The sequence below is a fragment of the Rissa tridactyla genome, chromosome 1 (genome assembly GCF_028500815.1).
Source record: "Rissa tridactyla isolate bRisTri1 chromosome 1, bRisTri1.patW.cur.20221130, whole genome shotgun sequence".
Classification (NCBI taxonomy): Eukaryota; Metazoa; Chordata; class Aves; order Charadriiformes; family Laridae; genus Rissa; species Rissa tridactyla.
This window is the reverse complement of record NC_071466.1, coordinates 32,076,666-32,184,091: the sequence shown is the minus strand read 5'-3', so window position 1 is coordinate 32,184,091 and position 107,426 is coordinate 32,076,666. Positions and strand designations below refer to the sequence as shown.

The 107,426-nt window shown below is 41.1% G+C and overlaps 2 protein-coding genes across 4 annotated transcripts; one reads left to right on the top strand and one right to left on the bottom strand.

Moving 5' to 3' along the window:
- The first annotated feature begins 24,231 nt into the window (after positions 1-24,231).
- SERPINE3 (serpin family E member 3) lies at positions 24,232-45,307 on the top strand. The gene is made up of 8 exons (XM_054213310.1): positions 24,232-24,493; positions 28,799-29,032; positions 30,337-30,534; positions 36,240-36,438; positions 37,490-37,590; positions 40,541-40,627; positions 42,944-43,027; positions 45,267-45,307. Exons 1-8 carry the CDS (start codon positions 24,232-24,234, stop codon positions 45,305-45,307), a joined length of 1,206 nt encoding a protein of 401 aa, XP_054069285.1.
- Positions 45,308-46,090: 783 nt separating this feature from the next.
- Positions 46,091-92,957, bottom strand: INTS6 (integrator complex subunit 6). 3 transcript variants are annotated; one of them, XM_054213291.1, is made up of 18 exons: positions 92,504-92,957; positions 92,155-92,232; positions 91,187-91,336; positions 72,305-72,394; positions 64,166-64,349; positions 63,040-63,165; positions 62,023-62,177; positions 58,987-59,139; positions 58,718-58,850; positions 58,114-58,208; positions 57,591-57,701; positions 55,740-55,823; positions 55,505-55,631; positions 54,048-54,190; positions 53,151-53,385; positions 52,029-52,400; positions 51,447-51,540; positions 46,091-47,305 (listed from the first exon to the last, which is right to left on the bottom strand). In XM_054213291.1, the coding sequence occupies exons 1-18, from the start codon at positions 92,612-92,614 to the stop codon at positions 47,212-47,214; spliced, it is 2,535 nt and encodes an 844-aa protein (XP_054069266.1). In that variant the 5' UTR covers positions 92,615-92,957; the 3' UTR covers positions 46,091-47,211. The 3 variants fall into 3 exon arrangements, with proteins under 3 accessions (XP_054069266.1, XP_054069275.1, XP_054069256.1); XM_054213281.1 differs by having other exon boundaries at positions 46,092-47,305; positions 55,740-55,955; XM_054213300.1 differs by lacking the exon at positions 55,740-55,823.
- Between the last annotated feature and the right edge of the window lie 14,469 nt (positions 92,958-107,426).

Below are 107,426 nucleotides of genomic sequence, written 5' to 3'. Positions count from 1 at the left end.
ACATCAGGAGTTGGAAGAGGCCTCTGGAGGTCGTCTAGTCCGAAGCATTTGCTGAAAGCAGGCACAAAGCTGCACAAACCTCAAAGCTTTGAAGTTAAATCAGGTTGTTCAGGACATTGTCCGATCAGGTTTGAAAATATCCAAAGGTGGCATTTTCACAGTGACTGTGGGCAACCTGTGCCAGTGCGTAACCACTGCCATGGTGAAGAATTACTTCCTAATCTGCAGTCAGAATTTCCCGTGTTCGAACTTGTGATCTTTCCCTCTTGTTTTGCTGTGTACCTCTGAGGAACTGGTTCTGTCTTCTCTATAATCCCCCTTTAGGCGGTGGAAGACTGCTGTTGCTCCTGCAGCCTCTCTTTGCACATCATGCAAAGGTGCTGGAGCGAGTGCAGAGGAGGGCAACAAAGCTGGTGAAGGGCCTGGAGAATAAATCTTATGAGGAGCGATTGAAAGAGCTGGGACTGTTTAGTTTGAGGAAGAGGAGGCTGAGGGGAGACCTCATCACTCTCTACAACTACTTGAAAGGACACTGTAGAGAGGTTGGTGCTGGTCTCTTCTCACAGCTAATTAGGGATAGAACAAGAGGGAATTGGTTCAAGCTGCAGCAGGGTTAGGTTTAGGCTGAACATTAGGGAAAAATTATTCACAGAAAGAGTGGTCAGACACTGGAATAGGCTGCCCAGGGAGGTGGTGGAGTCACCATCCCTGAATATGTTTAAGACTCGTTTAGATGTGGTGTTAGGGGATATGGTGTAAGGGAGAACTTTGTAGAGTGGGGCTGCTGGTTGGACTCGATGATCCCAAGGGTCTTTTCTAACCTAAATGATTCTATGATTCTATATACTCTAGTTCCCTGACCACCTCAATGGCTTCAGCCCCTCTGAACTCCTTCCAGTTTGTCAATATCTCTCGTGTGCTGGGGAGCCCAAAACTGTCGCAGCGCCCTGGATGTGGTTTGAAGGGTGCTGAGTAGGCGGGAAGAATTATTTCCATCAACCTGATGACAACACCCTTGCTTATACCACCCAGTATGCTGCTGACCTTATCACTGCAAGGGTGCACTGTTTACTCACGTTCAACTTGCTCTTCACTGTGACCCCAAGATCCTTTTCTACAGAGCTTCTCCCTAGCCAGTAGGTGCTCAACCTGTGCTGTGGTACAGGGTTAGTCCACATGAGGTGCAGGGCTGGCATTTGTCTTTGTTGAAGTTTGTGATGTTCTCGTTGGCACCCTCCTCCAGCTAGTGAAGGTCTCTGTGAACAGCAGGCCTGCTCTTCAGTGTATCAGTCACTCCCCTCATTGGGAGTCATCTGCAAACTTGCTGAGGGTGCATTTCATACCTTTGTGGAAGGTGTAGACAAAAGCATTGAATAGCACAGGCCTCAGTGTTGACCTCAGAAGAATGCCACTTGCAGCTGGCTGCCAGTTAGACTTTAAATTGTTGTCCAGTACCCTTCGAGCCTGATAGTCCAGTCAGTTATTCACCCACATGGTAGTCCACCCATCGAGTCCATGTTTCCTTGATTTAGCTGCAAGGATACTGTGGGAGACTATACTGAAAGCCTTGCTGAAGTCAAGCAAAATGACATCCACTGTTCTTTCTCCGCCCACCAAGAGAGTCATCTCATCAAAGATGGCAAATGGGTTAGTTAGGCACGATTTACTGTTGGTAAATACATGCTGGCTGTTCTAAATCAACTTCTTGTCCACCTTGTGCCTGGAAATGGCTTTGAGGAGGCTTTCTTGATAATCTTCCAGGGGTCTGGTTAGACTGATCAGCCTGTAGTTCCCCAGATGGTCCTTTTTGCCCTTCTTGAAGTGGTTTATGATGTTTTCTTTCTTCCAGCCATCTGGGACATCACCAATTACCACAACCTTTCAAAACTGATAGAAAGCAGTCTCACAATGACATTGGTGAGTTCTTTCAGCGCTGTCAGATGTAGCCAAACCAGCCCCATGGACCTGTGTATGTCCAGCTTATTGCAACACTGACTCAGTCTTCCTCTAGTGTGACTAGTAAGTACCTTTATCCTCCAACCTTTGTTGCTAGACAGAGATACCTGGTAGGCCTGACAGCAGACCTTGCAAGTGAAGATGTTGTGACTGAAGATGAAAGTTTTTCCAGTCAGCAGATTTTTCCAGTTACAGAAAATGGGACCTGTTCTAGTCTGTTCTGAACCAGTTTCCAGTTGCTCAGAGAAGGCTTTATCTTTCTCCATTTCTTGATTGAGTTGTAGGAGATGCCCACAACAATATCCCTTTTGTTGGCCGCTCCTGACCTGTGAGCTCTTGATTGTCTCATCCTCTGTTCCCTCGCAAATGTGCATGCATTCAAGCCACTCAGTTGCCCAGAACTCAAACGCCACCACCATCTGCCATCCTTTCCTAAAGAACATGTAGACAGCCAGAGCAGCTCTCGTTACACAACTGTCCCATTACATTTCTAATCATCTAGTTTCACATCCTGAGAGCACTGAGGTCTTTCAGGAGTGATTTTTAGGTTCATCAGCCTGAGCAGCAGAATGGAACTACCCTGGTCTTGGTAAGACAGTCCCATCTCACAAAGTGCTTTGGAAGCAGAGTAAAACCATGGATGCATTAATTATTGAAGAAACCAGAATATTGGAACACATTGGAACACAGTGGCTGGCATCATCAAGGAGAAGAGCACTTGTGGTCCTGTACAGAAGCTATTTGAGGCCTGCAGTTTCATGCCTAGGTAGCAAGCACTGCAGTGGCCTAGCTTGGACACCTGAGCTGCCTTTATAAGAATATATCGAAAGGCTATACAAATGATTGTGTGGCTCAGGAAGGTCTGAGGTGCCATAGATGACACTTTTGTAAATGGTTTTCCTCTCTTGAATTTGTCCAGTTGCTTTCTGAGCCCATTTATCATCTGCAGCATCCTGTGGCAGGGAGTTGCACTGCTACGTGTGGAACTACTGCATGTTGTACAGGAAGGGTTATCTCCCAAACCTGCCACCTGCCAACTCCATTTGATACCCCCTAGGTTTGTTCTAGGGAGAGACAGTCAATAAACATTTCTTGTTCACTATTTTCAGACCACTCGTGATTTTATAGATTTTTATAAAACCTCCTTCTGTTCTGTTTTCTCTTTTTAAACTGAGAAGTCCTAATCTAGTTATTTTTCATAGGAAAACTGTTCCATGCTTTCGTTCATCCTTGCTACCCCTCTACATTTTTTTCTATTCGCTATGTGCTTTTTGAGCTAGGGGGTCCATAACCCACACAGCTGCAGATGCACTGTGGGCTTACAGAATGGCTTGAAGGTGTTTTCCATTTTATTCTCTGTTCCTTTCTTAGTAATGTGACTTGCTGCTTTGACTGTGGCTGAGCACTGAGCTGCCCTTTTCAAAGATCTTTCTATAGCTCCAAGGTCCAATTCCCAAGCAGTAAAAGTCAGTTCAGAGCCTACTATCATGTATGTAAAATCAGGTATTTTTTTTTTGGATGTAATTAATTTTAGAATTAGCTACACTGAATTTCATCTGCCTTTTTATTGCCCAGTTGCTGTGTATTGTGAAACTCTTCTGCAACTTCCTCAGTTGTCCGTCATCTTTACTATCTTGGATGCTTAATAACCACAACAAACTCCCATCTCATGGAACTTCCCTTTTTCCAGGTTTAAGTCATGCTGAACAATACAAGCTTGAGTACAAATCCCTGCATGACTCCACTGCCGACCTCCTTCCACTGTCAGAACTGGCTATTTATTTCTACCTTCTGTTTCCTGCCTTTTAATCAGTCCTTTATTCACATAACCTTACCTCTTAAACCATCACAGCATGACTTCTTTAAGAGGCTTTGATGAAGGACTTTGGAAAACTGTTCTTAGCTGTACACTTATTTGTTGATGCCTTCTGAAGTCTCTAATAGATTTATGAGATGTGATTTCCCTTTATAAAATCATGTTGACTCTTCCCCAAACTCACTCGGAATTATTTCTGTTCAGATAATGAATTCTCTCTCATCTGAGTACAGAGCGATCCTCCCTGTGGCATCCTTTCGCAGCTTCCAGGACTCAGCAGAGTGCAAATTGCTAAATTTACACAGAATCCAGACTTCCTGAGCCAAAAGCTGTGTTCAGATCACTGTGTGACCAACTGCTGCATTGTGCTACCAATGGATTTATCCTCCGTCAATTTGTCAAATTTTCTGTTGAATCTCTTTTCATTCCTCAGGTTTCCACAACAGTTCGTGGTGATGAATGGCATTGAATTGATGCTCTGCGTGAGAAGATAGTCACGTTTATTTGCAGCCTTCACCCAGATAGTTTCACCGAGCGCTTCCTGTTCCAGGAGAAGTCAATGCAGAGTGCTGGGCAGTGTTACTTCAGTACCTGGGAAGGATCCTGTTGCCCTGAGCCCAGGAATGAGCGGGTTGTGAGATAACTGGGAGGAAACATCCTGCACACGTGTATGTGGGGGAGGAATCCAACTCCTTGATGTGGAAAGCCCTGCAAGGCCTTCTAAATCATGTGATGGAAAATGTCTACAATAGTAAATGGAAGAGGGATAAGGAGAAGGTTCAGACACTGGATTGTTTGGTTGCATGTTGACTCTGTTTCAAACCTCCTCAAGCACCTTTCTCCAGGACATTACCTGGTACCCTTCACCCTAAGGATTGTTCCCACTATGGAATAGGCTACATCAAGCCTGGACCCTTCCATCTCCAACACTGTCCCATCAGACTTTGCATCCTTCTTTGCTCCCACATGCCTTTGGTCATCCCACCAGGCATGAAACACAGCCCCTTGGGGTCATGCTGTAAAAACATTTCTCATATGGGCTGCAATGGAGTCCTCACTTTCAGATGACAGCCTCCCCTGCCAAATGGGATAATTGTGCCCTAGAGCCATAAGGATCCGACAGCAGTCCAGGAGGGAAGCCAGCCAGCTGCTCTGTGGTATGCCTGTGACCAGTGGGACAGCTCTGAAGGGTGTGGACACGAGTCAAACAGTGCTGGGCTGGCCTTGGAGCTGGAGATCAGTATTCGGCTCACTTTTATTTAGCAATTTACAGATAGTGTTTCTTCAATGTGGACGCAGATAGGGCATCTGGAGTCTTCGAGAGCTTCACAACTGAACAGGCACACCCTGTCTCTGCTTTGTCTCAGCCTTTTCATTAAGTGTGGTTCACTTTAGAGTCAATTGTCCTTTTTAATCACACTTCTCCTGAATATGAGGCATAAAATGTGAAATAGCTTGGTAGGTGGAGGCCATTATTGCAGTCTGCCCATCGTAAATAAAAACTGCCGACCATTAGTACATTATGAAGTGGAAATGGGAAAGGATTTAGCCAAAGCTGACCAGTCATTAAGAGAAATACCCTGTTCGCATCTCCATGACTGCGGAGTACCTGTATTGTGTGACGGCTTCACAGCAATGCAGTATGTTGGGTTTTTCTGTGTGTACCTTGCTGGGAAGCCACCGGCCTGCAAAAGTTGCTAGTGCCATCTCGTGGTTTTCATGCACACGAGTGTCAGCGCAAGGAGCTGCCAGCCCAGGCGGGTGACACCCGCAGAGCACGCTGCAGGGCACCCTGGCATGGTCCCCTCCGCACCCCGCAGCGGTGCCCGGCACGGCCCGAGACGTGGCCCCGTCCCCAGGGTCTGCCGGTCACTTTGCAGCGTGCGTCCCCAAAAAGCACAGGGTGAACGCGGTGTCATTCACTTCAGAGCACGATGGAAAGAGGAAGAGGGGAGACCTCATCACTCTCTACAACTACTTGAAAGGACATTGTAGAGAGGTTGGTGATGGTCTCTTCTCACAGGTAATCAGGGATAGAACAAGAGGGAATGGGTTCAAGCTGCAGCAGGGTAGGTTTAGGCTGGACATTAGGAAACAATTCTTCACAGAAAGAGTGGTCAGACACTGGAATAGGCTGCCCAGGGAGGTGGTGGAGTCACCATCCCTGAATGTGTTTGGGTCGTTTAGATGTGGTGTTAGGGGATATGGTGTAAGGGAGAACTTCGTAGAGTGGAGTTGATGGTTGGACTCGAGGATCCCAAGGGTCTTTTCCAACCTAAATGATTCTATGATTCTACAATTCTCTGAAAGCAAGCCTTGCTCCAGCCATCTCTGCAAACAAGACCTGCCTGCCCTTGCACCCCCTGCACCCTGCATGTCAGCATTAGCTTCTGACGGTGCCATTGCCTGGCTGCCACCCCGCCTCTGTGCTTTATCGTCCCCCCTACTTTTAATCACAAAACTGGGGAGCAGAATAACCCAACACCTTGATGACCCAAAAGGCCATTTTGTGTTGTTTAGCTGCACTGGAGCCAAGGGCAAGGAAGCGGCCACATCCCATGGGGCAACCGCTCAAGGTTGTACTTGGGATGGAGCCGAGAATCTGCTGCGAACAAGCCCTCGAGCACAATGCAGTAAGCTGCCTGGCTGTCACAAATTCTGCTATTTACTTTGATGAAAATTTTAGCCCTCCTGGTACGGAGATAATCTGCTAAGTATGACCCAACTCCTGCCAAGACAATGCTGCTTGTGAGGTTAGCAGTGCCACCAGACCGCTCCTGCTCCTTAGGTGTAATGAACTTGGTGACAGGGCTTCCCAGAAGATATAGTTTAAGAATGCAACACATAATACCAATTTTATTTATTCCTCCTACTTTGGTGAATTAGCAGCTATCTATTTGCAGTTCACATGTGCTTATGCATGGATTTTATTTATTTTTTTTAATTGGACTTGATTAGGGGCAGGTGATTTTTTCACATGGTTTGCCATGACGTGGCAATGAGTCCCACCTTTTGCTACTCTGTTTGGGGATTTTTTGGTCACAAGAAAGCAAAGTTTTAATTAATTACTCTGTGGCTCTGCTCATGGATTTTGACTAGCTGCCAGCGTTCCCTTGTTGTGTCACATAAAGCCACAGAAATGCAGCCTCTGCCCTTAAGTTTCTCTCCCCAGCACTTTGCTGCTTTGCTTTCTTTCAAGAGCTGATCAATCTGTGGTTTTCCCACAGGAGGGATGAGGATGCTCATTCCCACCCTGCCACATGTGTAGACTGTGCAGAAGTTTTGAAGAAAGGAGTTCTGGAGCTGCCTGTGGCAGCAATAGGAGCAATGACTGCTGTTGTTGCTGCTGCCACCCACCTGGGTAGAAGATGGGGAGGTCAGGGGAGTTCTGGGACAAGCCGAAGGGCCGGAGAGGAGCAGAAAGATAGGACACAGCTGTGACATTCCTCCCTTTTTCTAGCCCCAGATGGTTCACGGGCTCTAGGCATGTGGGGCCGTGCAAGACCCTCTTCAAGGCAACAGGTGAGATATGGGGATGGTGGAGGGGAACCATCAGCCCCGGTGGCTAAGGATGCTGAAGCCGTGAGGTTGCCAACACGGCCTGAGTGCACAGAGTATTTTCCAGGTTTCCAGGACAACCTTTGCTCTGAGCTGACGGGCTGGTTCACTGTTTCAAGCCCTTCCTTTGCAGATGAGTTCCCTTGGATTCATGCTGCCTGTCCCCACAGACACTCCTCATGCCTGGTCTTCACCTTCCTTCCCTTAACCTTCCCTTTTCTTTCTCTTCCCATCCAGCCCATCCCTCTCCTTCACAAAACCACAGGCCCATAAAAATCACACTAGCCCCTCCTTGGCCAACACAAGCCTGGAGGTGCTCCTGCTCCCCCAGCTCCCCGACACATCCCCTGACTCATCTCTTCAGACAGGACCCAAATCTGGAGCTGCACCTGCAGCTCTGTGTCCAGAATGAAGCTGGACAGGACCCAGGCTCCTTTCCTCCTGCCCACTCCTCTCCTTAGCGTCTCCTTACTAAATCAATGGGACTTGGTCCTCTCCTTATCTCTAGCACACTGCAGGGTACAAAACTCTGCTTTCAGCATCACTGGGAATCTGCTGCAGGTGTGCCCTGCTCTTCTCTGCACGTGGAGGCTCACCGTCTGTTAGATTTACCAGGTCACCAGAACCTTTTCTGATGCTGTGATTTTCAGTAGAAGGTCCAAAGAAAACCTAGCTGCTCACTGGAATGACAGCTAGCTTGCAGCCTGACATGAATGAAGAGCATAGCAAGATGGAACAGATTTTTGCCCCAGGCCTTCTCTGCTGATGTGTTAAGTTTGGCAGCATCACTTGGAGCAGAAGTGAATTAATCTTATTGGAGTTGTGTACAAAAGAGACTGGGGGAGGGAAAGGCAAGGGGGGGAAAGGATGTGTGAATCCATGTTGATTATTTTGACGCCATAAACAAGTGGCATCAGAAAAGAATTTGACAACCATATGGACTTTCAGAAGTGTGAAATCTTGTGAAAATGATATGCAATCATGTAAAGACTGGCACAAAAAAAAAGATGACTTGAGATATGGATGGATGAGAAGTACAAACAGGGGACTGCAATCTGTGGTACAGGAGTTAAGATTATGGGTACTATGGCGAATGCTATATAGGAAAAAAAGTATATAAACTAAATTAAATGAAATTAAATTACATAAGAGAATTCTCCCAAAGGTGATGGACAGTAATAACAGTCCTATTTTTTATTGCTGATTCTTAGAACTCGACTCTTTGGGGCACTGCAATCTCAGAGACTGAGCAACAACTTTTCCATTAAAATAATTACTGTTTTCCTGGGAAGCTTCACTGAAGATGCCACATGCACTCTGGATTTTACACAGGGCAAAAACAACAGGTACAAGGGCACAGGTCCTGCTGATGGGCATCAGCTTCTTCAGCTGAGCTCAGTAACTAATGTGACTGTGCTAGGCTTCTCCCCTGATGTTCACCAAGGGGACACTTCTTATCCCAGAGCTTGAGAGCCTGACAGATGATGGCACATGATATGAAGTTGCTCATGCACCGGGAAAGGATTTAAGTGCTGCTCTGCTGTCTTGGGGAAATGAGGGCTATTGACAGGGGCAACTCATGAGAGCTGGATGAGGGCCACCACGCTGTGTGAGGTCTTACCTGCTAGGAGAGAAGCTTGAGAAGTCTGGACTCTGTCTGAGGGACTAAGTTTAAGTGCTGGTGCTCTGAGCCTCTTTACAATCTGAGTGTTTGACACCTTTCACCTTCAAGTTATTGCAGTGCACAATACTGTGAGACACAAATTGCAGCAAAAATCTATTTGGGTGTGATTTATAAAAGGCTCTGATTTGCCTCTGAGTTCAACTTCCCCTTTGGCAGCAGTCCAGGTCCAGATACTGGTTTGTAATGCTCGTCACACCGTGAGAGAAAGGGAAAAGTGGATGAAAGGTGAAAAACTGAAAGTGGAAAACAAACCAGCTGTGCCATCCTAAAGAAGCAGGAACAAAAGTAGGCTGAATACTAAGAGGAGAAATGATCTATCACAAGAAACCACAGATCAGGGCAAAGGCTGGCTGTCATGAATCAATAGAGATGTAGGAGGGAATGAAATGGACAATGTCCCTGAGATGCATCTATTGGCATAGTTTGAATCTGATACAGCTGCAGAACTTCAGCTGTGAAGTTACTGTGGTTTGGAAAGAGGAGAATGATATTACCCATGCATACTGTAAAGGACGTTATTGCAGCTCACCAAAGCACTGGGGTCTCAACCCAAAGAAATGCAAAGATGAGCAATATAAGGGATCCCAGAATCAACTGAAAGATCCTAGCTGATCTCTCAAGAGAGCAGTTGTATGATTTTGGAAACCCTGTAAAATGTGCATTTGTTTAGCTCAGCAAAGGTGTGTGAAACTTAGTAACTATCATTTCTTCCCCCTTCAAGTTGACAATGGCTTCTTACCTGAACGGCAGTGGCTGCTCCTTCTCCATCAGTAACAGATATTCCCTGAGACACAGAGAAAGCAAAATGCCCCTCTGTGATGTGGCGTATAACCAGACACTCATGTGGCAGCTCCAGGATGCAGATGTCTAAGAAACAGTTGAAAAATTCTTACATGGTTGGTTCCTTATGGCAGCCACAGCAGTCTGAAAAAGGCTTGTGTGCCTGGCAGCTTCTCTTGGCTACGTCCATTAAGAGGTATCCTGCTTCCCTACAGACTTCACCGGTCTTACAAAAAATGGAAAGTTTCAGACAGCTTGCCTCAGCTGCCCGGGGAAGGTGGTGGGAGGCAGGGAAGGAGGAGCTCCTGGGAGATCCAGGCTTTACGACTGCACAGCGGATCAGACAGGGGAGGATGTGCATGTGTGTCCCTCGTAGCCCAGCTATGGTGTCCCATCACGGAGGTATCACAAGAAACCTAACTTGGAAGCAGCTGAAGGGAGGTGAGAGGGATCCCAGCCTTGTTCTGCCATTGCACAGGGTCAGTTTTGAGGAGCCCATGTGAGTCATGGTCAGCACTGAGAGAGCAGCTGTGACATGGGCGGGACAGACAGGTTGTTCCATGCTAAGCACCAGTAACAAGGGTTCTGGGGAAATATCTTTTTTTGTCCCTCAAGCCATTTCCTCTCACCTGTAGTGCTCAAAGGCGTTTTCTGCTTTTCTCCAGTGTGGTTTGTATCTCAGCAGGGTGCCTGCTACAGAATTGCCTACTTCTATTTTGCTTTGCACCCAGAATGAAGAAAGCACAGAATCCGGAACATAAGCTCCTATAGTTTGATATTTTGAGTGGCTCTTCCCATTCTGCAATATTCCCATTAGACCCCAATGTCTTTAAGAAGTCAGTACACACACAAAAATGTTCACACGTATCTTAAGTTTTTCCATATGTGTCTTCTAAGTACACCCATTCTCTCTCCCCTTGCCTTTCATTAGGCCATCACAACACCCAACAGTCTTTTGTTGCTTGGTGACATTAGCACAGTCACCAGTAAATTTAATGTCCCATGGTCTCCTTCCACCACTGAAAGACCAGCAAGAGAGATGAGAAGGTGACAAACTGTATGGAGAAAAATAAGGCTCTTTTTCTATTTAAAAAGGAAACTCCCGATAATACTTTAAGATGCCATCATCTGTATTTTCAGACTGTGGAGTGACAGGCCTAAAGAAAAGCATATCAAGACCCTCCTTATTTCTTTATTTAATGAGGTACGGGGTTTAGCTGAGGAATTTAAATGATTGACTGATAAGTATTTGGAATTCTTGAGGGTCGTAAAGATCAAGGCAAATGGATCAATCCGAAATAATTCATTTTGACACTGTGACAACTGCTAGCTGTTTCTTTTTTTCCCCTAAAAAAACTATGAATATGTTTTCTCTTCTTGAAATGATGAAGTAAAAGAAGAGTCTTGTTTTCTGAGGAACTGCAATATTAAACATCCCCATATTTGACAAAAGCACTTACAAACCAATGTAGCTCTTCTATCTCTAAAAGAAACAAAACAGTGAAAAACAACCATTTCTTAATTTCATGATTCATTCATTCATCAGCTGGTCCTTTGACACTTTTTCTTAATTAATAGAGTTGTTATGAGACAAAGCAGCAATAGAGACACATTAAATGGAAAAAAATCCATTGAGAAATGTGTTTTACATTTAATTACAACAGTCATGCAGTGAGCATATGTGCTATGCCACCTCTCAAAGAGAATCAGCGCATCGTTGTGTCCTTGAAGAATTGACCTTCAGAAAGAGCAATTAGCTTTTTAACACTTTTCCTTTTCTTTTACTAGTGATATTTCTGATGAAACAAGATAGTTTAACAGTTTAATTTTGTCTTCTTCCAGAACATAGATTTGCCGTTTTCAAACATACAACCTGAGGGTCTGGGAATATAGCACTGCCGAGGGTCCTAGCTTGAAAGGTATCTCAGGCCAAAAGTTCAGAGAGAACAACTCCAGGTGAAACACCAGCAGCCATCCTGTAGTGAATGGCACATGCCTTCTGCACAGCTTCACACAAGATCCTCAACCACATGGTCTTCCCAAAGAAAAACTGAGAATAACATTGTGTTACCAAACACAGGTCTAATGTAGTGCTGCTTGTTACAGAGGAACCTAAACAAAAGAGTACTATTTTGTTAGATGCCTATTCCAGCAGACTTCAGTTTAAAGGAGGAGAAGGCAGTGCATGTTTTCTGTAAGAGCTGGGCCTGCATTGGAGCCCTGAAAGCTCAGCTTGGAGCCAGCTCTCTTCTCCTGCCAGACTCCAGCTGTGTTGGAAAAAGCTCATGGCTGGATATGAAGCAGGCCGCACACTGATACGGGAGAGGGCAGCTTCCCAAAATTACTGCCACACTGGGGATTATTTTAACTCTCTTGATCTCCTAGAATGGCTATGGCTCAGAGAGGAATTGCTTCAGAGCTAAGGGGAAAAAAAAGAAGAACGAGCAGAGAAAGTAAACAAACCACGCTGGAAGCTAGCACTTGTTCATGCGAGTACGTGCTCAGCCAGTTCTGTGGCCTGAGCTGGCTTTTGGCTCTCCTGTTTGGAGCAGTCTGAACAAAGATAAACCCCAAGCGGTGAATCCCGCTGTGTTCAGAAGATTGGAGGTGCCCTGGTCACTATGAGAGCTGAAGAAAGTCCATGTGTTTCCTTGGTGAATTGGCCTAACATTAGCCACTTCAGGATCAGCAAGTTGCTTTTCAGGATTCCATGTCTGGGAGATTCTTCTCCCCTGACCTTTGTTCTGCTGCTTCCTCCCTTTTTCCATCTGTAGTAATGTTTGCAGCAACATAGAAAAAAATATTTCAATTTTAAAATTGTTTCCCTGGGCCGTAAGAGCCTATCAGCCTGCCTTGATCTCATGCAGAAGTCCTGGGCGACCATCACAAATGAGGCAACATGACAAAGGCAACGGCCCAGCAGGGCTGAGGGTCTGTAAAGAGCCTGCAGGCAGCAAGCCCCGTGGTGTCCTTCTGAGAAAAACTTTAACATCTCGTCTCCCTATTCAAGTGCTGGTCTGGCCATGCCACTGCTACAATGATCAAGAGCCGGGGCTGTTAACATCCAGCATTAACGCTGGGTAGGTCTTCTTTTGGTGACGCAGCAATCTTCTCCTGCCACCTCATGTACCCAGTTTTGTCTGTTGCCTTAGCAGATGGTGGACCAGCCCTGGCAGAGCTGAGCACCATCACCTTCCGACACCAGTGGGTAGGAGGGTGCAACTGCAAATTACTGCTTTTTCCTGTGAGATTGGAATCCATGAAGTAGCTTCAGCTCTCACCCTGCATTGCACCTTTATCCTTGCACCCCCTTACATACCTGGGAGGGGAGAAACACAGCTGCCATGGGTAAGCCCTGGATGACAGAGCCTGAGGGAACTGCCCAAGACCCCAGGTTGTGACGGGGATGGGGAGGAAAGGGGCTGGGGAGGAAAGGGGCTGGGGAATGGCTCGCAGACAGCGCTGGGCCATCACAGGGGAGGGGAAATGGCTGGCACAGGGCCAGCTGCTGGCCAGGGAATCTGGTGGATGATTTCCTGAGCAATTCCCTGAAGACTAAAGAAATCTGCTTTGCCTCCTAGTGAGAAAAGCCCCTGGCTTATTCTTAGCAGCTAGCACTCTCTCAAACACAGCGAAGAGAGACGGGAGACTTCCTTCCAGGAGACCGATGGTAGCCTCAGATACTCCATCAGGTGAGAAAGGACAGTCTGGCCTCAGCTGCTGCATCTCCTTGGTCAGGAACCAAATGCCAGGTCCAGGTCTCAGTTGGTAGAGACCTGCTCAGGCCTGTGAAGGATGTGTGCTAGGGCAGTTTCCTTGCTGGAAAAAGAAAAAAGGTTCTGCTATACATGCATGCATTTTTGTAGAAGACTGTGAACAGGAAACCAAGGGTGTATAACTGGGAGGAACACGTTCACACACAGTGGTCCATTTCTGAGCCAAATTAGCCAGGCCACATCAAACTGGACACCAGCAGCAGGTGCAATCCATCCACCCTGCTGTAAATCATCCCCTTAATGCTCTCTTCTGTGCTGACTTTGACTAACTTCAATTCCCAGATCCCAATGCCACGGTGAATGTATTTATTGATCCTCCTTTAGATCTCTTCCCCCTGCTCTTATCCTCACTGCTGTAGACTAACCTTGCATTTTCTCTAGCAGGATTCTTCCTCCCTGTGCATGGCTGTCCCTTCAGGTCTCCTCAGCTGTTGCTCACAGCAGTCACACGGACAGGATGATAGGAATACTTGACATAGCAGGTCCTCTACAGAGATAGTAAGCAAAAGGCTTTGCCTTTCCTGATGCAGGACACCGTGGGCTGTGACTGATCCCACATCGCGAGGGAGGGCAGAGGAGGAGTCTGGTCTCAGGGAGGCTGTTTTGGGCTTTTGGTTTGCACCAGGACACATGGACAATGGCAGCCTGAGAGCTTTGCTGTGGTCTCTGCGCTTCCCACTCCATTGCACCTCCTCCCCATGCACCATGAGCAGACACATCCCTCTCCTCCGGGACACTCTTGCTGCCCTCAACGTCGCAGCGGTGCAAGATTCTCACAGCTGCTTCTCCCCACCACCAGCATAAGAGTCTTCTCGTACATGCCTTGCTCACTTTGCTGCATGTTGGTTTTGCTTTATGGGCTACCATGAGGATGGGGAAGGCCTTCAGTGCTCTGCTTTCCATGTCGCGTGAGGAGGGCAGAGCTCGGCTGCTCGGTAAGGGGAGTGCCAGAGTGGGCAGCGTGCAAGTAAAGACGTACACGCTCACTCCCACCTTCCTGGGGCTCCATCAGACACGGTGCTTGTACACAGGAAAGAAAAGGAGGGAGAACTTGTACCCACAAAGCCATGTTCCTTTGCTGCTGAAAGAGAAGAAACTGATCTCTCTGTATTTTCATACTTTTCACTTTCCGCCCTGTTGCAGCGTGGCACTGACAAATGCTATCTATGAAAAAGGAACCCTTGATAGAAAGCCATTAGGAAAAGGCCTTCTGATATGTGCTTTCCCCCTCCGTTACAACTCCAGCTTCGTGCGGCAGTCTCCCCACTTGGTGTCTAAAGCTGTATCTGCCTGTAACTCACCCACGACGCACAGCACTAGACCTCCCTCTGCGAAGCACATGCACCGGCAGATAATCCAGCTCAGTTTACCTCTGTGTACCTGGCAGCACGCTACTGTGCAGTGACCAAATATCAGAAGAGTTTGTGGTTAATTAGGATCAGATTAATCCCTGCTGACTGCCCGTCTCTGTGTAAAAAGGGCACTAGAGGTTAGAAAGTATTAAGTACCTTAAACGTCTACTTGCATAATGTAAAAACCTACTGAAGATCCAGACTTTGTGCTTGAAAGTGTTGATGTGAAATTATTTACCCCTGGAGGCATTTAAACATGCATCTTATCCTATCAAAGCAAGAAAATCCATTAAAAACATTTCCAGGAAAAACTGTAACAAATATTTGGCTATGGAAAATAATAAACCAGCAGCGCAATGGAGACAAGACATCTACCAAAAAAAAGGCCTTAGAGATTCTAAACATTATTTCCAACTTCTAAGAATTCAGTTCAACATAGGAAGTATAATTTTTATAGCTGCAATAAAGCTTTTTCTGGGATACAATTGTACCCAGTTTTCTGTTTTATTAGTTTCTATTTATCATAAAAACGCAATAGCTAATAATTAGATAGCTTCATATTTACACCCAGTCTATGGTACTCCCCATGGAGCCCAGGGGTCTTCGCAGAAAAGACACATTTCCTTGCTTTTATGTGTTCAAATTATTTAACACATTCCTGACACTAAATTGTAGATTATATTTTGTTGAGATGCTTAGCTATCCCTAAGCATGTAAGTGGTTATTGGATATGGAGAACTTCTGTGTTTTTCCCTTAATTTTAAACGTAATAGTATTTTTAAATGAGGAAGGATCCTGAGGTTGATTAAAATGCTGAGCAACTATATAAACAGAGATAATAGTAGAAAGATTTTTAGAGGCAAGACAGACTAATAAAGGATCTACAGGTCTGTGAGAAAATGTCAGCTTTACACACATCTTCGCATACGCTGATAGGCCACCGGGCCTTTTTTACTTTCTTAATGTTTGTTACTGGCACATTTATATAAGTATTAGGGACATTTATATAATAACGGGATATTAGCTCCTTTTGAGGTCATCCGTTCTTGTGACTTATTCCCCATTTACAGTAATAAGCTTCTCATTGTGACATCACCTTGGCGGCCGCAGCGGTACCTGTGATGTCACCAAAAGGGATTATAACCTGAAGTGGGGGGTAAGCTGCAAGAGCAGATCAGCTCCTAAAGAATAAAGGTTTTGTTTCGCCCTGCTAGCAGAGGGAGAAGGACGCATACCACCCACCCTTTCTCCTCAACCTGTCACGGTGGAGCAGGACCATTTTTCCATGCAGTGCCAGCTGGTAGCGCGAGGATCCTTGCTGCTGCCACCAAAACCTGCCAAGGTTCTGCCATGAGCTCTGGTGGAACAAGGCTGGTGAGGGACCTGGATCAGACCCTCCAGAGCTGGGACGCCCACCTGCACTTCTGCTCTTTGGTGCTGCTGTGCCAGTGTTGGGATGGCACAAACACAGAAATCTGCTTAGGAAAGAGGCCGCCAAGATTGTCCGGAGAAATTCCTGACATTCAGGGACACCTGTGAACCACATCTGAACTGTCCCACAACTATCAACGTGTGGGGCACCCTGGTGAAGAAGCATTGAATGCCAGGGAGGAAACTCCTCCAGGGAGGAAGCTTGGGGCTGGCTGGGTGGGAGGGTTTGGCTAACTTGAGTGAACTTTGCTGCACCACAGTGGATGCATGAGAAAATATGTGCAACACGTACAAATATGTACAACCTGGCTTCTCTGCCCGGCTCAGGGGTACATCACGAGCTGGGGGGAGCGGGTAGGAAAACAGCTCGCTGAGAAACTGCAGCAAGCGCAGGGAGGCACACACGAAAGCTGCAATGGGACACGTTGCAGATGTGCTGTACCTGCTGCGTGGATCCAGCAGCTCCAGGGGTCGGTCAAATGTTGCTCATTTTGGTTCAGTTGGTTTTCTGACCTGATGCCCAGGCTGAAGGGAGGGTGTCTGTGGGATGACAGGCAGGATATAAAAGCTGTGGCTCAGTACTAAGCCAGTTTGGCAATGTGTCTTTCAAGGGGGATCCGCCTGGTCGGTTCAGGCCGCAGGAGAGGTAAAGCTGCAGCTGATGAACTGGTCTATGCAGAGCTGCCCTGTAAATGATATTCTTCCACATTATTCACTCTGTAAGTTCCCATTTGATTTCACCTCTCTCGCCTACTCAACAAAATCCCTCTTTCTGAAAACCAGACTTCTTATGGGAAGTCAGCTCTGCAACTTCATAAACATCTTCATGCTTTCATCTTCTGTTTGGTTCCCTGTCATTTCAGCCAGATCAGTAGCAGAAATTGCAGTTGGAACGTTCTCGTATGAGGATCTCTTCCGATGTCATTTACTTGGCATCATTTATTTGGCACTGTAGGAGACTGTGATAGTCAGTTAGATAAGCATTTGGGGGGTATCTGAATTAAAATCAGCTTTTAGCATACTTTATATTCCCTGCCAACAGTAAATGTATTTAAATTGTCAGTTCATGTAGTCATCTGGGAGGAAAATGTGCTGCCACAGTGCTGCTCCTCACTCCTGCTTTTGGCTCACTGGTGAGTTTCCACCAGGCCCCATGCAGGGTACTGACTCTCTCCCAGAAGCATTTTAAATCTGCAGATACCAAAAGGGTGACTTTTGGGGGCAGAGGTGGCATTTCACAGACCAGCAAGTCAACTCTGGACGTGCTGATGCAGCACCCCAGAGCTTCCGCAGGCAGCAAAGTAGCTGATCTGTGACAGCAGCCGTCACAGGTCATCTATGCACTCAGGAAGGGTCTTATCATACATTCAGAGCCCACAGGGAAGAGGCTTTACTGCTAAGATCTTCATATAACGCTGCAGGAAATATATACGCAGCTGAGATTATGTCTTTGGAGCTCATGCATCGTTTCTCCCGGAGTTTCTTAAGCCACCTTTTCCTATGAGACATGCATAGGAGAACTACCTGGATTACAATAAGGAAGTACAAAATCTTTACTCTCTCCTCAACCAGTTTTTTTCCTTTTCTTAAAAATTCAAATGTTTCATCAACCTGAAAAAAGAAGTGATCTCGTCCTTGTGGTTTCTCAGCCCTTTTGAAGTCTGTCTATTGAAAACCATGTAATGAGAACGGTCACTGTCAGTTACAAAACTGGCCTGATTTGGGCTCTTACTCAATCTACACGTCTGCCTGTGGAAACACGTGTCTCTTCATCAGTGTTATGATGTTAACCTCCTTCAGTGAAAGAGGAACTCTGTTTGCTTTGCTTTGCGTTCCACCAGAGAAAGGCACCATTCTGCCCACTGCAGAAGACGTCACACAACGCATTAGCGATACCCACCCTGCAGCTTGAAAAAGGAGTTGACTCCAGCACTGATAGTTCACACGGCTTGTTAATTTACTGCCCGGATAAGTGTTGGGTTGTTCCCACTACCTGTCTCCAAAACTGCCCCTGGGTACAGTTCAGGGTTCATTTGTTCCAGGACTCATCCCAACCCCACCCCTGGCAGAAGCCTGAATCCCACACAGTCCTCCAACACCAGCCCATCAGCCCTTGCATCCCCAAAGGTGCTCATGTGCCCTTGGGCACCTCCCAGGGCAGGAAACACTGGTTCCCAATGCGATGCTGTAAACTCACTGCTCCGTTATTCCACTTGCAGTATTAGAGATACAGGAAAATGAACTCACAAAAATGTTATATTCGTGTTTTAGAGCCACGGGGGCTGAAGGGGACTGAGAGCCAAGTGCTGCACAGTTTGATCACAGCCAGCCTGTGCCACTGTCCCTCTGCTACTTAGCCTGCAGCCATGGGCAGGGAGGCTACCTACAGCTGTGAGAGCTGCCAAAAAGCCTTTATCACTGCTAACAGTGCTTCTTTCCAGCTGGAGCTGGGCAGGGAGGTGTGAGGGAAGCAGTCTGGGGGTTTCTGTCAGATGGGGCTCTTTTGCAGGACTCTGCACTGTGTGTCCTCCCCAGCAGGTCCCGGCTGTCCAGGCACTGGCACCAAGCCATCTGTTCAGTGAGGCCAAGCCCTGTGGAGGAGTTTGTTGCCACACCAGCACATGGAGTTTGGTCTGAGACGCTATCACAGGGTCAGCTGGCTGGTTTTTCTTTTAATAAAGCCCTAGAGAAATGATTCACTTCATCACTGGACTTCTTCTTTGAAGGCAATCCTCTGCAGTGGTCATCCTTTGAAGAGCCAGATTTTGTCCTCACGCCCCAGCAGGAGGCAGAGGCAGTGGTGGGTTTTATGTGGCATGTGGGTAGCAGTAAGCAAATTAACTTGAACTTGCCCAGCTGGGTGTTTCGCAGCTCCGCAGCCAACCGCCTCCCCGCAGAATCAGCTCTGTACAAAATGATGATGCAAATTTTTCAGCAGAACCACCTTCCTGACTTAGCAAATGTGTTGGTATCTTGCAGTGTGGGCTCTCTCCTGGAGGAGAGATGTAAGCAGGAAGGAAGCTGGTTTGGATTCAATTTAATTTCCCCAGGGTTATATATGTTAAAGAGAGCAAGCACACAAAAAAACCAGATGCAGATAGAAGGTTAAATTCTGTTCTCATTTATGAAGAGGTAAATGTACAGCAACCCTGCTGATAATAGGGTTGCACTAGAGCGAAAGGAAGATTGCTGGAGACTGACCTTACACAGGAAAGCAAACAAGAGGGTTCTGAAGAGGAAAACCTGCTTCTCGCCCGGTCCTCTCACCTTTTTCTCCTCCAGCCTTTCCCTGGGCCAAATTCTGCCCCAGATTGCTCTTTGAAGTCTGTGCAGCAGGAGGCCAAACTAGCCACAGCCCAGAAGCAGAACTGCTCCCCTCTTCCTCTCAGCAGCCACACCAAACCAGGGCTCCATTTTATCAGAACACAGATTAATAAATCAGAGAATAAATCTCCAGTTCCCTGGTAGAAACATTTTGGGGAAAAAAAGGCTTCCAAAGAAATCTCCCTCTGCCCCACAGTGCCTTTGCAGGCTGCGCTTTTCCCTCCAGTTTCTCATTTCAGTCCTGTGACCTCTAGCTGCTTCCAGGGCTGAACAAGTTCCTCACCTTCCTTCCCAATGCCACCGCCATGGAGGCTCGACCCTGAGTCTGTTTTCCACAGTCCGGGAGCACCCTGTCTCCCTGGAGGAACCTCCCAGCCCATACTCCCCCAGCAGCTCCCCATTTGCTCCAGGACTCAAGTTAATGTCGGTGGTTTACATTCACACTGCTGTACTTGAAAGCAGAATCTGGTCCATGAAGACCTTGAAGATGAAGTTCTGGAGAACAGCCGTCTCTGGACATTTCTCTTTCCTTCATTTCTCCTTTCTATTCCTGCGTATTTTTCACATGAGACATTGCAAAGCCACCTATGACGGTGTCTGTCAGTGCTGAGCGGCGGGACATGTTTCAGCAGTCTGCCCCTTTGCCCACCGTGATAGTCACGCGGGAGGACATTGAGAGCCCATAGAGTAACACCACCAATGCAGGCAGGATCTAATCCATTGGTGAAAGGAACCACAGCCTACCGCGTCTCTCCAGAGCTTTCCACCAGTTTTGCTCCCTGTTTGATGGTTTGCTCGCCCATCAGGAAGATCTTTAATGTTTTCCTTCTCAAAGAGTGCTGGTTTTCTCTGCTCAGTGAGGGGACAGAGGTTGGGCTCCCTCTGAAGTCCTCAGAGCTGTTCCTGTAGGAGCCCAGAGGAGCTCCACAGAGGCACACACCACATGCTCCAGCCTCCTACCCACACACTGCTGTACTGTATTTTCTCCAGATTGTATTTTCTCCTGGTCTGTGCCTTTTCTCACTTCCCTCACAGGCAGCCTAAGTTACCTAGATGTCAAGAAGCATTTCTCAAAATACGGCTTCTGCCTCTGCCCCTTTCTCTCTTTGAAGAGTTATCTTGGGGACCAATCAGTTGCATTCCTTTTAAAATGTGTTTCCAGCGTCTTAAAAATAAAGTGGTTGCCAGCAAATTTATCAGTACTTTTCTCAGGACCTTGTGATGTATATCCAGATTAAGACTCAAAGAAGGATGTGATGCCTAAAATAGGACACAGGCAACTTTAAAGACTCCAAAAAAAAATCCTAAAAAAGAGCCAGAAACTCCCTTTCTCCACAGCAGCCCAATCCTAACACTTCTGCATATCCAGGACCCCTCTCTTTTTGACCTGCAGTTTCTGTAATTGGGCTATTTGATTTGCAGCTGCTGGGTTATGTCCCAAACTACCCTCACTTGGACACGTCAGCTCCTGGCTCCCCGGAACAAGCTCAGTTTTCAGACGCACCCCCATATGACACCAGCTTCTCTCAGACACCCTGTTCTTGGCTTTGGATCCAGGTTTGGGGAAGAGAAACTTACAACTTAGGCTGCTAAACTGAAGGGGTACAAGAATTTTTGGTTTGGCCTTGGTTATGATAAATGTTCATACCATTCTCTTAGTATTTTATCACCTGTTTTTAACGACAGCAGTTTCACTGACTCTTCCTTCTTTCTTACTCTACTGCCTTTTAACTTTCTAATCGTTCACTAATGGATTTTCCTTCTTATTTATTATATGCAAAGCACATTTCTTATTCCCCATGGCCGCCTGGAACAACATTGATTCATTTTTTGTTTTCTTAAGCCCTCTCTCCTTGTCTGCAAACACTGTTTTTGCGGCTAAAAGATTCCTCCACAGCTTTACTTTCCTAAATCAGACGCAGGGAGGGAGGGTTTGAAATTAACACTCCGATTTCTAAGTCCTGTCTGTGATGAGAGATGACACAGAATGTCTTTTTCCCCTTTCCCACAGAAACTATGCTGTCCTATGTCACATTTATACCAGGTCTAATTTTCAATTACATCTTCCATAAACACTTACCCCAAATCTGAATAGCAACATTTTTTCCAGGTGAGAATTGAATGTCAGTTTTTGACAGTAATACCTAAAACCTTCAGGGGCTCCCTATCTTTTTTCCAAATCTTAATAAATCCACAGGAGAGTATCAAGCAGGGCACTGAGGAAATGTCTTATCAGGTCTGGAGCCTCTGGGAACATGACATCAAATCCAGCTGTACAGTCCTCACCAGTGACCAGAGTTAATTTACCTATCGACAGCTCTGAGCCCTTCAATAAATCACTTGGTGGCATCCATTTCATTCTCTCTGAATGCATGCCCAGTCCAGGGGGCACTATGAATGATAACTTCAGCAGAGAGGTCCTCATTCAGCAAAACTCTTAAGCCCACATGTAATTTTCAGCGTGAGGATACTGCCATTGAAATCCCTGCCTGTTGTACTAGACTAGGACTGGCCAAGGTCTTGCCCTTCATTTGTCCTAGCAGGAATACGGTCTAAACCCTGAGGCAGACCCCAGTATCAGTGTCTATCCTGCCATCTTCTCAAAACAGCAGAAAGAGAGGAACAGCACACGGGCAGATGAAGGGAGGCCGATTGCTTCATTCTCGTTTGGGACCTAATTCAATTGCGTGGCCACTCCTTCCCTGCTAAGGAAGAAACGGTAGCACCTAAACACTACTGCTTGATTGTAATGACCTTTTTCCCCATGCTTTCTTTCCCACTTGCAACAGGAATGTATGCTGTGAGGTAACTAATTGTACACATAATGTCAAACTCTATGAAGATCAAAAATCTGCAGCTTTACACTCATTTTTAAGCCAAAACCTTGCTTGCCTTAGGTGCCGTTGTGAATCTGTGAGGCTGAACCTGTGAATATGACGGGCAGGATTTGATCCTGTCACATGAAGAAAGCCATGAACAGCTGAAACTGCTTTTAAAGCGATCACAACCACAGCTCTTCTGCTTCTGATTCATTCAAAGTGACCATTTCCTCATTCAATCTCCTTCAAGTGCACCACATTGTTTTTTCTTTCCTTCTGGAAACTAAAGAGTGAATGAAAATCTTGCTATTTGGGATGGCATTAAAAAAAAAAAATAATGGCAAATAAAGGCATTATAATTGCATGGGATTTCTGAATAATGTTTCAAAGTGGGGGGAAAAAAATTAGCTGTGTGCCTGGTACACAGAGAGCCCTTTCTCTTCCCCTTTGTGGCAGAGGAATCAATGGAATTCATATAAAAGGAGGAGGGGGGTGGGAAGAGAGATAGGAGATGCCTTGCTCGGTACCAGCAGGTCACAAGTCTCATGAGGCTCGAGCAGGGCTCGCAAGGAAGTTGCTGACTGTATCTCCATGTGTACCTTTTTGTTCCTTGCCTTGGATTTGCTGGTCAGTGGCATGCTGCTTTGCCTGGCTCTCCATAGAGCTTGTAGCCTACAGGAATTTGGACAGAGTGGTACAGACATCGCCGACAGAGACTCTGATCACTGACTATCCCTTTAAATGCAGTCTCATGACTTAGTCTTTACTCCACCACCTATTAAAGAAGGAGACAAGACCTCCATAGACAGCTTCCATTCAGACAGCCAGAAGGACACAGAAAGGCAAGACAATTTAACAGAGCTAACTGTGAGTAAATACGAGGCATTAGAGGTGTTCTCTAGAGCAAAGGGCATGGAGAAAGATTTGTACGAAATCCTGAAGTGAAAGAAGGTGCAGTATTTTTTAAAATATACTTGTATACAACGTTCAAAAGGCGAAATTTTATAAAGAAAGATATTCTGTCATTTGAGCATTATTCCTTTAAATATGAATCTAAGTATTTCTTAATATAACATTGACCAATGCTTGATTTCCCATAAAAATCCGATGCAGTGATTTTATGCTGCAAGCACTGGAGATTTTTGCAAATACAACCTTTTTTCACTGGGATAAACTTCATAGAAGGAATATCTTGGAGGGGAAATTTGAAGCCAGCCTTTTGCAAACTTGGATCTAAAGCCCAGCCGGGAGCCTACAGTTAGCTACCCGCACCTCACGAGGGGTGGCCTTCCTTCTGGGAGTGCTGGATGTGACCCCCTTTCCCCTGGGGACAGAAAGGAGCTGTGGGTGCTCAGCAGGATGGAGACTGCACTAAGGTGTCCCATCGCGCGTGCAGGTAGCTAACTTTTTAACCAACTCTGTGTCTCCACGCACTGTAATGGCCAACCATCCTATATGGGTACAGCATTCTGGAAAACTCAGTTCTTGTTAGTCAATAGAGTCACCAGCGAGTCCCTACATTTATTTATTTTTTATTTTTTTTCTTTATGACAATACCTACTGGGTAGACCTGGACAAGTATTTTAACGGTGATCATTACTATTGTAAGTCATATCTTAACACTGATGGAAAGAAAAAATTCCTCTGTCAGCTCAGCCTATTGCTTTTCTAAATATATCTGTATTATTAATTGCAGGTATGATTAGTTGGTGGAGAGTGTTCCCGGTTCACCTTCATGTTGCCCATTTTCTTCTCTACATTTATCCTGTCTGCTTGCTGCTGCTTAACCAAGGGAAACTGCATCTCCTATGATGAGCTGAAAGAGCTGAAGACTGAATTTGCCATCAATCTCTACCGCCATGTATCCGAAGCAGAGAACAGAACCAATCTGGTCATCTCCCCAGCAAGTGTGGCTGCTTCTTTGGAGCTGCTGCAATTTGGAGCCCAAGGAAATACCTTTACAGAGCTGCAGGATGCCCTAGGATACAACATTCATGGTAATGTACTGCTTAAAAAAAATCGCCTTACATTTTGCTTCTTGCCTTACATTTTGCAATAAATTCACAGCTTTACTAAGGAGACAGCAATTGCACGCTTCATACTAGACTTCTGCCTTCTGTCTCACCGCAAGATGTAGCTCAGGAGTGTTTTCTCCGTCTTTGCTATCCAGGTATCATCTGGACAAAGGAAACTCAAGGGAGTATTTGATACGCATGTCATTATTCCTCTTTTTTCTTGATCAGTGCTTACTCTTTTACTGCACTGAAATACAACTACATCTAGAAATGCTACTTCCATGAACAGCAGAATTGCTCCTGGTTTCCCAGGGGCTGATTGTGTCCTTTGTGTCCTGGCCTCCGCTGTGTCCTCTTTGAGGAGGTGCCAGGCAGAAGAGAGTCGTTTTCTCTCCTATCTCATTAACAAATTTTATGAAACCTATAGAAATTGAATTATCTTTAAGACTTTGCACCTTTTTCTAATGTTATTCTAACTGGCCAAAAAGACGAAAAGTTATTAGAGGGAGACTGGCAGAGAGAGATATACATTGACAGATGGATGGTGCAATTGCATCTTTCCCTGAAACCAAGCTAAAATAAAACTCGCTGGGAATCTGGAAAGGGTATGGAAAAGGCAGATGTCTTAAAATCCAGCATTAAGTCAGCTGAATTTAAGGATGCTGTTTTCATTTTAGCTCTGGATTATCCTACCATCTCACATCACACGTCAAAAACTATTTTACATTATGGGCACAATGTTTATGAAAAGCAGACGACTGCCTCATCTGCAAAATTTACAGTTTACATACAAGACTTATGAATAGAGATGACACTGCTATGTCTCAGCATAAAATTTACTTCCAGTGTATGAAGACTAAAGATAAAACCTACAGCAATTCATCGTCCCGTGCTATAACCTGCCTTAGTCACCAGTACCATTCTAAATAGCATTGATATTCAAAACCAACACTGCAGGAAGGGCTAACTCTGGCTGGTACATACAGATACAGCTGCAGGTACTGACACAAGGACAGTGCATCTACATTATGAGCAGCTGATATAATGAAGTCTTGCCTATAAGACTCCTGTTTCAATAAATTCAATAGGGTAATTTTAAACAACATTAATTCATACAAGGATCGTACCTTGCTTGACACGTCTGGTCATTAGGGGCTCGGTTATTAAGAAAGAACCTTAAGAATAATATTGCACAGTGAAATTCAGGCACAGATCTCGACACAAAATGTAACAAAGAGAAGTGCAGAGGCTGTTAATGACCTGCTAGCTCTTTTGCATTGCTTTACCTCTCCTCATGTGGCACATCATATCAAGCAGACATTTTATCTTCGTTTTATCTCTGTCTGTGGCACAAGCCATATGAGCTTTGGCTTTCAGTAATATTAATGCATGAATGTGAAAATAAAGTAGGATGGGATCTATTGTTACCGGTTATAACAGCACATTTCCAGTGATGGAGAAGGAACTCACTTCCTCAAGTGGTTTAAATCAAATAAACAAAATCAAATACTTAGATCAAATTTCCGATCAGATGAGTAAAACCAAATAACCTATGTGTACATATCTGATAAAATTCCTTTCATCCATTGGGTGTTTGCATTGATGTTTCTGTTGATCTGTCTTAAACAATAATGAAGAATTTGGTTAAAATCCTGCAGGCTGAAAACAATGAAAACATTGATGGTTCATTCACTATTCACTGAGAATCCGCTCTTACATGCACTTGTAATCTTCTTTTAATGTTTGGAAGATTTGTTCACCTTTATTCTAGTACTGAGAAAAACAACGTATAAAGGGATGTCTCTCTAGACAGCACAGACAAAATGGTGTGCTTTAAAATGCTTTCTCTTTGCTGTTTTATTTTATCAACTGTAGAGAATTTTAAAGCAATTTTGAACCGTTCTCCAAGTAAGAACTGAAGAGACTTTAGTTAGCTAAGAACCTCGATATGACTGAAGTTACAAGCTCAGGATACCACACCTCACGTTAACATCTGCTTTCAATCTACTATCTTTGATTTCTCACATCCTCCAGAGAGCCAGCCAAATGCTCCTGCACTAATGCAAAACACACAAGAAAAGCACTTTATGCCTCAGACCGTGTGAGTTTTCTTGACATCTGTTCAAGGAGTTCAATATTTTATCCCTTAAAGAGTAATAGATCTAAATTGTAATACCAAACTTCCCCTAGGTGATTAGTCTTCCTGCAGGTGATTAAAGGAGCGCTATTAGGTTAGAAAACACGCACTAGATTCTCAGGTGGTAGAAATCGGTAGTCATGAAACTCTCCCTTTACCCCATCAAGAATCTGAACCAATGTAGTTAAAGTCTCCTGGTGACCTGGCTGGCAGCTGGAGGTTCACAGTGATCCTGCCCTTGACCTCACACTCAGCCTGGGACGGGTCAGTCCAGGTGGGATGGGCTTCCCTGGTTAGCTGCCCCAAACCACCCATGACCAAGGCAGCAGACCAGCCTTGCTTCCCTCCAGCACTGCTACACCCACAGGCGTCTGGAGAAACTGAGGGATTCTTCCCCTTTGCCTAAGGTCTCCCTTGAGTCAAAATGAGGATTTCCAGCCAGCCCATAACAGCAAGCCCAGCTATTCCCACCGTAAGTGAGATACCTGTGAGCTGCCCAAGCTTTCAGGCCAAGGCAGAGGAGCACCTGAGCCAAGTACAGCAACCTGGAGAAGCAAGGGGCACAATACTGACCCACCCTTGGAGATGGTGGCCAGTAATTTGTGTACAACAGTGAGCTGCTAAGATTTCACACACAAATTGGGACACCTGGTGGGGAAATCAAAAAGGTCCTGGTGGTCCCGCAGAGCTGAGAGGCACTGATGCCCCAGGTGTTTCCCAATCCTCATGGAAAACTTATTTATAGAAGGAGGAACCTACTGAAAAATTCTTAAAGGCAAGCCATAATCTCAACAAGACTTGGGCGTAGGCAAGTCTCCTCCAAAGCACAACAAGGGATATGGGAAAGGGGCTGAACTGCGAACACAGGAAGTTTGAGGAGATTTAACACAGAGCCCATAAGCATCGTTCAGACTAGGTGCAAGTCCCAGGCCTTAGGAGGTCACCTCAGCATATACTGTCCCATCACCAACCATTACAGCTTACAAAATAATGGCAGCCAGAAATGGTTGCTAAATCACCCTTCAGGGGACCCTACTAGAAACTTAGTGTTTTTAAAAACACAAGATCCTCTAAGTTTGCAGGACTCATGTTCCTCTTGGGCCCACACCTTAACACTGTATCCATCACAGAAGACACTGCCATTGAACTAGCATGAGCTCCCCAGGAACAGGAGACCAGGGCATTATTTAACTCTTTTCACTAGACAACAAACTAGAGAATACATTACTGAATTTTTGAATGACACTGAGCTCGTCATTGCTACAAGCATTTTGGAAGGCGCGAATAGAATTAAAAAGGATCCTGGAAAATCGGAGAAATGTGTGAAGTGAACAGGACACCATTCAATAAGGACAAGTGCAAAATTCTACATTTAGAAGGAATACTCAGCCATTCAAACTGAGGAAAAAATCAGCCAAAGAATAGTGTTTTTAGGAAAGGATCTGAGGGTTCTTAGGAATTAGTAAAATGAATAAAGAATGGGAAATATAATTGTACTCCAAAAAAAACTCAGACACTCTTGTGGTTTTTATGAAAGGGAGAGTCGCTTGTAACACACATGACACGACCTGTCAGCTCTATTTAGCATTGCCAGGGCTCATCTGCAATACTGGGCCAGCTTGGGGCACCATCCTTCAAGAAAATGAGAGCCAAGGGTAGCAGAGACAGACCTGGGGCAGTCAGGGAGATGCCTTTCCTGAGGTGGGTGGCATCGATGATGGCAGGATAAGGAAATGGTGGTACTGCGGCATCGGCAGCTCAGGCAGTCACAGCCAGAGGTGCTACGGCCCAGTAATGGGAACGCAGAAAGCACCCAAGAAAAAATAACATACTTTATGAACTGTAAGAGCTGTGTTTGCAGAAGGGTTGAGCCTGATGTGAAATCAGCCACCTGATGTATCTGCACTGGAGTGATTTCTACAGCAACACAAAGGGTGCTTTCCTGCGCCCAGTGCGTCACCGTCCTTGACAGTAGTGCTTGACACTAATACCCCATAAAGTCAAGGGTGCTTCAGTTGTTATAGTGCTTTAACTTTCAGAGGCCACGGGTGTCAGCACTGGAGTTGAGAGCTGCGGAGCCCTGGTGCAATCTCTGCTGTCCCTTGGCTCAACGTGATAATTGCAGGTTTTCCCTCTCTCTTGCCCGGCAGATCAAAGTGTGCAGGACTTCTTGCACGTGGTGTATGAAGGAGCCACTGACTCCAGCCAAGGCACGGTGGTCCAGCTGGCGTGTTCCTTCTTCGTGGACGCCGGGGTGCAACTCTCACCCCGCTTCGCTGCACGTGCTGCACGCTGGGCAAACAGCAGCCTGCAGCAAACCAACTTCACCGACCCCAACAGGACCGCAGCCCAAATACAGGAATGGATCGCCAGTAACCTTGGGGGTAACGTAACAACCCATGAGAATGATTGCATACGAATAAAACATGAAATAAGAGTAGTGAGAGAAACTGCATTTAACCAAGTATAAAGTTTTTTGCCACACTCTGTGATGTCCAAACCAAGGCTGAGAGCCAGGAAATCTAATTCTTGTGCTGATGCTCATTTCTAATGGGAGGAAAGAGCTGGAATAGGCATGAATCTGTGAGTATAAGTTTGCAGTATCAAGCTGGTAACTGCTTGGCCTTGTTCCTCTAATTTTTAAAATGGCAGTACTTGCAGCGTTTTCAGTTTTAATGAGAAGCAGCCAAAATCCCCATCGACCAAGTTCACTGTGTTAAAAGCTTTCATGCTGGTGTGGGGAACACGCAGGGCCATAAGTTCAGCGGTCAGACTCCAAGTTTAAAAAGTCAAAATGGGAAATAAAAATAATTCACTTTCCACACAAGCAACAAAATGAATGAAATTAAACTCTGTGTTAATGAAAAAAAAAAATTGAAAAAGCAAGTCCTTCGAAGCAGCAGAGCAAATAAGTCCCTGATTTGCCCCTTCAACTTCAGTTATGTGAGTGTTAATTTGGCCATCAACACGCGAGGTGATGTTAAATACAAACATTAAAGCTACTATTGGAAAAAAAACCCTATCCTTCTTAAATGAACTGTACTAAGTGATCCAGCTTCATGGTAGAAAAGTATTTCTCTAGAAAAAGGTACTAAAATGGGAGTTTGTATTGTGGTGCTCACATGCGTATCGATGAATTAAAAGGGGATCACACGTTCAAAAGTCTTTCAGATACCCAAAGAAGGATCAGCTGAACTGCCAAGTAAATAGGAGAGAAGGAGAATTAGGATATGAGCTTCAGTTGACTTAGTTACTTCATAAAGTGGTCTGCAATCATGAATCCATTTCATGAGGGATACCTAGTGCTAACAATGAACCACTCCAAGATACACATGGGCACATTTAACCTAGAAAACCAGTTAGGACCAGGGCATGGTGCTGAGCACTGGGCTGCTGTCATCCACGCTATTCAGCGTGTAGCATAGTCCTGGCACAACTTTGGCCCTCAATGTTGGCCAACTCGAGCTCAGTTCGGGGGAAAACATGGACCAAGAGGCAACCGTGATGTGGTCCATGTAGAGGTGGGGAGGGGAAAGTAGAGGGTTTAACAGTGCCCTGTGGGTTGTGCCTCTTGCCTTTGGGGACAGAGACCAGTACCCAACTTGCTTTATTTACTCACACAGACCTGGCCCTTAGGCCTGGGTGAGTAGGATGGCAAGTGTCCCCCTCCCTACCTCTTTCCGTGCAGGTGGGGATGTGCGTGGCATTCCGTTGGAGAGTGCTGGGTCACCACTCAGCCAGGTCACCCTGGTGAGCACCATGTACTTCAAAAGCACGTGGCAAAAGAAGTTTTCCTTTATGGATACCCAGATGTTGCCTTTTACCACAGCAGAGGGCTCAACCCTGAAAGTGCCCACAATGCATCACACAGCCGACGTTAACTACGGTAATTGCCCTTGATCCAGATTTGCTCTATTGTACAACATGGAACAGTTTTGTTTAATTTCCACAGCTACCACACTAGGATGTGCTATTTTTCCAGCTTGGAGAAGTCTCAGAAGAAATCCCATCAAACAAAAACACCACATGGGTGACTGAATTGGATCCTTATAATTGCAGGCAATCACGAAGCAGATCCTGGGTTCAAAATGGTTCCTAAAATATCTACTGTCCATGCCCCATCCCTCACAGACCAACATCTCCCAGCACTCCACAACTAACTTGTCAGCTATAGCAAACAGCCAAAAGGCTCCAAGAGAACGTGCCAGGAGAAGTGAACAGGAGAGACCTGTACACCTTGGTATACAAAGTCCTTTGCAATAGCAGGGAGCTTTTTAAATAAAGCTGCCTTGGAAGGGAGGACCATAGGAAGCACATCTGATCCCATGACAGAGGGGCAGTTAAGACTAAAACAAGAACAAGCCCCTACCAATGGTATTTGTGGGGTGGGTAAGAAATTTCCCAGCCCCTCAACATGATCACTGTTTGCCCCTTCAGGGTGTGAGCACCAGAGAGACGATATCACCATGAGCACCATCCCTCCTGTCACAGCCAGTCTCCAAGGCTTTAGGGTAAAACTGCAAATCTTCAGGGCCAAATTTTGCAATAAAAGAGAGAGAGGAATTTTTCAATCTCTTATAATCAGTGGATGCTCTCAGCACGGGCTTAAGAGTATAAATACAGATCAAACTTTTATTTGTATAATATATGAATACAGTATATGCTCCTTTCAAAGGCCTGGAGTGTGTGGGTTGCTGACAGAAGGACTCATGCTGTCGCTTAATTTTCTACCACCAGGAATTCTTCCAGTTAGCTCTACAACCCCTTTCAAAACATAAAAAACCCGTTTCCCTTCTACCCTAAATTTCAAAACTTCACTTGGGTAAAAAACTTTCTAATTCCAAGTCTAAACTTGTTCAGGACAAATTTATATCTCTCACCATTGTGACAGCTTTGTCCTTTAACCTAAATAGTTTCTCTTCAACTTTGATATTTACTCCCAAAAGTATTTACCAGTCACCAAGCTGCCTCTCAGTTTCCTGTTAGCTAAGCTGAAGATGCCAGGCTTTTCTAGAACTCTCTGGAACGTGTCCAGAGAAGGGCCACGAGGATGATCAGAGGGCTGGAGCACCTGTCCTGTGAGGACAGATGGAGAGAGTTGGGGTTGTTCAGTCTGGAGAAAAGAAGGCTCCAAGGAGACCTTAGAGTGGCCTACCAGTATCCCAAGGGGGCCTACAAGAAAGCTGCTGAGGGACTTTTTAGGATGCCGGGTAATGGTAGGACTAGAGGGAATGGATTAAAACTAGAGATAGGTTGATTCAGACTGGACGGTAGGAAGAAGTTCTTCACCATGAGGGTGGTGAGACACTGGAACAGGTTGCCCAGAGGGGTGGTGGAAGTCCCATCCCTGGAAGTTTTTAAGGCCAGGCTGGATGGGGCTCTGAGCAACCTGACCTAGTGGGAGGTGTCCCTGCCCATGGCAGGGGGGTTGGAACTAGATGATCTTTAAGGTCCTTTCCAACCCTAACAATTCTATGATTCTAATCTATTCAAGAAACAGATACTCCAATTCTCCAGTAGTCCTTTCCTGCACTTCTCCAATTTAAATTAACCTTTCTTGAAAATAAGTGGCCAGGAACGTACATAATACTTTTAATGAGGCCATATATATGCTTAATAAAATGCTCTCAGTATTTCTATGACTTGCTAAAAATATCTTGCATAGCGTACCGCAGAATCAGCTCAGGGTGGTTACTCAAGGTTGACCCCACCTGGGCCTTTTTCCTTTCTCTGTTTTTTTTCCAGCTGTTGAGTCCTAGGTAAATCAAGTGGAGGGAAATCTCCACAGGTATATACCTTTTTTTGTGGTTTTGAACCATCATTTGATTTCCACCACTGCACTCATGATGGTAACCTCACTGTCTTTGAGGAAAGTCTGGAGTGTTGGCAATACTTTGGAAAGCCACCAGTAACCTCTTTTCAACCTGGGACCCCCACTTCTAGCTTAGCTCATTGTAGTTTCCCCAACAAGTGGCTGCTTGCTGCCTTTCATTTCTTGCTCTAGTTGCCATCACTTCTACCTGTAAATAGTGCCACAGTGAAGCTATGTATAATGTTTTACTTAAAACTAGATGGCTAGATCTATGCCTTTTTGTCAAATTAGTTATCAAGTCAAAAAAGCATGTAGATTTATTTGCTAGGGTCTACCTGATGTTGTAACTTATCTCACTTTCCATTTCCCTCCGTGACTTGATTATTCTTTTCTCCAGGATACGTTCTAAAACTCCTCCAACAAAGACCTGAAATTTCCCAGATCACTTTCTTTTCTTCATAAATACACTCCTGTTTTCCAGTCATGGGACACAACTGAGTCTACAGGTCTATTAAAAATCTTTGCTGACGCACTTGCAATTTCACATACAAGTTTTTTTTGTATTTGGGGTGATGATTATCCAGGCCCCAGATTATTATTTGTCTCTCTCAAGTAGTTTAAACTTTGTTTCGGTCTCTGGTGCTGTAATACATCCTGTTTTTTCCTCGTTTCCTTTAGGAACCTCACCATTATCCTCTGCTATATCATCAGATTATTTCTTTCACATCAGTTCCAGCAAATAATTGGGATGAATCTAAAAAAATTAAATTCACAGTGTTCAGCAGTACCATTCTTCCTTCTTTTTTCTCGTTTATATGGCTAAAACATTCTCCTTTTCTGTGCAACAGTCACATGAAGTGGGCAGTTGGACACTCATTATTTCTATGCCTATTTATGTCTGAACTGTAATTGGCCTGGCTAAGGAATCATTTTTTCGCTCTTTGCAAGCTTGTCCTTACTGTTACATCTTTCTTTATGGTGTTTCTTCTTCTGGGACATCTGTGGTGCATCCACCATGCTTCTTCCTCCTGCTGGGATTGGCAGCTCCTGAGTGCATTCACACCTCTGACTTGGAGCATTTGTAGAAACATAGAATCATAGAATGTTTAGAGTTGGAAGGGACCTTAAAGATCATCTAGTTCCAACCCCCCTGCCACGGGCAGGGACATCTCTAGAGCAACTAGACCAGGTTGCTCAAAGCCCCATCCAGCCTGGCCTTGAATGCTTTGAGAGATGGGACTTCCACAACCTCTCTGGGACTATTCCAGTGTCCCACCACCCTCAGATTAAAGAATTTCTTCCTAATATCTGACCTAAATCTACCCTCTTTTGGTTTAAAACTCTTTGAATGCAACCATCCATCCAATTCCTTATCCATTGAGAGGTCCTTCCATCAAATCCATGTATCTCCATGCTTGTCTGTCTGCTTGCTTGTCTGACCATTTGCCTAAACACAAGAACTCCATCCTGTCGTCCTTAAGTAGGTAGCTGGAGTGTTAAATACATGCACAGAAAAGTTAACCAACGTAATGGGATTACATTTTCATCCGATCTGAAACGTGTGAGCTCTCTGCAGCTGAGGAGACTTTTGAGGGAAGTCGAAATGAGAGGGATCATTTGAAATTTGCTGGTTGTCAGATTTGATAGCGCCAATTCAGTCTTTGTAACTAGAAATGCTAGAAACATCTATAACAAAACAGTTTGAAATTAATACAAAAGATGGGTTCAGTACAACAAAACAGAGGCGGGAGATAACTTTCCCTTCATTATTAAATGATAGCAGCTGTCTCCCAACAGGATCCAAAACACAGAGCAAGAAAGATTAGCTGTGGCCTGTTATTATCTCAGCATTTACAAAATTATTTATCCTTTTAACATGGCCACGCAGAACAAATCAGCCTGGGGACAATTAAGACTGCTCTAAGAAAATGTAACCATTACTGTTTACACATGTCTTTTAAACACTGCAGCTATTTTACATATTCATTATTCCAACCGATTTGTTAACTATATTTGAATACTGATTTAGCATATATATAATCCTTATGGGATGCTCAAAATCAGTTCAAGTAACGAACACCAAATTCTGACTCAATAATTCCAAGTCTTTGATTTTTCTTTCCAATTAACAAATAAGGACTATATAACCTTTGTGCAGAACATTTTCACTTCAAAATATCAGCATGCCCACAAATTAAACCACTCATGTCCAGTGCGCTACAAATGTAAAACTTCCCTGCTTCCCGTTACAAACCAGAAGGTCTTTTCCCAGCAAACTGTCTCCATGCTGGGAGGTGGTTTTAGCAGCGCAATTCCCTCTCCACGTTACATGGCAGAAGGGCTAATCTAAGAGCCTAAAATTTAATCTAGCAGAATAATCAACACTTAATGAATTCTATCTAGTCCACATCTGCAAAACTAACAAATGTTGTACACTAAACGTTTGAGACATCCTATAGCGAATATTTAGATATTACAGACATAGAATCATAGAATCGCCTAGGTTGGAAGGGACCTTACCAACCATCAACCTAACTCTGACAAAAACCATCACTAAACCATATCTCTAAGACTATGTCTACCTGTCTTTTAAATACCTCCAGGGATGGTGCCTCAACCACTTCCCTGGGCAGCCTGTGCCAATGCTTGATAACCCTTTCAGTGTGAAAATTTTTCCTGATATCCAGTCTAAACCTCCCCTGGCGCAACCTGAGGCCATTTCCTCTTCTCCTATCGCCCGTTACAGGGGAGAAGAGACCGACCCCCACCTCGCTACAACCTCCTTTCAGGCAGTTGTAGAAAGTGATAAGTTCTCCCCTCAACCTCCTTTTCTCCAGCCCAAACAGCCCCAGCTCCCTCAGCCGCTCCTCATAAGACTTGTGCTCCAGACCCCTCACCAGCTTCGTTGCCCTTCTCTGGGCCCGCTCCAGCACCTCAATGTCTTTTCTGTTATTTATAACCCCTGACTCGAAAAGCGTATCTACCCTTGAAGATGCAACTACTACAGCTGGGTGAATTTATTGTATTAACAGATTAAAAAATAAGCACGTAGAATTGTGATAATTGAATCTATTTTACTGTATAACAGAGTCCATTAGAAACGCCTGGATTAATTGTTCTTCGAAATATGGAACTACAATGATACTTTTATATGGCCGTTACAAATTGTTGCATAACTAACTACGAGTTTGGAAGCCCCCCAGCTTTTACTTTTGAGACTAGTTTTTATTACCTTCATCTGATTTTGATAGGTCTTTGTGCCTAGATTTTCAAAAACAATAAAATTGGTGCTTAAATAAGCATAAACTTAATTACATTATTGTTTAATGTAACTATTTGTTTCTTGAAATAAGGTTGAAACTGATTTTTAAAGGTGGTAAAGATGGACACAGGAGGCAAAGTCGGTTTCACTTAGTTAAACCGGACACTTCATTTTGTTTTTCCAATTTCTATCAGTAGTGAACTTTTAGTGAAAGATATTACAAAATTGTAAGTTTATTTATAGCACAAGCATTGCAGGAGAAGTCACCATAAAGTTACTGTCATTGCCTCAGTAATGTTTTTTAACCTCTGAGCAAGGAGGAGAGCTACTATATGAGAAAGTAATAAAATATCCATTCCCTGTTGAGACAGTGCTTCAGCTACTATTATGTGCTCGAGACAACTCCTTATACCCCATCACTGCTATTCTGACCCGTCTGCTGACCCAGGCTTAGGTTGTGGGTTTGGGCTTTTTTTCCCCACTTGAATGATGAAATAAGATGTATATTTTCCCACAGGCCAATTCCAGACTGCAGCTCTGGAGGCCTTCAACGTGCTCGAGTTACCTTACCTGGGGGAGAAACTCAGCATGGTCCTAGTGCTTCCCAGCCACAAAAGAACACCTTTGTCCCAGATTGAGTCTCACCTTTCTGCCAAAACCATAAACCTCTGGGCCAACAGCTTAAAGAGAACGAAGATGGACATTTTTCTCCCTAGGTAAGCAATATTAGTACTGCCAAATAGCTTCACTACTTCGGTTGCCGGAATTCTGTGTGATAGCGCTGACAAGAGCAATGTGTGAGATAAAAACAAATGAGATGCTTTCGGTTTTGTTATTCATCACATGATCAGAAAAGCTCTAACCCTCTCTTAAGCCGTGAAGAGGTGAGCTGGGAATGCCAAAACTCTCTGGTATGCTCTGTACTGTTTAAAAACCCAAGTATTTCAGTTGATTCTACAGCTTTTACTTAAAATTTGTTTGGGTATAATGACCCTTTAAAGATTTAAAAAGACCCAAATGTTCCTGGCCCTTTCCCACACTCCATTTTTCTGTTTGCTTAAGAAAGAGTAAATATATAACCTTTAAAAGAAAGGCAATAGCTTATTTTTATAACTTGCTAGTATACAACAGAAGTACTCAACAAAGAATTTAGGGCCCCCCACCAGTCCTATCCATCTTTCTGTGCTCAAAGCAAGTTTCAGCCATCCATTTTCCACATTAGTCGTTCGCCGTTGCTAGCAAACGCGCACATCCTGGAGCTATTTTCTATCAGCTATTCAAATGAAATTGCACAGCAGGAGGAATCAGGTGCAGGAGAGCCTTTTGTGGCTGTACCTATTGTACGGATCAGCATGGAAGGGCCCCATTACACATCTCTTACAATACATTCCCCACGTTAATGAAGTGCTGAAAAACAATTTGTACACTAATGCTCTCTCTCTCCAAACTAATCTTTTTGCAACTGTTTCAAAGGGCCCTTTGCTACGGCCAAAAACATTGTTAAAAAGAGGACACTTGCAAAAACGCTGAGTTCACGTGTCAAGAAGACTGAAAGGTGGTCTGATTGCAATAGAGGGAGGCAAGGGATTCCTTCTGTTAATGTCTTCAGGTGAAGATGAGTCGCTTTTCTGCAAAGTACCCTTAATCAGACAGAGGAAACAGATGGATGAAATGCAAAGGCTTGAAATAAATTGCACTTGTTCCACCTTCTAGCTCTATGAAACTATAAATCCCACATTTAAATAAAATCTATCGTGTTAATTTCAGGTTCAGTATTCAAAGCCTTTTTGACCTAAAGACAGTTTTTTCTGCCTTGGGAATTAGAGACGCATTTGATCCCATCACTGCTAATTTTAAAGGTATTTCAGGTAAGAGGCTTGACTGAATAAAAAATGATCATTGACCAATAGTTGTAGACTCTTACATTTGAACGCTTCAGTAGACCCGGGCCTTCTGAATTGATTGTACTTCTCTGTGGACCTCTCAAACACAATTCACACTCAACTGTTCTACTTTATTACTGGCAACTGCATTTTGAGCTGTTGTTTTGTAGGAAAGAAGAATCTGAAAGGGACAGGGCTGATTTTGCTCTTGCTCCTCCTTTTTTTTTTTTTTGTCTTCTTCTTTCTTTAAGATTAAAACTGTCAAGACAGTGTAGGCCCAGAAAATGGTTATTTATTCAGAGATTTAGGATGCTTTAACACAACTTGCATTCCTATGCTGGTTTTTAAATAGTCATTTAACAGTTAGGGATGGTGGTCCAAGAGGTCTGCATTTCAACTCTTGACACCACAAACAACGTTGACATATGCCCATGCTATTGTTGTCTTGTTAATCCAGCGACCAGTGGACTAAATTATACTTTCCCTTCGCTAAAATACTAGTGTTATGATTGTAAACTCTCTTGGGTTTGGCAGTCCGAAATCATCCCGCTTCTTGGAAAATTTTTATCCCTATTTAATATTAAATACTAAAAAAATACAAATTATCTATTTCCTTTTTCTTTTTTTTTTTTTTTTTGACTAGTACCAGTAACACAAATTATTTTAACTTAGTCATTTCTGCTCATAGCAAAGACCGAGAGTGGCAACTGCCCAGAGAGATGGCAGAGTTCATGCAATTCTTGTGCATGGGAGTAAATAAATGGAGGTATGACAAGAAGAAATTCCTCCAATTTAAACAAAGCTGCTTTTACAGAAAAGTTGCTTTCCTGGAACAAACCTCAGAAGGCACATGACTTACGTGGGGGTTTTTATACCCCTTTTACGGCATTGTTTTATTGCAGTACATATCTCACACTGCAAAGAGATGCCCGTTAAAATAATTTGTCATTGCCCACTTATTTGTTAAAACCTGCTCCTTTGTTTATTGCAAAATAATGTTAATATACTGGTAAACTGCACAAGGATGCATATCATGAAGTTAACATCTATTTAAATAAGAGAAATACTTTGAGGAAATTAACTCCACCCTAAATTATCTCATTTAGCAGCTTCTTTCTTACGTAAGCAACTCAGTGGCTTTCTGCTTCACGCCACACAGGGCAAGGCTTGTAGAAGTAGCTGATCCTGCCTGTGGCAGGGTTATGGATTAAAGGATATTCTGAGACCCTTCTCAGTTGTACTCCTACGCTACACAGTTATGTATCATAATAGTAGGTTTACAGCTATGACAACTCAAAAGTTACATGAGGCAAAGTTTATAAGGAAGGTTTATCTTTTATTTAAGCGATGCACTTGGAAAAAGTTAAGTTTTCAGTTCCTCTTCCATAAGAAGGAGTAGCCATAATTTTCAGAATATTTACTCTCAGATACTATTTAGCAAAAAAAAAAACCACAATCTTCATTTCAGACCTGGAATAGCTTCTTTATGCCTGAAAGCTTCTATTTTTTTGCCTCCAAAATATGTTAGATTTATCTAATTTAAAAAATTCTGCCTCTCCCCAGCTTTGTCTTGCTTGTTTTCACCTTAGATTTTTGACTGGTCAAAATTCATACAGGAACAGATAAAACGGTCTTCTAGTATTTCCTTGGTTTTACTTATGTGTCAAGCTCGATCCTCTGATTCAGACAAGAAAGAAAAAACCTCTCAACCTTCCCTGCTTTCTGCCCTCTGCAGTCAGTTGGGAAGAAGCAGACTTGTAACACTCTCCTTGGCATCTTTCTGAAATTAATTTTTTCCAAGCTCCATTTTAAGTCACGGTCCCACCATTTATTCCTGAAGAGTGTTTTTTTCCTGCAATTTCCCTTCCAACAGTTCCTCATTTCATTCATTGTCCCCACCATGTTAATTAGTTTCTACTCTCACCACGTCACCTTGCTTTCCACCACAAGCTGGAGACCTCTCAAACTAGTAATTCCCATTCAGCATTCAGTCCGCTATTGTCCAATACGTAAATAGGGGTAGAAATGAGGGAGATGATGTTCCTATTATCAAAGCGATGCTTTTCTGTAGTGTCAGCCCGAATCCCACCACTGGACGGCAGTAGAAATGGGCCAGATGGCAGCTGGCTCCATCAACAGAAATACGAGGACACCTCACAGCTCTTCCAGGTTTACACCAACACACAGTCCAAGTCTTGTCTTTCCCACAGATTAGAAAGCAGATCTGAATTATGAGAAGTCAATAGCAGAAAGGCCTTTAAGCAGAAAAATACTCCAACTTTGCATTCACAGTAGTGAATTTTTCCTAAAAACTTCACTGCCTGTCTGAAAGCAGGATCCACACTTCACGTAGAAGTCCGAGGCACCTGGGCAATCAAGAAAGCTGCACTCTGACAAAGAACGTGTTCAGGCAGACAGACTCAAGACACACATGAACGTTTTAGCTTATTCTCCAAGTTGTCTGCACATAAGGTCACACTGGTCCAAAAGCCATGTAGTCATACTATCTCAACTACATGCTGAGCTAAAAAGTCCTCCACATCAAGCTTGCTGAGATGTTCAGACTGTTTGTGTGCATCCATGTTAGGCACACATGCAAAAAATCAGGAGCTGAGTCAAAATTAGAACTGAGGATCTTCTAACGTGGAAGCCAGGTACAGAAAAAGCCATTGAAAGGAAGGTTTATACTGTGCTGTCTTTCTGAACGTGATGTGGTGAAGGAACCAATGGAAGGAATTTGCAACAGAAGAAAAACTAATAGTGTGACAACTCATTGTATTCGGTATGCTATCACTGAATTAGTTGCCCGGGTGAAATAGCTAACAGTTATGCCAGAAAAAAGGTGAAAGCATTCTGAATTAAGAAAAAAAAAAAATGGTGTCCACAATGGAATTCAGAAAATAACTATTAATATTCATTTCTGGGCTTTTTGCAGAGGAAGGTAGTCTTTATCTTTCAGAAGCTATTCACAAAGCAGAGATCAAAGTAACAGAAGACGGTACGAAGGCATCAGGAACTACAGGTAAATCAAATACAGAAATTTGGCTTTTCACTTCTGAAGATTATCACTACAGAAACAAGTACTAGCCTTTTATTTAAGGGGGAAAAAAAGCATGGTACTATTTCAATCTGTGCCCTACCTAAACTTTTTATATTTAACACACTTCCATTTCACCTTTGTAATTGTTCATAAGAACTCTTAAATCTCTTCCCTTTCCACGTTTGATCTTAGACTAACATAAACATTCAAGTGAAAACCAGCTTTACCAGCCCAGGGAAAATCCAGTTGAAGAAAACCACTTCTTTTTCTGTCGGTCAAATACATTTGCTCAGATCATAAAAGCAAAGAATGAAAAAGGGTTACTAATGTTTTGTCCATAGCTCCTGAACCATTATGGGATTTGTTATTTGAAGATGATCTCTCTGGTAGCATTGAAGGTCATGACTAGAAAGTTTTGTCTTCATGAAGATGAAGGTAGTCTTGTTTCTTATGTACTTTGAGGTGTGACCTTCGTGTGCAGTAGTTTCTGCTAACAGGTCATTGCCAAGCGAGCAGCTTGGGCTGGCTGAATGGGGAGATTCAGAGCAAAGTCTCAGCTATGGACCACAGAGTCAATAAGTGACCTTCATAAGCTGAATGACATCTCAATAGAAATCCTCCGTCACAACTTACATAAAACAGGGGAAGTAAAATTACTGAGCTGTGCAATCCCCTTTTTTCTATTTATTTTTGTCACATAAGCTTTATCAAAGGCGGACCCTGCTTTTTTGTTTCCCTTTTGGAAGCCTCAGACGCTGTGGAGATGCTACAAGTCAGCATGAAAAGCAGCAGCAGCCCCAGACCCCCGCATGGAGTACCGTAGGCGTTACTGCCACTTGCTTCTCTTCAGAAGCTGAACGTGTCCTCATCAAGCTGTTCAAACATCAGCCCAGCAGAAGGGTGATGGTTAACCGCATCTCACCTCGCTGCTTCCTTGGGCTGCACTGGCTGTAGATGTGCTCCACACACATGTGGCAAACGCCAGTGGTCCTTGCCTGCAGATCAGGGCAAGATGCGGGTCTCTCCCATTTCTCCTGCTTGCCCTCCTTTCTTTCAGAAAGGAATCCAAGAGGCACGTGGGGAGAGCACCGCAGCACATCCCACGGTCACGATGCTAAAAGGAACCCGAGCACACCTAATTCGGTGTAGCATTCTTCTAGCAACAACTTTGAATAAGGCACATGCTGTACATACGTGGGTGTACAGTGAAAATTTGACAGAAGTTAACCTTTCTGCAGAGCTGTAGTTTTAATTTATGACAATTTTCATCTCCACTGGGGCATTAATATTTTTAGTAATTTTTCTGGTAGTTCCTAAACAAAATAAAAGCTTTTAGGTGGCTTCAATTATATACCAAACACTAAGGGTAACAGTAATCAGACATCAAACCTTTATCCCATTGAAACCAATGCCAAAACTTCCCTTAACTCCAGTCAGACCAAGCTAAGAAGCCGATTTAAAAAGGTATAATTATGTTTATCATTTACTTTAAAAGCTCTGGATCTAGTCACAGATTGAAAGCTAAAATAGGCACTTTTCTTAGGAGCACTGAAATAGTACCACTCAAACTAGTTTTACAGAATCTTACTTGAATTTTCAATTGAATTCCATTGTTTTAACTGCTCATTAAAAAATAATCCAAATCTGGGTATTTTAGTATTGGGGGTTTTTTGATAATCTGTTCTTAATACTAGATAGCAGCAAGGAAGATTTTGTTTAAACAAGATGTATTTTAATAATAGCCGAACCATCGTAATTCTTAAGGACTCTTTATTTAATCTAATAATTAGCCCACAACCAGAGAGAGGAAGGACAGTCATAAACTGAGATCGAGGACACTTAGGTTTTGTTGAGAGCTCTGACAGAGAAATTCCAAGATGATGTAGATATTTCTCTGCTGTTTGTCTCCCATTTAGAAAAGGGACTACATCTGTGCCTCGCTTATCTTTTTTTACCAGAACAGCACAGCTAAGGATGGGCTAACAGGTTAGGCAATAGCATGGTATGACTTCAACAGAGTTAGGGCTGTGATAAGAACAAAAATTGTACTACCTTTGAAATCCAAAGCCAGACAGACTCACTTCAGCAACAAAATACACACAAATCAGTTGCGTGGAGTCACTTGACTTGTTCGTTCACTCAGACTGATTTCACTGTTGGATAAAACTGTTGTTTCATTCTTAAAGGAGAGGAGCAACTCAAAACTCAAGGTACTAAACATCAGAGCTCGAGGGCACTGTACAGAAGATGGAATGAAAATGGACACATTTTACTAACGTTTTCTTTGTTGCGTTACAGCAATGGTATTACTAAAAAGATCTCGAACGCCTATCTTCAAAGCAGACAGACCTTTCACATTTTTCCTGAGACAAGCTAACACAGGTAGGCATGCTCTCCGTTTCAGTAAAGAATCCTTCACAAGCAGCACTGAAACCAATAAGAAGTTCTTTGTAAATAGCGTGCCATTCTTTAGTCCAGAATTTTCAACAACCATGGGAACAGCGGGTTTAGGGATTTTAAAGCATAAAGAATAGTTTAATTTCTTTAAAAAGAACGCATGGTACTCATAGAAGGCAGGGAAGCCAGATTAGCCTCTCCTGTGTATATGCAGTATGTGCTCAAAGAGATTTCTACCATAATTATAGGCATTAGAAAGATCTTATAGATCTTAAATGCCCCAGGATTAGGGACTGACCTCCACAGGACAATTCAAATTACAAGTGGGCTGGATCCGCTGAATTCATATCCGAAGAAGTTAAAAGATAAATCTTTCCCTATAAATGAAACGTATCCATGCCTACACAGATGGCACACAGCAAACAGACTTCTGCCTGTAGGCACCAGGACTCCAGGGCCTGAAACTCCCTGTACTAATTCCTACCTCAGCAGTTTCTAGGGGGATAGCTCAGAAATTCTGAAGACCAACACTCTTTTGCCCAGCTACAGCTCAGAATATGCAGAAGTAAGTTTCTCTTCCCTTGTATCTTCAATATCAACACCTTCAAGGGGATAAGCTTTATACATCTGGACTCTTCACTACTTAGTATCCTCACGAGACATTCAGGTTACCAAAAGCCATGGGTATTCATTCTATGTAATCAGGTAACAGCTCTGAAAAAAGCCTAACTTGTATCTTCACTTTTGCAAGGAACTGACAATAAAAAAAAAAAAATAATGCATGTTTCTGTTGCAACCGATAACTCTTTTTCTTGCGAATGAACTCCCGCAGCCCCCAAAACAAACACACAAAATTGCAGACCATGTCTGAAAAGAGCAAAGCATCCCAGTGCTCCTTTAGCTTCAGCGTTAGGCTATATCACTCATTTCAGATGTCCAATTACATAAGTTACTCCAGAATCTCTGCTGAAGGAAAATACCATATAGCTCATTGGCAATAATAAAGAAGAACTGTATTATGCAACATTTAGCAGGTGTTTGCTCCTCCAAAGCATCAGGCCATCTCCAATGACTCTAACCATTCTTAGCAACGCAGGAAATTTGCACACTAAGTATTTTCCTAAAAATCCATCAAACCACCAAGTTTCTCTCATAACTGGGGTCACATCTGTTTAGATTTCAAGGCAACATACGGCCATTTTTAAGGCAAGATGACTGAAGAATCATTTTCTTTATCTGCTTCCAAGCGACACGCTCTGTTCTCTTAGTTGGTGCATACCTGGGTATGCAACACTGCTTTATAAAACCGTATCTTACATTTTGACCAAAATACAAACAAATCTTTTTAAGGAAAAAAGCACTACCTTGGTGGGGAGGCTGTTTTAAATATGCTTTGGCAATCATTACCATTCAGTGAATAAAAGTCTTTTTACTTGGCAAACACAGAATTAAAAAAACAAAAAGGTACCAAAAGCTCATCTGTGAAACGTGAGCCACAGCCTCTTCAGGATAAAGAACAAAATTATTTCAGTGAATAAAATTGCTTAGTTTACATAAATTATAAAAATTATATACAAAGGAAGGAAATCAGATTGTAAAACAGGATTTTTATATAAAGCATAACAAAATATATACCTTCCAATCAACCTATGCGGAACCCTCAGGGAGAAGAAAGGGAAAACACACCAACAGACACACTATGGCTAAACCAGAGACTATGTCAGTCACTCCTATAACTATTGAAAAAGTTTGGGGGTTCTTAATCTGAATTCCAAGTTTGAATGCATTCCCTGGGAAGAACAGGGAAGCTAACAGCGATACAAACAACTGAACCACAAATTCAATGACTCTGAGGCAGTGATTTCATTCAAGGGGTTGTAATAATCTCTTCTGTAACTACAATATTAACACAAAAGACTGCATTTAGGCTCTGTTTTGCTCAGTTCAAAAGTGATTCTTTAGTCAATAGTTCATGTAAGTTTTTCAAGTTTTGGTGAATTTCTGGTTTGAGTTACCAACTGTTCGGAAAGGCCTTTGTTTTTAATACAGAAATGTTCAAATTATTCTAAGGCAAGCAGGCAATTGCAGTCTATTTTTCCATACAAGCAATGAATGATCATCACAAATATGATAGTTCCGTGCCTAATTTATGTATTTAAACTGTACTACATGTTGAAAATGTGGTCCCAAACTGAAATAATGTTAATATTGTTTTCATTTACAGGTTCAGTACTTTTTATAGGAAGAGTTACAAATCCTTCATAATAAACACTAGACAAATACACCGTCTTCTGTTCCTCCTATGATGAACTTTCCCTCAATGAAATTAAAGGCTAGATTGTATCTATTTATTAAAACAGTTTTAAAAAGTATCACTTTTGCAAGAACATGAGTGCGTGAGTCTTCAACTACCTTAATCCTTTATACAACACTGTTGGAAACTCAACAGCTGTCTGGGAATCTCTAGCACCACGACTTCAGCAAAGATAGTAAGCATATAACCATTTCAGGAAAAAACTGAACAGATTTTGCCACCTAAATGTTTAAGAATATGGGCCAACAGCTGCTCAACTACTTCATCATGGCTAAAGTCAGCTTGACTGTTGCTAAGCAGGTAGGTCATCTGAAAGAAAGCATCCTACAAGAAAACTTTGTGATATATGTTATTTTTCAAGCACAACTTTATTTCTCTGTCCTAAAGTAAAAAACTTACTAACAAAATTGAAGTTCAGTCCGGTCCTAGACTTGGATATAATCCAGTTGAGACCGTTAACATAACAAGCAAGCAGCAAAATGTTGTGAAAAGGAAGTCGAGTTGAGAGGCTGTTTCAAAACTGACCGAACAGGTAGCAAGCAGAAATACCTACTCAATCAGTGACCAAACAAATGTTATTGCCAAAAAAGGTAGTACTACTACCTTTACTAGCTTTTATTCTACTTTTTTTTTAAATTAACACAGCATAGAATGGGCATTCCTGAGGAACACTGAATGAGGCTAAAAGCATCTAGAAAAATGCTATTTTCAGCATCCTGACAAAAGCTGGGATACAGTGAGTGTTTTAGTACAAGATTCAGCAACTCGTGGCACAAGCATCAGAATACCAGGCCCATATATATTTTGGGTGAAGACTGCAAACCACTGACACCTAGGAAAAGCATCAGAGGGGAGGCTGCTCCCACCAAATCAAACAAAGCTTTCCAGAAGTTAGGAGCACCTAGAACAGATGAAAGACACGGCCAATAAAACATTCAGTGATATTTTGCGTCCAAGCAGCAGCACCTTCTGGCTGTTACAGCATTTGTAAACACATAAAAACTTGACACAGAAAAACACTGTGCACAATTCCTCAAAGGCTACTGACCCCTGCTTTACTACACTGCATCCTCATAAACCGTGGGGTTTGTCATTGCTGTAGATGTGCAAAAAGTACATCAGTTTGTTATGCCAGTCACCAAATAGCGAAACGCAAAGCACACAAGGTCACAGGGTATCTTCCTACCGTAACTGTGATTCAGCATTAGCTTCCTTCGACTCGTTCGCAGATTAAGAACAGAATATCCAGTGATACAAAACCGCTCTTCATCCTTTAACACTGATAATAGAGTATAGAAGCTCTGGAAAGGGAAGGCAAAATGAACCATTCCAATAAAAACTGTACTCAGTCCTACACAAAGATTAAAATAGAGTTTTTATTGATGGAATAACAAAAGTGCTTTTCTTAAATATTTTTCAAAATACATTTATACAACTTACAATAATATATCCAAAATAACTGTATATACAAAACATTACCTTGTTTAATGTATGTGCTTTTTTTTTTTTTAAAATTACAAAGCAACTTTTTGGCAAAGTTCAACCTTAAGAGGTGATAGTTTTGAAGGTTGGATTAAGAAAAATAGAACCTGAGGGAAAGTGACACTTAAGTCCATGACAAGCAAGAAGTTCTCCATTTAGTTAAATAAAAATGTTTTTGTGATATTTTTCACATTACAAAAATAACAGAAGTGAAGAAAAAAAAAAAAAGATGATGGATACTTTTCTCATCACTTTATAGAGCAGCTTCTCATTCTTTCAGGTATAAGAACTTGAGATAAGAGTGCATGTCAAAAATGAATGCAAGTAAGGACAGCAGTGCCCTGCTGTGGCTTTCTCTTGTGTGCAGTGTTTCTTAGCTGCTGTTGATATGATTGACCTGATTGGATCTGCGATGGATTTCTTCCAGAAAACTCTCAAGCTGTTCTATCAGCATTCGTTTTTTAAACCTGTATTTAAAAGAAAGGATAATAATGGATGCACACAGTAACACATGAAACATCGTTCACAAAACTTTTACTAAACCCTGGAAACTTCAGTTGTTATTTTAGGTCCAGTGCATGAGGAGGTTACAGATACCTCATATATTTATTACGCTGTCTTCTAAAGTCATGGTAAACTACTAACTTTCTTTTCCATTTAATGACAGAATACAAAACTGTGCTTACTATAATCTATTCTAGCATGTTGATGAACATCACTCAGCCCTCAAAGTCAGGAACTTTAAGTGTTTGCTGTTTCCAGAAGTAAATTTCTGAAGTACAGAAATAAAACATATGCCAAAAGAACTGTAATCCTAAAGCTGGCAACAGCTTTTAGGGATTATTTGCATGCCTTCATGGTGCATTCACAAAAGCTAAGTGAAGTTTGTTCTGGTGAAGGAACAGCCATTACACACGCAGTGCACAGCAGATTTCCTGATAAGGAATACACATTAAAAGTTTGAGAAAGAAATTAAAGAAAGTACAGGCGTAATCCATACCTGGAGTCTCTGCAGTTCTACTCCATATTGATTACATAAATTTGACCAGCAGACCATTTTGTCACCTTTCTTACAGCCCTGCCTCAGCACACACAGCTCCTTACTGTTTCCAGCTACCCCTCCCCATCCCAGCATTTCTGCATCTGAGAAGCCACTTCTGATCGGTACTCTGGCAGCCATACACATGCTCAAAGATAAGCAGCAATGAAGAGATCACCCACTTTCTCAACTCAGTACTATTCTGAACTATACACCAAGTTCAGTCGTATGACCTTATTAAACCCCGGCAAAAGCCTCTAGTCCCAGCCAGGCCTCCCGGTCCATGTTCTTGGCTCACAGAAACATGGCATCATCTCTAATTCCCAGACCACAGATTTCCCCACAATCCCAGCTTGACTAGGGGGAAACAAGCTCCCATTTCCAACCACTTACTATGTCAGTGAATACCCATGCTCTGGGCCCTTATCCACCCTTCTCATCCCACTTCTCCTCAGTAACCCCACAGAAAACCCACACTTCAAGTACTGCTTCCCCTCCATTCTTCCTCATTGCTTTCACAACCACTCCCTGCTTGTTGAAAAGTATTAACCTGGGAAATAGCTAATTATCCCTTCTCATTCCCTCTAGTAAAAGTCAAATTATTTAAGTAACAGCAAAGTATATCCTAGTGAAAATTTAACATGCTTATGTTCTGGGCAATGTTACTTTCCAGAATACCTTCGAGCCCCTCTGAAGTAGCTGTACAAGTTAATGGCAGACATTTCCTAGAAACTTAAAACCGGGTGGAAGGTGGGAAAAAAACACATTGCTGACTCTTCTCACATTACTGTTGGCACATGAATTCAGTTTTACAGTGCACTATGTCCAGCTCCTCAGTACATCTCACTGAAAGTTCTTTTCCAAATGCTGAACCCTACAGCAAGTAATTTTTTTCAAGGAAACAGAAACAAGTTACCACATTAACTAATACTGTAATTAACAGACTCTAATTCAACTGTTCACTCTGCTAGGAAATTAGTACCCTTAATAAAACTTTCTTAGTAGTTCTAGCTATTGAGCATAAAACTTCATTATTATTTTGAAATTGATTGTATTAATTCTTGCCAGCACTTTTATCCCAAGCGGGTATTTCTCAGCATTTTGTCTAGGTACACACTTCGGGCTTTGCTACATGTATTAGCCGCTTAAAGTTCTTAGTTTAGAGAATAAATAAAAGGGAATTGGATTTCTCATACTAAGAAGCTGGTTGATTTGGAGAATTTTGACCCATGTTTTGTCAGGTTTTGCTCTAGACTATTTAGCAGAGAATAAAAAAAACCCTCCACTTATTGTTAGTGCTAGGACCATAAATGGATGGCTATGCCAACTCCAGAAATATTGAAGACCTTTCCACTACCTAAGCTAATTTCTTTTAGCCCTTTCCTAAATAACTCTTCATTTTGTGCATCTAAAGTTATAGTCATCTGTTGGGAAGTCATGTCTCTTGTGTTCAATAAGGACTCCTTGTAAGCATTAACACTACCCACACAGGCTGAGCCAGATCTGTGTTTCTAAGCATAGGAAAAGTCTTTGTCAAAATAGAAATAACCAAGAATTTGAAATTGAGAGGTGGTATCTCCTCATCCTTAATATTTTTATGATCCGACTGGAAGGAAAAAAAAGTAATCCACTGTGTCTACCCCATCTTCATTTCTGCCTTTCAAATATGACAGCTTTTCTGCTATCAGAAGAGGAACTGTGGGGCAGTCGGTTTCCAAAAAAGCTGAAAACTGTGGATTGTTTTAGAAGTCTTCCTCTCCCCTCACAACTCTCTGGTGGATTAACCTCCAGAACCGAATGGGGACTGTTTTTAAACACACACTTCCTTGCTGAAATGCTGAAGAGCTTTCTTAAGTCTGTGTTCAGAGTCGGAGTTCCTTGGAGCAGGGAAAGAGAGCAGGCATCCCAAATTTGGATTGCATTCCATGGCATTACAAAGGTCAGCTATCAGTTAACAAAAGACTATCTTGACAACTCTGAAGAGCCTAAAGATGTTTCCTACAGGGTTAAGTATGATAGCTTGCCTGGACAAGGAAAGAAGCAGAGAACTACATAGGGATTGTAGGCAGCATTATCCAGGCGGATAAAATGACCGCTCTATAAAAATCTAACCTAGGAGAGAAGAGGAAGGAGAGAGATTACGTTGTTCCTACACTGAAACCAATTAAAATTGAAGTTTAACAACAGTCAAGAAAAACGGAATTGCCAACTTTTTCCACCAGTAGATGCAGAAAACTGTTGGCTATGGTGGGAGACAGGATTTAATTCTGATGCATCTGACAGCAACACCCAACCGCTGCCAAATTTTGTAGAGAAAGAATCAACCCAAGACAACTGGAATAGAGAGGCTGTGCAATAGAAAAGAGAATTACAAATGATCTAAAGACCCTAACTTTAGACGCAAAAATATTCCAGCCCCACTGAGGGCTGCCACAGACTCCAGGAGCAATAATATTGTTTTGGTATGCTCAGACATGAGGAGGCATGTATAAGCTATAGGCTATGGAACAACTCTGACAGGTGATACAACAATAAAGACAGATCAAACAGAAGTATGATAAAGTAACTGTTGCTATAAAAAGACCATGATCTATATAAATCTATATGCCCCACTGTGCTGGCAGTAGAAGGCTAGAGGAGCTGTGTGGAATGTCCAACACTCAGTGTACCTTAAACTCTCAGCATGGTTTTATCCAAAAATTAAATTACTTTGATTTTTATTTAACAGTAAAATTTATTTAATAATGCCACAGGGGAAAAAAAAAAGTTGACTACTACAAAACCAGATTAGGGCAAAAAAAAAAAATAAAAATCGACAATTCTTTGAGGCTTCTGAAATAAGCCTCAAAGTTGCGGTTATATTTATGATCCAAGCAAGATGCTGGAATTATTAGTTCAATTCAAACACTATTGGTTCCAATCAAAATCACATGTTTCTGCTTTCTTTCTTCTTAGTAAACATGTGGAAGGCAGAGCAAGTACGGTCAGCCTAAGGATGCTGTAAGGAACAGTTTCTACCTGGATTAACAACGCGGGGTTTAAAACCTCAGCAAGTCTCTCTACACCAGTGACAAACTGCCTCCCATTTCCACCGCCTCAGACAGGACTACAATACCTCTGCAGGAATTAAATCTGAGGAGCAGAGGCATATTTTTATGGAGCGTACCTGATCTCAAAACTATTTTTAGGACAAGAATTTGAGTTGATGCATAATAATGAATTTCAACTATTTCTGAAAGTCTAATTCACAGTAATATGCAGTTCCATCAGCTTTTCAAACTCACGCTTGAATTATGGAACTTCAATGATTTTCTAAAGTTGTCTTCTCTTTCTATACCATTGTCCATTTACATTTACGGTGATTTGGCAGTTACAGCTGCTAACATTTTTATGACAAAATCTGAGGCAAAAAGGTAAGCTTTTGCAAACACCACACATCAGGAAGTTCATGTTTCTGTTTTTTTTTTTCTAGGGAATTATTTACTTTCAGTGCAAAGCAAGTTGTCAAGCAGCTATGTATGGCAGTACATGGTGCAGTTTTATAAGATTAATACAATTCAGTTACCTACCTTGAAGCTTCTTTAATAACATTTTGCAAAAATATCAGTCGGGTTTGTAAGCTTCCTTGTACGTGCTTCAGTAAAAAGAAAATTCTTTCATACTCTTAAAGATAAAGAGAAGAGCAAAATCATAGTTACTTAAGAGAGGACTATACACGTATCTGTTGTAATACATCCGAGAGAAGTCTGAGTGAAATGTAACAGATTTCATTCAGTTATTGCAAGCTTTTAGGATCTATCTGCTGTCAGCCAGGCTGATAGCAATGACATACTGCTAAATGAACACTAACATTCAAAAACACAGGATACTGTGGTTTAGGATATTACTAGAACACCCAACAAGCTAATACTAATATTATCTAATACTGATAATGCAAAAAACATGACTTTCATGAACATTGATAGGTATAACACTGTTCCAATCATTCATATAGGAAGTTTTTAGCAGAGGTTTTAAAAAAAATCTTTTCAGCTTTAAATTTATTTTGCTTCAGTCTCATGGTTCAGTATTTTTCTAAAATAGTGATCTAATATGAATTCTTTGTCTAGCTCTCATGCCAATCATCTGAAAGAGAGATTTGGTATACTTACTCCTTCCTGGTTTCCGTATCTCTTTCATAATTTGTGCTCTTATCTCTATATTAATCTCTCTGGTACTTCTGCAATGCACTGGTTTTTTCCCTTTGCTTGGTGAAGACATTGGCAAATTTTCTTCAGTACTTTGCTCTTTACTACCTGATTCCTCATGGTTCTCCAAAAATCCATCAACATTCAAGTTATTCCCTAAATGTTCATGGCCTACATCCTCTGTATGAGCTGCCGGTCGATCCAATGAATTGAATGGAGAAGAGGACATTGAAAACTCTGAATCCACAGTATTCGGGAAAACGTCTGATGAAAGTGGGTCTGTAACATGATTCTCAACCACATCATCCATTGTAACCTCATTATTTGTTTCTGATGCTGAAAAAAACCAAAGATTACACTTGCCAGTTTCACATTCTTTATCATCTGATAGAAATCTACAAGTCAGTTCAGTATTAAACTCTTGTAAAGCTACACTCCAGCTTGTATAGTCTACAGTACACGCTAGGTATCAGAAAATGTGTTTGTGGGTTGTAACACTGAGCACATTACTATATCTGCTGGCAATAATGGCTTTAAAAAAAATTACAGGTATATTCCTTATATGAAAAGGGAAATTGCTACATGGACTACCACCAAAAGAAAAAGCACCTGAAAATGTGCTTTTATGAACTGCTTATCTTTCCCCGTTAAATTCAACTGACAAAGTTTACTTTAGTGCGGAACAGCGAGCAAGACCTGCAACAGCACCTCAACTCCGCACTATGAGAACTGAGTTCACTGCACTACAGCAAAATTCAAATGAACTTCATGTTGTGATACTTTTTGAGCATCTGAATTCCCAGGCAAAGGAAGAACACCCTTCTGACTGTTTGCGTTGTCTCCTCATCCAATACAGGAAATACATTGTTTATACGGGGAAGTTCACATGAAAGAGACTTCTCTCTGGAGGACTACATTAACTCTTTCTGTAATTAAGCCCAGACACACACTTAAATACTTCATTTTCAAAAAAATGAGGGACAAAATTGCCATATTTGGGAAATTAGACAATGGTATTTCCATATAAACAAGTTTTTTGCATAAGTTAAAAACAAAACTCCCTAAAGATGATGGAGATTCACTTACTTTTGTGAATAGGAATAGGTTTAACAAGGTCAGGCTGTGCTTGTGTGATTGGTATTGGTGGCCCTTTTCCTCCAATGTGGTTATTCACAACCGGAGGGCTTTGCGGTCGACCTCTGAGCAGGGGGGACATACAACGACGTCTTTTCGGAATCCCTTGCATATTTGGTTCTCCAGGTCTTTTATGTTTATTTTGAGGTCCTGATACAAACTCATCTGCTTCATCTATCATCATTCCCTGTAAGTAATTTAATGGGGAGAATTTTTAAACTTTAAGCCAAAACCACAAAATATAAAATAGTACAAACGCTTTGATGTTATGATGTTTACCGTTTATAAGGCAACTATGTTCTACATGCCATCATGCACTGAATTCTCAACTGTCAACCAAAGTAATACAGGAAAACCGTATCAAAACTTCCTAGACTAAACCAATGTGCTTAAGGCCCTTATCCAACAGTCTGCCAAGTAAGACAATCAAGTGGGCTGTCAAACTTCCTTTTCAGTCATTGCAAAATGACTCAAAAATAAGAGCTCTCAATGATACTGGTAATTTGGTAAAGTCCAAGACCAATCTGGACAAAGGGGAGAGTCCATGCTGTCAAAGTTATGTGAAGCTTTTTATGGGATGTTTGGTAAAGGAAACGTGATTAGGTATTAGCTATACCGCAGTGATAAACATATTTCGTTTACAATGCAATTCAGAGGCATGATACTGGTTTCCGGTAAAGACTGCCCTCCATAGGTTACTATTGACAGAAAAACATCTCTGAGACTTTCTTGTAAGCACTACTTTTCCAAATACTTCAAAGTGTTTCTCCAATACATTGCTCTTTGAATGGTCCAATCAATAGCACTCACACTAGCACAGTTTTTAAAAAAGCATTAGAGAAACGTCACCTTTTTGTCCAGTTTGAATGGATTTCCAAATGTATGGAGCCTTCGTGGTTGATCAGGATCAAGCTCTCGAAGCGGAGAGGGTATTTGTTTTAGATACTCCTGGTAGTTTCCCATTTGTGCTATAGGTACACTGTGAACTTGATCTGTCATAACAGAAGGGTTTATTAATATATGATACTGCTCACCTTATGAGAATTTAGTCTACATCCACTTCACACCTCCAGTTTTCAGTCTTATCAAATGCATTAACAAAACAGATGTGCAAAACTCACCATTATTCTTGCCTAAGTGGTACTTATAACATCGTGTTTTGAGTGCAGAAAACTTGCTTAAATGAACCAGTATGTATCTTGTACATTTATCATTACGACACAGAAATAAGCAATAGTGGATGGATGTTAGTTTTCCAATGTGTCCCACAACTTTTCAACAGGGCAGATGGGTGAAATAACTGAGACTGGGAACAAATAACTAAAACATTACTACAAACAAAAGCTACATTAATGCAAAGTAGTAATGCCGTGCTGCATACAGCTTTGACATAATTCTGCTCCATTTTAGCCACACAAAATTTAATTGTTGAGACTAGCACTTTCGCAAAGCCACAGTGATTTTTGACCACTGGAATCAACAAATTCTTAAAATCCATAGGACCTGTTTCTGAACTTCTTATGGATTTAGTTAAAAGCTGCCAAGCCTTTCATCAAGCAAAACATATGCTAGCAGAAATAGCAGAAAAGACCCTAACATTAGTTTTTATGTGGTTTAATTTTTATGTGGTTTAACATTAGTTTTTATGTGCTTCCAAAGAGCAACTCTTCTGCATTTCACATGACATTATCACTTGATCACAGACGTTAATCTGACCTAAGTAGTGGCAGGACTAATGTAACACACACTTTCATTTGCGTTGCCCTTCTCATTTTCTCCACTTATTTCATGATCTTCTGTTTGTTAAGATGCCATAAAGCACTGCCAGAAGACACAGCAGAAAGGTAAAGGAATAAATTAGCAGACTACTGAACTATTTGTTGTTGGCCTAAAGGGCAAAAGAATCACATTGGCAGCACCCAGAGAGCGAGCTTACTTTTCCACTGCTCACAATCCACTTCTACGGAGAGAGATCATAATGTTCAGAACTGCCCTGTGATTTTTTTCTCAGATATATCATGAAAGTTGGGAAAAAAAGGAACTGAACAAAGAATCTTATGTAAAAGCCCAAGTCTTCAGTGGGCTTCTCCAAGTCTTCTTCAGAAGATGCAGTGAATCTGCATCTTCTCTATCTTCACTATTTTTTCTTCCAGTAAGTTATTTAAGGAGAAAAAAAAACTTAAGAAACCATGCAGTTTAAATGCAGTATCCAGTAAGTTTTAAAGAACTACACTATTTGTTACAGTCTTCATTTTTTTAGTACCAATCATATCACAGTTAGGCAAAAAAATAAACTGTTAACTAACCTTCATCTTGCCCTTTGAGGAACTTGCGAGTACTCTTCAGTAAATTAGATCTCATTCGTGTTAACTGATCCAAAAGATTTCTTCTGGGTATGTCATAAGCATTTCTAAAAGTCTGAGGTTTCAAATCCTATGGTTCCAGTAAATAAAGTTGCAATTAATACCGTGTATGAAACAGTATCTAGCATTTCAATGGAAGTATATTGAAAATAACAACATTACACACAGTGGTGCTTACCTTATTCAGCAAAGCTATTTGGAACCCAGCATACTCCTTCATATTGAGGTCTAGAGGTCTATGAGGAATTTCCCCAGTAATCCCCTGTAGCAGATGTTGAAAATCGTTCCTATGTGCCATAGACAGGTTGTGTGATCTGCTTCTGACCTTAATTCCAGTCTCTTGCGCTACCTTTTTGCCTACAGAGCCAATGACTCTATCGGACTCTATTTTGGCCTTAATTTGAAATAAATAAATAAATAAAATTGACAATATGCTCTTAAAAGGATTAGTCAGACTTATTCATTTTAAATTCCTACCTAGAAGATTCAACAATGTGCTAACACACTATGACGACCATAACCAGGATAAGTGCTTAAGGAGTGCTTAAATACATAACCACTTAATGCTTACTACCATTTTAAATATAGTGAACAGTTCGTGCCTACGTCTTCTGCATATTTCTCCTCTGCTGCCCATTATGGTATCTAAGCACCAATATGCATGCAATGCTTTTATTTTCACAAAATGCCATGATTTAACTAGTAATTCTCTGCAAATCTATCTGTACTCACACAGATTGTTTGCTATGATAACAGCTGAACACTACCTCTCAAAAGACCGATTCACCCACAACTATAGTTGCGATCAGTCACACAATGGTATCAACTATTTTAAAGCTCAATGCGAATAGTCATAACATTAATAAATATGAAATACATGGTAATACCCAATTCTGTTTGATTAGACAGACCTAAGCCCCAATATTATGTTAGATTTGTACCAAAATTAAGCATGTTCATAAACACCAGCTTTTTGGCAGAATACAGTTGAACAAAGAGCCAAAAGTAATTTAGTAATACACCTGCCAACATTGGTTTTGCAGATTCACGTAAATTTGTAGATTACTCAAAATTTGAATATGTACTTATTAAGAATACTGAGTCTCTACTGGCAAAGCCTTTCACAAGTTAGAAAAGCTTTAAGTACAATTTGCAGTGCATGTCATTACATTTTAGGAGTCTAAGATGTCTATGTTGAGAGATGAGTTCACAGAATACTGAGCAATATGACTATGATTTAATACGATATACTGCAAACTTTAAGAGGTTTGCTTCCTCAAATAATCATTTATATTAATGTTTTAAGAAAAAGCTGGTCCATAAGAACTCATTAGCTAAGTTACAAGTACTCGCACTACTGTTTCTTGAAGTTTCAAGCCTACTGCATCATTTTATTATCTTGAACAAGAAAGCTTAACATGCACAGTTCAACAAAATAAAAGTGGAGGTAGCAGGGCAGAAATGCTTTAGCTGGTGCAGGAGACTAGTCAAAGATACGGGCACTATTCTGAACACAGTCAACAATTTCAAAAGGTCACTTGCAACTTCTACATCCGTATCCTTATTTACGATTCTGAATTATGTCAGTTTACTTCATGTTTACTGAACACTTTCCATTTCATTTCACAAGCCAAAGAAAGGACACTTTCTGATTCAGATGCACAAAGTACAAATCTCTAGTTTCTTAAAAAATGATAGAACATCTTTAACATCTAAGGTAAGACAACACGTTTTCTTTTGGACAAAACTATATAACTGTGTGTACAAGTAAAAATGCTCTTTAAATACAAAAAAAATATCAGTTTGTACCTCCATATCTATCTTGATAGTCCAGTCTATAAAGTCTATATTTAAATGTCAAGTTTCCCTTCAATTCAGAAAACAAAAATGCCTTTTTTTGCTAATTGCTTATGGAAAGTATTAACTTCATCTTTCTGCTCTCTTTTCCTTCAAAGTCCTCGAACTTGAGTATTTTAAGATTATCCTGATATTAGAATAAGTTTTTACTGCACTTTTGCTTCAACATTACCTGCTGACTCAACTTTTTGAGATATGAAATGACACTGTAACTAAGTCCATATTCCACATTGTCAGCTATAAGGTTTGGTGCTCCCATCATTCTCACAGCTTTCTTCAAAGGCTGAAACACGGAATATATTGTACAGTCATATTTAACAAGCGTAGTATACATACTTCAACTAATTGTATCCATTTCAAATAAAACCTGAGGTCCTCAAAGTTAGGAAAGACAAAAAATAAAGACTTTCAGGGCAGCATTTTTTGTTGTTTTAAAGCATTGGTCCATTCATACAGAATCAGTTATTAACAGAGATATCATTTATATACGAGTCACAGCTAATGAAATTTTCATAACAGTCATGTCTCAAGCCTTCCACAGAATGCCAGTGAAAACAGTAAGTATCATTATGCCTGAAGTTCAGCTATTCTTTCTTAAATACACATTCTACTTGAAATAGAGAATACACCCATAATGGAAAGATAAATACAGTTATATCACAAAATAGAAATTTTAACACAGTAAGTCATCTTACCCCAAGATAATATGGAGGCATTGTCTTCAAATAGCTTTCAAATGACTGTCGCCATTTCAACGTAGGCTTTGCCTTGTGTACTTTAAACAAGTCATCTGATGGTTACAAAAAGAGACAAAGTGAAAGACATTTCTACATAGCATTGTATCTTCTTTTCTAATAAAAGAAACTCTCAAAGAAATGCCAATTCCTGAATGCTTAAATTAATATATCTATTTTAACATATCACTAAACTAAATAAACACACACACAAGATTAATGCTGCAGCCAAAAGATGGCACCTGATGAATTACTTATCAAATTGAATTGGTAACTGAGACAACAGATTAGGAAAAAAGGCTCTGAAAATAATGAAAGAAGTGAGACCAAAAGATACCTGAGAGTATGATGATTAAGTAAATCATCTTACATATTGAGACTGGGTCACGAAGGTCAGCCAATTGGTGACAAGTGAAGCAAGTTACTGATGACAATACATTGCTCAACATTCTACCTTTCTACAGGTGTGTGATTAATACTGGCATTAACTGCAGTAATCTATTTAGATGAGATCAATTTTTCAATTGCCTACCACCTAAGAAAATTTTTATGAAGTGGTATTTACCTAGCAGCGGAAGGAGGACTGGATAATTGTAAGGCATCACAAATAAATTCACACAATTCAGCGCTGTGCTAGCTTTCAAGTAACCAAAAGGATGACCAAGTTCACTGTATTTTGCACTATTGCTCACATATACCTGCAATAAAACACAGTATATTGTATTGAAATCAAAAATATTGTGTGAAGTTTTACATCCTATTTTGATTATAAAATTAAGTCTATAAAAAACAGCATTCTATAAATAACCTCAGTTCAGCATGCACTCTACTTGCCTGCCAGCAGGTTTGAGGGGATTTTCTCTCCAGGATAAATTGGGTCAGTGGTGAAGGTTCTAACTCATATTTATCAAAAGGCAGTTTGTCAATGACCATCGGTTCACAGTCAGTACAGGAGAATTTCACCACAGGATGAGATGTGCGAGGTGGCTAAACATAAGCATTCCACTGTTAGTAAGTCTGCACGACAATTAAAATGCAATTGTGCTATGACAACTAAAGTAATACAGATTCTTTAAAAACAGACATATTTAAGGAGCCTACTCAATACAGGATTCATACTTATCATTGAGTCCTAAGCAATTAATATATGATGTTAGCACTGTCTTAAAATCTGAAGGAATCTTATTTTCTAAATAAACGCCAATTATTTTACCTAGTAAGTCTAGAACAGTATGCAAGTAAAACTTCTTGCATATTCACAAAAAACTTTGCAAATGGAAGTAAATCCCAGTGGAGACCAAAAGAAATTCTTCAGTGCTACTCTGAGGCATGCACACTTCTGTCCCCCACAGAAGCAGGCACTGTACTTTTGCATTAGCTGACTTCCTCCAGCACTTTTCCTTCTTGGCAAATTTAATGGTTACAAAATTCAAACTGAATTATAATGACCAAGAGCAGCATGAATTCGGAAAAAACAAGCTTTAGAAGAACTCGCATTTTAACTAGACCTGTGAAAAAATATTTAAATTCAAGCAACTTCAGTGTTTGGATTTTAATGTTCATCACAGGGAAAAGGCCTTTGTGCCTTGAGTTTCAAGTGTAAGTTAACAACATTTTTGAAATCTCTTTTGCTGAAAGGGAAAGACGATTTTTTGTGCTTGGTGAAAATTGGAGCTGTACGCCTTCCACTGAAGGGTTTTCAGGAGAGGAACGTAAACTCTTATACTTACCCTAAGCCTCCTCCAAGGCCACTAGAATCTGGGGAATAGCTCAACTGGGAAGTCTCCTTCCATTTACTGTCTTTACAAGAAGGTAACTAATAAATATATAAGATGAACTAGGGAAACACAGGGTTTCTTGGACCTTCCCTACCATCTCGCCTTGAAAGTAATTTTTCTATGTCTATAAGCTCTAGCCTCTTCCTTTTAGGATGAGCCACCCAAATGTTATCTGCCCACAGAGCTGGTCTTGCCTTGAGCGTCTCCACTCTGAGGAAGGAGTACTGTCCGAGTGCACACAAAACAGGAGGCTCAACCAACTGAAGGAACTGCAATTCTCTTCAAAGAAGTTGCCTCCAATAAATAGTTGTGGTGGAGTTTTTGACCAAGCCATGAAGCAGTTATACTAGAAATACAAAGGCTGCAAAAGAAGTTGAATGCTAAGACTTGAGAAGTCCAATAACCCTTGGCTGGACAGCAGAACTATTTTTACCACAGAGCAATGGGAGCAGCCATTTACATGTTGATCTGCCAACATAATTATTAGCAGACTTCCGTATACATTTAAGAAAATCTTGATAGTATCATTACCTACAGTACACGAGACAGTTGTTATGGAAGGACTGTTTGAGACAGCTCCACTGTGGATCAGGTAACAGGGAGGAAAAGAAAAATATCTTAACTATGGCCTCTTAAGCAAACCAGTGTTACAACATATGCTAAGTTTTAACACTATGTTTTCAGAAGAGTAAGGAAATACAAGTCTTGAAACACTATCAGCAAACTTAGGTCCCCAAAATTGCATAAGGAAGGTTTAATGTGGAATTCCGATTGATGACAACAGGAATTTAGCCACACATGCAATAATCCAGTGCTTTATGCAGTTATGAGAGCTATACATGCTACAAGCGAGAGAAGAATTTTTTTCTCATCTTCTCACCATTTGGGTAAGTCAAACTCATGTTTTTAGCAGATTTAGTTCAACAACTCTTCACTTGGCAAGATCTATTTCAGCAATTTCAATCAAGATCTGCAGTAGCAGATAAACTGTACTGACTCTATAAAGTGAATGGAGACAGATATGCCGTTGATAGTGACTACAAGGAGTACACAGGACAGTTTTCCTACAAAGCAACCTTTTAATATCAAGTACACAATGTTTTGGATTTTAAATAACTATAGAAGATTTACTTTTATTCATATATGCTAGCTTGCTTTGTAGTTCAGAAGGGCATCCACATCCTTCAATGAATGTGGCCACAGATGCCAGCAATATCAAACCTATAAATATGACTTAAATTTTGTACTTGTATCACTCCTCAACAACCTGTATTTCAAAGGACTTTATATATTTTTCAAACAACGGAGATAAAATTTATGGAAAGTTCAATGAGTTTGCTAGTCAGAAAAAAAAAAATTCAATGAAAATCATCACGAAAGTAGGGAACAGTTATACCATGGTATTATTTCTACTTCAATGATTTTCAAAGACTAGCAGAAATACAAAAATACATTATACTATACTAATGATTAGTTCTCAGACCAAACAAAAGGTAGTGGCATACAGTTTTTTACAAAAAAGAACAAATAAAATTAATTCTATGGATAGCATTTAAAAAGGCAAGGCGAGTGACTCTATTTGGGACAAGCTGAAGGTATGGCTACACCGCAAAACAGCAGATGAAATTACATTCACCTGCTAGAAATGAAGACATAACTATTACAAGGATTCACAATTGGGAAGATTATACTATCTTCTATTAATACCATCTGCAAGGCAATGACTTTGAGAGGGTATTATCAAAGTGCCACCTTATTTCTGGTTTGCTATTTTAACAGCATTCAAACAGAAACACTACGTGCACATACTAGGTCGACAAATTGATCAGTTACAGGCAGCTTCTTAATGCTTCAAAGTTACTAAAAACCAAACCCCATAGTATTATTTGCTCATCAGTAATGTATCCAAGATAACTGCAACACGGGACATATGTGTCTTTCATTCTTGGGTCACACTGCTTTTACAGTTCCTACAACGAAGTACGTATCTCAAGATTTAAAAAAAGAAAATAATTAAAAAATCAGTGAATAGGAAATCCTGGAATATTCCCTTACAAACAGACCCTTTGCTTTACCTAACTTCAGTACGTACCAGCGTTGGAGAATTTTGATCTGGCCAAAAGGATTCAGGAACAGGCCAATGACCTATAGGAACCCCAGTTTTAGGGTTTGGCCTGACATAAATAAGTTTGTGACAGCTGTGCCAAGGTTGGGGTCCAAAGGGTCTAGATATATCCACCTGCCCATCTACAGAATAAAAAAAAGCTTTATGAGTCAAAACAGTGTTAAAACTTAAAGAATATTAAACAATTTATGTGAAGAGCTTAAGAACTATACCCTCGGGGAAGCCCTTCTTGGAGTTAATATTATTTCTAAGAATAGCAGATAGTTGTCAGTAAACATTTCCACAAAAACCCAGAACCATGAGAAAACAAATAAGCATTGAATGTTTACAGGATCAGAGCTGAGAAAGCCAATTATCTGGAACCCTTCATAATAATCAGTTTCTTTCTCCTCCCATTGTTATTAACAGATAACCTTCAAATCTCCATGCATAAAAACCCCACCAGTACAGACAATTAACGCTGCCGGACCTCTTATTGCAGCAAAGCAAGATTCAAGAAGTCCCACAAACACTTCCCAGTAACATTCTAAAGAAGGGCCTAGCTCAGCCATTTAGTATGAGGTTAAGACTGCAGTCATATTTGCTATTTCAACTCTTAATAAAGCCACTTTACTATATTAAACAAAAAAGGGTAAGTGTATAAATCCACAGTATTTCCACATCAAGCTATTTACCTTTCTAGTTGATTGAAAACTACCACTTAAAACTCATGAACCCATTTAACTATGCTCGACATGAACAACTGCATTTAAGACCACCTGGTGATATAACCAAATGTAAAGGTTTTACATAGTGTCTAGCAGCTATAGCCAGTACTTTGAAAGAGCACAACAGAATTTCAGACCTAGCAGGTCCTTTTTGTAGTAACGTCTTTAAGTTGCAACAGTTTTTCACTTATTTTGGCAACTATTACATTAAGTTCACTAAACTATATTGATAGTCATCCCTGCCATTTGATATCACGGTGTAAAAAATTTCAAGTACCATCAATTGGTGAGGGATCCGGTCCAGCTTTTTCAAAATTTATTACCACTCCACTTTGCACTTTTTGCACCAATGACTCAAGACACTGATTCAGCATTCTTGGAGAGCACACACAATATGATCGACCTAGAACAAAACAGCCAAGGTTAAGGTTGTTCAGTGTTTCTGCCCTTATTTAAACTTGGATCATTTAAAACTGTTCACCCTCCACACACATTGATTTATGTATGGATCACTGATTTAAAGCTTCTCCCGAACACTCCCTCTTTGTTTAAGAGGCAAGGCAGCCTAGTGAAGCAGTGATTGCGTTACATGCACCTCACTGGAAATGTTTGGGTTTTAGCCCCTTAATGACTTTTAACTCCAATTCTTAGTTGCATACATGGAAAATGGGCTCCCCCTTGTGACAGACACCAACACTTAACTGTCCACGAATTTCAGTCAAAGCACTGTACAGCCTATAGTACAGGCCTACATGACAGTCAGGAAGCAGTGGAATGAAATCCTTTTGGAATGCTTTTTAAATCCCTTTGTTTGCTCTCTATCACATCCCCTCTGACGCGTCAGAAGAATCATTATGTTTTTAATATGTGATGTAATCAAAACCTTTTACACGCAAATGATAAAATTAATGCCTGAGTTTGATCTGGAATATCATTTCAAAGACATTAAGAATGTGAGTTATGATGGAGAGAAAAGTATCAATTTTGCAGAATAATTATGCATTCTGCATTGCAGAAATTCCACATTGCATTCTGCATTCCTTCACTTTTCACTTGTTTAGATGACAGGAATTTAGCAAAACTTTACTGGAGAACAGACTCAATTCTTAGAATTTCTAATTGTGATGCCAAGGTGCATTAGAAAAAAAAAGTAAGTTTTCTCTTCTAAAAAACTGCTGAAGAAAGTAGATTCCCATTCTTCCAAGACAGGTTACATTAAATTGTCTGTAGCTTTAATGCAATAAGTGTCTTTAGTTTTATTATATCAGAGTTCTGAGTTTTTACAAGTAATATAAGAACTTAGAAATACTTACTGCACGACATGTATATGATTAATAGAGCTAAACTGAATTCATTTTCATTTTCAGAAGTATTGATTTGTCAAAGGAAACCAGGGCACTCACCTCCTGTGACTTCACACATCGGTGTGATTGCAGAGTCATCCACCGGTACCCCTGTCATCTGCTCCGAGTCCGGTGCTGTAATACCAGGCAAACGAAGAACCAAAGCAAATAACCTCTGATCCCATCGAAAGGGTTCCTTAGTCAACTCACTTCCAGGTAAAGGGGAATTGAGAGGTAAATGGAGCTGAAAAGGAATTTAAATCTCTGAATATACTACTTAAAACAAATAAAATTCATCTTACATAGCGATTGCAATTCACTCTATATAAACACACTTATAACCTCTCCCACAGATATTTATAATTTGATTCAGGTACTGTACATTACAAGCAAAACACCCATCATTTAGTCAGCACTTCAAATATTTCAAGGCAACACGATGCACAAAGTTGAGAGTTACAAACCAAGTGGGAACAACTACTTTTTAAAACCAATCTACACTTCAGAATCAATAGAATATTTTTTTTTAATTTCAGCAGTAGGAACTGCTTCACTGCAGCGTTCTTTTGTTCAAACAATTTTCTGCAGAGCAGGCCCATTCTCAGCTCAGTCTTTTCCTCAGTTCTTCAAGATAAAAAGCACAACTGAATGAAAAGCTAATGTTAATCTAAGACTCCTGCAGAAGAACTGTAACTTGGGTATAGTTGCTCAGAAATATCTAGCTGCCAGGATCTCCTGCTCCAAATAACTCAGCTTCAACAAGTGAACTAATATGGTAGTTATATTTTAGAACCAGAAGGCAGAGGTTTTACATAACGTGGGTATATCCCACAACTAAACTCATGCCTGTGCTTTAAGTGAGAAACAGAGATTAAGATTAAAATCAACACTGAAATGCAAAATGAGGTCTCACTTTTAGGTAACAGAAAACAATAGCCAGAGCTACCCACACAAGGAAGAATTGCTTGCTACGTGCCATTGTGTTGCCTCTATCTGCAGAGAACTACACAAAAGTCTTAGTTCAGAATATTGAAGATACCATCCAGGGACATACAATACATGGGAGCATTTCTTTTTGCTTTAAGTCCCAGAAAAGACAGCAGAGAGATTCAAATTTCAGGCTTCGAGCATGCTGCACTACCAAGATACAGCAACGCTCAGGATATTATTTATTAACCACTAACAGCAACCACCAGAGAGACTAATAGAACATCTAAAATTCCCAGGGTTAGCAGTAATCTTATAACTAGTTAACTGAAACAAGGGGGGGGAATAAAAAAAAAATAAAAATCAATACTTTAGCTTCTAAGGGACAGCACACGGCACCCAGAAGACTCTAGCCTCTCTTTTTGCATCCAGGTACCTCAACACAGAGATTAGTGGGGAAAAAGAAAGCTTATCACAACATTCAACTACAGAAGCCCCGAACAGATAGACTAGCCTTATAACAAGTAATTACAAATTTCAGAAAAATTTGATAGATTCCTGACTGCCAGTACAAGCAAAATTCTCATTTCATCTGGAGCATTGCAGCCATAAAGGGGGGAAAAAGTCCCCAAAGCAATGACTCAAGTAGTGGAAACAGTTCCATTACCTAGATAAATACAAGGGGGTTAAGCACAAAAGCTGAAGCAAACTCAACACTTTCTCAAACACTTTCCTTTTCATGCAACATTCAAAAAATCCCAGTTCTCAGTTTCAATTCCATGCTAGCAAAGGAAACTACTAGTCTGTTCCAAAACTTGATGCAAGTCCACAAAAGCACTCACAACAAGCTGGCTTCATTTTTAGTTCATAATGATATGGTTCAGGAGTTTGCAACAAGCCATTGAAAAAGTTTTTTTTGTTTCCTTGTTTTCAAGAGATGAACTTGAAAGCATTAAATCCAATTTCCAAACTGGAAACATCAGCTATTTCTATTTACATAATTGAAAGTATCTCTTATTGGGAAAAACACATATCTCTGTTTGAAAAATAATAAATTTATTGATACAATCTCAAAGCTAGGAACAAACACGACAAACTCACTCTCATACCACGTGAGCAAGAATCAGAACACTTTGGACTTTCCAGTGCACCTGACGCTTCCCTCCTGAATTTCTGCTTTTGCTGATGCAAGCAAAGAGGGCATGTGAGAAGAGCGCTATTTTCCCCAAATATTTCATGTGAAATTGGTCAAAGGGCACTCAGCTATGTACCTGGTTTATTACTGATTCACATGTATGTCTTTCCCCTTTTCACACAAAGAGCCAGCAATGCCTGCCTGGCAAAGGAAATTCAGTTAAAAGACTGTAAAAGAACTCAATTGCAAGCACTGCACTGCCCTCGCTTGGGGCTATTATTAAGAAATGCCATTCACCAAACTTTCTTACTCAGATCTGACTGAACAGAAAATTTAGTATCTCTGAAGAGATACTAGATTTCATCTGCAAAACATACCTATGTCAAAGCACTCTTTTTCTTCAGGTAGCATATATACATAATTTAAATACAGATATATTTACATATTTATATTACATATATTTCTATATAAGTATCCCATTAGACACTGCACCAACACTATCCTGAGTCCAGTTTATTTCAAACTACAAAACCTCTCTTTGGCTCAGTTGGTTATATTGAGAGAACCCCAAAACCAAACACTACTCAGGATCAGGCCATTGCATTATGTACATAATACTATCAGAAGCGTTTTCAAACTATAAGACAACATGCAAAGCCATCAGCATCAAGTCGAATGTCCTCACTTTCTTTCTCATAGTTTAATTCCAGTTAAATTTAACATCCATGTTACCAGAGAAGTTACAGATTCAAACCAGGCCTCCTTCTCCACAGACATTAGTAACTTGGTCTTCTCACCTCCAGTTACTTTTTTTTTTTAAACTGGTATTGTATTACCATAGCAACTGCATACCTAGCAGAAAATAAAATGGGCCTAGAAATGTGCACCTTGCATTTCGTTCCTTTTTCCCCACGCATATTTCAGTATGAAGGCACGCACATCTTTTCCTCTTTGTCCTTCATACTGGTTGTTGAGAAAAAGACAGACTGGACAATTTAAAGGGAAGTTATTTACCAGTGATGGTCTTTAACACGTTGTCTATATATAATCCCACAAAAATGTCCTCTCAGCTTAGTACTAAAAAATAGCTGGTTTGTCTCAACACTAGTTTGTAGGAGCACTCACAAACCCTACCATTCCCAAATGCCATAATGCTACAATAAGATAGCAGTGTGTGCCTTACGCTGCCCTTCCCTGCCTTTAAATCCACTAAAATGTTCAAGAACTGAGAGAGGCTGAAGAACAACCTGTTACTGAGGAGATCTTAAAGAATTCTGTTATTGGTGAGCAGGTCTTTTGTTTATTCTGAGTCCTTGTTTCTACATACGTTTATGCAACCATAAGCAGCAGCACAGTCTAAAATCCTCAAAAAATATCAGAGGATCCTAGAAACCCTAGGCAGAATAAAAGCTAGATCAGGAACAGAGAACTCTGCAGTGGAGTGGTAGTTGGTGAAAGACTGCAATTCTCTTCTGGCAATGACTGCACATACAGGCTTATACATTACAATGGCAGGGCAAGCACTGCTTAAGCTTTAATACCCAGGTAATTACAGGCAGCTCCATGTTGGGAGCTCACAACATGTTTTTACACTATTAGGTACTCAATAAAAATATCCATACAGAGACAGTCAACTACTTTGCCTTTTGTATCTTAAAAAAAAAATATCTATGTGGAAATAACGTTCCTTGCGGGCTTTTCTGGTACCCATAAAAAGACAAGACACATCTAACATTCCAAGCGAATGCAGCATTTCATCCTCAGAGGACTGAAGGACTAAGAACGAACAATAAAATTCAAGCCCAGCTGAGAAAACAAGCCCTGGATAAGACTGAGAAACTCTACTTAGAGTTAACAACAGCATTACGTTTTCCTGTCTTTTTCCATCCCATCATATGCATTATAACACAGACGTAGAAAGTCACAAATTATTCTTCCATAGGAAATAGGATCACAGAGAGATACCAGGTCAACTGACACACCATGTCAATGACACGATATACTTGGCCATTCTGATGCCAGCATTAACCATGAGCAAGCGCACACCCAGCTGATAGTCACACAGAATTCACACATCAAGAGCTCTGCGGCTCAGTGCTAAACGCTGTGATCCTGGCAACTGCTGCTAACAGGAATAACATGGATAAGGAAGGATGGGAACATAGATCTAGTGAGATCTGACACATATTCCTTGCAGAATTTGTTTGGAAATCGAGATTTTTAGCTGGAGAAACTACAATTAAAAATATCCCAGCAGGGATACAAGATGACTAACCCTGGATGCAAGATGATCAATGTGACAATGCCAAACAGTCGCATGACAAGGAGACAAAAAAAAAAATAAAAAAAAAATCACCAATTCGTCCTATACAAGTCTCTTATAACTGGAAGATCGGAAGAATGGCAATGCACAGAAGCCAAGCAGCATTGCTCGCGCTTTTTGCTTGCAAAACCGTTCACCAGAATGTATCAACTGCTCAATAACCCAGTTTCAGTCTTGCAAACAGGAATCTAATGCTTCCTCTTAAAACAGAGGGTATATATAGAGAGAAAAGGGAAGATAGCCCAGCAGCTGCAAAACTGGGGAACTATGGCATTTTATTTCATAATATAAAGACAAATAAGAGAAATTCCCTCAAGCAATTAAACACTTGTTAAAGGAAAGATCGGGAAAGGGCTAAGACCAAATTTCAGGTATCAGGCCAGAAGTGAAAGCCATAGGAATCCATAGCATGAGACCAATAATTAATGAGGGTATTCCAACAGTATGAGCTGATCCCTTCCTTAAATTATGCCTGACACTAGTGAATCCAAGGAAGAATCTGGTCAACGTGCCATGCTGACTGTAGAACTGATGCTGGCACTCTCCAGTACATTGGCACTGGTGCATTAAAAGTCAGTGCCAGAAGGAACAGGACTGAAAATCCTACTAACTTGTGCTGGTGGAGATTATAATTGCATAGACTGCACCATTTCTGTCTTCAGTCTGAGGAACCACATACAATAAGAGACATGGTAGTGCTGAATAGGTAAGGCTCTTTATCGGCAAAACCCATGTTAAATTCCACAAAGGAAGAGAACATCTGAAGAATTCAGCAAGAGCTCTGAAACAGGGTTTAAGCTTGACTGCTTCACACTAGGGCAAATGACAGTGTTCCCATAGTGATAAAGCTGATTTCATTGGTAAGAATAAAATGTTCATCTGACTGACAAAGTTTTGAGAAAACTTGCCTCCAGGTTCCATGCTGGCTTCACAGGCTTTCCAAAAACGAAGTTCTGTTGATTCTCTTGTATGTAAATTTAAAAGAACTAAAAATATACTGCCTTAGCCCACGATAAGAAGTTTATACAAGAAGTAAAAACACTGTTGTCATGGCCAGTGGGATATCATCACTTCCAACACCAACTCTGAAAAGTCCTTCCGAAGTCAAACCCAAAGAACAGAAGAGGCATTTGAAAGTGACCAAAAAGCTTTGTTATTGAACAGACGAACAACAACAGACTTCCTTATCTCCAGGGTGGTGTTACTGTATTAATTCTGCTTCCTTTCTGTGTGTCCAACTTGAGAGGCAACTGTAAAGGATGCTCAAGCTACACTAAGAAAAATTCCAATCAATAGGTCACATGTTGACAAAAGCAAAGTATCATCCCTGAAAGACAGAAGCACCCTTGGATGCTTTGTTCCCCCGATCTTTGATAGCATTAAGGATGTTCCTACTGGTACAGCTATGGCGAAAGAGAAAAAAAATCACATCCATTGCTGGGTATGAAATACATACCCTTTAAATACATATGGAAGAGCACTCAAAGAAACTTGCATTTTGTCTTGCAGGAAGACCAGTGGTAACTTTCAGTTCCTCCAGAAGGCAATTTGATCATTTACCAAGAAATCATTAGTAGAGCAGATTCTGAATCTCTAGAATGTAGTTTAACAATCATCACATCATGTAAGTCTCAAATTTGGCCTAATCATGACACTAAAACTCTAGGCGCAGTGCACAGTTATCAGTCAGCACCAGTCATGAGCCAAGCTTAAATTTAGTAGATTAAAGCAGTCACCAGAAAACCCATTTTCTCAACATAAGTTACAACAATTTAAAGGTGTGAATCTGTGACCAAAGAAAATGTCTTCTTTTGAAGACTAAGGTGAAAAAGTTGTACCCATATTTGAAGGAAAAGGAACACAAAAAACTTGCTAGCTATAAAAAATCCTGACTCTTGCTGTAAGAAAAGCTGCTCATGACAGCCAATAGAGCTTTCTTACCTAAATCATTTGGAGAAACGAACAAGATGAAAGGAAACGTAATGTAAAATCATAGAACTGTGTATTAGAAGGGACATGCAAAGGTCACATAGTCCAGGGACTTCTGATTGCTCAGGGCCTCGTCCAACTCAGTTTTGAGCACTTCCAATAATGGAGATCTCACAACCACTGGACAACCCATGTCAGTGCTCAATCATCCAACACAATTAAATTTTTTATTGATATCCAATCAGAATTTCCCAAGATACAATTTGCAGCTGTTGTCTCTCATGTCAGCCCTGTGCACCTCCAAGAAAAGCCAGACTCCCTCCCCCATTAAGCTGTTGCAGATGGTGCTAAGACAGCCCCCACAGGCTTCTCTTCCAAACACTGAACAAACCCAGTTCTCAGCCTACACCTAGATGTTATTCTGACTAAGATACTTCCCTCCCTGAGCATCTTAGTGTCCCTCATTCCAGGATGTCAATGTCAGATTTTAAAAGTTAGTCATCTGACAGCAAAGTAGTTGCTTGTCCTCAAGAAAGGACTTTCACAGCTAAATGATTACCCAATTAGCTATTAAAAAAAAAACAACCCCAAAACAGTATTCTGCTGCTAAAAGCACTAAATGTTGTAGAAGGCTCTAAAAGTGTCACACTACCCTCTAATTAACACTTGCTCACTTACAAACACTGCAAATATGAGGCTGCTATTCTACTCAGTATTTTGGCCCACACCCAATCAATCACTGCATTAAGCTGAAAATAGTTTATTGGGTAAAAAAATATGATGAAAGTGAGGTTTTATACAGACAATCTACTTGGTAGCATGGATCCAGGTGTTCCCTTCAGTTACTGGCTACGTCTATTTGTTAGTAGTCCACAGAATTATCAGGTCATTCAACTTTCTTCCCCTAAGTCAGATACATTACAAAACCACTCAAATACCACTTTCCATACAAACGACTTCTGCAAGTGTTGTGAGAATGCGATATAAAAGAATATAAGGAGAAATCTGAGTACCTAATGGCCAGTGATATACAAGTTAATCTGTATAGTCAAGCGTGGTTTACCACATGGAAAAGTCCAAATTGTCCCCTTAAGCTTTAGGACAGACCTTTAGATATTAACCTTTTCCCTGAAAAGGGATTTTTTGTTGTCGTTGTTTGGTTTTTTTACTACTGCGTGGAACAGGCACTGAGATGGTCAGACCAACCCTATCTTTAATGACCTCTTCCATCTTTCTAAGGAATAAATTTCAAAGTGGCCAGTAAGTTAAAATAATTCAGTGCCTCAGTATTTGCTATAGATCTGAGTTTGCCAGATGTCTCAGCAGGTAATCTGATATATATTGAGATCTGGTGTTTTAAACTGCTCTACAGATTTACTTTGAAATACATTTCTTCAGCTCTTATCTTGGATTATAAGGACACAATCAATTTGATTATAATCACTTTAAGAGCCCAGTGTGAAAGAAGTACATATTTCACATACTCCCTAGTGGCCACATCCTTTGGGAAATCACGACGTTAATTTGGGTCTATACATAAAGAACTTATACCTAGACCAGTTAAAGGCATACATGCTTTACAGAAATCAATTTCCTCTGCTAATGATTTTGAAAAGCCATGAACTCCCTGGACAGAAATAGTGAACTGAGTCTACTAAACCGGCCAACAGTTGTACTACGTGCTTCTGTCATATGTGATAAGGAAAAAGTGCTATTCAGATTTTGTAGTACTATTGCATAAAATTACCTCAAAATAAAAGAAAAAACCATGCAAGATCAAGCTATTAACGAGCATACTTTTGAGGAGTCATTTATGCTCCTAATGTAAACAGTATTCTAGCACAACATTTAGTACACAGCATTGTAAACAGAGGTCAGATCTTACCTCTTCCTGTATCCCACTGGTAGTAGTTAATTTACTTCCATCAGTAACTGTTATAATTATTGCTGGCTCCAGAAAAAAGGGGTTTCGTCCCTACGGGAAAAAAAGCAATTTAATTTAAAATGCTGTAATAAATTCATAAGCTTCTGTTCAGTCATTAAATGGCCACTGATACCCACCAACAAAACGATGAGGCCTGAAGTACTATCTAGTACCTAAGTACTATGTGCTATGGATTTCAGTCTTTTTGCAGTTAGGCCATATAAAGCTAGACACGTAATATATCTATGTTCAACAAATGCATACAAAAACATGGCAAAAATGCTTAACATGGGACTTGAAGAAAAATGTGTACTGCAGTATTCCAACAAACTAGCAGCTGTTTAGAGGGGCAACTGTCTCTTTAAACCAGAGATACTTCCAATTCCCCCTATCCTAGGGTTGATTTTATGCATCATTCGGTAACTGTGACCAACTAAAGCATTTGCATAGTATCTTGTGATCATGTTCCCCGGGTTGAGAACAAATACTCGTATGTTTTAAGGAAAAATCTGACTTGAATAGTACCAGTTACATTTTGACCAAGGTGGTTCAACGATGCATGCAAGACTTCAGAAACAAATACTTGAAAAATAGATACACTTTCTATATGAATCATTTAAAATAGAAACACATACAAGGTAAGGCATTCTGTGATCCCACCAAGACATTCAACTAGTTTAGCTGTATCAAAAAAAAAAAAAAACAACTTGGGTTTGCTATTGGCACTTCTTTTTCCTCCTGCCAGTACGCTAAGAGCCTTCTGTCCCTCCTGAAAAAGGGGATACCAAAGTAATCCATGCACATGTCAACTCCAAGCCTGGCTGCACATTCCACTCTAAAGACCAACTGGATAAAAGCCACCACAAGCTTTGGTTTAGTGGGTCGTACTCTCCTCCTATTGCTAAGCTTAAGGCCTCATTTTTCTTCTTCAGAAAACAATAAAGAAAATAACAATAAAGAAAAATACAACTAGACCCACAGTCTAGTTCTGCTTATAAAGACAACCTCTCTCATGAATGCTTACAAATTACTCTTAAAAAGATGGAGAGAGAACTAATCGGTCTTAAGAAAAAGACCGCGTAAATCGATTTTTTAGAACCCATTTAATATAATTGTGTGCTTAGAACAGAAATATCACCTAACAATTTGAAATACATTTGGTGATGGGTGTCCAGTTTGAAGTGGCAACACCTCATTTACAGTGATCCATAATTTACTACATGCCACCAGAAAAATTAAAAAGTTACTTGCTCAATATTTTCTCAAACCTTAGTGAAAATCCTAAAATGTTCGTTTAAAACAGCATACCATTGCTACAGACAAAAAAATATGCAAAAATAAAATTAAATAGTGAAGATCAATCTCTCCCATGAAAGCAAAGCTAATCCAATTTGAACAATTACTCAAAAGAATTTAAGGACTCTCAAAATACACTCAATTTTAATTAAAATAATTTCCTAAGAATATTTAGCCTTATTTAATTCTGAAGAACAGTTATGGCATGTTATTCTCTGCCAACTAGTAGTTCACCACAACTGCAAAACCTCAGCTGGAAGCTAATTACATTGCACTGAAATAATATTGAAAGCAGGGTTTCTAACTAGAGGAAAAGGATATTATTCTCATGAATACTGAACATAAAAATACTTTAATCCTATTGCTAATAAATAATCATAAAAATCAATTGACAATTGATAAAAATAACAAGATTTTAGATTTACAATGTTATAAGCAATGCTCTTTAGGTCAATATTCTGGTTCCATTTGAAATATAAGCATTGAAAATTTAGTCTCTGGCATCCCCTATTATCCAGATATCCTTATTATCTTAAACAGTTTTTTGTACCTCAACTATAAGCTTTACCAATTTTACCCATCTAAAATTTAAACCTTAAATTTAAACACTTTGGGCTCAGAATTATTATGAAATTATAAGGAAGGAAACGAGAAATTCTAAGCTTGAGCCCCCCCCTCCCCCCCGAAAAAAGTCTGAGGGAGAAATGACTTCATCCTCAGTCTATCTTTCATAATTTCACAAGTGTTTTACCTGTATGACGGATGATTTCCAACATACTAGTCAAGACTCAACCAATATAGCAACATATTTACAAAAGCAAGAAACTCTTTTTAACAGAACAATAACAACATTCATTTGTAGCCAGAGCAACAACTGATTTGAGAACTTCAGACCCCAAAGACAAAGTAACTCGCACTTCCACATGTATTATCTACAGAATAACTGTGGAAACACTAGCAGTGCAATGTTGCAGAGTGCTTCACACCTGTTTAAGTAATAAAGGAAAGTTTCCCCTTGAAATCTCTTCTTCACTAGCTAGATGTGAAGATACAGTAACCTTGAGTTCATCAGCTCATCAATACAGCTGTAAATATTATGCTTTCCAGAAGGAATTTAAGAAACCAAGTCACAGAGTACACAATTCACCACTGAATTATTTAAGGAGAAGTTAACAGAGCTGAGTTCACTTAGTTGCACTTGGGTTCATAGCTCAATGCAATTTAGAAACATGAAACAAGTATCTACCTTCCACCTAAAGGAGCAGAAACATAATTACAATATATCAAGGAAGAATTTCAGATGAAATGTCTATTATGGAGGTTTACTGGTTTTAGCTAAAAATTTCCATGTCGTTGATTCTTAAAGAACACCACTGACTCTTCTGACTCTACTCCTTACCTTAGCTATATGAAGGCATGGAAAAACAGTATTGTCAGGTACCCCTTCTTAAAAAAAAAAAAAAAAAACACACACACAAAAAAAATCAACAACAAATTACTCTTATTTATAGAAGATCTCAAAACTCAGAGATGTTTTAGTAAATTTGGCAAAATGAAATTCCAGAAGACTTACACTTACCAGTTTTTAAAATAAACTTCAGCAGTTTTGTCAATTACCATTTCAGAACTCTATTTCAATCTAATCAATTTTTTTTTCTATTGCTCTTCCTTTAGAAATATACTATTTAAATACAACACTATGAATTTACACATCTTAGAAACACCATATTCTTCCAAAATATGTAGCAACAGCATAGTGGATGCATATGTGAATGCATATGAAATCAATTCAGCACAGCTCAATTATTTTAGTTATTTTAGTTACACAGTGAAACGGTGAGTGACAGAGCACACATTACCAGCTCTTTGGCAGCTTACAGGTATGCTGGAATGCACTGGAAATCAGCTCAGCATACCAAGGCGTAAATAATAAGCCTGTTTACAACTTACTCTGACACCTAACTAATCACCATGAGGTTTTCTTCATTTCAAAAGCAAAAATAATCCAGCAGCTAACTTTAGTATCATCTTACATTTCCACAAAGGAAAGTCAAAGATAGAACGCATGATACCCTGAGTTCTTAAAGTAAGTAGGGTAAAGATCAACTGGGCCTCAGTACCAACACCCTGGGAAACATAAAAGGCATCGCTCATAATTTAAGCTAGCATTATATGGGCCTATTCTAACAAACGTACATGCAAAGATACTTCTGTTCTCGTGTTATCTGTTTTCAGAGAGATTATAACCACTGATAATGGATAAACACTTTAGAGCCTAGAAACTCAACTGCTGTGGCAGTTCGAGTCCTAGTTTACCACTCAGGCTACACTAAATTGAAAAGTTATTTTCAAGTTTTATTTTAAACCCTTATTTTTAAATAGATTTGCTTATAAACATGTATTTTGGAAAACCTAAATAATATTACTTATTTTTCCAGCTGAAAATTCAGTGGCAACCAGCTCCCACAGAGACTTCAGCTAATTGCGTCATGTAGGCAAAGTGGCTCATTTGGTATCCTTTTCAGTCTAAATAGCTGCTAGTGTAATCTGACTGCAAATTCTTTTCAATAATATGCTTTTCCCTCTGAAGGTTTGTAGCCATGGTGAAAAAAGCACTAAGGAAGAAGGACCTAAGGTTTTAATGGCTGACCATTCTGTCCAACCACCAAGTATCATAACATGGTACGTACAAGAGGGTTTTTTCATCGGCCTGCAATCTGCATTTTCAAGGAGATATGCACCAAGGAGACAAAAAAACCCACATACCTCTTTTTGAAAGAAAGTTATTTAAAAATCAGCATCAATCTTGCAAGCTTGCTAAGTTAAAAAGGAACAAGGAAGAGATTCAAAGGCTTAAAACTAACTTATCTGTTACACAACATGCATTCTTTTGAACAATTTGACAGTTTCACGACTATTTGTTCCAAATCACAAAGCAGCTCAGCTACACTGGTTGCCATTTCTCCAGCCTCCAGCTGAAGCAGTTCTGTGCTCAAATACTAAACAAATAGAGAGCTGTGAGCACCAGTGAGCTCCGCGCTGCTCAAACGGGGTTGCAGTAAGAGGCACCCTCAGCCCACCTCAGCCTGCAGGATGTTCTGAGAGGGATCCCCAGATCCAGCCAGTAGTGTATCAAATTATCAAGACACATTAGTGTATGGTTAAGACTCTCAAAACGAAGAACTCACTTTCATAGGCAAGTAAGCTTTGCAACACGTTTCAGCATGACTGATTAATACATTAATGGATGATTATTTTTTTTTCTTCTTCGAAGTGCACAGGTAAAGCAATTCAAGAGCTATTGTGACCTTTAGATGTGCAAGTATACGCTACTACACATGCAATTGATTTAAGACTACTGTTATCTCAATGCACACATTTAAATATTAAATTTCAGAGTCAGAAGTCTTGAAAAAACTTGAGAAATAGCTGAGGTAAAAACATGACCAAAAAACGCCAAGTCAGAGACTAAAAACGACATGTTCAACAAGCAACTTCTATAAAAAGAAATAAGTATTTAGTAGTACAAAAGCTTCATGCCCAAGAAAGGCTAGAAGTTGAAAATAAATGTAAACTGAAATAAAGTGCGTATTTTTAACAGAGCACATTACTAATCACTGGGAAAAAAAAACACAACACATTTTCAGATCACAATCAAATGTCTAAAAGATACACTTTCATTTCAGTAAATCGCAACATTTAACAGAAGTTCTATTGCACATCCATCACACATTACATTGTCTCAGCAGAGCCTTTTTATTTTCAGAAGTATCAGCCCTCACTGCCAGTAAATACAAAAGCGCACTATCAGTTTTTTCAATTCAATCAGGTTTTTTAGAATTTAAAAGGTCAAGATGCTCATAAATGCTCATGAGAATCTGTGAGCAACTATTGTTCGAAAACAATAGTTTAAAATTAAATCTGAAGTCAAAATAACGGCAAAATTATTAGCTTTAATGCTATTTTTTTAAGCTGATGATAGCTTAAAAAAAATACCAAAACACCGAGCTTGAATTTCAACAAAGTAAAACAGATTGTCCAAATCCATCATAGGTTTCACTTACTTTTTATATCTTAGGAACTTCAGTTATGCTTTAGCAAAATCGTGAAATGTCTAAAACATTAATTCAACATTTATTAGAGGCTTTCCCCTTCACTGATCAAGGCAGAACACTAACAGTCAAGTACACAGAAGTATTTAACAGCTGCTCTATGCTCTGATACTCGGCAACACAAGAACTGTAGCATCTTGTGCAACTTCTTACTTGTCCCACTTGCATATTCAGCTGTTTTGACTATTTTCTATTATCCCTCCAGAACCAAGCAATGTAGTTGTGGAGACCTATAGAATCAATTGTATTTTATGCATTCACACAATTGTTTCCCAAGTCACACACACAGTTGAGTACACTGGCATCATAATGGTATTCCAGTGAATTCGTAATTGGCAATATAACTCTTCACAAAAACTACTTCTCCCTTAAGATTTTTTTCAAACATACGTAGACATGTGCAGTAATCATGCACATATATGTACACATTATAGTACTCAGGAATGAATGCGCTTTCTACTTCAACAGATTAGTAAATTCTTTCCTACTACTTGATAAGAAAAAAAATGTCTTTAGATGGAAGCTTTCCCAGATGAAGTTATGCTGTATATCACTTAATTAATATTTAGCACAAACACACTATTAAACTCTGTGACCTACCAGAACGCAAGCAAGAATACACTGAGGGAGAAAAGAGCAAGAAGGCCAGCCAGGTTCCACCAGAACATTCACTTTAATAAATCTGACTTCTCACAGGATATGCCACAAGAGCTCTATGATTCTGTGGCCAGACTGAGAAGTACAGCACCTCTGAACTGTATCACGGTGTTATCCGAGTGACTGAACCTGCATGATAAAAACAGCTTTGAAACTATATTTATTTGTTATGGCCGTTTTAGAATACAAACCGACCCCATGAATGGGAACCACTTAAGTGTCAGAGAGACTCCTGTGATTTCAGCCTAAATGAGTAAGAGCTGAAGAACATACTGGAATTCTGTATGGGATTACCGACAAGCCAGGCTTCATGCACAAAGAAAGCTGCTAACTCATCTCTGTTTTGCTGTCTGTAAGATTGTTACATATTCCCTTGATGCTGGTGATTATTCAATAGATAATGCAGTTTTGCAGTGGTAGCAATTCTGTCCTACTACTAGATGATCAGGTATTTGTAGAGCGGATATATTTCAAGATCGCTTTCAGAAGCCTCAGAAGTTCAATGAAAGCTACACTAACCAGTGTGAGTTTTACACAGGATGTGTTTTGAAGTCTGTTATGAAGTTCTCAAGAAATGAAAGCAATTTTAATATAAACCAGAAGTCTCCCTTGATGCCTGATTAATGGCAAAGACAGACGCCAGATCATTCACAGATCAGAATCTTACGAAACAACCTAATGAAACACTATTCTAGGAATTACACTACCACGAAGAAAAAATGCCCAGTGTTTTTTTGAAAGGGCTGCAGGACAGTGGGAGGATTCTTACTCTAGTCCACAAACATCTGCAGTACGGACACATACTCTCTATCATAAGACTGAAACCTTTTAGCTCTCCCTGCAGTATCCACGATGGAAGGACTTATGCTCTCCCTCCCCTGGCAGACAGGCATGCCAGGCAGCTGGAAATACAACCTCACCCACAAAGACAGGTTTCAGGAAGAACACAAGTAAATTAATCATCTGCTAAAGGTAATTTGAGAGAGCCCCTTACTAAACCCAAAAGAACAGAGCTCTGCATCTTAAGAGGAAAATGACTGCTATCAGAAATGCAGGTGATTTAGCAGGTTTTAGAAGCTTGAAGAGTAATCCTCCATAGTCCCAAGAACCATAAAGATCTAGTTCCTCTGTATATGAAACACTATACACATACAGGGTGGGTAAAAACACCAAATCTCTTCAAACGAGGGGTGAGAGCAAGAAACAGATTTGACAAATGCTGAAAGAGTCTTAACTGAGCCCATAACTATGTACTATGAAAACACCAATTCTCAACACCACCACTGACTCTCACAAATTGGGACTCACACAGTTTTTGTTGCAGTTTTACCCTCATAAAAGGGACTTTTATAAATTGATGTTTGGCCAAAATAGCACATGAGAGTACCTCACCTACATAAACTTGTCTTTTTACTTTGTAATTGGAAAACTAGCCGGCAGAGGGGGCACAAGTTAATAAAATCTATCCTTGTTTAGGTGATTGAGTAACAAGGAGATAAACGTGAGGCATGCTCCATTAGAATACTACCTTAAAATACATAAAACCAGGTAAATACTTCTTTTTTAAAACCGTGTATACCTTGAAAACCCTAAATGATTATGCAAGTACAAATAAGAAGTAACCAGTCGCTGAACCCTAATCTCTTGATCTAACTCTATGTTTAATCCAAGAGTTAGTTCATGGTTTCTGACACCAGGGACAGCACATACTATCATTCCACTTCTCCCTTTTTTGCTGACGATTGGACATCTTCTGGAAGGCTCAGCTACAAACATTCAACTGTATTACACACACACTCTCCCTTTTCTTTTGAAGCTAAAAAACAGCACTCACTCTCAAATTATTTTCTCTTTTGCAGAAGACCTTAAAAACAGAGCTTTAAGAAAGTTTACTAGAATTTATCAATGTCTGAACTCACACTTCCATTAACTCACCATCTTTTCCCCCAAGGAAATGGAAAATGCTCTTCAAGCAGTCATGACTTCTGCTACACTCATTCACACTCAAAGTCAGGATATCAATGGCAACAATTTTGCAGTAAGGATGGCTACCAAAAAAGAACTTTCCTCCATGAGGTAAGGAGATTCTGAAACCTAAATTCACCTATGTACAGCCGTCCTTCCCTGTAGACTACAGCAAGGTTATTATAAGCAAAGTAATTTTTCATGTCCTAGACAATTCTTTAGTTAACTACATTACAAATACCTAAGAGTTACTACAATGCCCAAGACATGCACTAATCACAGGTTCTTATTTGGAATGTCTATGGAGGATTACAAGGTCGTTACATGGCTTTTGCTTCATCCCTTACTGGCACTACAGATTAGTAGTAGATAAAATTATTTTTGCATACACAGTTAGGACATTGATTTGGTGACTGAACTTTTCTGTATTTCAGGTGACTGGAACAAATGAGTTGCAGGTTTAAACAAAACAAAAAACCCCAAAAACCAAAAAAAATTAAAAAAAGAAGCAATTAGCAAAAGGTTTTCAAAGCAGAACACCAGCACAACAGCAGACTTTTCCTAAAGCCGAGCCAGAAATTAAACTCCTCAACACACCAGTTACAGAATATAAGAATAAAGGAGCATTCTTGAAACAACCGCTATCTCCATAACATAGGCTACATAAGTTCCATTTAAGAAAAGAAAATGTAAGGTATTTAGGAAAATAAATGGGATGGAAAAAGTAATTTTCTCCTAAGCATTTAAAAAAAAATAAATATCTTCTAAACAAATAACTATCTATGGCTTCAATTAACTACTGGAGCTCCAAACATATGTGATCTTATACTTGTCCTGCCCAGTCTGAAAATCCTACCGCAAAAAAAAAAAAAAAAAAAATCAAAGATCAAGTCAGATATCACTTCTATAATTAAAAATACTAACAGAGACAAAACAGCTGAATTGCGCAAGACACACCAATCCCTTCGTGCAAAAAAAAAAAAAAAAAAAGAAAAAACACAAAAATATAATTAAGCACATCAGCTGCTTGCTTTGCCTGAGCTTGCAAGTTTGTGTTCTATAGGCAATGATTTCATTGCATATCCATTTTGAAACATGTAACATAAAAATTCTCTGTGCTTAGTATCATTTTTATAGACGTTCATATCTTTACACATTCTGGGTTTCCAAGTCTGGCACTGAATGTACTGCTTAAAGACTACTTAATTGCATAACTTCAATCATTTTGAAATTCTACTCAAAAAGTTTGTGCCAAAAACAAAACCAAAACTAACTGCAAGAAAACCAAAAGAGCAATCCAAAGCAGTCTGAAAAGGAGATTCAATGCAAGAAGTGACCATTTTGGTATACAAAAATCTCCATATTGAATAGTGCATGTGTGTGTCAAGGAAGCATTTTTTGACTATGTTCGTACTGAACAATAAAGGAATGATGAATACATGGTAGGATTTCCTACGACATCAAACTTAAAATCTCAAGATGTCTTCACGTGCCTCAATCACAGAGTTCCCAACACTACTAAGTCAGAGTTTCAAAAATGCCAATTTAGTATAAAGGTTTGTCCTGTCTCTTTCATCTAAGAACAAATTTAATTGAGTTCTAAATAACAGATTATATAAGTGGTAACTTCTTGATTAACTTCTAAGTGCTCCAATTTAGATAAGGTCCTTGGTAAGTTTCAAAAACAATTGAGTCCTCAAATCTTCCACAATTATGTGACATTCTCAAAAAAAAAAAACAAAACAAAAAAAACCCTAAACATAGAATGGACTTCATATACAGTGAATTACAGCAAATAACTAAACAGTGAAGAACAGCAATGAAATGAAGAACAAAAAGCCACTAACACTTGAAACATGTAAGCACTGATGTGACAGATACCCAATAATCCCAAAAAGGGAAGAACTTAAACTTTCCCTTACATTAAATAAACTGAAATATATAAGCAGCAAAGCAACTGTGATCAAAACTTGTACCTTATTTTTAAGGTAATGGAAACCTGTCACTTAAAAACATGCACCTTCTCAGCTACAGATTAGTAAATGAATCACTACTGAAATCATCTGAAATTGGGTAAATCAACTAACAAATCCTGTTGGTTTCTAAAGTTATTTGACTGAATATAGTAAATGCAAGCTGCTAAAAATAGGTTATATTTGAGCTTTTATAAACTTCAAAAAAAAAAAAAACCATCCATACCAAACATAACTTTAAAGTCAGCCCCAAAGAATCTGGGTTTAAAGATGATTTTGGTCCTATTTCCTAAAAACATTTCTGAATGCTTTATTCCAAAAATAACTGACCTTGTCAAATCCTGGATCAAGTCCCTAATTACTGCAGCCTTTCTGCTTCACAGCAATGACTTTACATAGCTGGTCCTGGCTCAGTCAGTGCAATTCACAGTACTAAGCCAGGCCTCTGTTCTCCATATACTGGAGAAGGGTAATGAATATCACAGTTGCCAGCACACTGCGTAGGGAAAACAGACAAAAAACCCTCAAAACAAAAAACAACACCATCACCACACAAAAAAAAAACCCAAAACCAAACACACCACCCAAGGTGAAAAAACGAAAAGAGAGTTCTATACAAAATTCTCCCGACCTTTTTGGGGGTCATCAATCCAGAATACTAACAACCTGACTGGAAGTAGCTTATTGACTCACAAACATAAGGCAATTCTTCTGAATAACCGCCTCAAGACTTCCCCACCACTCCCTCCTGGAGTTTATCACCACTACAGCAGGAACAACTCAGCTGTTTTAAAACAGATGCTGAACCACTACAGGTCACAGTCCAGCTTATTAAGGATCTGAATCAATCATTGATTTATTTTACTACATGAAGTCACACTCACAACTTGAAGCAAGTCTGGCACAACTGTGAGCACATGAGAGGCCATAAGTTCAGGAGCAGAGGAGGTAGCTAGGCTGGATATATCTTGTATACAGATGTATACAATCAAGTCAGCATTCTTGGATTCAAAGCCCTCGGGAGCTTGGGGGACATTGGTGAAAGAAAGAGATGGCCACTTTTCCCTCATATTCTGTATGCTGAACAGCAAAAAAGAGCATCAGGGTCCTAAATTGATTTCAATGACAAATATTCTGGATTTGTTCAATGTAGCTTTTTGGCTCAAGGAGACATTGACAAAATGCGCAGTGTATTCAGGTAATTTATCCTCAAACGTTACTATTAGATGACATCAGATTAACACCCTGCACTCCACAAGCAGTAGCAGTTACGTGTAGATAGGAAAAAAAACCAAAACCCTATAAATTAAAAGAAATGGGAGTGGCTACACTGAGCAAACATCAAATGTCATTATTCGGGTAGAAGTTTCCTCGCAAAGTCAATAAGAAGACATTAAGCATTATTTTCAATACACAAGTCTCCGAATTGCTGTCAAACCCCCAGAACTAGAGAGCTCATCTGCACCACAGTTCCTGCTAGACCAGTCTTCTAAAAGACCTCAGATGTTAGAGACAGAACTATGTTAGACATAATCAACACGTTTATCTGCTATTCTAGTTATCTACCAGTGCAGTGTTGCAAGATGCACATGTACCACCCGTACTAGAGTAACTAGAGTAGGATCAGATTTTAACAAATCCTCTTGTCCTCTCATACAACCAGAAATCTTATATATTCAGTATCCCAATCATAGTCATTCAAGATTCCTGACTAAGGTTCGTATCATATTTTGCAGCCAGCAACTTCTTACCTAAATTCAGCTGTAGGCACTAACCTAGTTCACCTACTAGAAAAAAATACCAGAGTGATTAAATACATCCCTTACATATTTTTTTTTTAAATAAAATATGCAGGCAATAATAAAGAACCTGAAATCCTATTTGCTGTCAATATTCAGAATTATAATAGTAAAAATACGCTGATACATGGAAAATACTTCACAAACATGTGATATCCTTCATAGACATCACAGAAATATACTACAGGATCATCAGAAATCTCCTATGGCTCACAGGCTAGCCCACTTAAAAAAAAAGTGATAAAGATCTTTTAATACATATGAAAGATTTATCCTAAATACACATCTAACCATGATCTCCCATCTGCAGTGTTAATTTTTCTTTAAATGAGACTGGTCTACACTTTGGACAATTAAAATTAGCACCATGGTTACACAATGCAAAGTGGGCATTTGATAAGAGTTCTGTATTAGCTAGATACTAACACTCACAAATTATATGAAATTCCAATCTGTTGCATAAACAACAAGTGAAAACAACTTGAAACAAGGGACAGGCAATATGATGCTAAAAATCACAACACGAAGTGGAAACATTAACACGCTCTTTAAGTGGGAGATGCAGAAATGGGAATATTCTATGAACTAAAAGACTCACTGCGTTGTTAAAGGTACAGAATGTGCTACAAGAAAAAAGCAACAGCAAGCAAGACTCTCAAGCAACACAATCAGTTTCAACTGAGCCTCAGTTGAATTAAAACTCAGACATATACAGAAGTAACAGTTGCTCCCTTCAGGCTTCAGAGGTACAGACTGTCTACAACAGAAATACAAGACTGAATGTAACTATTCAGTCAGAAAAGTAAAAAAAAGCTTAAAGAGAATAAACATAACCATGGAGACACTGGGGGGAAAAAAATAAATAATTGTGCTTCACACCATAACCAAACTCCTGGCTCTCCATCTATATGTATTTGCCTTGCCTCCCTAACAATTGGCTGTGATGAAGTGCAAGCACATTTCAAAAAAGCAAGAATACTTCAACCGTGGAACACGTGCCTTTAAGCACCCAAATAAGAAAGCTAGTATATCCAAGGAGTCTATAACGACCTGAGGCAAATGAACTATTCCAGATAGAAAGTCAAGCCAAGAGACAAAATTTTGGTACACCTAACAGGCCTTAGACTCTCTCTGATTACTTTTTAGTGAATCCAAGAATATCAGCCAGAGACAGACATTTGTATCACCTGCTTAAGTTTTGGCAGCACGAATGCGCTCACCCGACCCTTAAAAATCAAAGCCACAATGAACATGTTATGGCACTGCCCCTTCCAAATCAAATTTATTGAAATACTGAGCACTTAAAGATTCAAAGCAGTCAAAGTATATTTGATATTCAGAACACAAGGAAGTATCTCACTTCTTTCTGCTAGTGAAACAGATTGATGAGATCATTTTCATCTGAAAAAAATAAAGTAAGCCTGTTTTAACTTTTGAATTCTTCTTTAAAAATATACTGGATTAGAACTAGACAAGTGCTTTTAAGAACACTTAAATCTGATGTGGTTATTATTATTGAGACTTTCATTGAACTTTGTTACTCCGGGAAGGCTGAAAGACATGTAGTTCCACCTCACAACACAAAAAGACACTTGCAACAATGCCTGCCATAATTCTCATTAAAGGATACTATAAAACAAAACTAAAAATTACAAACATTTCAAGAGCAGACAAGATGGCATATTTAAAGGTTACAGCCTAAAAAGTACAAATTAGAAGCAATATGCTTAATTTCATCGTGTAGGAGGTGAGAAAGACTGACTTTCACCAGCACTTCACATATAGATCTTTGACATAACAGGCTTATAGGTTTATGTCAAAACCACTTCTATTCCACAGAAAACAGGAGCTTGTGAGAAATCCTTTCTTATCTGTATTTCTGCCATTACCACGCTTAAGCTTGCTGTGTTGTTTTCTACTGTCTGAAATTCTCCTATTTGGTTTTGTTGGGGGCGGGGGGGCGGGAGAATGCGGGAGTTGCTCTAGAAGTGTAAACTTCTGCCTCTAGCAACATAAGAAGCAAACTGCCTGTGCCACCATGCCAGCATGACAAAGCAGGAAATGCTAACCCAAACTTTGGTTCCAAATTTGGATGCACACTCAACACAGGCCATTCCAGTGCAGTGTTTATAACCCCAGAATGACAAGACAAAAGTCATGCTTGAAGGAGTTTGACTTTTGAAAGCAAGGAAATGCAGTAACAAAGCTCCAAAAACCAACTGGAAAATAAAACTGCTCAACAATTTAAAGAAAACAGTACATGTAACTGCAAAAGCATAATGTTTGCAATGTTAGGGGACAATATGTGTGATCGTTGTCGATTTTTTTAAGCTCAGCAGCTCTTAGACACAGGTAAGCGCATAAGCAAGGAGTCAGTCTACAATGTGTCACTTAAAATAAAGCTGTCATGCCTATAAGCACAATTAGACTTGATCTCCTACGTATGCTATTTACATGTATTTGGAATACTACTGTATTTAAGTCATTATGGCAAAACACACTGTTCTCTACAGACCAAGAAGTTTTACTGTGTGAAATTATCACTGTAGCTACAAATGGAGAGAACTGTAAAGTAGTAGTTAACCTAAGATTAGATTCTTTGATGGTCATACATGGTATGAATAAAACCCTTGGAGAAAAACCGTGGTGTTTAAAAACAACGCCATTATATGCAGGACACCTTCCACCTTTCAGGTCAGAAATAAGTCTATTCTTAATCAGTTGAATTCCAGTTGGATTTTAGTTTGCTTCAATATTCCTTAGTTATACTTTTGTACATATGTGAAATGCACTGCAGGGAAAAAAAAAAAAACTTTCAACAAGACCGCACACAGCCTGGTAAATCATTCAAAACAGTGTTTCTTGTACGAGTCTAAGTCCAGAGGGCACCCTGTTCATCTCTGTGAATGAAAAAAACCTATCCCAAGTCCACTTGGATTACAGAAACATTATAGTTGATTTTTCTGTTTCAAAACAACTAAGTTAGTATGTGCTTTAGTTACATCAAATTTGTTTAAAAGTCAAAAACTCCTCTAAGCCAGTTTTACCATATCAATAATAATTATGATTCTGAAGTCTGCATAAGATACTCCAGTGAGATAAAAAGCTTATGTTATTGAAAAGTGCTGTTTCTAGCCACAATATTAAAATGAAATTTCGCCCTGAAAAAATTTGGAAAAATACCGTGATACATCAACTCAACCACTTTGAAATCCACTCAGATAAGTACATTTTATCCTCTCAAACCTCATTCTATGCAATACTGCTGAAAAAAATAGTAAGAGACCTTTGTTAGGCAATTAACAATAGGCGAGGTGAAACAGACAGGGTATCAGAGAATCAGAGCTTTATCTACTTCAAATATCCATCAGATTCAAGTTTTGGTAGTGCTGTGTTGGTCCTTTGCACTTGAGTATCAAAATACCATTGGTACGTATTTTACCTACCTTAGATTTCAGAGCTCAGTCTTAGAAACTTCACTACAAACTGCAAATAACTGAAGTACATAGATGGTTCAATTCAACCATTTGTTTATAATTTTGCTGTATTATAAAAATAGATACATTATTCATGTTTTCTGTTTCCACAGAAAGAGAAACATATCTATTAGTATTTAACCCTTTCATCAACTATAAGAAGCTGCACATTTGCCTCACTCAAAACTACTCAGTTAAATTGTGACTACACACGCACTGCTGAACAAGCCACAGCTGTAAGATTTAGGAGTGTATTCCAAGAGGACAGGAAGCCTGCTAGTAAAGGGCTTGGTATTTCAGACTACCTGAGACAATGGAGAAGCTGAACTGGGGAAAATATGACGAAGAGAAGTCAATTAGCTAAGTGCAAACTGGGCTAATGAAGTACGATGTTTTGTGTGATATGACAGTTAGCCCTTAGTGAACTTAATGTGTTTAAACTGCTTTCTTCCTGAAGACATCCAAATCCTGTATTTTTTCCTAAGCTCTCTATAAAAATGCAGAAGGTGAAGAGGACCACTATTTTTAGTGAACGCTAGAAGATGACAAACCTATTTGAATGTTCATTCTTCTGCTATCATAATCAGCACACAGCATACTACATGGGAAAAAAAACACTGCAACTATTATTGGACTCAAACAATATAATACAGAATTTATCAATCTGGAAGTGCACTAAAAATTAAAGGAACAGTTACCTTAAAATATGTGTACTTTCCAAAATCCTTCATTGTTGACAAACACCTTCACCAAAATGTGCATCTAACTACTCCAGGTAAGACAAAGGGTGTATATAGCCATATCTTAGCATTAATATCAGAAACAGCTTATGAAAAAAATCTTCAAGGTTCTTGATAATCTAAATGTGTTGACAGTGTCCCTTTAAGATTTGAATATGAGATACTGTGATCAGGTAATACAGCTGTATGGTTGGTAACTCAATCTTCATGAGCAACTGCGTCAGTACTTATTTACTGAAAAAGTAATATCATAAATACTCATGTTAAAAATCCTAACATTAATGTTGCAAGAAAATATGAAGCAGGAGATTTTCCTCCATTTCAGAATGACCGTTCAGCCATCACTCTTGTTCAGGAAGTCAGCTGATGGAGAACTCTGGTCTACTTTGAAAGAAATCAAGTAGAGTGAGTCACGCTGCCATTTAAACAAACAGTTCATACTCAGCAGGGGGACAAGACATCATGCCATTGGATGACATAACCAGATGACCCCAACGGTCTTGTCATTTGCACGTATAATAAAAATCTGTTTTACAACTCATACATATGAAATAAGTGGATTTAGCAAATACCTTAGAAGCTTGTCAATACACCAAAACACAAGTGTGTTAGTCAAAAGATGTTAAGCCAGAGAAATTTTCTAGAGCAAAGCTCAATAAAAGTTTAGATTTATTACTTCATGTAATACCACACCTAAGATCATCTAAATGGTGCATTTTTGTAAAATTATCTTCTCGCTCCACTCTAAGATAATCACTCTTCAAACATCTATCTGCTATACTTTAGGTCACTACTTAAATATTTTGTGGTCTTAATATCTGTAACTGCTTTTAAAAAAGTGCATCGGCATTTCATATTCTGAGTGAAAACTATTTCAAATGCAACTGAGCATTCTGATCACTTTTATTGTCCTGAACTTGTAAGTTTCACATACCACATGCATTTAAATACCCATTTATCTTGAGCAAATTTTAGGTAATAGACATGAACAGGAAGCTGACAGGATAACATGACATGGCTCAAAGGCCAATGTGAAGTTGAGGAAAGTTAACTGCCCTGAATCTCATCCTGCGAGCACCGAAGGACCAGCTAAGCGCTCGATAATTTGATCTGATTTATGAAAAAAACACTACTTTGATTAGTATAACCAAAATGGGAACCTGTGACTTCAGCAGCAGATGACCCAGCACTTGCAATATATTCATCTATTTTTGCAGACACTAAACAGAGTTAGAATTTCTAGGTAGTCACCTGACTGCACATGTGAACACCTCTTGAACAGCCAGCTCCACATGTGGAACAGAGCAAAACACATGTGTAAGCAAGGGTGGATTCAAGCCCCCATAGAGACTTGTAACCAAAACAGATCAGACAAAGAAAAAGTCATTGCTCCACAGACAAAAGAGCAGCTATTTGCAGTAATGAACATTACTAGTGAGTGAAAACAGTCATGACAACTCAACTGCCCACTTGATTGAGTAGTTGAGCACAGCTGGTTCACTTGAGCAAATTATTTGACATGGGCTGAATGTGTTTGACAGGGGTTTAGAGTGTTATAATAATCAGCAGCAATGGGAATGAGCAAGTATTTCGTGTGTGTGCCTACAGTGCTAAGTGTTCAAAAAAGCTTCACATAGCTCATGTAACTAAACAAAAACATCAGAAAATGGGAAAGATTAGCACACAGATGTATAAGAGGACAGCAGATGGTAATATACAAAAAAATAACCATGTGTGGAATTAGCACTTTTTTTTTTTTAAGTTTCATCACTAAACTGGCATTTTAAAAATGTTTAGGCTCACTTGATCACCTAGTGGCAAAGCCACACAATGCAACATGAGAGAGAGAAATTTCTTCCCAAACAAACATGGCATGGTACCACATAGACTCTGCTTAGACTAGAAAGGGGAGGGGGGAAAAAGGGGACTTATTTTCACAACCACGTTCCCAATACCAAGAGCAGTAACTAATCCTCAGATAGTAGAGGAAGCATTACATGAGAACAATAAATGAAAAAGGGGAGAATCAAGTTAGTACGCCCCACATGAAAAATACACGATACACTTTTCCCAATACTAGTAACATCCTTCATGCCAAACAAATCCAGGATTTGGTCCAGTGCCAGAAAGAACTGGGTACGCTTCCTAAAGCACATGTTTAACCTAGAGTTTCTGTCTTTTAGCAACCCATACTACTGAGCAAGAGAATGCTGGCCCACCCCTAAAAGAATTCCTGCTTTAAAGGGATAGCTGCAATACAGACATTAGAAAAGCACTGCTTCTCAAGGCTCTGATACAATAGACAGGTTTATAAAAATAAAGGTATGCAGATGTCCTGTCCTCCCAGAAGAGTTGTAGTAAACTCATTGGAAAGAAAGGGTTTCTAAAAACCTGTGCTCCATCCAGTACTTTTGGACGTGCACTGTTTTTAGAAAAATGGCTCATCTCCCAAACTGTACTTAATTGATTATACAGCACTGTATAAAGAAACCAAAGTTTTCATGATCCCACCAGGCTCACCAGCTAAGGTTCTGAAACACACAGTTGATACAAAAAACCCCAAAGTTTAACTGAGAAGGTCAACTTTGAGACTACATCACAGTTTAAAAACTGAGGAATAACTGAAGTTAAAAAAAAAAATAAAAGAAAGAAAAGTGGGGTACAGTCAGCAACTGCATTTCTTCAAACTATCTGAGCTCTGCTTACTGTTGAAAAACACCCCATATTGAGTATTTCATGACGATACCACTTTGGACAACTAGCTAATTGTTGCCTCTGGGAAGTTTGTGTTTTATGATTTTTCCACCTATTAATAGTTAACCTACCTGCCCATAGTTGTCTATGCCAGTTACTAATCTATTTAAGTTTAATAAATCAAAAGCTGTCCTTAGGGACTGGCCAAGAGTCGTAAGGCCTTCAGCTTGAAGGTTTTTCAGTTCATTCATAAACGTTGCATGGTTTTCCTTCCAGCCAGCCTGAAAAGAGAAACGTGAGAAGACTTATTCCCCAGATATGAGCTTTGCTTTCCTGTTAGGCTACCAAGTGCCCGCCTTGCTGCACGCAGCTCACTACAAATGCTAACAAAACACCTGAGAAGTTACTAATATTTAGTGTTGTTCCATAAAGCTGGAAAATGCATACTTCTCTTAAACCTCAGAGCTTCCCATCTGTCAGATGAAGATTTTTGATTTGTTCCACAGGACAAATTTCTGTGCAGTGACCGATGCACAAACCTTATAGGTATTTACACTGCTCCCCCACAGCCCTTTCGAGGTGGAAGTCGACTCCGTTGTGAAGAGACCTCCAACAGGTTCACGGTCCTGTGTCATGTGGACCCTCCGCCCCCTTCCCGGGGTCCGCCTCCCCCCGCCCTCCCCCGCCCCGGCGGGGCTGAGGAAAGTCCCGTCCCCTTCCGAGCCCGGACTCTCCGGGCTGAAGACGGTCCTTCCCCCGGCTCGCTCCCTTTTCCAAGCTGAACTCTCCTTGGGAGTTGCTGTCACTTCTCCCAACTTGAATAAATATCCCCCACAGTTCATTGCTGCGCTCTCACACACACACACACACCACACAGGGGGAGGAAAAAAAAAAAAAAAAAAAAAAAAGATGTCGGCCATGTTGATGTCAGCGCTGCCGCCGCCGCCGACGGAGCCCCCGTGTGCCGAGCTCCCCTGGACCGCCGGCAGCCCGGGCGGGGCGGGCGGGGGGGGCGGCCGCCGGCAGCGGCGCGGAGGGGCCGGAAGGAGGCCGGGGGCGGGGGGGCGGAACGGGAGGACGGGCGGTGAGCTGGGGTTACCTTGATAGCGTAGGGTGGCTCCTCGAAAGTGACCAGCATGTACCTGTCTCCTCTGCTGGCCGGGTCCCGGGCTCGGAGCTGCGGCGCGGTGGGGAGGGCGGGGGGCGACAAAGCAGAGGGTGAGCCGAGAGGCCGGAGCGCCCCCCCACCACCACCCCCCCTCACCAGGCTCGGCTGGGCACGGCCCGGCGCGGCCCTCCCCTCCCTGCCCGCACACACACTCACTGCCGCCCGCCCGCCTCGCCCCGCGCCCCCGGCCCAGGCAGCCCCCCGCGCCCTGCCCCCCCCCCCCCCCGCGCAGCCACTCTCGCTCTCTCTCGCCTCCTCTCGCAAAGGCAGAGCCCGGTACCTTCATGAAAGTCTCTACAGCGCCTTTGGCTATGTCCAGATAGGTGGTGCCCAGATGGGTGCGCTGGTTCATGGAGGCGGACGTGTCTATCAGGAAGAGTAAGATGGGCATAGTGCGGAGGGGCCGGCGGCCGGGCGGCTACATGGACAGCGGGCGGGGGGCTGAAGGGAGAGCGGCGGGGCGGGGGTGGGAGGAAAGGGAGGAAGAAAAGAAGAAGACGGGGGACAGGAGAGGAGTAAGTGGCTGTGAGTGCTCTGCACGGGGAGGGGCGCCTCCCCGCTGCCCCTCTGCCGAGGCGGAGGGGGGGGGAAGGTGTTGGGGGGGGGAAGGTGTGGGGGGGGCAGCCCTGCCTGCCCTGCCCTCCTTTGTGTGAGGGGCCTGCTCAGCCCGACACAGGCTGGTTTATGAGGGAGAGGCGGATAGGGCTGCGCTGCTGCTGACCTTCCCCCCACCACCACCACTTCCACCACCTTCCTCCTCCTCCTCCACCGCCGCCCGCCCTCCCCTCCCCCTGTTGATGTTACTCAGAAGTTTTCGGGCGGAGCAGCCGCAGCCCCGCCAACCCGGCACTTTTCTCGCTCTGACTGAGGCGCTTCCTCGCTCGCCGCCCGCTTTTAAGGCAGGCTGGGCAGGTCGGACCCCGCCTCCCGGGGACACGTCCCCGCCCCACGTGACCCCCTCCCGGACCCGCCATAGGGCTGGCAATAAGCGCCTCATTAGCATATTCAAATCAGCGGGGTGGGGGGGTTGCCGGGGCCGCTGAAGGAGCGGTGGTGCCGCCGCGCAGGCGCAGTGGTGGTGGGGGGACAGGGACAGGGACAGGGACAGGGACAGGGACAGGGGCTGATGCCGTCGCTGTTCCTTCGGTGAACGCTCCCGGGGCAGACGCCCAGGAGAGGGGTTGAGGGGGTCGATGGCGGTGTGGGCTAGGGCGGCAGAGAGACCGAGACCTGCTGCTGCCCGGGTCGGGCTGTTCCTAGGGCTCGGGGGTGCCGCCTCTCGCGGGGAGGTAGCGGCCTGCCCGACCCGTCTGCTGTGGGGCGCGGCGGGCGGGAGGCAGCCTGCTCGGGGTGGGAGAGAGAGCGGCGGGGGAGGCCCCCTGGGGAGCCGGGGTGGTGACTCCGGGGCTGGTGGTTTGTCCCCGGCGGGAGCGGGCGGGTGAGTCACAGGAGGGAGGGAGGGAAGGGGCGGGCGTCGCGGCTCTCCTTGAGGCTGCGGGAAGGTCCCCGGGCCGCCGCGGGGCCGGGCCGCGGGAAGTCCCCGCCTGCCCCGGCGGGTCCTTCCCCCCTACCCCGGAGGAAGGGAACCCTTTTGGGAGAGCGGGAGGGAGCTGTACAAGGCTGCCCTTTAGGCCGGGGGAGCGGGCAGGGAACCCGAGGGCAGCCTGAAGCCCGCCGGCCCTGCTGTGGCCGGGGGGGCAGAGGGGGGTGTCGCTGGATATGGGAACTTGGGCTCCTGGCGGGCAGCCCTCGCGTTTGTCCGTCATAGCCATGGGGTTTGGGATGTTGAAAACGGCGTTCGGTACCGTTTTGGTGGTGGTGAATTCCCAGAGGCGACGTCTGGCCTTTCACTCGTTCATTAAGGGGAAAAAAAACAGACAAAAAAAAAAAAACCTGGCTAGCCCTAACTGTGACCTTTTCCCCTACATACAGACAGAGATTAGCACTAATGTTTCTTTGATCCACGCTAAAGCACTCCACATTTCCTTCCTATAAATCATATAACCGTGGAGTGTTTCCAGCCAATTAATGATGATGATCTCTGTTCTCAGTTGTTGGTTGTTTGGTTGTTTGGGTTTTTTTTCTCCAGTAGTTCAGTCTCTTGCCATTTCTGCTCTCATAGCCTTGGAGCAGAAACTCCGGAGCCATTTCTTAGCATAATCTCTTTGGGAGATTGCTCTGCTTCCTATCTGATATTTTTTTGTCTGATCCAGCTGATGTGCTCCCCCATCCACTGCTCTATAAGGTATGAGGCTACTGTCCTCCTTCGTTCTCTCAAGATAAAATTGGTTTGATTCATCTTGCTCTTCCAGGCAAGATTTCTGTGTTGTTGGGCAAGAGCTGGTTTGGGCTGGTTTTTGTTTTTGTTTTTTTTTTTTAAGACCAACGAAAGATTAGCATTTATTTTCTAGGAAGAGAGAGGGATAGAATCATACTTCCATTACAGGTTGTTATACTTTCTTATGCCTGCGAGCAGCTTATTTTGGCTTTTCTCTTGGGGCTGCATCTGTGACCTGTGCCATGCATTCTCAGGCACTGGGGTGAAGTCAGGGATGCTCCTTTCAGCCCAGTTCACCGTTCAAGGTCATTACGGAATCTCCAATCTCAAGGACCTTGTGTAAGCTGAGAAGGAGACTTTGGAGTCAGTGCAAACCAAAATATGGCAGCTAGGTTTTTTTGGAAGCCACATCTTTTACTATGAGTATTGCTTGGAATGGATCCTGTTAGTGGTGATAAGAGTGGCCAAGCTTGTGTGCATCTAGCTCTTGAGCTGCTTGTATCTTCCCAGCAGTCCAGTGTTAGAGCTCCAGCCATGGTGCCATGTCTCGTGACTGGCAGCAAGGCTGTTCTGGTCCAGGTTCTCCTGGTTAATCTGAGTCCCTGCTGTCAGAGGAAGCAAACCAGCAGGTGCCGCAGAGGCCACATTGCTGGCTTGCCCTGGAATCTAGCTGCATGCCAGCCCCGGTTACGCAGTAAAACATTTGGACTATCAGAGAGACTTGGTTCACAGCCATTTTCTCTCTACAGAGGTGTTTTGGGACAACTTTCTTGCCCTCGGCTCCACACAGAAAGTATCTTCTGCAGTTCCTAAGGTCAGCAAGAGTGGCTGCTGCTAGAGTAGTAATTGTCTCCCTACGGCAGTGGGATTCAAGTTGTTAAGTAAAGGCTGCAGTGCTGCATTAACAAATCATGCCTTGGGATTAGTAACTTCATTTGGGAGTAATGTTGAGTGAGCATATGATGTTGGCCTTTAATTGGCTTCCTTTTAAATCTCTGAGATAAGCACATTCTTCAGACATGCCATCTTCTCTCCTATTTGTATGTTGCTAATGTTTCGTTGACCATCCTAATAAAAACAGCATCACTTTTCTGTGTCAAGCATTGTGTGTCTTCTTGGAGAGCATCCTAAAAATGGGAAACTTCTGGAATGGTTCCTTCTCCAAAGTGCTGGAAAAAGGCATTTTACAGTTCTTGCCTTACCAGGAAAATGTTGTGGTGAAAGGCAGCCTGGGCCATGGAGACTTTGCATAAATCCTGGAGGGTCATTTGGAATTTTTAAGTTTTGTTGCCAGTAAGTGAAGAGAGAGAGGAGGGAAAAAAAAGCCATGTTAACTCTTTGTGGTAGGATCAGTCATAAACCAGCATGAATTCTGAATCAACTTTGAAATTGAATTACAGTGCTGTAGGCACGCTGTAATTTTCTTACCAACACAAGAGGAAGGTGGGACCGAAGCAGCTAGCCCTGCTCTACCTCTAGTCCCCTCAGCCCTGGTGATTATCACTGATAGAGGAGTCCCACAGACAAAACTTATATGCAGCTCCAGTGGGATTTATGCAAGCAAAACCACTTTGCTCTACTTTTCTGTACGTACCTGCTTTTTACCGTTACCTTTAAAGCCATTTGGAACATTCAGTTCTTCCCTCTCCTGCGCATCTTACATTAGATCCATATTAGATCCCCTGTAGGGCAGAATCAAGGCTGGGTGTGTGTTGCCTGTGGTAGGCATTAGTACTTCTCCGCTGGGAGCGGGCCAATTTGATTAATATTGAGAAAGATTCTTTCAAAGATAGATAATCAACCCAAGCCTTAAATGTGTATCAGCCTCTTGATGTGAGCGGCATAATGGCTAGTACTGCCATCAGAGTCACATTTATAAATCTGTACGAGAGATTTGCTGCAAAGGAGCAAAACCCGGTGATATTAGTGCTCTATGCTCATTACTGGTAGAGCTGACACAGCTGAGCTGGGAGAGAGCTGGAGACTGTCACTGAAAACAGATGGATCTTTCTTTGGTTTCAGCTTTTTTACGTGATGGGCAAAGTTATACCCCATGCGTAGTCTAAATGAGACAGTTCTACCTTTTCTCCTAAATCTAGTTGAATGATTTCGGCACGGTTCTGTCTGGAGGAATGCTCTCACTGTCCTGATGACACAAAGGATTCCAGCTACTTTCATGCATGTTATTTGTCATGCATCCATGAGGAAGCATGAACACATATGCATGTCTAAGAATACCTGTTTTCTGATCTTCAGAATGGACGTCATCCATTTGGGGACAAATAAGACAGTATTAAAAATGCAAATTTCACGTTAAATTGAATGCTAAGTCAATAAATCAAAACTCATATTTGAGTATGAAAATACAACCCCCCCAAAAAAAATTTGAAAAAATTGATGCCAAAAATACTTTGGTATCATTTGCTGTCATTGCAGTTTTTCCTTAAACAGCTTCTTCTCCCAGCTGATATTTGTGAGATTTTTGTTGCGTTATCACATAGTGTTAGCCTTGCTTTGGCCTAAACTGCAGCCTTCAATAGAAGATGTTATGCTAAAGACCTTCAAGCAGGTCTGAGATCTAAAATTAACAGTATAACTTTTTTCTTTTTTTTTTTTTGATTGGTTTTGTCCTTCTCGATAGAGATCTGTTTCACAAAGAATATTTCAAGAACTTGGTCAGTCCAGGTTTTAGTATGTGAATTTTCCAGAGCTTCCTTTAGAATACCATTCTGTAGCCTTGTAGATTGTCACCATTAAAGTTTTTTTTCCTGTTTAGAAGTCTTGTATTTTCCACCGTCTAATTTTATGTTACTATTTATCATTAAAGTATATATCTTTACACAGCATTCTGAGCTTCAATTTATTATCTTTTCATACTTGTGTCCTATTCCTTTTAGTCTTCCTTTAGCCAAGTTCTGTGTATTCAACTTACTTGCTTTTTTTTATAAATAAAATTTAATTTTTCACTTGTCTTGCAAACACAACAACTTATATTGTTGGGGTTTCGGGTTGTTTTTACTAGTTTCGATCAGTGGGGTTTCTCTTCCTGAAATTGTTACCAAACAAAACTGATTTAGTCTTATAATTCAAGTACCTTAGATCATCCTAGACTGAGTAATTACTGTGAAGTCTGGGATCAGATAAGATCTAACCCCCAAAATTTTTCAGAAAGGTGGCATTAAAATAACTGGAGCTCAGGTTTTCTATGTATATTCTAGGACTTGCACTGAGGGTGCCTATTTTTCTAAAATTTGCAGAGGCAGCTGCCTGCCTTTGAAGCTGTCTAGCACCTTTTAGAAATCTGTACTTTGGCTTCCCCAGCACCAGAACACAGTGAAACTACATCCCTTTGCAGAACGATGACCTCTAAAAGAAGTTGCATTCTGGCTTCTCTTGGCCCATCTTCAAAGACAGCCTCCTTGTCATTGTCCGTCCGTCGGGAAACCCAGAGGGATAGCCTTTGAAGCTTCCTGGGGATTTTTGCATTCCCCACCACCCCTTCAGTCATCCAAATCCCTTGCTGTTTCCTGCCTCGGGAGCTGGAACCGCAGTGAAGGCAGCGTACCATCCAGGGGAAGACTAGTTAACGTGGAATTGCAAGGAAACGGGTATTATAGTAGTTTGATATAGTTTGTTTTCTAACTGTACAGAGTGAATGTGGGTACTGGGAGACTAAGTTCATGAATATTTGTGAAGTACTTAGGTTTTTTCAAAGAAAGTTATGACAGAAGTGTGCGGTAAGATTATTTTCAGAGGAAAAACAAACCTCTTTGAGGACCATCTGTGCTGTGACAGTGGAAGTGAGTCGATTAATGATGGAGAGGTTGCAAGGCACCTGAATAGAAGATAAGGAGGCTTTTGTCATTAAAATCAAATTAAACTGTATATTTGATACATGCTTTTCCTTTAATATTAGTGGCCTTAGATTGAAAGGTCTTCTAGGCAATGAGTTATCTCCATATGCATCGAACAGTGTTTAACAGAGCAGGACCTCTCCTATTTGGTACCTTGGGGGAATATTAAATCTAACATGGAGAAAGCTGCTTAAAGTAAACATTTCAAAATTACAGCTGTAATAAGGTAATACATGTGAGAATTCAAACAGATTTACAGTTCTTATATATACTTCCTGAGGTGTTACGTTGCTTATATCACTTCAGGTAGGATTCTGGTCAAAACCAAAAAACTTGTCTCAGCTCCAGGCCTTTAAATTTATTCCATCTCTTGGGTATCTCAGCTGGCCTGTCAAGACCCAAAGAGCACAGAAAACACCCTCTAACATACAAAAGCTAAGGTATTTTACCTGTCTTTTCTTTTCCTTCCTTCCTTCCTTCCTTCCTTCCTTCCTTCCTTCCTTCCTTCCTTCCTTCCTTCCTTCCTCCCTCCCTCCCTCCCTCCCTCTCTTTTTCTTTCTTTCTCTTTCTTTCTTTCTTTTCCCTTGAACTTATCACTTAACTTTCATCCTTGAAATGATAGAATGTGTTGGGTTGAAAGGGACCTTTAAAGGTCATCTAGTCCAACCCCCCTGCAGTAAGCAGGGCCATCTTCAACTAGACCAGGTTGCTCAGAGCCTCATCAAGCCTGGCCTTGAATGTCTCCAGGGGTGGGGCCTCCACCACCTCTCTGGGCAACCTGTGCCAGTGCCTCACCACCTTCATTGTAAAGAACTTCTTCCTAATGTCTGATCTAAACCTACCCTGCTCTAGTTTAAAACCATTGCCCCTCGTCCTATCATTACATGCCCTTGCAAACAGCCCCTCCCCATCTCTCCTGTAGGTCCCCTTCAGGTACTGGAAAGCTGCTATAAGGTCTTCCCAGAGCCTTCTCTTCTCCAGGCTGAACAACCCCAACTCTCTCAGCCTGTCCTCACAGGAGAGGTGCTCCAGCCCTCGGATCATCTTTGTGGCCCTCCCCTCGACCCACTCCAACAGGTCCATGTCCTTTTTGTGCTGAGGGTTCCAGAGCTGGATACAGTACTCCAGGCGGGGTCTCACCAGAGCAGAGAAATGCTGGTAGCAGCAGGCAGCAGCAGTCCACTTGATTCCTGATAACATCAGAGTGTCCAGGGAAATATTGGTACAGAGTTCTCGGCGTCCCTCCAGCCCCCCAGGCCACGAAGACAGGAGGAGTCCTCTGCATTTGCCAGAACAGGTCTGAGGTGACCTTTGCTTATTATGCCAGGGGAAAAAAAAAAATCCTCTCCTGTCAGGATGGCCAGAGATAATAGTTAACATCTATAGGACAATTTGAGAGAGATCATTTGTAGCAGTCCACCTTGGTTTTGTTTAGCTTTCTCTTCTTGTAGCCCTGGTCAAAAGCTCCTGCGTGCATGGGAAGGGGTTAATGCAATCCTTTGCACAAGTACCTGTAACACACAACGTTTCCATGCAGGCTCTCCTTGAGATGACAGGAACAGAACTAGGATACTCCTCCCAGCTTTTTAAACCACTTTTAAACAATCCTTCTGATGGCTGTTACATCCCTCCCAGGGGCGGCGGTGCCCTGCCCGTACCCGCTGACCTGAGCGATCGCCTGTCACCGTTCCAGCCATTTCTTTTGTTTGTTCCTCCAAGCATTCCTTCTTGCCTACACTACCAAGTTTCAGTAGCCCCGGAAATCATATCCTTCCTGAAGCGCTGGGCCCTCCCGCACATCTCATAGCATAGCAACGTTAACTCCATTACCATGGATCCCAGACACAGGCGTGCAGAATTTATCTAACTAATCGAGCAGCTAAGAGACACCAATTCCAGCTACAGTCAGCTTGGAGTATAAAGCATTCACAACTAAAAGATACTCTATAAGCACTTCCCATGAAGGTAAAAATGATGGGGTGTATTTTTCTTCTGGGTTTTTTTTGTCTTTTTTAATGGCCAATGTAATGGGTATAGTCTTGGTAAACAAGAGGACAGAATTATTCATTCATTCCTAAATTGCTTCCCACTGAGGTATCACACCTGCGTGTGGTATTTGAGAGCTGGGAGCTCTCTTTTTGAAATATTACTGCACTGTAGAAGTTTATTATCCAGCTTTTACTCTAAATGTGATTATTATGCATTGCCATCTTCTGCCCAAAATCAAAATACACTCTAAAAGAAAGATGCACTTGGTTGCTGTCTGCAAAGCAGCTGGCATGACTGGTGTCAAATGGAATATAGACCAGTTGGTCTGTCTTTTGCTACTCAGCAGTTAATGAAAACTTACCAAATCTCAACTAGTAGCTAATTGGAAATCTCTACAAAAGACATCTATAAAGCACAGACATAGGGCTTCTAGAGTAAAACAAACCTGATAAAGCCTCTTTCATCCAGGGAAGAAATCTGTATTCCCTGACTTCAAGCACCTTTGGCAAGGTGTTTGGGACTGTCTACTGAGCATGTTATTCAAAAGATACCGCTAAAAGGAAGTGAGAGGGTTTTTTCCTACTTTTACGCACACATTGAAGCCCTGATATAAGGCCTATTTGTTACAGAGAACTTGAATGGATGCCACCATGGGCAAATCTGTCTTGTATCAACTTGCAGAAAAATAATGTCTTGTTTTAGAAATACTTCAATCAGGGAGAAAGGACACTTAAAACATGGCTTTGAAAAGCACAGAAGGATAATTCTTACTGAGTTGTGGTTACAAAAGCATTTCTCATTGGGAAAATGTTAGAACTGAGTTGAGATCAGCTTATAATGAACCCCGAATTACAGGTGTAACCTTTTTCGTAACAACAGTCTTCACCAAGCAGTGCTGTTTTGGTCAGTGATGAGTTCTTTTGTTGTTGGAGATGGCTTTCAATTTCATGATGTTGCAATCGGAAAGCCTCAAACGTTTCGGGATCAGTTCTAATATTTTCCTGTTGGTAAGCCATTTTTAAGGCAATATACGGTTTACGGTTATTTTCCAAACATGGGTCCAAATGAACAAGTCCAAGAAAGCCCATCCCGTAATTCAGGCTGACACTAAGTGTACGCTTCTCTGGGTTTGGCAGAGTGTGTTGTGTACACTGATTGTGTGATGAATGTAAGATTTTCTCTGAGATTCTCCTGCTCCTTCCCTCCTTTGAAGTATTTCTATTTTCTGTTATTTCTGTTTTCCTAGGGCCTTGATACTGTTATATGCATTAATGTTGGCTGTTTCATTTGAGTTGTGAATATACAGCTAACAGTGATTTATATAACTGGGGTCTTGAAGGAAGATGAAACTTAACAATGTAAAGGCAACAAAAAAATCAGGCTTTTAACTCTTATATCCATTCCATTTGCTTCCAAGGTATTGCATTTTTTTTATTATTTTATTTTCCTTGATCAATTCTTATTTTTCTTCGTGTCTTCCATTTCAGATCCTCTTTATCTTGTTTTTTCCTTCAGCAAAAGTTACAATATGTTTTTCTTGACATTTCTACTTAGATATTCAGTACAGCTTTCCTCAGCTGGCCAAGGGAAAAAAGCCAAAACTACTCATTTGCCCTGACAAGTGTTTTCACTCTCCACGTTTTCAATGATTGGTTGTGCTGTGTGCTTGACTTCTGCAGCAGCTAATAAGTAACTCCTGATTCCAGACTAACTCCTGATTTCAAAGGTTGACAGATATCACTTGAGCTCTTGTTTCAGAGGTAAGTGACAGCCTTTTAACCCAATTATAGTCCAGTGCAGCATAATTGGACTCAGTTTTGAGTCCACAACCAGCTACTACAGTTAATTTATGGGGAATGGGACAGTATTCCTTTTTTCAAGGGGAATTAGGGTTTGTTATGCTTTAATTTATACGTTGTTTGGAATGCTCCAGCCTGTTTCCACCATAGCACCAATTTTTCCATTGCTGCATCTGCTCATTGTTTCCTAACTCCCTTTTTTATACTGAAATCTATTACTTGCGTGTTAACAAGTTTTACAGTAGTTTGCACTGAGACATTTGAAGTTTTTACTTTTGTCTAGTTAGCTGGAGACTTTTGTCACAGTGTCCCTCTAATTAATATGGCCAATATTGCTATAATGTCAGTCACTTTGTGGAGTATGTAACTGTAATTGTGACCATCGTCTAAATCTGTTCTTTATCACACTGGTAGCAATCCAGCAGACCACTGCCACTAGCACCAAACTTCCCTGTAATTCTGACATTGTAGTGAATTCCTCCCCAACTGGCAATAAGAACGGTCTTACACGACTTTTTTTCTCTGCTTGAATTCCCTGTTTTCTGGATTGTGAAATTATCCTCTGCATAATTCAAGAACCGTTTCATGATCTATGTTTAGCAGAATTTGTTACCCAACAGATGTCTGGACAGTTAATGACCTCTGTAAGTGCAGCCCTGTGATTTCTTACTACTGATGGTCCAAGAATTTTTAATCTCTTCTGCTACAAGTCAGCACTAGGGCAACATGTCACCTCTTATTAAAACACAAAAGCATAAAATGTGTATAATTTTTCCCTTCAGAATTGTTATGCCTAGTCAGAAGTGGTGTTTCTCCCTTCCTCTCTTTTGAGTCTTCATGTTCATGAATGTGTGCATGCATAAATGCGCATAGTTCCATATTTTTCTCACCAAAAACAAATTAAATGAATAAAACCCCCTGAAATTAATCAAAATATAATTTCAAAGAAAAAGCGCTTACATAAATACAAGTCAGAACTGACACTGCTAGCCTTCAACTGGGGAAGGAGCAGATGCCTAGAAAGGTCCATGGTAGGAAAGCCTCTTCGACTGTCACTTTCACACATATGACAAATGTAGTCTAACACGAGGATTTGGAGGCACCGGAGCCAGATCATCACCCCCAGCCAGTGATATGTTCACAGTATAAAATCATGCGGCAGCTGCACAACCATTCCCTCTTTCCTCCTCCCCATTCAGATCAGGATTGAGCCCATCCCTGCATAGGAAAGTTGTCCTGGTTTCTCTTCTGTTTTTTCTCTCAGTTATCAGCACCTGGGAGAAGAAAAGCACCAGGCAGGATCGTATCAAAGAGAAGGTAAGAGAGTCCCTAGCATCTAGCACTCCTCTCGCAGGAGGAGTTGAGGAATTGACTGCTGATTGATACAGGTCCAGTCAGACATCCCTATGGAGGGATTCTGCAAGCCAGATGCCAAACTCCCTAGAACATAAATCTGCACCATGAAGTGCTTGAGAGGATGGCTCATACTTCGCTATGTTTCACTGTGGAGGACAGAAGCTGGACTGCCCATACAGAAGTGCTCCTGTGGCAGTCAGGCTTCCAGCAGCTGCCTGGAACTCCCACCACGTAGCTCCTAAATGCCAAGAAGTTTGCTAGATGTCTTGTTGGTACCTGCTCCTACAGTGGGAGGGTCATTGTGGCCAAACTGGGGGACTGGAAGGTACTAAAACCCTGGAGAAAGATTCATCACCTGGATCTACACTGGTAAGGTTCAGAGGCCAACACTCAGGCACTGCTATTACAATTGAATTGTAAGCACGTTACCTGGCAGTTTTGGCACGCGAGTCTTAGCAAGCTCTCAAATGGTACCTGAACATGGCTTGGAGGACAGCAGACAGCAGGGACCATTTCCCCAAAGGCAGCTTTACATCATGATTCTTTTCTTGGGGGAAGAAGAAAATGTACTTCTGTGATGCAAGCTGGGACACGCTGTTTATCCTCAGAACCCAAAGAACAATCTCTGGTCTGTTTTATGAGCTAATAGAGCTGGATTCATCCTGGAGCAAGTACCAGGATTTCTTGCTGCAGCTTTGGTCTTGGACTCTCTATCTTTAGGGAAAGGTTTATTTTTCTCTTTCTTTTTTTTTTTTAATTTGGTTTTGTGGGGGTTTGGGGTGTTTTTCAATGTTTAAGTATGTGCATACATGTATACCTACCCACGCGGTTTTTCAGATAGAGAAACCTAAATCCAGCACTCATTCTTTACAAATTGAAAGTCTTTCCATGCGTGTCTCCTCCAGTGTCTTCTCACTTGAACACTTTGGGAGCACTAACATGGCCAATTCGTACAATGGTTCTTGTTGCGGTTCAGTGAAAAACAACTATTGTCCTAGCTCACTCCTATTACTGGTAACTGATCTAACACACCAGACAAGTTCTTTTGACTTCAAGAACATCACTTGGCCTCATATGGAGCCTTTTGAGCACCTTTTTCTTTTTGAGACTGATACCTGATTTAGGGCCTCTGTGTGAAAATTGTCCTGTGCTCATATTAAGCATACAATACAGAGGCTATTCTGGGGTCAGTTAGCCTGAACATCAGGGGCTAATCAAAACTACTGGGAATGGCAGACTTTTTTTTTTCTCAGTCAGTTCCACATGGGCTGACTCAGGGTTTTTCTTTGTTTTCCCGTCTGGAGTTTCCTCATCCACCTTCAGAGGTACAAGATGTACATTCACTAGTTCCTCAGTCTTCACAAAGGTATTTCAACTATCTTGTCAGATAATAGTTTTACACAAGGAGGTCACCAAGTTACAGAGGAGGACATGACTGAATAATTGGCTTTCCCTTCCAAATGTGTGTGGCCTCTTGTCTCTAGGGCATTTACTCTTTTACAAATAAAGAGTATTTCTCCCACTTTCAGGAATTTTCTCATTTGATGGCTGTCCTGGAATGGGCCAGTGCTTCCACACCCACTCTTGTCCCAAAGGATGTCTCCCCAAGGCAGCTAAACCTGACTCAGATATGGTTCTCTCTTCAAAATCAAAGGGCACTCTGTGGATTCTGACTACAGACATATGGGCCTACTACTGTGCAAGATGTTCAAAGCAAATCAGACATTCTGGCTGTAATCTATCTAGAATAAAAATTATGCTTATCAGGAATGGCCATGAGGTAATAGGGGAACCAAATGCTCCACAGCACCATCTGTGATTGTGCTTGTCTAAATGTGGCATCACTGGGACGTATATATGTACTCGCAGGCTGAGGAGCCCCTTCCTGCGGTGATGGCCAGAAATGCTGACTTACCTGCTAAAGCGAAGGTGACTCATAATATTTGCACAGAATGAGACATGAAAAAGTTTGATTAGACAGTCTGGGATTCTTTTTTAACTCCTTGAACAGCCCTATGGTACTGAGTCATAAGTCCCTGTATACACTGAAACTTCTGCAATTTTGCTCTCAAGCTGCTCCTCAGGAATCGTTTTCTACAGAAAGGATGAGTTCAGCCACTCCGCTTCGGGAACCACAAGTTTTTAAAGCAATCTTTTGTCACAGGTTTGTGTCGACAAAAATTGTCAGCTTTAGTGAGGGTCTACCTATTTTTTTTAAAGACTCAGTTTTTTGTTCTGTACAACATGAAGCTTTCCATGTAACTGCAGTAAGGGGTAATCTACAAAATGGCTTGACTTCAAGAAAACTGCCCAGGTCCAAAAACGTTCTATGGAAAAATGCATGGTAAACTAATGCCAGAGCTTTGTTAGCAATAGCACTGATAGCATCTTTTGGCCATATGTTGTATCAGACTTTTTTTTCTTTTGTAAAATATTCCTTCATTCCTACTTTTAAGATACTTCCAATATTAGCAAGCAAAAAACAGTGTTTAATAGTAGTTTTCTTGTTTGATTTTCTCTTTATATGCTCAGATTATAGACTCACGCAATGGTTTGCGTTGGAAGTGACCTTTAAAGACCATCTAGTCCAACCTCCATGCCATGGGCAGGGACATCCTCAACTAGATGAGGTTGCACAAAGCCCCATCCAACCTGACCTTGAATGCTTCCAGGGATGGGACATCTACAGCTTCTCTGGGCAGCCTGTTCCAGTGTCTCACCACCCTCCTCATAAAAAAAAAAAAAAAAAAAAAAAAAAAAAAAAAAAAAATTCTTCTTATGTCCAATCTAAACCTACCCTCTTTCAGTTTAAAACTGTTGCCCCTTGTCCTGTCACTACAGGCCTTGGTAAAAAGTCTCTCTCCGTCTTTCTTATAAGCCCCCTTTATATATTGAGAGGCTGCAATAAGGTCTTCCTGGAGCCTTCTCTTCTCCAGGATGAACAACCTCAACTCTCTCAGGCTGCCTTCACAGGAGAGGTTCTCCAGTCCTCTGACCATTTTTGCGGCCCTCCTCTGCACTCACTCCAAGAGGTCCATGTCTTTCCGGTGCTGAGGGCTCCAGAGCTGGATGCAGTACTCCAGGTAGGGTCTCATCAGAGTGGAGCAGAGGGGCAGAATCACCTCCCTCAACCTGCTGGCCAGGCTTCTTTTGATGCAGCCCAGGATACTATTGTCTTTCTGGGCTGCAATTGGACATTGCCAACTCACGTCCAATTTTTCGTCCACTAGTATCCCCACGACCTTCTCCTCAGGGCTGCTTTCAATCCATTCATCCCCCAGTCTGTGTTGATACTGGGGATTTCCCTGACCCAGGTGCAGGACCTTTCACTTGGCCTTGTGGAACTTCATGAGGATTCAGATGGTTGAAAGCATTTTGTCAACCTAATAACATCCACTGTAGGCCCATACGTGGTAAAGGTGAGAAAATAAAATTTTTTAAAATAGCTGAAAGACAAAAGTTGTTGGAAGAAAATGTTCTTTGATATTCCCTGGACTTGTTCTTAATTGTACAGTTTAGATGAAAGAAAAGGAAATACTTAAAGGCTTTCATATAGTTCATGCATTATGTAAGAGAAATTTATTTACCTTTCAATCAGGTTACATAGGTGATTTTAATACATTTTCCAAATAGAAAATGTACTTATTGATCATATGCCATGATTCTTCAATATCACAGAGGGAAGGAAGATTTAGGGAAAAAAAAAAAATGCTGAAGTCCTAAGGCCTAGAAAAATGCAAGAGTAATGAGCTTAGAAGAATTAGTGGTCAGAAAGTTCCACCAAAAAGACAGTGAATTAAATTACAGAGTTTTTTTACAGCAAGTCGGGAGCCCAAAGTGTGAGTAATACTATAGCAGGATCAATGAGGACAAAGGAAACAGCAATAAGACTGCATACAATGCCAGAATTGCTTATGGGGCAAAATG

What these genes read in the sequence shown, in the direction of transcription:
- SERPINE3 (XM_054213310.1), top strand. Translation starts at nt 24,232, where the DNA reads ATGTTGCCCATTTTCTTCTCTACATTTATCCTGTCTGCTTGCTGCTGC. An exon ending in CCTAGGATACAACATTCATG is followed by an intron (nt 24,494 to 28,798) that starts GTAATGTACTGC and finishes CTTGCCCGGCAG; the next exon opens with ATCAAAGTGTGCAGGACTTC. An exon ending in ATGGACATTTTTCTCCCTAG is followed by an intron (nt 36,439 to 37,489) that starts GTAAGCAATATT and finishes TGTTAATTTCAG; the next exon opens with GTTCAGTATTCAAAGCCTTT.
- INTS6 (XM_054213281.1), bottom strand. Translation starts at nt 92,614, where the DNA reads ATGCCCATCTTACTCTTCCTGATAGACACGTCCGCCTCCATGAACCAG. An exon ending in CCCCTCAAACCTGCTGGCAG is followed by an intron (nt 58,851 to 58,986) that starts GCAAGTAGAGTG and finishes GTTTTATTGCAG; the next exon opens with GTATATGTGAGCAATAGTGC. An exon ending in AAATAGCTTTGCTGAATAAG is followed by an intron (nt 55,632 to 55,739) that starts GTAAGCACCACT and finishes CTGGAACCATAG; the next exon opens with GATTTGAAACCTCAGACTTT.